General features: G+C 41.5%; 1 protein-coding gene and 1 long non-coding RNA gene across 3 annotated transcripts; one reads left to right on the top strand and one right to left on the bottom strand.

Annotated features, from left to right (window-relative positions):
* Positions 1 to 57,102: 57,102 nt before the first annotated feature.
* LOC309394748 lies at positions 57,103 to 63,549 on the bottom strand. Its single transcript, XR_014175783.1, has 3 exons — positions 63,294 to 63,549; positions 57,819 to 58,296; positions 57,103 to 57,310 (listed from the first exon to the last, which is right to left on the bottom strand). It is a non-coding gene; the product is annotated as an uncharacterized lncRNA (long non-coding RNA).
* A 23-nt stretch (positions 63,550 to 63,572) lies between these two features.
* SYT10 (synaptotagmin 10) lies at positions 63,573 to 117,883 on the top strand (the record flags this gene model as incomplete). Of its 2 annotated transcripts, none has more annotated exons than XM_081958310.1 (7): positions 63,573 to 63,772; positions 79,521 to 79,881; positions 96,474 to 97,038; positions 110,258 to 110,378; positions 111,184 to 111,355; positions 115,181 to 115,310; positions 117,812 to 117,883. In XM_081958310.1, exons 1-7 carry the CDS (start codon positions 63,637 to 63,639, stop codon positions 117,881 to 117,883), a joined length of 1,557 nt encoding a protein of 518 aa, XP_081814436.1. In that variant the 5' UTR covers positions 63,573 to 63,636. The 2 variants fall into 2 exon arrangements, with proteins under 2 accessions (XP_081814436.1, XP_081814435.1); XM_081958309.1 differs by having other exon boundaries at positions 63,573 to 63,787.
* Between the last annotated feature and the right edge of the window lie 26,296 nt (positions 117,884 to 144,179).

Below are 144,179 nucleotides of genomic sequence, written 5' to 3'. Positions count from 1 at the left end.
AAAAAAAAACGCCCACCAAACCTTCTTGTCTAAATCAGACATGATTTAGATGTCTAAATCAGGTGGAGTTTTCATATTTTTTCTGGCCCCCATCCAGGCCATTTGTGGAGAACAGGAATTTGGATCAAAATGATCATTGACATGGGATAGTTTTAGCATTGCAAAAAAAAAAAAAAAATCCTATCATGGTTTTCTTTCTAAGGGCAATTATAGAATTTGCCAAGGCTGAATCTATCATCTGAGTACAAAATAAAGAACAAACAAATGCCTATATTAAGCTATGCACAGAGAAAGGTATAAGGAAAAAGTATATATGCACAGTCTGCACGTTAAGAATGTTATGTGCAACAGAGGAAATTTGATAAAATTAATTAAAGCTTGGGGGGGAAAAATTGATAGAGTAGAACAAGTGTTGGAGTGGGATCATAAAAAACCATACCTCTTTTGCCCATAGATCCTGGGTGTCAAATGGGCAGCCTGCAGGTCAGATGCGTCACACTCGGGCCACGCCCACCCCAGCTCCGCAAAGAGGAAAAACATTGTGATACATCACGTGATGGCAATGTGACACTGCGAGTTTATACAATACAACAGCAGAGTCGGAAGGGACCTTGGAGGTCTTCTAGTCCAACCCCCTTCCTAGGCAGGAAACACTATACCATTTCAGACAAATGGCTATCCAACATCTTCTTAAAGACTTCCAGTGTTGGGGCATTCACAACTTCTGGAGGCAAGCGGTTCCACTGATTAATTGTTCTAACTGTCAAGAAGTTTCTCCTCAGTTCTAAGTTGCTTCTCTCCTTGATTAGTTTCCACCCATTGCTTCTTGTTCTACACTCAGGTGCCTTGGAGAATAGTTTGACTCCCTCTTCTTTGTGGCAATCCCTGAGATATTGGAACAATGCTATCATGTCTCCCCTAGTCCTTCTTTCTATTAAACTAGACATACCCAGTTCCTGCAACCGTTCTTCATATGTTTTAGCCTCCAGTCCCCTAATCATCTTTGTTGCTCTTCTCTGCACTCTTTCTAGAGTCTCAAAATCTTTTTTACATCGTGGCAACCAAAACTGAATGTAGTATTCCAAGTGTGGCCTTACCAAGGCATTATAAAGTGGTATTGACACTTTGATACACATGCCATGGATTGAGCACCTCTGGTCAACCTACCTCACAGGATTGTTGTTTGAGAAAATTGGAGGAGAGATTATTTATTATGCATTCTATTGTTGAATGCAACAAAAGGCAGGAATTAAAACGAATAAATTAATAAACGATATATAGAAATGGATCAGATAAACTGCATTTGCCTAGTCGGTGTCCCTAGCAGTGTCTTAATTTGGCATTATCTGGCTGGTATAGTGGGTGTGCAATTTTCAGATTTTAGAGAAAGTTTTAGAGTTGTAATTTAACACATCAGGAGGACATTCAGTTGGGGGAGATTGCAATTGATTTTTCCAAAGGAGAGGATTTTCACTGAATCTGTTATTAGATGATCCCACTGACTGTATCTTTTTCTAAACTATGACGTTTAAATCCACCCTCAAAGCATTGGGTTTTAGCTGCTTATACTAGTGAGAATATGAGTCTTTTAAAAAAAAAGTTTTCACTATAAGATAAAAAATATATAAAAAAGCAAAAGTTAGAAAAATAAGAAAAAGGAGTCCTTGGTGCTCTCTGAGTTTTGTTGTTTTCTTACAGACATCTCACTACCCAACTAGGTTGCATCATCTGTGCTAGAAGAGAGTGGGGTTTGCTCTCTGTCTATATACAAGTGGCTTACCCTGTCAGTGTTGGTGGAAATGCTCATGGTGATTGTTTAGGCTGTTGTTTATTCTTTGATTGTTGGTCTGAGTTGGTAGTTCCTTGATCAAGCTCGTTGCTTGATTATTAGTCTAGTGCTGATTTTGATGTTAATCTCTGCTTATCTGGGTGTTGACTGCTGGCAAAGAGATGTTTTGATCTATTTGCTTCCTTTTGCGCAGGTGTCACCTCTCCTGAGGGAGCTGCAGGTTTGTTTCTGGGTGCCATTCAAGATGCTAGTTGTACCTTTAAAGACTTGAATGGCTTGGGACCAGGTTATCGGAGGGACTGTTTCCCTCTAAGAAGGTACATCAAGCGGGACCGAGAAGAAGGGCCTTCTCCATGGTGGCTCCCTCACTTCAGAATAACATCCCTTCAGAATATTTGAGGGGCTGCTACAGAGAGGAGGGGATCAAGCTATTTTCCAAGGCACCCCAAGGCCAGACAAGGAATAATGGATGGAAACTGACCAAAGAGAGATTCAACCTGGGAATAAGGAGGAACTTTCTGACAGGGAGAACAGAAGTTGGAAGTTGTGGGAGCTTCATCACTGGAGGCTTTCAAGAAGAGACTGGACTGCCAGCTATCAGAAATGATGTAGTAGGGTCTCCTGTTTGAGCAGGGTTGGACTAGATGACCTACAAGATCCCTTCCAACTCTGTTAATCTAATCTAAGTTTAAATAAGAAATTAGACTGGCCCTCACTTTGACACTCTTTCATAAAGACCTGGAGACTCGGTTTTGCCAGTGGGGCTGGGGAACCCAGAGTGGGATGGAGGCCACCAAATGGCTTATTTGACTCTGTGTTGTCACTGGGAGGAAATGGGGAGTTATGGTTTTTTATGTTGATTTTTTTTATTAAAAAAAAAACTATACTGTGCTGTTGTTGTTTGTGAGCCACCTAGAGCTGCTGTGAGCAAGTGGTTTATTATTTATCAAATAAATAATAAAATCAATATTGGAAGCAGTTCAGCTCAGGGGTGGGTTCCGGGAGGTACGCCCCGGTATATGAGTACCGGTAGTAGCTCGGAGCAGCGCCCCCCGTACCAGAACGGTGGCTCATTGGGCCCAACCGCCTGCCTGCGTTCCTTACCGCTTTTTGAAGGAAACGGGCCAATTGCGCACACGCGCACAGCGTACAACGCCTGTGCAACCTCCGCCGAGGAGCTGGGGGCATCGCAGGGCGGTGGCATGTGCATGCGTGCGCAGCAGGTGTGCCTGAGAAGAATTCCCGGCCCCAGCGGATAAACTGGTTGTGACGGGATCCGGAAAAACCACCTTGGGTTCAGCTGCATCTGAACTGGAGGGGGTGGTGGACCTTGTGCATGCTTACTTAAAAGCAAGTAGGAATTATTTCCATGGGATGCATTTGGGGATGTGAGCTAAAGGGGTTTACTATGGCTGGTTTGCACAATTTGTTCCACGCGGCTAAAGTAATGTAGTTTGCACTTCAGCCTGTAGTAGGAATCCAGCCATTATCTTGGCACACAAGCGATTGCATTAAGCCATAATGTCATTCATTTGGTCAAGCATAGCAGGTGTATTTTATTACCACGGGATTAGTTTAACTACATTGTGTGAATCCAGCCCATAGATCTTGTTGAAATTAATGAAACGAGTTACAAGGTAGTCCAATATAGATCAAAGCTTTTCAAGAGCTGTTCAGCTCCCCGAGGTTTATTTCTGGGGAACAGGATTGGAATTTCAATCGTGGCTGAAGCCACTTTGCTGGAGAGAATTACAAGCAATTCGGTCAGCTTGTGTCCAGTTAGGCCACGACTCTGGAAAATGTGCTAAATTCACCGGTGGGGGAGTTGGGGTGGGAGCCTTGCAAAAGCAGATGAAATTGAGTGAAGTTGACCCATTGAATCAATGTATGGGCATGGCCTGAATGTTTTTGAAATTGTGTAGGAAGTTAGCACCCAGCCCTCTCCTAGAAAAATGAAATATCCTGGGAAATATTGAAAAGGCAGAACATTGTATTTCCCTGGATCAGAAATGGAGAAACATGTTTTTAGATAGGAAACAGACTCACTCTTAATAGCCCCACCTTTCTCAATGGGCCATTAGGGGCCCTGAGCTAGTTTACTCTACATAACAAAGATAGGATTAGCCTTCTACAAAAACTCACCACATGGCATCTGGGAACTCAACCAAACTTGGACTCAAAACACAGCCTAGCGAGTTGCCCCTGCATGGCCCCACGGGACTATGACAACCAATCAGAATACATTTCTTACACAGGAACAGGAAACTGGGAGGTGGGGCCAAACAGAGTATAAAGCCAGGAACTTTCAGCATCTCGCTCTTTTTTTCTTCTTTACCCAATATCTGGAAGCATGTGATCCCCCTTTTCTGTTCAGGAACTCAAGCCATGTAATCCTGTCTACCATTAAACCATCTTTCCAAGCAGCCTCCATGTTTCCAGTGTCTTTTTCCCCACTTGGAACTGAACCCAGATCGACATTTCTCCCAACAATTGGAGATAGGAGACTCTCTTTTGTTTTAAAGAAAACCTATTTTAAGATTTCCGTTAGTTTTGGGGCTTTCCACCACAACAGGAGTGTCAAACCCTAGTGTCAAAGCTGGAGAGAATTATGCGTTATACATGTGAAGGGAGGCCTGACACTTCTCAAGAAAACATTCTTGGGTAAAGCAGACGGGTCCTGTTGGACTTCTTGAACTGGATTTAATATGTTGTTTAAATGTACTGAGTGCACACTTAGAGGGCATCAGTAGGAACTCCTCCTTGGAGAGGCCAAATTTGTGACAGCTTTGGCTAAATATATGAAGTTTTAAATATCTCCAAAGGGTATCTTGTCTTTTTATGTACACTGAAAGTATCTGCACCAAAGACAAATTCCTTCTGTGTCCAATCACACTAGCCAATAAGGAATTCTATTCTATTCTATTCTATTCTATTCTATTCTATTCTATTCTATTCTATTCTATTCCATTCCACTCCATTCCACTCCATTCCATTCCATTCCATTCTATTCTTATGAACTGATTGAATAGCTGCATGAAATTATAAGAGCACTCTTAGAGCAAAGCCTCCAGGTTGCATTTGTGACAGCTTTGGCTAAATGTATGAAGTTTTAAATATCTCCAAAGGAAAGAATATGCATTTCATAATCACAGGTATGATCTTTGGGTGATTTAAGTATGAATCCTGCCACGTTGCCTTATTGAACAACATGATTAAGAAAACCACAGCTGAATGTGATGTGTGGACCAAAGTCTAGGAGGCAGTAAAATACAGCAAAATACAGCACAGGCATCCTAGTCAGATACCTCTGAGCAGGACATGGATGTAATACTCCTCTGCCTTATTGTTTGCTCCTGCTTCTTCTTTTAAATTTCATACTTGCTGTGAACGTAGGCTTTCCAAGTTGCACTGTGAATGATCAGTTGTCTTCTTTGTCTTCCTTGTACTAACAGCTGCACTGAATGCTCCCCAACTTCATCCAGTGGTTTACTTAACAAATCACTTTAAATTATATTTCAAACATGGCTAGGACCCACCCTGTCCTCTGAATTAATGCCATTTAGCCAGTGGTGGGATTCAAAAAAAATTATTACTGGTTCTGTCGGCATGGCTTGGTGGGTGTGGCAGGGGAAGGTTACTGCAAAATCCCCATTTCCTCCGGATCAGCTGGGACTCAGGAGGCAGAGAATAGATGGGGACAGGACCAGTCAGAGGTGGTATTTACCGGTTCTCCAAACTACTCAAAATTTCCACTATTGGTTCTCCAGAACTGGTCAGAACCTGCTGAATACCACCTCTGCTTGGGCCCCATAGGCATGAAGATCTTTTTAGCTGTCAGTCAGCCCCACCAGGTAGACCTCAGATAAGCCAAAATTACTTGTATTGACATGGGCTATAATAACAGTATATCTTAGAAAATTGATTGGTCTGTACCTCCTCGCCCTTCTTATATTTTAGTAACTTGGGGAGGTCTGTCTCAATTGCCTTTGAATGTTCGTCTGATGTAGACTTAATATACATTTACTCCACATTGCTTTGCTAATGGAACTCCTGCATCTCCATCAAGACCATCTTCCTTACTCTCTACATCAGGTTCCCCCTTGCTAGCCTTTTCATCATGCAAGACAGGACTATCGTATCTGAACTGCAATCATTCAGATGTCCACTAGAGGACAGTAAGATACGTATACACAGAGAACGTAGATGTGTCTACGCACAATACTCTTAAGACATCTCCTTCTTACTTGTGAAAGAACAAAGGGAGAGGTTAGGCACTCTGTGTCCAATCTGCAAAATTGGAACTATCATTAGATGGTAGCAAAGATATCCCGAAACTTTTTGCTGCCATCTAGATGGCTACAGTCCACATTCAATATGTCTCGAATAGGAAGATTTCCTGAATAGGAAGCCAGTTGTTGTGAGTACTGCATAAAAGTAGAGCTGCATTCTGAATGGGAGAGGACCAGAAATAGGAGAACGGAAGGACTCCTCCAGAGCAAGAAAGAAATTCCATAAGCCTCTTCTTCCCTTTTTCCTGCCCACCCATGGTTGCTTCAACCTGAGGCTCAGTGCTAAAATTTTCTCACTACGTGAAGAGGTAGAGAAATTTGCATTGCATTTGAGAAAATTCTGCTTAATCCCTGCCAAAAATCACAGAACGGAAGTTTATAAATTTTCTATTCTGCAAACATAATACTTCCTCCTGATTCTCACAACCCCCATATTGGTCTTTTATAATAGGTTAAACCAACATTGAATAAGCATTGTCACAAGTTATCCAGAAGCCAGCAATGAGTAGTCATTGTATGACGTCACCCAGGAGCTCCCAACAAGTAGTCACTGGATTGAAGGAGACATATCTGGTATTGTAAACACTTATTAATCCAAAGGTGTGGCAGAGTATAGTTCAGAGTCACAGGAGGGGGGGGGGGTTTCCCAAGGAGCAAAGAGTCAATATAGCTTGAAATCTTTCCTATGCAGAAAAAAGGCAAAGGAGGACCCCCTAACAATCCGCAGGGTATATCTAATAATTATGCAGATGAATGCTTCAATCTGGCAAGATTCTGTCAACTGGTGAACACACTAAAAAACTACTCATGTCATTCCTCCTTCTTTGATCTGGCAAAAGATTCTTAATATCCAAAAAGCAATTAAGAAACAATTTCCAAAAGTGATTAGAAAAGGAAGTATGTGAAACTGCAGTCCTTAAAGGCTCCAATTGTGAGGTGAGGGAATGGCAGCTTGGACTGAGTCTGAAACTGGGGAGGAGCCACAAGGGCCCGATGACATCATAAGTGTAGACTCAGTCCGATTGGTTAATGGACGGAGCATACCCAGTGGCTGCTGTCTCTACAATAATAGGAAAATGGCATTCCCTTATCTCCCAGAGCTCTAATCCAGCCAGAGACTGCTGTCATGGGATCTCCTCCCAAAGATCACCTGCCTAGAGTACTTGGAATGGTGAGCGATCCCAAATCCTCTCCTGACCAGAAAGTAATTCCAAAAAGCCAGCCTGCTTGCTGACTCTTCATCCTCCTGCAGTCCTTGACTCCACTTCATGATTTCTTCTCTGGAAGTCCCTTGTGCTTTAAGATCTGTCTGTCTTTCCAGTTGACCTAGACTTGGGGTGGGCAATTGATTTTAGCCAAGAAGCCTGTTGGAAGAAATGTCCATTTGGGTTCAGTTCCAAATGGGGGGAAAGACACTGGATTCATGGAAGTTGCTTGGAAAGAAGGTTTATTGATGAACAGGGACACAAGGTTTGAGATTCTGGGCAAAAAGGGCAGAGATGCTGAGGGTGCCTGGGTTTTATGCCCTCTGTTGGGCTTTGAATTTGAGCTTGTGTCCTGATTGGTTGTCAGACTCCCAAGGGGTCATGCAGGGGTAACTTTGAAGGTTGTCTTTTGAGTCCCAGGCTTGGTTGACTCTTGCTGGGTGATGATGTAAGGAAAGAGCTTTGGGCAATTCCTACTATAGCTCTGCCTGAAGGAGGTAGATCTTTGTTATGTAGAATAGACCTTAATGGCCCATTGACCTGGGGGGAGGCTGAGCTTCTGCCTCCCTTTTAGGGGAAATATTTTGCCCTTTTAACATTTCCTAAAATATCTCATTTTCATAGGAGAAGGGTGGGTGCTAACTTCCTACAGGCCATATGAGAAACTGGGACTGTTGTAGAGGGCCACACCAATAGGTTGAAATTACTTCTGTTCAATATTAATTTTATGTATTCGTTTTATTTTTATTAAAAGCAGTAAATTGCATGGTTTTGATTAGCTGCATCAAATTTACATTATATTTCTAATTTTTGATGAATGTCATGTGGGTTGAACAGGGACAGACAAAGGAGCAGACATAATATGGCCAGGTCTGGTCCAGGGTCTATCACTCTTCACTCTTCTATCACTCATTTGTATCTCAGTGTGAATGATCTGTCTGGAACTGACTCTCCCATCTCTGGCTTATTAATTATTTTTGCAGCTTTGCGTTTTTCTCATAAATGGAAAACAAGCCTAATTTGCTGTAATTGCTATTCCACTTTGGAGCACACTTATTCTGGATCAGAGTGCAAAACATAATGAAGCCAGTCCAATGGATCTGATTTTCAGCCCCACTTTCCTTTTCTCACAAAGAAGTGAAAATTGTTTCCTCTTTGCGTAATCGTGAATATGCATCCACTTATTAGATTGACAAATAATTTGACAACCTGATCACAAAAGTTCAAAAACAGTAGATGTATACCGTTGCTTTTATGAGCTTTCTGAAACTTTTCTGGCTTTCTTTCGCCAGTATTCACTGACAATAAAATGCAGACCAGGTCTGGAAGATTTAAAACAAGAGTCAGTATAAAAGAGTTGTTGGAGATTAGTAGTAAAAGATGGTAAGACAAGAAAGGAACATGTGATTTATGATATTTAGTAGTTTAAATTTATAGCAAAGAGGGATGCAGTGGCTCAGTGGCTAAGACGCTGAGCTTGTCGATCAGAAAGGTCGGCAGTTCAGCGGTTCAAATCCCTAGCGTCGCATAACAGAGTGAGCTCTCGTTACTTCTCCCAGCTTCTGCAACCTAGCAGTTCGAAAGCATGTAGAAACGCAAGTAGAAAAATAGGAACCACCTTTGTTGGAAAGGTAACAGCGCTCTGTGCGCCTTTGGCGTTTAGTCATGCCGGCCACATGACCACGGAGACGTCTTTGGACAGCACTGGCTCTTCAACTTTGAAATGGAGATGAGCATCGCCCCCTAGAGTCAGGAATGACTAGCACATATGTGCAAGGTATAGCAAAGGTAAAGTATTTCCTAGGTAGAAATACTTAAAAAAGGAATCCTTGTTCAGTGGGGTTTGAATTTATACAATAGCCCAGGGTTATTGTATCTGGGCTGCAAACTTCCAGAAGACCATTAGGTGTCAGCAAAGTTCTATCTCTGAGCTGCCATCTTGCCCATTTATCCTTTTTGTGGAATCGATCCCTTTGCAAGTCTGGTGTGTGTGTGTGTGTGTGTGTGTGTGTGTGTGCACGCGTGCGCGCACACACACACACACAAACATATATATAATTGCGCAAAAGAAACCAATTATTCTCAAACCATTATCAAAATACTTTAAAAACAAATATAATAATATATATTCTTTATTAATCTAGTCAATAAATTTAAAAGATAGGAAAGTTAAGAAAAAGAGGCAGAGAAGAAAGTCAGACTTAATGATGAGTCAACACACTGAGCATAGGTTTCTACAATTCTAGGTTTAATATACGGGTATCCAGGTATGAAGGGACCCTTAAAATCCAAAATCTATTGGTTATTATTGATTATATGTTTTCAATGAAAAAGATACTTCATACAACAAACTCTAACCTGCTTTCACTTTCCCCAAACATTATTGGAGTTTAAAGGCCATCAATTACTTTATTGTTTACATTCCTGATTGAATGAAAAGCAAAGCCTTAGTTGGAGCAGGATTGCTGGCTTAGGAATTCTGGGAATTGAAGTCCACACATTTTAAAATTGTCAAACACTGTGTTAATGGTTAGTGAAAAATAAGTTTCAATTACTTCTTCCCCATCCAAGTTCCCACAACACTGGCCCCCTCTATGAATCCCAGGATTTGGCCTCTCCAAGGAGGAATGCCTATAAGTATGCACTCAGTACGTTTAAACAACATGTTAAATAAAGTTCAAGATGTCCAACAGGACCCTGCTGTACCCAAGAATGCTTTCTTGAGAAGTCAAACCTCCCTTCACAAACCAGCGACATATTTATAACACATAATTATCTCTAACTTTTGGACACTAACTCTAGCACATTGCAATTCTCTCCCCATAGCAGTTCTGGAGGGCTGATACAAAAAAAGTCTCATATGAGCTAATATTCTGCCCTTGTGGTTTAAATATTGACTTAAATCCTGGTGGTCTGTGGTCATGGTCCATGGCCACAAAAGGTATTTAACCTTTTCTTCAACCTGGTGAAGAAAAGGTTGAGGACTATGCTCTAAGGCAGGGGTGTCAAACTCGCGGCTCACGCAATGGCCGAGCCCACCCCTAGTTTAACAAAGGGGGGGGGGGATTACACTACATCATGTGATGACAATGTGATGACACAAGTTTGACACCCCTGCTCTAAAGCATCTCATCCAGCACTTCATCCAGGATCTAATGGCGATGTTTTAAGGCATGGAAGATAAATTGAAATCCTTGTGGGTCCCATAAAGTATCCAGAAGTGAGCAGAAGCCCTCCAAAAGGTTAGGGAAAACTAATCTGAATGTATATGGAAGATCATATACAGTAGAAACAGCTTTTATGCTGGTCTGTGACCATAATGCAGATTTTATTTGATAGAAGCAGACTCTCTCTGAGCACCAGATAAATGTAATTCTGAATCAACTATTGCCAAAAAACATCCAGCTTTTTAAACTGGAGTGGCAGACTCCTGCGGCCAGGCAAGTTATGACTTATTGGATTCTGTCCAGTAACATGATGGGTGAGTCTACTTATCATCAAAGGATGCAGAAATTGTTTGATTGTTTCTTATTCTCTGATCTCCTGGGGAAACATACTAAATAAATAGGTCCTTCATCTTTGATGGATTTGAAAACAAAGCCATATTTTATTCATCGCTTGTTAAGCAGCCTAGGATCTTATTGTCATTTTTATATTTTAAAATTACCTTTTCATCTCTCCACGGTGGCTCATACGTTGTTAATGTTTCCAGAGAAAGAGAGAATGAAACATGGAAATATTTCTTTAGTACAGTAAAGGAGAACTTTTATTTTGAAAGAAATATCGCTGTTTGGTACAGTCCAGGGATTTTGCATTGGGTTTTTCTTTAAAAGACAACGAGTATGAAAGATTCAGTGACTGACTATAAAATGAAGTTGTCCAAAATTCTTAGTTCAAAGCATTGATATACATGAGTTACATCACTGAAAAAACAAAGGAGAACAGACATTCAATTTCTTCTATTTCTTCCATAATTATAATATTGCATTCAAAAATATTGTCTTTTTTATTTTTTAAAAAAAACTTAACCTATTCATTTTCCCCCCACAATTAGGAAATTAGAAGTGGGCAAATACTGCCAGGCCTGTCTCCAAACTACCACTCCAATAAAAACATTTCAAATGACCACTCTCAAACTCAGCTGAATCCATCATAAAGTATGTGGGATAGATTTAGAATCCTTATCTGAACTTCATGGAGAGATGGGGGTGATTGAGGGCTTCCAAATAAGGTTGCATTGTGGACAAGATGTCTCAGGAGTAGTAAAGATGGCACCGCAGCAATGAATGTTGAAGTTTTTCTGGATAGAAGAGAGACCAAGAGTTCACCCACTTATGGCCCAGACTCAGGGGTGGGCTGCTACGGGTTTGCCCAGCTTCAGGAGAACCCATAGCTAATGTTATGGCCGGTTCGGAGAACCTCCAAATCCCTGACTGGCCCCACCTACCCCACCCTGCCCCTCCCCTCCCAGAAGTCTCCACACCGCCCCTTTTAGATGCAAGATAAGTGCAGGGCCCATGTGGAAGCTTGGGGAGGGGGAAAAATGGGCCTCCCGGATGGGGGAAGCAATTTTCACCCTCCCAGAGGCTCAAGGAAAACCTTTGGTGCCTGGGGAAGGTGAAAACATCCTCTCAGCCATGGTGCAGGAGGCTGACTAGGCCACACCCACCATGGCCACGCCCACCCAGTAACCGGGGAGATAACCCGTTGCTGAAATTTTTGAAGCCCACCCCTGCCCAGACTGAAGGCCCTTGTGTCAAGACCATAGGATAGAAGTAGTTTTCTTGTGAGTAGAATGCAGAGGGTCAGTGGAGAAATATCATGCTCATACACACAAGCACAGCCTGTTCAACCAAACTCACTTTCTTAATCACTTCTGACTTCTTTGTCTGAGATGGTACAAGGTAATAGTAAACAACAGCCTAATCAAGGAACAACCAAGAACACTCCCACCAACAATGGTAGGGACAAGCCACTGGTATATAAACAGAGACGAAACTGAACTCTCTTCAACCATTGATTATGTTACCTAGTTGTGTAATGAAACATCTGCAAGAAAACAACCAAACACAGAGAGCACCAAGGACCCCACAGAGCAGGAGCTGTTGTCCATGAGTTGAAAGCTCCCACAGAGCAGGAGCTGTTGTCCGTGAGTTGAAAGCTCCCACAGAGCAGGAGCTGTTGTCCATGAGTTGAACGCTCCCACAGAGCAGGAGCTGTTGTCCATGAGTTGAAAGCTCCCACAGAGCAGGAGCTGTTGTCCATGAGTTTGAAAGTGAAGTGAAAAAGTGAAGCTAGGACTAATCCACATTGAAGGCATGCGTGAAAGCAACTTACTTAGGAGAACAGCATCCAAAATCAACTCTGAAAGAAAGCCATGGCAAATAACTTCTATATTGTTGCAAAAACAATGGAACGGACATGTCTATAACATTAGCCACATTTGAGTGCCAGATTATTAAACCCCTACACTGAAAAGCCTGCTTCTTACTATTGAAAATACTCAAATTTACACAAATAGATTGGGAGATGAGATGGGATCAATATTAGAAGAGTACACACAGTTACTGCAAACATAATAGGGAAAGATACGGAGGGATGCTAAATGCAGCATCTAGAAAGGGTGTGTAGTACAACTAATTGATGATTAGAATGCAAAAAAAATGGAAGAATCTGCAATTACAAGAAGATATGTACTAGATAAACAAAAAAACACAGGAGGTAAAGTGAATCCTTGTTCACTGCTAGCACTTATTTCAAGCAATATAAACACAGATTACACCTGAATATCAACAAACAAATAAGATGAAGCAGAAGTTGGAGAACTTAAACCATGCAGTAAGCCAATACCCTTCTAAGTGCAGATTATGAAAGAGATCATGAATTATAGATTAAGTTGTACAAACGTAAAGAATTAAACAGAGAAGAAGTTTCATCAGGTTTTGAGAATATAAAATAAATATGAGGTATTGATTCAGTACACTTAATTTATGCAAAAGAACATCTCCCATGCTACAGGGAGAGGTTAGAAATAGTAAAATACCCCAAAAAATCTAAAAAATCTTATTTTTTTAAAAAAAATTGAGAGTCTTTTAGAACAAGTTACCGTGAAGAAAAAAAAGATGAAATTCTTGGCATAAGAAAGATGAACACAGACCTCCAACATCAAGCATGAAAAACAAGGAAAAATATCTCAAAAAAATATCAAGAAGTAGAAGAAAATAATAAGAAAAAGATAATGAAAAAAAATGTTTCTTAGACAGGGAAAAATATGGGAATATTTGTAGCTAAAATATGACTATTCAAGAATAATCATAGAAGAGGTCAAATAGAGGCAAATAAGAGCAAAACCAGATGGAATGTCTACACTGAAACAGGAATTGACAGACTGCAGTAACAAGAGAAACATTTTTAAACCAAGGATATATTCAGGAACCAATTCCACTAGGAAATGATATACAAGAGCAATAGATCTATTGTCAAATAGTCAAACATCAGACAGAGATTAAAATCTCAATAAACTATTTGAAAATGTAGAGGAGGCAATTAATGCTTAGATCCATATATAAACAAGTATATAATACATTGCACATTCTAGAAATTAGAAAACCTTTTTATCTGTTTCTCTTTCCCTCCCTCCCTCTCAAAGTAATGTCAACAGCCTACTCAACACAGAGTTAAGGGCAAAGAAGGGAACATGCTAGATACTTGTTTTATTAAGCTGAAGGATAAATCAATTTGGAAAGTATGCTGAAATTAATCCCAGGGAGGGAGGCAATGACAAAAGTTGGAGATCATGAAAGATTCATAAAGACTCCAAACTTCAAGATTTCTGAGACAAAGGGGAGATAGATAAAATGGGGTAAATCTATAAGTAATTATACACGCCTTACTTGTAGTCAGTAGATCTCAAGGTGCTGAAGAAACAATGCTGGTGGATTCACATCTTCAATTCAAATAATATTTTTCTTCCTGAATTAGGATATCTAGTTTCCCTATTTATCTATCTATATAAAAATGGCTGTGTGTGTGTGTATGTTCCAGCATAGCTCTGGAATGTCTCGAGCAATTTCAACCAAACTTGGTACACAGATTACTTACCCTCTGGAAACAAATACTGTGGGGGTAAGACACACCTCTTTCTGTTAAGAGCCTGTTGTGCCTTAAAACAGCTTCTACCGTACTGCCTTAAAATGGCTGCTACTGTACAGCGCTGTGGAGTCACCATGGTAATGGCTTCACAGTACTCTACAAGGAGGCTCCCTCTGGTAAGTGGGGGGGGGGGGAATCCAACATTAGAAATTGCGGCGACGTTCATGGAAGGATGGTTGGGATAAATAAATACCCAGGCAGTACCGGGTTATCAGCTAGTTTTGTATATTCTCTGATGTGGCATGTAAATATCAGAAGATTTGGATGGCACCACCCAGGGTCTTATGGTTACTGATGCCTTGTGAAACTACATCCTGGCCTCCTAATTCCCACTTTGGGATCTGCTTTCTTGGACCCAGTCCAAATGAGACCCATGAAGCACCTATCAAATACTCCCAGTTCCTTAACCTTCCTGCCCACAGGTTCATAGTCTTCTGTGGTTCTTGTAAGACCTGTTGTAGAAGTGTGATTGTTCCCTCATCAAAATGAAAGAACGGTTATCAGCAGGTTTGAATAGACTTGCTAATCTCTCTACCCCGTGCTCAATATAAACATTGGAAGATTATACACTTCTTGCAATATCCTCCAACAGTATGCCATGCCTCTTCTTTCTCAAGATAACTCAAGATAAGTGTTTTGTTGCAAGATTTATACGGGATGATCCACTGAAAGAAAAGCTTGATATCAGTTTCAGCTGATATGCTTTGGGCACTCGGCACCAAAAAGGTTAACTATCACTGATCTATTCGAAACAACTAGAACAAAATGTTGAGACTTAATATTTTTGTTGGACAAATTGGGCTACAATTTATCAGTTTCTGGAGTTGGGGATGGATACCATGGATTGCAAAAAGAAACGGTTGGTTAATCCTGGACAAAATTCACACTCACTAGATTCTATCTATGATAATAATCAAGTATATATATATATATATATATATATATATATATATATATATATATATATATATATATATATATATATATATATATATATATATATATATATATATATATATATATATATATATATATATATATATATATATATATATGTGTGTGTGTGGGGGGGGGGGGGGGTTAATCCTGGACAAAATGCACACTCACTAGATTCTATCTATGATAATAATCAAGTGTATATATATATATATATATATATATATATATATATATATATATATATATATATATATATATATATATATATATATACATACATACATACATACATACATACATACATACATACATACATACATACATACATATGCTGGTTTTGTTGTATTCGGGTCTTTTCCCGTGTAAGGTTGAGATTGTCTTTGCAACGTTTCGGCAGGATCACCTTCTTGCTCACCAGATCCTACGAGAGGCTTGAAGTCCAGAGAGCCACCATCTTATGTGACCTAACATTCCTACGCAACTGCCGAGACAAAAGCCTGATCCCCACATGCTTCCAACTAAAATTCCATTCACAACCCTCAGCCACCGAAAGGATCCTGAAAAGAACTGAATTAGCCCTAATCAGAAACGAACTCCACAGGAAAAGATTCCTACTAGACCAAACCAACCGGGACCTACTCACTCTTCACCTCAAACTCAGCAACAAAATCCACCCAGCACTCTGGGACAAATTCAAACAACTAGCCATCTGGAGAGCAGAAAAAGAAACCTTCTATAAGACAGAAAAACACTCCAACAAACTCTACAGACTAGAAAAACGACAGAAGCCTAACCCCCCTCCTCAGCAACTCATGAAACAAACAGTACACAACATATCAGACAGAACCCTCACCACAGCTGAAACCAATGTCCTTTCCAGAGGATTCAACTTTGCAGTTGCCCCTAAACGCATCCCCACTGAAGACATCATATGCTGAGTTGAAGCTACACTCATCAAAATCAACCCAGATGAAGCCAATAAAATCAGACTTGCAGTCAGCAACGTCCTTTGCTCCAGCATTCCACCCAGAAGCAACTTACAGCAACAAGAAGAAAAAGCACTCTCCAACCTGAAGAAAGACAACAACATAATCATTCTCCCAGCAGACAAAGGAAACGCCACAGTGGTGATGAACACATCTGACTACCAAGCCAAACTATCCAACCTACTCCAAGACCCTGCTTACAAACCTATAAACACAGACCCCACCACCTACCTGGAAAAAACCACCAAATCCAAAATAAAAGCCTCTGCCATCAGTGAAGAGATCCAGCAAAGAATCATCCCCAGAGAGAAATCTTCCAGATGCCCCAAACTCTATGGACTCCCCAAGATACACAAAGAAGGAACACCACTCAGACCCATAGTCAGCTCCATAGGCTCACCTCTACAGAACCTTGCCAAATTCCTCGCCAAACAACTCCAACCCTACGCAGAATCCATCACCTCAAACGTACAAAACTCACTCCACTTCATAGAAACAATAAAGAAACAAAACTTACAACCCAGTGACCTACTTGTGAGTTTCGACGTCATATCCCTCTTCACCCAAGTGCCCATAAAAGAAGCCTTGACAGCCATCCAGAAAAAACACAACCCCCCTAAACACATCCTAGACCTGACCAACCACTGCCTAACCAACACATACTTCATCCATAATGGACAAAGATACAAACAGATAGAAGGAGCACCCATGGGATCACCCCTCTCTCCTGTCATTGCAAACTTATACATGGAACATTTTGAAACTAATGCCTTAGACAAATCTGAACACAAACCCAAACTCTGGCTTAGATATGTTGATGACACTTTCATGATTTGGCCACATGGAAAAGAAAAACTGGACAACTTCCTCACACATCTCAACAACCTACACCCCAAAATACAATTCACCATGGAAATAGAAGCAAACAACCAACTTCCCTTTCTGGATGTCCTAATCTACAAAAAACCCAATGGCTCCCTAGGACACACCATCTACCAAAAAAAAACACACACCAACCGCTACTTAAATGCACAATCCCATCACCACCCTGCACAGATCAACTCTGTAGCCAAGACCCTCATCTCCAGAACCAAACGCCTAGCCGACAAAGACCACCTGAAAACTGAATTACACAAACTCACAAATGTATTAATCTCCAATGGATTCCAAAGAAAAACAATCACCAACCTAATCCAAAAGGAGACTCCCCCAAAAAACCAAGATACAGAACAGGAAAATGGCATCGCCCTCCTCCCTTACATCAAAGGCACCACAGATAAAATCAGCAAAATTCTCCACAAGCACAATATCAGGACAGCCTTCACCACTGACCAAAAAATAGCCAACATCTTAAGAAACCCCAAAGACAAAATCCAGCTAGAAAACCAAGGAGTCTACGAAATACCATGCAAAATCTGCCCAGCAATATACATAGGACAAACAAACAGGAGAATAAATGCACGCATCACAGAACACAAAAATGCAGTAAGAAAAAAAAGAAAAAACTTCTTCCCTTTTCCAGCACCTTAAAGCTACAGGACACGAAATCAACTTTGAAGGAGCCAGGTTAATCTCCAAAACAGAACACCTCCACAAGAGAATAATCATGGAAGCCATCGAAATAGAGAAACACCCCCACAGCATGAACAAACGTGATGATACCTCCCACCTACCAAACATCTGGAAACCAGCCCTAGCCAACAAACGAACACCACCCACCACCCAAGCCGTTAAAATACAAAACAACAATGCACACACAACCTGCACCAATCAGCACCAATCTACCAATCATGATGCAACCACACAACCAATCATTCCACTTACTGAAACAAAGCCACCACCCCATCCCCTCCCACCAAGACTTACAGAAAGACGGCAGCTCCGTTCCCATTTTAAGCCCACAGCTTGAAGATGGCAGGTGTGATATATATGTTTTCGTAGATTTTCACGGGTGTAGGTATGCTGGTTTTGTTGTATTCGGGTCTTTTCCCGTGTAAGGTTGAGATTGTCTTTGCAACGTTTCGGCAGGATCTCACCTGCCATCTTCAAGCAATGTGGGCTCAAAATGTGGGCTTAAAATGGGAACGGAGCTGCCGTCACATTTTGAGCCCACATTGCTTGAAGATGGCAGGTGAGATCCTGCCGAAACGTTGCAAAGACAATCTCAACCTTACACGGGAAAAGACCCGAATACAACAAAACCAGCATATATATATATATATATATATATATATATATATATATATATATATATATGTGTGTGTGTGTGTGTGTGTGTGTGTGTGTGTGTGTGTGTGTGTGTGTGTGTTGTATTTGTACTGATAAATAAATAAAGGGAGACTAGTATAGATCTATTTTGACAGAAAGAGGGAGTAGTGACCTTCCTCCCATATTTAGGCATACCAGGGGTTGTAACACAAATACACACACATGCACACACACACACACACACACACACACACACACATACTTTGGCCAAATAATGCGATTAGATACAGACTAAAAAGGTCTACTGTGCTTGAGATGGTGGCAGTGGGGGGAAGATTTGAAAAAGGAATATTTTGATATAGTGAACATTTACCAATATAGTCACTAAAAATTGGGCCTGATTCAATGGCAGAGGGAAGAGTGCCACAAGAAAGAAAGAAGACACTTTTCTGACATTAACCTGAGAATAATACTAATGTGTTAATTATATCTAATCTACCTGTAATAATTATGCTCCTGCTCATTCCAAAGATAACCCCTGTTTTTAATCACTCACATGGAGCAATTATATTCTTTCTTCTAGAACAGTCAAATTATAAAATGGATTGTGGAAGATAATCATGTATTACAAAGAAACCTGTAAGGAGGAATAAAATCCAGAAAAACAATGGATACATTCAATATAGCAGGCACAAACATTATTTTCTGTGAAATAATTCAAACTTTATTTGCAAGCTGCCTAAATTCAAAATCCATTTCGTAAACTAAGGGTGCGCAACAAAATGCACACTGTGCTTTCTCATTTATATCTTGAAAGATGAAATGATGAAGAAACTTCAAACAACTTAACCTTTCTAGTAGGTCAGTTTATTCCATTTTTTTCATACTTGAAAAACTGTAATGTTCATTTTGCGTCATATCCCTTAGTCTCCAAATATCTTTAACATCCATTTATGAATTTCTATTTGGTAAATTCCTGACTAGCAAATAAAAATCCGCACTCCTTTTTAATTTCACTCAGTTCAGAAAACCTTAACTTTTCTTAAATTCCAAGGCACTATACGTATCAAGGAAGGGACGCAGTGGCTCTGTGGCTAAGATGTTGAGCTTGTCGATCAGAAAGGTCAGCAGTTCGAATCCCTAGTGCCGCATAATGGGGTGAGCTCCCATCACTTTCCCAGCTTCTGCCAACCTAGCAGTTCAAAAGCATGTAAAAATGCAAGTAGAAAAATAGGGACCACCTTTGGTGAGAAGGTAACAGTGTTCCGTGTGCCTTCGGGGTTTAATCATGCTGGCCACATGACCATGGAGACATCTTCGGACAGCGCTGGCTTTTTGGCTTTGAAATGGAGATGAGCACCACCCCCTAGAGTTGGGAACGACTAGCACATATGTCCTTTACCTTTATAAGTATCAAGCACCCTAGCTCATAATTTGTTTTTTTGTTTTTGTTTTTTTGCAGGTTTAAAGGAGAAATATTGGGTAATGCAATGAGAGGAACAACTAATTTAAAAAGTACACATCACTCGTTTTTATTAAAGTAGCTTGGTTGAAGTAAACTGAATTTGTAAATCTAACAAGCTTCCTTCTGTAATATAATCTATCCAAAACAACTAAAACAAAATGTTGAGACATAATATTTTTATTGGATAAATTGGGCTACAAATTATATATCAGTATAAGTTATAGAGAATTAAAGAAAGGGAATATTGAATAATAATAATAATAATAATAATAATTTTATTTGATTAGCCGCACCCCTCTCCCGAAGGACTCGGGGCGGCGTACAATCAAGCAGATAAAAATACACATAAGACAAACATATATACAAAAACAGAGACATATACATATGTGCATGGAGGAGGATAGACTTAAGTGAAAGACAGTTAAAAAACACAATTTAAAATCCCCTAATAAAATTACCAAATTAAAAACCCATCAGGAGCGTTACTAAGTTATGGTCGAGCCAGGCCTGCTATTTGGAAAAGGTGGGTCTTGAGCTTGACACGGAAGGAGCGGAGGTCAGTAGTAGTCCTAATATCCGGGGGGAGGTCATTCCACAGGGCTGGGCCCGCCACAGAGAAGGCTCTGCTCCTAGGCGCCGCCCCATGGCACTGTCTGGTAGACGGCACCTGGAGAAGTCCCTCTCTGTGCGAGCGGATGGGTCGTAGGGATGTATGGGGCAGAATACATCAAGTAGATAATGAATCCTGGGTTGCTATTAAATATTAGTTTCTTTAGGGGTCTACATGTTTTGCTGATGCAACTTGTTGCAAGTAATCAGATGGATTATTGATTAATTTACTATTAAATTGGTGATGTATATTTACTAGGGCTGGGCATGCTTCAGAAATTTATCAAAAGCAATGCTTGGACCTTGCAAAAATGCAAAAAGAAATTCGCTACAGGTTTATGTACTTATTTCTTTCCAATATTTATACACTCACAATTAATTCATGACTCAAATCCCAACTGGACACCATCAAAGCTGATACCAGTCAGAGCATAGAAGAACTCAAAGAAGTAGTCTAAGAACATGTAAAAAATGTTGAGACTCTAGAAAAGAGTGCAGAGAAGAGCAACAAAGATAATTAGGGGACTGGAGGCTAAAACATGAAGAACAGTTGCAGGAACTGGGTATGTTTAATTTAATGAAAAGAAGGACTAGGGGAGACATGATAGCAGTGTTCCAATATCTCAGGGGTTGCCACAAAGAAGAGGGAGTCAAACTATTCTCCAAAGCACCTGAGAGTAGGAGAAAAAGCAATGGGTGGAAACTAATCAAGGAGAAAAGCAACTTAGAACTAAGGAGAAATTTCCTGACAGCTAGAACAATTAATCAGTGGAACAACTTGCCTCCAGAAGTAGTGAATGCTCCAACACTGGAAGTTTTAAAGAAGATGTTGGATAACCATTTGTCTGAAGTGGTGTAGGTTTCCTGCCTAAGCAGAGGGTTGGACTAGAAGACCTCCAAGGTCCCTTCCAACTCTGTTATTCTATTCTAATAGTAGATGTGGCAAAACCTGGTCCATAGAATCTCCAAAAGTAGAACAAGACTGAATGGATGTCATTGTCATCAGCATCATCAACATCATGTCCCAAAGTCATGAGATTGAACTTTGAAACCAAAATTGAGATGAAAGTTCCAACTAAAAATTAAAAAATAGCCAGAAAAAGCAAGGCTTCATGGCTTTCTTAAAGATGGTCAGTGTGGAGGCCACTCAGATCTCAGGAAGAACTTATTCCAGAAGGCCAAGGTAGCTATGTAAGAAGTTTCCTTCTGGAACCTTGGGCTCTCACTTTCTAGGTTTGAAGAAATTTATAACACCTCATCACAAGCTAAACACATAGGCTGGATAGATGTTTTAGAGGTGGTCCTGAAGTACCTTCTAGGGACGCGGTGGCTCAGACGCTGAGCTTGTCTATCAGAAGGTCGGCAGTTCGGCGGATCGAATCCCTAGCACTGCATAACGAAGTGAGCTCCCGTTACTTGTCCCAGCTTCTGCAACCCTAGCAGTTTGAAAGCACGTAAAAATGCAAGTAGAAAAATAGGAACCACCTTTGGTGGGAAAGTAACAGCGTTCCATGCGTCTTTGGCGTTTAGTCATGCCAGCCACATGACCACGGAGACGTCTTCGGACAGCGCTGGCTCTTCGGCTTTGAAACAGAGGTGAGCACTGCCCCCTAGAGCAAGAAACGAGTAGCACGCATGTGTGAGGGAACCTTTACCTTATGAGGTACCTTTTAGAGCTTTATGGTCTGATACCAGCCTCTTAAAATGATATTGAAAACCTACTGGAGGCAAATGAAGCACCCTGAACATAGTTGTTATATTGTTTCATCAGCTTTTACCCATCAGCATATGGGTCTCTGCTAATTCTAGATACTCTTCAAGGACAACCCCAGGTAGGAGACACTGCAGTAATCCAATCTATAGATAGGGAGTGAGTGTTGCCAAAGCTTTCTGCTCCTCATAGGGCTTTCCACATCCAGGAATTTGGAAGATTTCATGGTCCAATAGGAAAATGTTATGCTGTTCTCCATCTTGCTGTTCCAAATGCAGTCTGTATCCATTTACAACTAACTATATTATTAATTATTAGTATGTTTTTTTGTGGAAAAAGCCAGAACGATTTGAGGAACAGTGTAATGTTTCATTATTGGATCTTGAGGTTTTGCCCACAACAAATCTAACAATAAGATTTCTCTGAAATAAATCCTTTCTGTCAATTCAATTGATGTTACGTCTAGTTTGTTGAATAATTCTTGATGAAAAATCTCTATAACCATTATAATTCAACACTTTCGCATTAAGCTGAAAATCATTTTCCTATGAGTTTGGGAAGTACTTAAGGCTTAGAAATTGATGATCTGAGATACTATATTATTAAGGCTGGAAGCTATTAAAAACAGTAATGATTTCCTAACTTTTGATTAATATAGTCTTCTGCTATTAGTCCAGAGTTATTCTTTCTTACTCTGGCATTCAATAGAATAATATCTTCATGCTCCCATGCTGATTCATCTCATGCTGACTCAAATTGAATAAATGGACTATTCAATTACTAATCTAATCTGTAAATTCTTATAGCAATTGAAAGTCTCCTTCAAATTCATAAAATACTCTAAATATAACATCCACGAAAAATCATAATTAATACTGAACAGGGAACTGACCAGATATAGGACAACTTCCTACATATTTATATCCATAGATTCACAGCTATAAAATTTAATAATTTGGAAAAAAAAATAGAATTCTATTTTTAGGAATGCAAATTTATCCAACCGTCTTCCCTCCATCAAATTATTTCAAGCATAATCTTCCACTATATTAATGAGTTGCAAAATTCACTGTAACATTTAGCCAAATGTTCCAGAAGGGGTTTTGTTTTCTTTTTTTCAATAATGAGAAAGTAACAGAAAATACACTTTGGACTGAATTAATGATGCCTGTATTCCCAGAAACGAAAAATAGATTTTTCCTAAACAATGTACATTTAAAACGGAAAGGTCTTCCTTGATTATAAAAATATGTAATGGAATAAACTTTTTATATGTAAATCATAATTAACTTTTCAAATATTGTAAAGAATAAAAGAAATAATGAGCTGAAAAGGTGAGTAGAGACTATTAGCACTGAGCAATAGCACTTATATACCACTTCCCAGTGTTTTTACAGCCCTCTCTAAATGGTTTACAGAATCAGCCTATTGCCTGCAACAATCTGAGTCCTCATTTTACTGATCTCGGAAGGATGGAACGCTGGGTCAACCTTGAGCCTGGTAAGATTTGAATTGCCAAATTGCAGGTAGTCAGCAGAAGTAGCCTGCAGTACTGCAGTACTGCACTCTAACCATTGTGCCACGATGGCTCTATTGCTCAGCATCCAATATTACAAGGCCTGAGCTTCACTCAACCACCATATCCTGAATTCCCCAATATTTTTAGAGGTGGCCAGATGGAATTCCCACAGTACAGCAGTTGGAGCTACACAGCAATCCAGGAAATTCTTACAGTACAGAGAAACGTTGTTTCATCCCTTGCTTAATTTTAGCCATATACTACCCCACCCTGGATCATTCTGGAGGATAAGCTATGAAAGCATGACTGCTTTTCCTCACCATATGATAATCACGCAGAAATAGGATAATTTATGTAGGAGAAGAGCAGGCGAAGTGGATAGGGATGGTGGCAGGGTTGGGTTCCTGCCAGTTCTAACCTCTTCTATAGAAAAGGTTCCACAAATCTACAGTGCCGTTTAGAACCGGTTCCAGCTCCCTCCCCCCACCCGTCCGCACATCATCAAGATGAAGAGTGAGAGGAGGAATTCTAGGAGTTGAAGTCCACAAGTCTTAAAGCTGTCAAGTTTGAACACCCCTGGGGGTTTTTTCTAAAGGGCTAGGGGTGCAAGGGTCTTGCAACTTGACAGCTTTAAGACTTGCACACTTCAATGCCAGAGTTCCTGAGCCAACATGACTGGAGGAGGAATTCTGGGAGTTGAAGTCCACAAGTCTTAAAGCTGTCAAGTTTGAACACCCCTGGGGTTTTTTTTCCTAAAGAGTCAGGGGTGCAAGGGTCTTGTAACTTGACAGCTTTAAGACTTGAGTGCTTCAAATGCCAGAGTTCCTGAGCCAACATGACTGGAGGAGGAATTCTAGGAGTTGAAGTCCACAAGTCTTAAAGCTGTCAAGTTTGAACACCCCTGGGGTTTTTTTCTAAAGGGCTAGGGGTGCAAGGGTCTTGCAACTTGACAGCTTTAAGACTTGCACACTTCAATGCCAGAGTTCCTGAGCCAACATGACTGGAGGAGGAATTCTGGGAGTTGAAGTCCACAAGTCTTAAAGCTGTCAAGTTTGAACACCCCTGGGGTTTTTTTTCCTAAAGAGTCAGGGGTGCAAGGGTCTTGTAACTTGACAGCTTTAAGACTTGAGTGCTTCAAATGCCAGAGTTTCTGAGCCAACATTTTGGTTGCTAAGCAAGAGCATTGTTAAGTGAGTTTCACCATATTTTACAAGTTGGCCATGCCCACCCAGTCACATGACTGCCAAGCCACTCCCACCCAGTCACATGGCCAGCAAGCCACTCCCACAAAGCAGGCCACACCTACAAAAGAGGTTCTAAATTTTTTTGAAACCCAGTACTGGATGGTGGTGATGATGGTATTAAATGGGTCATCAACCTAGAATCCTTATGCTCCCACAAATGGTCTAAGTCCAATTCTTCTTGAATTGCATTGACTCTTATCTAACACCAATTTAGTATTGAACATTAGTTGCCTAGATTATAAGTATAGGCTGGAGCAGTAAATCTTCTGAACTGAAACCAGGGGTGTGTTCTGGCTTATTTTACTGCCGATTCACTCAGGGATGCACTTTGGGCATGCACGTGCTTCGGACACGCAGGCACAGAAGTAAAAAAAAAATGCTTTTGGGTATGTGCAGAAGCAAAAAACAATCAGGAGGCTGTGAGTTCGATCCTAGGTAGAGGCAGATGTAGGGTCTCCTGCTTGGGCATGGGGTTGGAGTAGATGACCTGCAAGGTCCCTTCTAACTCTGTTAATCTGTTACAATAAACTACTACTTTTGAAGAAGAAGAAAAGAATTGGATCACCAAGAATATTAACAGAGGAGATTCTATAGTGGGCTTTAAATAAATGACTCCAATTATGTAAGAAAAAAACAGCAACTTGTAGGTTGGTGGTTGCTGTGTGGCAACAGCTTGCCTTCTTGATGGTGGAGCAGTAGATGCCAAGTTAGCTAACACACACCCAGTGAAGCAAGACAAAATAGTATGCTCTCAGGACTTGAAGTTAGTGGAGTGGTTTTCCAAAGATGGTGAAAATCTAAACAAATCAACAGACCGGACAGCCTCCTTCTCTATTAGCACTTGTAAGACGCCACCTGCAGCAGACCTTGGCCTGAATGGTATCTTCACAGCCTTGTGAAACAAACTGCTTCTCATTAGTGAGCAGCTGTGGGGGTCCTGCTGCCCTGTTGGGCAAGGCAAAAGGAAGCAGTTGACATACATCCAAATTGATATTACATTTGCCTAAGTGAAATAATAATTAACAGACTGTTCACTTGAAAAGAATCAAGAGACAGTGAAAGTCAACACAAATCTTACAGAAAATGGTTAGGAGTGAAGGATCAGCGTCATAAGTTCCAGTCAGAGGTGGGTTCCTATCAGTACGGTTCGGCCGAATAGGTAGTAACTCTGGTGGACATGGGACTGTACCGGTTCTATCGGCGGCATCATGGGTAGTGGGAATTAAGTGTTCAGCAGAGTGATGGCACAGGAGAAAAACTTCCTTTATGTCTGGTTGTTTTGGCATGCAATGCTCCACAGCAGCATATTTTAGCATATGGTGATGTTCAGGGGTAGCTTCTGGCTGCTGCTACTGCCAGTTTGCTCAGGGATGCGCTGCGCACGCACTTAATGCATGCTAGGAGCGCATGCATAGTACTAAAAATGCTTCTGTGCATGCGCAGAAGCAAAAAACAAGATGGTGACGCCTATGATGCCGCCGAGAGAACGAGTTCGGAGGCGTGGCAGGCAAAGTTACTAGCTACTCATCCGAACCGGTCCAAACCCATAGGAACCCACCTCTGGTGATGTTCCATTTAGCCAGGAGACTACAGATTAGTACAACATATTTATTTGGCTGCCAAAGAGTGCTAGCTAGTCCATTTAGTTCATGCTCACATACTGTCTAGGATGCAGCACAGGAGGCGAACTAGCTTCGCATCAGGACTCATTAGCATTATTTTTAAAGAACAACCAGCACATAGAAAAGCTGGTCAGCTGAAAGCTTTCTTGACAGAACCTCAAGCATGAAAGGACCAATTCCCTTTTTTTCCTGCCCCAATGAATCAGTCAAAATGGTGTTTTCCATGGGAAACGACTCTTGTAAAAATGCTGAAGGCTTTAGAGTGAGTCAAATCCAACCGAAGCTCTTTGAGATGTTGTAATAAGTAACAAAGCAATAGATCACAATCAAGGCAACCATTGTTGCCTTTCCGCTGGACCTATGTGAAACATTCTGTTACCAAGCAACTGTTCACAAGTAAGTTTTACAAAATGCTTCTTTCCTGAGTGACCTAGCGTTGCCTCTAACAATTCTTAGTTTCCAAACATGTTCAGAAGCATCTTTGTCATGGAATCATTGCCATTCATTCAAAAGGCTAAGTCAAGTTGTCCAAACTCCATTTGATTCAGAAAATTCAGGTGCAAAGTAGACGATGCTCTAAATTTTGTCTGCACACCTTTCTTTTCTGGACCAGTCAAGCCCACCGTATGAATTATATGAGGTGAGCTGCAGCCCTTTAGTAAAATGTGTGAAAAGGTGCCACTAGACTCCTCCTGACTCTTCACAGACAAGGCTACCTTACTCTTCAGAGAGTTGGTTCTTTGCTTGGATAACTAGTAAGCTGCTTGGTCTATTTAATTAAACTGTATCTTCTGTTCTATCTTAAACTTTTGAAGAGAGCTAAAGGAAAGGATTTGAAGATTCCAGATTCCTGCAGGTTCGGAAATTGGACAGCAATGTCCTGTGGATTATCAATCTCAGGCCCTATAATGAGGGCATTATTCACATCAAAATGATATTTTTCTTCTTCTAAGCAGAGCTTTTAGAAAGCTGAAGAAAAAGAAGAATTCAAAATTGCATAGGTAAAGGTAAAGGTTCCCCTCGCACATATGTGCTAGTCATTCCCGACTCTAGGGGGTGATGCTCATCTCCATTTCAAAGCTGAAGAGCCAGCGTTGTCCAAAGATGTTCTCCATGGTCATGTGGCCGGCATGACTAAATGCCGAAGGCGCACGGAATGCTGTTACCTTCCCACCAAAAGTGGCCTCTATTTTTCTACTTGCATTTTTATATGCTTTATAACTGCTAGGTTGGCAGAAGCTGGGACAAGTAACGGGAACTCACTCCATTACGCGGCACTAGGGATTTGAACTGCTGACCTTTCTGATCGACAAGCTCAGCGTCTTAGGCACTGAGCCACCACATCCCTATTATTTGGGTAAATACATAGTATTAAATATGGGTATATGCAATGGGCATGATAGAAGACTGAAACATTTTTTTTAACTTTTGAGCAGCGTACCTCAACCTCATACTTTAAGTGAGTGATTACATGCCAGGAAATAATTGTCAGCTCTTAGCAATGACATAAGTATATTTTGTTCGTGACAATTATTTGTCCCTAACCTGGTCTTTTAGGTCTTCCAATGATGACCATAATGCAGTCCATCCATCTTCCTGATGGTCATCCTATTCTTCTCTTTCCTTCTACTTTTCACAACCTTAGACCCTTCTCTGAGAGCCAGGTCTTCATATAATGACACATTATTACTCCATGGAAATGTCAGAGAAATTGCTATTAAGTTGCCCAGAGTCTATAATAAATTTAAAATAATATCTGCACTTCCCTGCATGCATTCCTGTTTTGTTGTGTAAACTAGTATGTCCTTTTGAAATAAATATTGGTGAATTATCATATCTCCAAACCAGGCCTCGCAAATATCAATGAATCATTCAAAATCTGTTAGTAAAGAGGAAACTATTTTTTTTACTAATTTGACAGAAATACACTAAGTGTCCTACAAACACCACTGTAGACCTGAAACACTGAATCTGGTTTGTAGTTTCTGCATGTTCTGACCTAGACTTCCCAAAAGCATGAAGCAGACTCCTCATCACGATAAAACCTTTCATTTAGGTTTCCAGCACTGTTCCGGCAAACAGTCTTTCATGAGATTTCACAACTACAGATCTTTATCAGGCTTGGAGAGTTGCCAGGCCGATATCTTCCAAACGCCAGGCTGTAGCAGCAAGTACTTGGTAAGAAGTCAGGAACAGATCTTCACCCTAATGAATTGAACTAATTGTCTCCTGCAAACTTCCCTCCCCTTTCCCTCCTCTTTATTCCCTATGAGAGGGGCAATTCACCATCCACCTGTGCCTTTATTCCCAAGTTGGCCCTTGTTCCTTAGCTGTTCCTGTCTCCTGGCAGCTTTGTGCATGCGCACATTGGAAACAGCTGTTTTCCAGCTGCTCTTCTGCCCCACTGATCTCCGACTCCAAAGGCAGCTGATAACTGTTGGATGGCCCTGGCCCCATCTCTGACTCCAATGCAGAGCACTCATCAGAGCCTTCCCCAGACTCTAGGATTGGCCCATGTTCCTCCCCAACCTCCTAACTTCAGAGTCTGCCACCAGCTCTGTTGGCCATTGGTGGGCCACAACACTGCAAACGTGCATGTCAATGATGAAAAGGTTTTTATTAGGGTGTTTTTTTTAAAAAGGTTTACATAATAAATAAAATGTCCTGGGTAAGTGAGAAATCAAGCTAAAAAGGCCATTGTGGTGCAAAGGTCAAAAGCTTGGCTTAACCTAAAATTGATATTAAAAGTACCAAACTAGTATTTGATATACATTGACACACAGAGGGGGAAAAAGGTCCTACCTTCACTTGTTCCTCCAGAACAGAGATTTTTAACTGAAAAGGCATTTTGGTTGGGGGAAAAATGCATTTATTCTTCTTTGATTAGAAACCATGTACACCCATCCTGTTTCTCTCAATTGGAACTAGAACATTTAAATCAAAGATAAATCCACTTTATTTTAGCTTTATAGTTAATGGACAGAGATTAGCAGATAATTAGAAGATAAATCTTGAAACATAATTCTTGACATGACACTTCAAAAGATGGTGATGAATTAATCAAATTGCTTAACAATTCTTTATGCGGCTTTTGAGAGCTATAAAAATGGACTTCTGGTTCTTAGAAATTGACTCCTTTTCCCTACCTTTTAATTTTGTTGTAACTTCAGTAAGGCTCAGCTCATTTATCTTCCGCACAAAGATTTTCTTGATGAGTTTAACTGATTAAAACATCCATAATCTGAGTGCTCATTTTGTCTCCTATTACAACATCACATTGGTCCACAATATATTTCAAAACTTTACGCACTGTAATAATGCATTTCTTTTATCATTTAATATATTATGCATCTCAGTCTGACTCCTGAGATAATATATTTTATAGATCAACACACATTGGACATTAGGCGTGGTTTATAAGTACCCATTTCAACAGGTTTTTTTTACATGGGATAAGTTACTGAAGTTGCTTTGATCATCACCTTGAGGCAGTTGTGAATGTTATTCTTTGATCACCGTGAACTATATTGGGAAGTAGACGGGTGGAACAACTAAATGGAAAACTAGAGGGGGAGAGGGGAGGAGTGATGGAAGTGCTGACCAAATATCTGAACAGACGCAAGTCTCTCCAATATGGGTGGATTCTGATTTTGTGAATCATAATTTCAGAGAAAATCCAACTTTGTTTCTGAATAGGATTGTACTTTTCAGTGCAATGACGGTCCAAAGTTGTCCTAGTCCACACCCAGTTGGATTACTATAATGGACTTTATCTGGGTCTGTCCTTGAAGAACATCTATAAGCTACAGTATAGCTAATATAGAATTCAGCAGCCTAAGCAGTGATGGACATACCCTGATATTCTCTGCTTTGGGACTTTCATTGGTTGCCGATGGGCTTCAGTGTGCAATTCAAAGTGCTAGATGTCACATTTAAGGCCGAGAATGGCTCTAGCCTTGACTATTTGACAGACTATCTCTTCTGATACACATCTATCCATCCAAACTAGATCTCAAGGGTCAATGATCGGCAGGTCTCATCCCTGCTGGAGGCAGGCCTCTTACATCATCACCTCCATTCTTTAGAATTGCCTTCTTAGAGAGTTTCAATCTACTTTTTCCTCCTGTGCATTAGAAAGCATGCAAAACTTTTTTCTCTTCTGGCTGGTACAGGAAGAAGAGGCTTTAAAATATGCAAACGGATTCTGCAGTGGGCATCGCCCACTTTTTAGAGATTTTGTTAGTGCGTTAAAGATTTTATACAGAATGGAAACCAAAGTGTTTCTGCATATATTTGGAGACGGTTGATGGTTTAGTGACCTAAAGCCTCCAGGAATGGGCAGCCTGCAAGTTAAACAAATAAACACTATTTCTTCTGAAACTGCCCATGGCTTTCCTTACCTGTGACAATAGTATCCTCCTGGGTAATCTGCCAGGGTTGGACCTGGGCCTTGACGGGACCATACGATAGTTTTTCTGCTCCTTCTGGTTGGGATTCTTGAAAAACATAGTACTGATGAGCTTATTATTGAATAACATAGGTCACTGATGGCAAACCTTTTCGGCACTGAGTGCCAGAGCATCGGAAACCTGAAGACAAACTGGCCAGTGCACATGCGCGGGCTGGCCAGCTAGTCTTTGGGTTTCTGGCACATGCATGTGTGCCAGCCAGCTGGTCTTCTGCACACTGGAGCACTGGAAAACCGAAGATCAGCTTGCTGGCGAGCACATGCCTGTTTTGGGGGCCATTTTTAAGGCTTTTTTTGGCCTGAAAAATAGCTGGAAAACAGCCTGGGTTTTGGTCATTTTTTGGGCTGTTTTCAGGCTGTTTACCCATGCTCCAGTGCCCATAAAGACCAGCTGCCTGGTGCACCAGAAACCAGAAGAGCAGCTGGCGACTGCATCCATGCCCACAGAGAGGGCTCTGCATGCCACCTCTGGCACACGAGCTGTAGGTTTGCCATCACAGATGTAGGTTATTCATAACAGTGCATGACAAGGCTTTATTTGTCCTCTGTGCCAGTGGTCCCCAACTTTTCCAGCTTTGTGGACCCGTGGTAGTGGGGGTAGTGGGGGAGGGGGGAGGGGATGGTTCCAGACAAGCAGCAGGTGAGGTCGCTTACCCCTGCAGTTCTATTTGCCCAAGTGGAGTTGCAGGCAATTGCTGGCTTGCCTTCTGCATGTGCAGACCGGTTCCAAACAGCACCAGGCCGCAGCCAAAGGGTTTAGGGATCCCTGCTCTACACAATTAAACAACTGCATAAAAGAGTTAGAAGAGTTTTCATTCAGAGCTTTGGAACAGAGTAGCATCACGGATAAAGTGAACTCCACCGTAGCGCAGATGGCAGCAAAGCAACTTCACAACTCTTTCGACTGTTGATCAGCTAGAAATTCTACGTAGGAAAATTGATCAAATCTCAGAATATGCTGCTTGACACCATTGCATTTAAATATTTCATTAAAGACTACTGTCCATTTAAATTAACGGTACATGGGAGAAGTAGCGAAAAGCATGTAGTAGGACAGACTGCATTAAATAGAATAGACCAGAGCTTTTCATATCAAGGACTGAAAAAAGGATCGGAAGCAGTTGTGCAAACTGAGCGGGGGGAGGGGGGAACACCTGAATTTGCAAAGAAAAAAAAGTATGTACACCACCCATAATACAACAACTGTATCTTTTCTGCTTGTTTATGTCGTTTAATGATTTTCCTTAAGAAGAAAATTCATAGAATGGAATAACATAAATGTCCACATGCTCCTGACTAGATTTTCACTATTTTGTGTATTCCTTAAGAGGATATTTTTAATGGCACTCAAGGAAAAAGTTTAACTAGATACCAAGTGAGTCATGAGAGTTCTATTGATTCCATCATCACTGTTATTTGAGCAGGAGTTGACAACCATGTAAACGGTGGCAGCAAAAACAAGGCTCTTAATAAGGTTGCCAGAATGCCCATAGGACATTTTGGTTTTGGTTTTTTCTGTCAGCCGTCCCAACTTGGTCAATCAGAAAGAAAGATTCTCAATGGTTATAGAGTAGACCAAGCCACATGTAGTTGTTCATGGCCAAACATGAAACCCCATGGGATTCATTCCTTTGCCCTCTTATCATTGAGTGACCAATCACTTTCAAATAAATTATTTGGTAACAGTCCCCAACTGCATGAAGGTGTTGCATTCCTGTTGAGATTCAAACTGCCAAATTGCAGGCAGCTGGCAGTCAGCAGAAGTAGCCTGCAGTACTGCATTCTAACCACTGCACCACCGCAGCTCTTGATCTGCGAGATGGCTGGTCTGGCAGTTTATTTATATCTCACCTTTATTATTTTTATAACTAATTCAAAGAGCTAAGGTGGCACTGTGGTTAGAGTGCAGTACTGCCAGCTACTTCAGCTGACTGCTAGCTGCAGTTCAGCAGTTCAAATCCCACCATGCTCAGGGTTGACTCAGCCTTCCATCCTTCCAAGGTGGGTAAAATGAGAACCCAGATTGTTGGGGGCAATAGGCTGACTCTGTAAACCACTTAGAGAGGGCTGTAAAGGACTGGGAAGCGGTATATAAGTCTAACTGCTATTGCTATATCCAACGTGTTTTCCTCCTATTTTCCCAAAATAACAACTCTGTAAGGGGAGTTGGACTGAAAGAGAGTGACTGCCCAAAGTCATCCAACTGGCTTAGACAGGGACAGACACCTGGTGTCTTAACCACTAGACCAGATTGGTTCTCTAATATAACATTCGTTGGTTAGAGTTTCTTAGATGTTCTACTTCTGAATGCTGTTAGTTTGCTATAGAGTTTCTCATATACTTCTTAATATTTCTTTAGTTTTACAACAGGTAACACATCTGTGGTATGGCTATATGTGGACACAGCATAAAAGATGTCTTGTGCCAAGTCAGACCATTAATTCGTTTTAGCCCTGTACTGTTGACATTGGCATTGCAAAATTTGAAGCGCTTTCTCATCACAGACATAACAAGACTGAATCTGGGACACACTGAGTGAACAAATATGATTTTCATTTCTTTCTTGTATTCAGACCATTTTTTTTTCTCAAGGAAGGCATGATGTGAACACAGACATCCTAGGCCTTATGATGATCTTATGACCCCACTATTCCCTACTGATAGGATTGAAAGATCCCTGAAATTTATCTGGATTTCTGCTTGGTTTTTTTCAGATATTTCATAAAACATGGGGACATTTTTCAGAAAGCAAACTCAATGCCTTGAATTTCATTATGTAAACTGATTAATTAAATTGAAAAGCAGCAGGGAGCTGCGGAATCATTCCGTGAATAATATGGCATGTGTTGCTTCCAGTAAACAAGCATTCGTTTTGCCAACAGTCGGGGGGAAATAATTTTGATTTCAACAGAGGTGCCTTTTGTGGTTGAACTTGGATTATAGCGTCACTATGCAATACGAGTTTGCTTATTCACTATATACTTTTCTAATACAGCACTTCATACAATTATAAATAATGTAAAGTGAAAGGCATACTTATAGAATCAGCTTTAATTATTTCTACCCAGCCTGAATCCATTGAGTTTAAGATATTTATGAAATCAGTATATAGTTTAATTATAATTGCTCTTAGGGAAACTGAGTAGCAACAGTTAAGCCTTGTATTTTGCAAGCTTGAATGTAGAAATTGTACAGCTGTTCCAAAATAGAAACATACAATTATTATGAACCATTTATGATATATTTCCTGCATGAGCTACATGATCCTTGCTACTATTGGCTTGCAAAAATACAACGGCTGTGGCTTACACTTTTAAAATGTGAATGATAAAATCAAACAATTCTAGAGATATAAAGAATCACAAAGATCAAGCTTAACCCTCCTCAGTGTGCAGGAAAATCAATTAAAGCGTTCATGAGAGGGGACTACCCAGTCTCTTCTTAAGAACTTCCAAAAATGGAAAATCCAGAAACCTCATAAGTACGCTGTTCTACTGCAATACATATCTTACCAGAAAGTTTTGCCTTATATAGGTTTTTTGTTATGTTTTTGCTGAAATGATGATTTTACATCCAGTAGTACTTGCCCAAAACTCAAGCATGGAAGACAATGTCTTCTTTACTTCCCAATTATGCTTCACCTCATGCAGTAGTGTGACAATCTGCCAAACTTACTGAATTCAATAGAGCTTATTTCAATTTCTAAATCCAGATAATCCCTTTAGTTTCACCTAGAAATCCTTTTCAAAATTTGTGTGTTCAAGGAATAAGTACCATGCAGTGGTGGGTTCCTACCGGTTTGGACCGGTTCAGCTGAACTGGAAGTGGTATGGTGGCCTGGGATCGCTGGAACCAGCAGCAACCCAGGCCTGCCACACCCCCAAACCAGTTCCCTGGTCTCTTCTGCCATTGCTATCATGTCTCCCCTAATCCTTCTTTTCATTAAACTAGACATACCCAGTTCCTGCAGCTGTTCTTTTATGTTTTAGCCTCTAGTCCCCTAATCATCTTTGTTGCTCTTCTCTGCACTCTTTCTAGAGTCTCCACATCTTTTTTACATCATGGCAACCAAAATTGGATGCAGTATTCCAAGTGTGGCCTTACCAAGGCATTATAAATGAGAGAGAGAGAGAGAGAGAGAGAGAGAGAGAGAGAGAGAGAGAGAAAGAGAGATCCTCCGCTCATGTTTTATTTTAACTAGAGTCTTTTAAACACTGTGCTAATTTACTATGTGTGTATGGATTCATGCTAACTCAACTGATGTTTACAAGTAACCAACGCTCGGCTCACACATCATACTTAATCAAACCAAGCAAACCTTGTAAGTCACAGCATGATATAGAAATCCACTCATAAATTAACATTGTTCTTTCAGCTTCGGTTTTCTCCAGATAAGACAAAGGAATAAATAGTGGCCTACTTTTATAACTTTTAAAAAATTATTGACATAGACATTGTCAAAAATTCTCAACAGAGTGGCCAATGCCTGGAATGCACTACCTGACTCTGAGGTTTCTTCCCCTAAACCCCAAAATTTTAACCTGAGACTGTCTACTGTCCACCTCACCCCATTCCTAAAAGGTCTGTAAGGGGCGTGCATAAGCACACCAGTGTGCCTACCGTCCCTGTCCTAATGTTTCTTTTTATTCGTATTAATTTCATGTATTCAAATCATGTTTATACATATATGTTATAATACATGCTTGACAAAATAAATAAAATAAATAAAAATAAATAAACATTAGTAGGAATGAAGTAAGAGATGCGTCTATGTCACATTGTTTGTGTGTGTAATTGTTGTCTGAAAACAATTTCCTTCCAGTGAAATATGATCTTTAAAATATATGCTGTTTATTAAAATTACTTCCCTAGTATAAGAAGGCTTGGGGTTTTTTTAGCAATTGGGTCCTTGTTCTAATCCTTCCCTGCCCTGCCAGAACAAGCAGCTGTACATAACATCTATACAAAAGCATCTACTTATTACTATTATTAGTGTTGTGTTTTTAAAAGACCCACTCACTCAATCAATCAATCAATCAATCAATCAGAATAGAGCTAGAAGGGACCTTGGAGGTTTTCTAGTTCAGCCCCTGCAGGAGACCCTATACCAGCGATGGCGAACCTTTTTTGGCTCGCGTGCCACAAGTGGGGGGAGCGCAGGGGGGTCGTGTGTGGGTGTGCCGCACCCATAATGCAATGCGCGACCCTCCCAGTGCGCATGCGCGCACTACGCGTGACCCTTTTTTCGCCCTCCCCAGGCTCCAGAGACTTTATAGGAGCCTGGGGAGGGCGAAAAGAGCCTCCCCCCCCGGAGGGTCGTTTTAAGTGCTCCGAAGGCATCAGGGAAGCCTCCGGACGGTCCCTGAAGCCTTCGGAACGCTTAAAACCATCCTCCGAGCAAACCGGAAGTGACTTCCGGTTTGCTCGGAGGGTCATTTTAAGCACTCCGAAGATGTCAGGGAAGCATCCAGACGGTCCCTGAAGCCTCCGGAGGCCATCTGGGAGGGTGGTGGAGGCTCTTTTCGACCTCCCCAGGCTCCTATAAAGCCTCTGGAGCCTGGGGAGGGCAAAAAATGGCTTTTCAAAAGGTGAACTCAGCTGACAGGGCAGCGCCTCGCGTGCCCTGACAAATGGCTCCACGTGCCACCTATGGCACGCGTGCCATAGGTTCGCCATCACTGCCCTATACTATTTCAGACAAATGACTGCCAGTCTCTTCTTTAAAACCTTCAGTGATGAAGCACCCACAACCTCTGAAGGCAAGCTGTTCCACTGGCTAATTGTCCTCACTGGGAAGTTTCTTGCCTTCCAGTGCTTTGGAAAATAGGTTGACCCCGCGCCTCTTTGTGGCAACCTCACAAATGCTCTTTGCTTGAAAAACAGAACAAGCGCACATCTTGAAGGAAAACTACCTTTCCCGACTTTTTCCTAATTCTAGTTTGAAAAGACAGAAGAAATTTGTTTCAAAGAGACTCCCATGTGCATTTTAGCTTTTTTGTGGTTGGTTGTCATCCTTACTGATGGTTCCAATGGGCTTACACAGCAACAAAAGTAAAGCATTCAAGTCATAACATTGTTTTGCCACGCAAATGAAATCTGTGAAACCAGCCACTGTATAGTTTTCACCTAGTTAGTACTAAAGACCCCCTTTATGTGAAATGACAATTGCATTTTTTTTAAAAAAATCCAATATTCATTCTGTATGAATGTGCTTTAATGTATTAATGTTGCCACACTAGAATCATCTATAATGATTGATAATAGCTGAATAAACATATTCTCTAACAAATCCTCCAAGGAAGCAAAATGTACCTTTGTCATATCCCCGATGCCGTGTTCTGCATCATCATAGCTTCAAATAGTTGCTGCTTGGTATATTTTAAAATGTAGCCCACTCTCATTAAAATTAATGCAATATGCAGTTTCTCTGTTGCCATACCATGTCACGGTCACCCATGCTGAAGGCACAGATGTCAAGAAACCCAATTAGCATAGTGTTAAAACAGGGGTGGAAGGAAGTGATACAGCCCTCCTTCGTCTTCCATAGGTTTGCTGATGTAACAAAGAGTGCAAACCACAACAGGCAGACAAAGGACAAAAGCCGAGTTCTTCTCTTGTGTTTGGAGCCAGCTCAAGAAATCCAGTGACCTTTTACCATTTGCAAAATAATAAACAGCACAACAGGCATTTTAAGACTAAGTCATTCATTAATCATGTGTCCCCCTCCCATTTCATGGTTCAGGTAACTCATTACCCAACTAGGTGTCAGGCCTGCAGCCATCTTTTCTTTTGGATCTTTGGCCTGCCACACTTTCTAATATTCTACTACGCATTTCCTATTGTGGGAAAATGGGAGGGAGGATTGCAAGGAGAGAGAGATACTATGTAGTCATAACAAAATTTCTAGAATGCCAAGGTCATCCTTTGTCTTTGCACCTCTGCACCTGACCGGAACTGGATGGGTGGAACTGCCAGCATGGCAGTGGGAGATTGGACCATGTGATAGACTTGTGAGTGTGGGGGCAAGATCTTGAACTTTCAACTAGGTGGGGAAAACCGGGAAGCTTTCAGATTCGGGTTTTCCCAGATGTGCCAACATGCCTCTCTTAATAAATTGCAACTTTGAAGAACTTATTGCCTGGGGGTTTGATTTGTTGTTTGAACCCTGACACTAGGATAGAGATGATAGATAGATGATAGATAGATAGATAGATAGATAGATAGATAGATAGATAGGAGAGAGGGAGGGAAGGAGAGAGAGAGAGATTAGATAGATAGACAGACAGACAGACTGATTGATTGTTTTATATAAAGATAGAACTAGAGATAGAGATAGACAGATTGATTGATTGATTGATTGAGAGATACTGTAGATAGATAGATAGATAGATAGATAGATAGATAGATAGATAGATAGATAGATAGATGATAGATAGATGATAAATGAGAGATAGATTAGATAGACAGATAGACTGATTGATTGATTGATTGATTGATTGATATAAAGATAGAAATAGAGATAGACAGATTGATAGACAGACAGACAGACGATAAATAAGAGAGTGAGAGAGAGCTATGATAGACAACTAGATAGACAGATATTTTGAGTCAAAGTCTTAAAGACTGTATCTTTGGCATATTCAATGTAAATTCATAAGTGATAAATTTAGGACCTCAGAAACTAAGCCCTAGATAGATCTGATCAACAGTGGAGACAAAGAGCACACAGAATCATCTCTCTAGCTTAGCTTTGACATTCTCAATCTCCATGAGATTGCTTTCTCATTGGGAGAAGAGAGCAGGGCTTTTCCTCACCCATCGGATGCTCTGTTAAGATGCACATTATGTCAGACCTGTCCACATACATCTTGATTTCATCCAGTAAAGTTTAGCAGTTGGAGAGCTTCAACAAAGCACAATAGCCTGGTTGCCCAGTAACAAGGCTTATGGAATATTAAGTCTTGTGTTTTATTTCAGTGCATTTTAGGATTCTGTTTCAAAGAAACGGAAGAAGGAGGTCAGATAGAAAAATGTCATTAAGCCTAGGTTTACAGCCGTATCCATCCCAAGAAAGTCGAAGGGCTACTGCTCTTTTGCACAATCATTCATTTAAAGCCTACCAATTTAAAATAGTATATAAAAGTTACATATTAAAAAATAGTTGCTGAAAATAGCAGTTCCATTTTTGAGCATCTCCTATTTCATTTTTGTAATAGCTTTTGTCTTAATGCCAATCAGGACCAAATTTTCCAATATTCTGTGCATCATTATGAAGATGTCAAAAATATTGGGTCAATTGTGTCAACTCAATAGCTAGCAGCTGTGGAGAAAATGTCATATTCAATGCGAAGAAACTGAAATTTAAAAAATCCCAATCCTGGTGGGTTAGATTAAATAGATTGAAAACAATGAAGTAAAAAAAAATCACATAAAGGCAAATATCTTGAAATAATAGTTGATTGCAAATTGAAGGCAAGTCAGCAATTGCAGTTTTAGACTTTATCAGCAGAAATGTAGTTTCCAAATTACAGGGAATAATAGCTCCACTTATTCTGCAATGGGAAAACTCCACTTTGAATTTTGTATTCAGTTCTGACAACCACCTAATAAGAAGGTTTGAAATGATCTGTCCCCCTTCCGTAAAGACGAAGAAAATAAATTTTGAAAACTGACCCAATCCACAACTGAGGGAAAGCATAGATATCGTTGACTGTCATTCACCAGCTTCTCTCTCCTTCAAATGACATATATATATATGGGTACACTAGGTGCTTTCACCCCCCCCCCAAAAAAAAAACTTAATTACTCCCCTGGCTCAGCTGATAAGGGAGGAGAGCTTGTGGCTTAGAGGTTAATACAACTGCCTAATATGTAAAAACAGCCCAAGTTCGAATCCCAGCTAGCTGATGACAGCTAAATAGCTTGAAATAGATCTATACTAGTTTCCCTTCATTTGTTTATCAGCAAAAATGTAACACAAACACACACACACACACACACACATCTCAATTGTTTCACACAGGAAACAAGTGTGCAGACCATGAAGGCTAAAATTTCTTTCAAATCACCGCAGTATCTGCTCTTTCCAAAACTGTATGTTGTGGGAAGGAGAGAGGAAGGATCTTGAAAGGCACAAAATTTGAAATTGTATCTAACATTATCTTAATTTCTAATAGAATTCATCTGTTAAACATTACATGTCATAGAGATCTTGATGCTCCATCAGTGATTGTAGCATTCAAGTGACAGTTTCAGAATGCATAATGAAGCAAGGATAAGTTCAAAAAAAGAAAAGAAAAGCCAAACTTTCCTTCATTTCCCAGGATTTTTAACCCATTATAGCTCCCCAACTTTTTAAAAACAAATGGCCATCCAACTGTCAAAATAAAACAAACATAGGTCAAATCTGCCTTAATTTCCCATGGTGTTCCTTAATGTATTATGAACAGAGGTGGTATTCTATCAGTTCACATCGGATCGCCCGAACCAATAGTGGAAATAGCGGGTGGCCACGCCCCCCCACCCCGGCTCTATGGCATCCCATTTAGGCCCTTTTTTAGCCAAAGGTGCATGCGCAGAAGGCTTAGCACATATGTAGAGGTGGTGCATGTGAGAGAAGCGAGTGCGCATGCACGCATGCTCACATTTGCGAACTGATAGGGAAGGTAAGCAAATATCACCCCTGATTATGGATTTAACATTTTTAATTGTTTTTTGAAGGCCACATTGCCTCTGAAGTAGTCTTTGGAAGTCATTGGGTGGGGTAGAGGGTAGGTGGAACAGTCTTGTGAAGAGGAACAGTCACTAACAAGGAAATGGTCAAGATAAAAGGAGCTTGAGCCCAGGCAAAAAAAGGAAATGTGAATAAATGCCTCAGAGAAGCCCCTCCCTAGTTCACACAAAGATAAAAGGAGGGAGGAAGTCCATTCACACTTTCAAGCTTCTGTTATTAAGGCTTTAAAATAGAAATAATAATATATAGGATGTTGTAAATGAAACTAAAATCCTGTACTTTCACAAATAGCCTAAAGATATTCCCCATGCTTTTCTTTTCTCAAAGAGGGCCTTTTGTATGAAGAAGATATGCTTGATATTTATGATATCTGCAGAGAGCGACATGAACTTTCCTCATTAAAATGTTAAATATTGAATCCCACTTAAATAGTTAATCTGTGAAAGAATGAAACAAGTTTGCTAAAGATTTTTAATAGGCTTGACAATAGATGCCAAAAGAAAAAGGAATGTGGTCCAGTAATTATGCCCAGAATTCAAACACCTTTGATCACCGGGACCAAAGCTTTAGTCTTCCGAGCTTTCGGACTTATGCTAGAACCCATCCTCAGAGAAACTGTCTCTGTGATTTGAGCTGTTCTGTGTGTGGTATTTACAGTATATGTTGCCTGTTGCTTGGGGCTTTTTGGATGTTGATCGGAGTGTGGATAGCTGGCTATTAAGTCATTGGCTGTTGTTTCCTTGTGTTGCCAAGCCCTTTATGCACACTTTATAGAGCAGGGGTGTCAAACTCGATTTCATTGAGGGCCACATCAGGGCCGTGTGGGCATGGGCAGGATGGGTGTGGCCAGCTCAACGTCACTCGTGTCAGGGACGCCTGTAGCGGCCCAAGTGCTCTACCAGTGAAAATGGGCTCGCAAGCTCCGTTTTAGGCTGCAATGGCCTCCTACAAACTTCTGCCAGCAAAAACGGAGTTTGGGAGTACTGCCCCCACAAGCTCCATTTTCAGCTGCGATGGGCTCCTGCAATCCTCAACCAGTGAAAACAGAACTCAGGAGTTCTGCACACAGCCCTCCTGAGCTCCATTTTCGCTGGCAGAGGCACTGCGGGCCAGTCCTTCGCTGTTTCCAGGGTGGCCCCACGTGTCATATCTAAGCACTCCGAGGGCCGGATTCAGCCCCCGGGCCTTGAGTTTGACATCCCTGTTATAAAGTATTTCACACAAAGTAAGATTATTACAGGAACCCTGCACAAATGACTGAAGCTCATTCTAACAATTTTTATTTCTTTTCTTTGTATCTCCTTGGAACGATCACAAGGAATACTGATCAGTAGAACTCAGCATCCATCCAGTACAGAAAACTTGTTAGACACATATAGGCCCACCGTCTATGCTAATACAAGCTTTGAATGCAGGCAGGAAGTGTTACATTTTTAAAATACTGCACGTTTCCTCCCATTTAATCAGCAAGTACATGTAAGTTAGGGAGCTTAGTGGGTGATTTTCTCTAGCACCAAACTGTCCATTGCTTCTTCATTTCTTTCATCAGATCATTTCAGTCTAGAATTTGTACTGAGTGCCCTCTACTGAAATATAAGATGAAATTGTTAATTATTTACAATGGGGGGGGGGGGGGAAGAATCCTTACAAAATGTATTAAAGTAGACATTTTCTTATAACCACTATATTTTTCATGAATTATTGCAGTGCTTCCCTCTCCTCAAAAATGCAGTTTTTCCTGTAAATCTACATTACAACATTACACTTGTAAGGAGAAAAGCTTTAGTTTATGCTATAATGAAGACATCTGGAAATCAAAAATGGTGTAAGACTTTTTCCTATCTGAATACCATAGAAAGGAATATATTTCAAGGCCAGTGAATTACTGTAGTAAAATTATATTGGGCAAACAACTTTGTGGAGCTTTGGATATCTACATTAGTGGATCATGGCAGTTCTATTAAGATTAGATAGATAGATGAAGTGGGGGGGCAGACAGTGTGTGTGTATGTGTGTGTGTCAGGGATGGGTTGCTCCTGGCATTACTGCTGGTTTTGTGCGCGCACGTGCGCATTTGCACAAAAATAGGTCTGCGCATGTGCAAAACATTTGAAAAAATTAAATTTGTGCAATTACAATTGTTCTGTGCATGCGCAGAACCGAAAACCAAGATGGCAGCCCTGTAAGAGAACCACTTTGGGGACGTGGCACGCCTGGGTCACTGCTGGTTCCAGTGACCCAGTCCGCCAAACCACCACCGGTTCAACCGAACTGGTCCAAACTGGTAGGGAACCACCTCTGGTGTGGGTGTAAAAGAGACGGGGGGAGGGGGAGGGAGAGAGAGAGAGAAAGAGGGGGGAGGGGGAGAGAGGAAAAGAGGGGAAAGGGAAAGAGAGGGGGGAAGTGAGAGAGAGAGGGAGAGAGAGGGGGAGGAGAGAGAGGGAGAGGGAGGGAGGGAGAGAGAGAGGAATAGATTCATGAATTTGAATAACCTTCCACTGCATTCATATGCTTTATTTTTTAGACAGGGCTGAAGTGGATGGATCCAGAATTTCTAAATTCATTCATCAATTTCTCCAGAAGGGTATATTGGCAATGAGAGGCCTAAACTACTACAACATCTGCTGAAAAATTGATTCAGGGTCCAATAGATTTCTGATCTCTTTTTCTGACAATATCATTTTTAAAAAGAAAGAAGGAGAAGGAGAGGAGGAGGAGGAGGAGGAGGAGGAGGAGGAGGAGGAGGAGGAGGAGGAGGAGGAGGAAGAAGAAGAAGAAGAAGAAGAAGAAGAAGAAGAAGAAGAAGAAGAAGAAGAAGAAGAAGAAGAAGAAGAAGAAGAAGAAGAAGAAGCAGCAGCAGCAGCAGCAAGTGGGACAACTACCTGACCACCAAAAAGCAGATGGTTGATGGATTGAGGGTGTCAAACACCTTGGAGTACATCAAGATGGAATTAAATATAAGTGGAGGAGGGAAAGCTGAAGGAAGTATTTCATGTGAAATTTCAGGAAGGCAGATTTTAAGTGGAAGGTGTGCAGCACGCTATGGCTTCAACTCCTAAAGGTAAAACACATCAAAAAGAGAGAGAAGCGCCTGAAATATGAGGAATTGAAAACATAGATACAAATTGAGTTTCCTGAGATGGAAACTGGGGAAAGCTTTAAAAACCACATGGTTTCAAGCTCACTGACAGGCTCAGAAGCATAAAGGAGATGTATAGGAAATAGAAGCATGGATTGATAAAGTATCCAAACAGTTAGCTTCAGCTTGTGGCATAAGGAAGACAAAAGCTCAGAAGGAGATAAGACTCACAAATACTGTGAAATATAATAGGGAGGGGGAGGTTAAGTGGATCTAAAAGAGTTGTGGGGAATTGTTGTTTTGTTGCATGATGTTGGAAGAAATATCCAGGTCCACATCCAAACCAGGAGAGAGGAGCTGGAAACAAAATGGAGGCTGATGGAAAGATAGTTTAATGATGAAGCAGAACCAGGGGTGGGATTCAGGGGTGGGTTGCTGCCGGTTTTACTACTGGTTCGCAACCTGTGCGCAACATGCGCGTGGTGTTCAATGTAAATTGTTCTTCACACACGCGCAGAACAATTTACAGTGAACTGTGCACACACAGTCGCTAAAAAAACAAAATGGCGGCAGCCCAGTGATGGCGAGGGAATCGGTTCAGGGGCGTGGTGGGCCTGGGTTGCTGCAACCCAGGCCTGTATTCCACTAACGGATCGGTTAAACTGGGCCGAACTGGGAGCAACCCACCTTTGGTGGGATTCTACTGGTTCGGACAGGTTCAGGCAAACCTGTAGCTCTGAAGATGAGCTGGTCGGCCTGCCCACCTGTCTCTGTGCTTTACTTACCTTTATCCTCTCAGCTGAGTCGCGTGGCAGAGTGGATTGCCGCACCTCAGCAGTTTTCTTTCCCAAGCAACAATCCAAAATGTACTGTATTTTTTGGAGAATAAGACGCACCTTTTTTCCTCCCAAAAGAGGCTGAAAATCTGTCAACATCTTATACACTGAATACAGCATTTTTTGCCTCCCAAAACACAGCCCCCTTCACCAAAATGGCCATGCATAGCTTGTAGGAGGCTTTCAGAGAGCTCCTGGGGGCTGGGGAGGGCAGACATGAGCAAAAAACTGGTCATTTTTTGCTCAATTTTACACACACACCCAGCCCCCAGGAGCATAGCTGGCTCTATAAGCCAGGGGTGTCCAAACTTGGGAACTTTAAGACTTGTGGACTTCAACTCCCAGAATTCCCCAGCCAGCTGGCTGGGGAATTCTGGGAGTTGAAGTCCACAAGTCTTAAAGTTCCCAAGTTTGGACACCCCTGCTATAAGCAAAAGGGGAAATGAAAATCCCAGGTGTTTGTCTGAGCTAGTTTTGTCAATCTTTTGTTTGTTGCTTATCTGAGTTTTTGTCTTGACCCAGTCTTTCTGAATGGATCACCAAATCTGCATTTCTAAAAACTGGCTGCTTCAGTTTCTGCTTGGGGGAGGGAAACTGGGGCTGGTTTCTGCCTCCCTTAATGTTGTTGTTATTTTTTACAGTATTTCTCCTTTAGGGAAAATATTTTATCCTGCCTTTTTTTAACACTTCCCAAAATATTTCATTCTTTGTGGGGGGAGGCTTCCCAGAATGGATAAGGGGGGGAAATAATAATAGGTAACAGAAAAAACAAATGTTTGTTATGTGTCTTCTCTCAGAAGAGGAGAGAGCGTTTGCTAATGTGTAGTGTCCCCCTCCCTCTCAATTTATTATGCACAGAGAGGAGAGAGACACCTGTAAATGCACAAATGCACAGCCATTAAGCAAATTCAGACTAATGATAGTGTTTCTCCATGTATTGAAAGGCCTAGGACTGTGATGGCAAACCTATGGCACACGTGTCACAGATGGCACGTAGAGCCCTCTCTATGGGCACGCGCACCGTCGCCAGCTGCTCTTCTGGTTTCCGGAATGCACACGTGTGCCAGCCAGCTGGTTTTCCTTGGTGCCAGAGCTCCAGAAAACGGCCTGAAAACCGCACCCAAAAGGCCCAATAAACAGACCATTTTCAGGCCATTTTTTCGGGCCTAGATGACCTAAAAATGCCCCCAAAATAGGCATATGCATGCCGGAAATCTGAAGACCAGCTGGGTGGCACGCAAGCATGCACATGCATTCTGGTTTGGGCCCTTGGTACCGAAAAGTTTCAGCATCACTGGCCTAGGAAAACTGATCTCAAAACAAGAGAACTTGTTGAGGTGCCAGAAGATTGACGAAGACAAACATGAAGAAGTCTTAGATTCAAAAGGGGAAAAGGACCCAGGAAACTAGTACTCAGGAAACTAGTACTAAATTTACTAAAGTACTAAATTTATTACTAAAGTTCTAGTAAATTTACTAAAACAGCTTGTCAAATGGCTTGTCTATAAGCAAGTCAGAAAAAAAATGCTTCCATTAGTAGGAACCAGCAAGAAGTTGTCAAAAAGCAGATCATATCAGATTATTATGTTACATTAAAGTGATTAACTTGGTAAAACAAGAGAATGCTATAAATGTAGACATTGCAGGAAAAGCAAAAAGCACTTTTTCCAAATAATGCATCTTATTAAAAGGCATAACCTTCTGTGAGGTACGGTTCACTTCAACAGTTGCTTGATTCTAATTGGGAATAGGCTGAGGGGAAAGAAGGGGTGATATTTTGCTTATGTAGATATGAGCCGAATTGGCGCACTGGTTAGAGTGCAGTACTGCAGGCTACTTCAGCGGACTGCTAGCTGCAATTTGGCAGTTCAAATCTCACCAGCTGAAGGTTGACTCAGCCTTCCATCCTTCCAAGGTGGGTAAAATGAAGACCCAGATTGTTGGGGGAAATATGCGGACTCTGTAAACCACTTAGAAAGGGCTATAAAAGCACTATGAAGCAGTATATAAGTCTAAGCACTAAGTGCTAGATATAGGTTACATCATATGATTCAGATTACAAGTATTGTACCTTAGCAATTAAATGTGGCTGATAGGATCCTATAAAACTCGTTCCAAGACATTTTTTAAAAAAATCCAATAGTAGGAGTTGGGAAAGTAAAACATTTTTTTTTCTTATTGGGTCTATTGAAATTCCAAACTTGTAGCTAAATTTTATCAACCAACCATATAACTGAGTTTTAATAGCAATAGTGGTCGTTGTGTGGGACAAGAACAATTTATCCATCCTATGTGTAGTAGTTGTCACAGATTTACTTTTTCTATACTAGACTAACCTTTGGGTACTCCCCTTACCTGGTGAGGTTTGAGAGCATTCCAAATACCATTAATTTTTGGAAAGAGACAAGAATAATTGGGAGGCATATGATGCTCTTACCTTGCTCAATCTGGATCTAATCACTTATGAAGAGGGCAGAGAAAGAAAAAAATATGCTAAGAGAAGTCATCAGGGCATGAAATCAGGAGGAAACCAATGACCCATCTCACTACAAACAGGAGTGGGGCCATTTAAGGCTAATAAAGTGTCAACCTGGCTGAGACTTAAATAGTCAGAATCTTTGGAGCAATTATAATTAATTGTTGGGGACTGAAAACAACAAGAAAACACTGCTGAATTCTGCAACTTAAGAAAATCTTGTGCAGTTATTCTGTCCAGTGCAAAAAGAAAAGGCCACCTTGGTGTTTATTGTAATTATTGCACAGAAAATTAGCCTGGTTTGCCAACACAACCCATAAAGCCTGCATGTTAGCAGCTGTTGAAATCATTATTCATGTATTCATGCATAGCACCAAGCTAATCGCATTAAACCATAAAACTTTCTCATTTGCACTGCAATCGCAAATGCTGTGCCTATAAATGCCAGCGCTTGTGTCACATTTCTCTTGCCCCTGTCGTGCTGTGCTGGGGAAAAGGCCGCACACAGTATTGTGTGTTAGAAAAGTGACTACAGTTCCTTCCAACCTGCTGTTGGGAAGGAACAAAATATGATCGGGGGAAGGCTGAAATATACCTTCCCCTAACATCATGTTTAAGTCTGGAATTAAGTGTTCCTGGTGTTTTCCTTCACTCTGGGGTTAGGGTTAGGGTTAGGGTGGGAAAAGCCTCCAGAGCCTGAGGAGGGTGAAAAATGAGCCCAACGGGCCAACCAGAAATTCAGAAACAATTTGTTTCTGGCTTCCGGAGGGCCTCTGGGGGCAAGGGGAAGCCATTTTTGCCCTCTCCAGGCTTCAGGAAAGCCTCCGTAGCCTGGGGAGGGCAAAAACTCCCCCCGTGGGGGAGTTGTGAATGCATGCACAGGGCAGGGGTCACACGCACATGTGCAGGTGGGCGGAGCAAATTGAATTGTCGGTGTGGACACGATAGAGCGTGCACACACTTTTGGCACACATTTACAAAAAGGTTCGCCTTTACAAAAAGCAAGTCACACACTGAAGAAAGGGGGTATCAAAATAATAGAAACCATCATTCCCCACCCGCACTGCAGCTGCCACCCAAAAGTCTTAGCAAAATGTGCTATTAAGTAAAGAAAATACTTTCTTCACCTCTTGAGATTTTAAACCATGGAGAACTCAAGCCTTCATTCTCAGACTTTTATTTTCCATTCACACTTTATAGCCCCCTCCCCTCCTATTTGCCTGAAGGGGAAAAATTGAACTCTCCATGGGAGGAAGGAAGTACTCAGGGAAACCATTTAATCTAGAGAAATTGTGAGAAGAGAAATTAACGCCTGCTCTGCTATAATTTCTCTTCCAAAGGCTTAGCTCTTATCGAAGTCATTCTCTGTCCTTGCAAGAATCCATTTGTAAAATCTGGAGAGAATCTCAGTTACTCTACATCACAAATATCACCTGTCAATGTAATTCTGAATTATAAATGAGTAAGCAGAGGACTCTATGCATGTATTTCAAACTGTCACTAAATGAGAAATTGCAGAGTTACCAAAGTTCAGTTTTAAAATCAAGAGTGAAATAGTCAGTTGTCTGTCTCTACTAAAATTCAGGAAGATTGTTTGTTGGAACAAAGCTGTATCTTCCTGAAACACTATGTAGGGGGCCTGGCTTTGTAATAGTAGAGATAATTAAGAAATAATGTCAGTGGACAGCAGGATCATGCTCTTCCACAGCTCCATAAATTTTGAAGTGGAATTCATTTATCAGGAATAAATGTCAAGTGGATAAATGGATTTGAAAGTTCGGCTTTAGGGAGGGGTTTTTGGTTGTTGTTGTCTTAATACCCAGCATTTTTCATGCATAACTCTACAATGGCAAAACTAAAAGTATTGCTAATCTTTTAATTGTTTTTTTTTAAAAAAAAATTACACAAGAGGCGGTCAGTTTTAAGCATCTTATTCCAAATGTGAACTGCCTAATTTCAGCTAGTAATTGTTAAACAATGATTAGGTTAATTGAGTACATAGGTAACTGATCCCAAGTTAAGAGTTTAACTGTATAAGTTATATATGTATTTAACGTATTTTTTTTAAACTTGATCACTGGCACTAAACTCCATCATAAGGAGTCCTTGTGTTTGGTGGTCACATTTTCTGTAGGAGAATCGTAGGCAGATCGGGAAGGCAGAGTTAAGCACGTGATCAGTTTAGAGTCGTTGCGTTTCCACAAGTGCTACAAGTCAACCAGGCATCAATTTAGTGCTGAGTTTTTTTATGCCCTGTCAAGGCCATCCACTCTAGGACTCCAGATGGGTGACATACCTGAAGGTGAGCTTCAAACAACATCATACTGGATGTTGATTGGACCCTCAGCGCTGGACCTTAAGGGGGGGAGGGAAAACTTTCAATCCGTAACTTTTGCACATTTTAAATCGGATCTTGCCTTGCTTTCACTGCTATCATTTCAAACTCAGTAAAAGTACCTTTCTCTTTTCTCAATGGAGTTGGGAGTTTTCTTTCTTGGGTTTTGAAGGGAGGCAGGCCTGACACAGCAACTGGGACCAGAATGTCTATACTAAGCAATACAGTCACAAATTGTGATATGACTGCACCACTTAGTGAGAGCAGTTCCATCACTTCCAGATGTCATTTATAAGCAGGTTGTTTCGCCACTGTTTCATCATTTGTGACCTCCTGCTGGATTCCTATTGAATTTGGTTATCAGAAGCTGGCAGTGAAGTTCGCAAATGACTATCATGAGATATTGTGATGTCATAATTGTGAGCTAGGCTCCAAGTGCCCAGATGACTACTGAGTATTATTGATTGTTGTTACTGTTTTAAAAATTGCTGCTTTTTGTCAGTGATTTATTTTAATTTTTTTTACTGTAGATGCCTTAACTGTATTGTTATTCCTTGTGTAATTGGTCTATTGTTTACTGCCAAGAATCCACTTTCATTCCATCGATATAAAAATAAACCCTCAAATGCAACAATTGTAAAAAGTTATACTAGAGTGCCATTAATATGTTGATGACAGTTATAAAAGAACCTTTAGTTATGCAGCCGCTAAAGCAATATTTCTCAACCGCAGTAACTTGCGGACTTCAACTCCCAGAAGAGAGAGCCACAATATGTTAAGTAGAAACCCACAAGTGATTCATAAACTAATCTCTTTAATGTCGCTTAAGTTGAATAGTTGCTCTTGAGTTTCAATAGCAAGGGGGATTTTTGGTAGAAGCTTTTATTACTTGAATTTGCTTGGAAGCATAAACTGGCAGAGAGAAAGTATGTAACCCTAATCTAAACCATGGGGTGAGAAGATCCATATCAGAATATAAGCTAACTGGGTGCAGAGTGTATTTAGAATGTCCTGAGGGCTTAATCTATGGTGCATGACCTCAAAACAAATGATTTCCTTCAGTACTACTTTTGCCTGAGGTGTAACTTCCATCTTGGTTGGTTCCATCCTTCTGGCAACTTAGCAGTTCAAAAGCATGCAAATGCAAGTAGATAAATACAGTAGGTACCACGTCAATGGGAAAGTAACAGTGTTCCATCTGCTTCACCATATAGTCATACTGGCCACATGATCAAGGAAAGGGTCTGTGGACAACACTGGCTCCCTCAGCTAAGAAACTGAGATGAGTCAGAAACGTCTGGACAGGAGAAACATTTTCTTATCCATTGCTTATATGTTTGTATATGTATTTGTGTTACAACCCCTGGTATGCCTAAATATGGGAGGAAGCTTCATGGTTCAAATCCCAGTAAGGGTATGGCTAGCTGATGAGAGCTAATTAGCTCAAAATAGATCTACACTAGTCTCCCTTTATTTATTTATCAGTACAAATACAACACACACACACAGACATACATATATATATATATATATATATATATATATATATATATATATATATATATATATATATATATATATATATATATATATATATATATATATATATATATATATATATATATATATATATATATATATATATATATATATATATATATATATATATATATATATATATATAGGTTTATAACTTACTGTCTTGAAGCCTAATCCTTTTCTCTAAAGCTAAAAAAACTACTTTAAACTGGTTTTAGTCTTGGGCCCTATAATTGAATAGGCCCTAAATATCTTCAGACTGACTGGCCAATACAGGTAGTCCTCGACTTACAACCACAATCGAGCCCCAAATTTCTGTTGCAAAGCGAAACATTTGTTAAGTGGGTTTTGCCCCATTTTACCATCCTTCTTGCCAAATCAAATCGAAGCAAACCTTTATTGTCAATGCACAACATGTGTACAATGAAATTGAATGAGCCTTCCTTGGTGCATCCTCCCCGCCCCCCGAAAACACAGAATACATCTCAACAACACAATAAATGAAAGAAAAAGAAATCCCTAAACCCAAATAAGTAATAACTAGCACATATTCCCCCACACATATATGTATATAACATTATACTACACTAGTATAAACATGTTGCATGTTACGCTGGTCCTGTGAGTATCATATTAAACCTGATTTTGGTGTTATGTTGCGTTTCATCCCTGAGGATTTCCCTCACTCTGCTGAGGCAGCGGGGCCTGGCGATTTCATCCAGTGGGGTCAGGAGGCGCCCCGTGATTTTTTTCTGCTGTGCTCATCAGCCTCTGTAATGCCTTTCTGTCCACAGCTGTCAAGCCAGCATACCATAACATAGCACTATATGTGAGGACGCTTGCCACAGTTGTTAAGTGAATCACTACAGTTGTTAAGTTAGCAACATGGTTGTTAAATGAACCTAGTTTCTCCATAGACTTTGCTTGTCCGAAGCTGCTCGTGACCCCCAAGGCCAGTGGTGGGATGCTCCTGGTTCGGCCCAGTTTGGCCAAACTGGTAGTAGCAGTGGTGGGAGGCTCCCCCCACCAGCCTGGAGGCTTCTGTGCATGCACAGAAGTGGTGCGCATGTGTGCATACGGGTGCGCATGTGTGCATGCGAACCAGTAGTGAAAAAATTGGAAACCCACCACTGCCCAAGGCACTGCAACCATCATAAATATGAATCAGTTGCCAAGCATCTGAATTTTGATTCATGTCACCACGCGGATGCTGCAACGGTAGTAAGTGTGAAAACCGGTCATAAGTCACTTTTTTCAGTGCCCTTATAACTTCAGATGGTCACCAAATGTACTGTTGTAAGTCGAGGACTACCTGTACTGGATTTAAACTGCTCTAGTATTCACAGTTAACAAGAACCTTGATAAAGTAGAAGAAAACAAGATGGCGCCAATAAATATTTCTGAAGGCAAACTATTTGCCTTGCGCCTGATTTGTTGGAGCAGATTGCTTGTAAGAGAGCATTACAACGTCTAGTGATATTTCTTCTTGCCCCTTTCTCAGATGATTGCTTGTTCATGTAATACGCTTGAAAAGGGTAATCAAACTGAAAGTCAATCAAGATAATCAACAAGATACAGTGGTTCATATTGGAAAGATAGAAATGCTGTTTATGATTGAGTTGCCTTCCTCTGTGGCAAAAGGGAGGCATAGATTGGGAAGATTGCTGGTTCTCAGTTAGATCCTGACGTCATTTTGAGATGGGGACTCTAACTATGGTTAAATAAATTGTGGTTTCGAAGAGACGAATCCAGATATTCATTCAAGGTATTGCATTGAATATCAGTATATTTTTCTCCTTTTTAGGATTTAATACCAAACATCTTTTGATAGTTTGTAAGTGGTCGATTGCCCCAGAATGGACTTTTCCATACTTGTTCCAAAGTTACGAAATCGATAATTGGATGAGGTGTATTAGAATGTGATCTCTCTGAGCCTGAAATCGAGTATATAAATGTTGCTTTAGGGTAGTGATGGGTAACCTTTTTGTTGTTGGGTGACAAAAATGCGAGCGCGCGCACACGATAGATGCTGGCACCCATAATGCAAAGCGTGCCCCCACATGCAAATCTCCCCACGCTCACCCCCCCTCCACGTGCGCCACACTGCTCACCTCCAAGCTGAGCTTGGTACTTCCTCCGGGGGAGCAGGGGAGGCCATTTTCACCCTCCCGAGCCTTCAAGAAAGCCTCCGGAGCCTGGGGAGGGCAAAAAACGGGCTCAACAGGCCTACCGAACAAACTTCCGGTAGGCCCGTTTGGTCCGTTTTTCGCCCTCCCCAGGTTCTGGAGGCTTTCCTGGAGCCGGGGACATGGAAAATGGCCTCTCTCAGCCCCCCGAAAGGCCGAATATCAGCTGGCCGGCGCATGCATGCGCACTGAAGCTGACAGATCACATGCCAGCAGATATTGCTCCACATACCACCTGTGGCACATTGCCATAGGTTCGCCATCACTAGTTTAGGGAGTCTGCCTTTTGTAACAATCAACAAAGAACTTTTTTGTATCATTCTCTGCTTAGCGTTAATGATTCTTAGCATTTTGTAACCATCTTTTGATTTTAAAACTATTCTCTGAGTGCATTGTGGAGGGGGAGACCTGGTACAGCCCTTGATCTTCAGATGCTCAGTATAAAATAGTAACTCTGTGCTAGTAACTCTGAACACCTGGTTAGATCTCTTGATTGTAGAGTCCCTGAGTGGAAACATCTAAATAAATGAAGTTACACAGATGCAAACAGCTTTTCCCAGTTGTCTATGGATCTAGAGGGCTGAAAGATAATATAGGCTGACATTCACATTTGCTGCTCAGTGCAGTGAAATGCAGATCTCAATTTTGTTATTTATTTACTGTGTAGCTGCCCTGTCCATCAAAAGAGCCCTCGGGCCTGTAAATCCTCAATGGTACAAACACTTTCACACGTGAAAAATAGTTTGAAAGTAACTACCTTTCATCATTATGATTTATTAATGGCATTGCCTGTATTTTAGTTGTATAGTTCTCTTTGCCCTCAGAATTTTTCCTCTGGAAATGAGGACAGGTGAGGCATAAACATATTTTATCAATACATAAAGTGAATTAGTGTTAATGCAGACTTGTTCAACACTATAGGAAAATCACTTTGGAATCAAAAGAAATCCTAGCTAAACTCTTTTTCTCTGTAAAAACTCTGACTCTTTTCTAAAATGTTCCTTTTTGTGCCTTTTATTACCTTTTCTAGCATAAACTCTAAATTTACCCGTGAATAACTAGGTTGTCCCATTGTTAAGAAATAAAGCAGCCTAGGACACAAGAAATATAGGATTGCACTTCCAAGTAAGCCTTAATACATTTTGTGTTTGTTTAATTTGTTGTGCAGGCACTGTGCTATAGTTAATAGTCATTCCATGTGAACCAACCAACTATTTCATTTGTTCAACAATCTCCCTAATAACATACTGTAATACATTTACCATGCAGTGGTGGTTGCTAAACGGTTTACTATCGGTTTGCTTGTGCTCACGTACACAGTCACGCGTGCAATGATTTTGCACATGTGCAGAAGCATCCGGGTGGGTGGGCGGAGCCTCCGGCCGCTGCCACTACCTGGTTCGGCTGAACCAGGCCAAACGGGGAGCAACCCACCCACCTATGATTTACTGCTATATAATTTGTGTGATCATAATTCACAGATACTGCCATGAACTGTCTTTTTAGGACCCAGCATTTTTTTTTAAAAAAAGAGAATAGCCTACATAAGCAGAAGAATCTGAAAAAACATTCATTTTCTTTTTTTAAAAAAAAATCTAAAACGGAAGAGTAGACACAACAGAGAATATACTGCACACAAAATTGGAAGGAAGCCAATGGATTAGAGAAAAGACTTAGTGCCAGACAAGATGGTTTACACACAAAGTGTCTCATGGAGACTTAGGTAAGAATCCAAAAGCATGCTGCAAATCGGCTCGTATAATCCTCTTGCTGAAATTTAGATAATTATTTCAGCTCCTTGTTGAAAAATTAAGGGCAAGGCAACACGGCAAAGAATATGGAGGGAAAAAATCTATTTAGCCTGGCCTGGTTATGTCTAACACGGTAAAATAATTAATGCAGACCAGGGGTGGGTTCAGGCAGGCACTACTGCCAGTTCGCTCGTGTGCGTGCTTCTTGCAAGTATGCCTGATGCGCGCTGCGTGTGCATGCACAGTGCAATTAAAATTGTTCTGCACATGCGCAGACCTGAAAAACAAAATGGCAGCGCTGATGGTGCCCCCCGGGAACCAGTTCAGGGACACGGCAGGCCCGGATCGCTGCCGGTTCCAGTGACCCAGGCTGCCAAATCACTACTGGTTCAGCCGAACCAGTAGGAACCCACCACTGATGCAGACCGCATGAAAGGCTGCAGCTCAATCCTGAGAAGGGGAAGTTAGGGTAGAAGAGCACTTGGGAAAATCATAGAGCAGGGATGTCAAACTGGCGGGATGCATCACGTGAAGGCAATGCCCAACCCAGCTCCACAAAGCGAAAAAAACATTGCAGTACATCATGTGAGGGGGCGAGTTTCACACCCATGCCCTAGAGCAGTGTTTCTCAACCTTGGCAGTTTGAAGATGTGTGGACTTCAACTCCTAGAATTCCCTCAGCCAGCTATGAGTTCTGAAAGTTGGAGTCCACACATCTTCAAACTGCCAAGGTTGAGAAACATTGCTCTAGAGAAAGTAAGCTCACACACTGTTACCTGGCTAGTAGCATAAATCACTCATGCCTTTGGTTAGTTAACTTGAGTCCAGAAGAACCTCAGAAAAGGAACAGGTGTCTTCTTTTTGAGGAAACAGTACATACAGATTTTGGTAGCCTACTGCCCTTTCCTGTCATGTGCAACTGGAGAGTTAACAAGCTCATCATGAAACTTTTGGAAGGCTGTAGAACTCACTTTTTAACAAATTGATAACACGCCTTTGAAGAATTTAGCTGAAATCCTGAAAAGATGGGACTAGCCAGAGATTCCTTCAAAATGAGGAACTGCAGCTCTCTAATATTGAAACCTGACAAGCCATGTTAGCATAACCAATGGTGAAATTTGTTAAGTGTTATAATTAAGCAACATCTGAAGAGCTACTGTAACCTAGGTAAATCAATTTTGAATTTGACCCAGTACAATGTAGCATTATATATTCTTTCCTAATCTAATCCAGTGTTTCCCAACCTTGGCGACTTTAAGTCCTGTGTACTTCAACTCCCAGAATCCCCCAGCCAGCATAGCTGGCTGGGCGATTCTGGGAGTTGAAGTCCACAGGACTTAAAGTCGCCAAGGTTGGGAAACACTGATCTAATCTAATCTATCCTATGACATTTAGTTATTACAAAGCAAGTTCTGCAACCTGCCAAAAGCTCCATGAGCACTTGATTTTCCAGCCACAGAAGACAGGTACCAATGGAGCACCAAAATCTTTATTTGCTGGTTCCAGTAGTTTGCAGGTATACATTCTAAGTCTCAGTCCCATTGCAATTAAAACTGGTTGAACAACCCAACATTAAAGTCTCCAGTCTAATGATCATTTTTAATATCACTGTAGGGGAATACAACTGTACTGTAAATGCAACTCAACTGTTTTTCCTTGAGGAAGACATTTCGCTTCTCATTCAAGAATCTTCATCAGTTCTGACAGAATGTGAGGAGGCAAAACCAATTAAGCTTCTTGGATGAGAAGCAAAATGTCTTCCTTAAGGAAAAAAACAGTCCAGTTGCCTTTTGAAAAAGCACCTTTGAGACAACTACCCTGTTTCCCTGAAAATAAGATCTCCCCAGATAATAAGCCCAATCACACTTTCGAGTGCATGCACTAAAATAAACCCTCTGTCAGCGTTCCAAATATCATGCAGAATTAAATCAGAGTCCAAGGCAGAGCTATCCTTAAAGTTCCAATTTAATAAGACAGACATGTTGGCAGATCTGTGGAAATCCCAAATCTAAAGCTTCCTGGGATTCCACCCAGTTGAAAGTTCATGATCTTATACCCACACAAATAAATCCATCACATGGTCCAATCTTCTTCGCCCACGCTGGCATTTCCACCCATCTAGTTCTGGTCTGATGCAGAGGTGCAGAGACAAAAGATGACCTTGGGCTTCTAGAAAGGAATGACAACAACACATTCCACAATTCTACTCCTTTCTATTCCCCCTCCCAATTTCTACACTAATGAAACAGCATAATGAAATAATAGAGAGTTGTGGCAGGCCAAAGATCCAAAAAAGGAATATAACTGCAGGCCTGACACCCTCCCCTGAAAATAAGCCCTCCCTGAAAATATTGCAACACAGCAGCAGCCATGAGGTGACCATGCTCGCTGCCTCCTACCCCCAAAAAATAATAATACCTCCCCAAAAATAAGGCCAAGCGCTTATTTTGGGGGTCAAAAGAAAATAAGACTTATTTTCGGGGAGACACGGTATGACCCAGATGACCGAAAATCTCCAGAGATACAATTGCGTTTACTTTCATTTAATAGTACTTTTCATACTGTTTTTATCAATTTTTTGGTGGGGGATGAGAACCTCCAATCACATTTTGGACCATAATTCAAAAACATTGCTTGTCTTTACATGAAATATTTTTAATAGGAGGACTCAGACAACCTTGTGAAATGATCTGCAGAGTTGCTTCAACCAGTGGTCAGCTAGGCTCTTTTCCTTTACCAGGCCCTGCCTTCTCCACATGGTGTTTTTAGTGTCACTGAATGCAAAACCTCACCACATCTTATCGTGTTCTCTGGTATTTTTGGAATGTTTCCATTCCAGCAGTTCCAAATCCTCTCTTCAGCAGGGATGCAAATTGCTAGTAAGTAAAAAAAAAATGACAGATTATCTCGGTGGTATACCATTATGCGTAAGAATCCCCCTAGAGGTATTTGTCATGATTCACTTGATAAATTGCTGTTTTATGTCGTGTTAAACACAGGGATAGTCCACGAAATTAAAAAGTGAGGACACAGTTCAAGTGTGTTCAAAACCATTCAAGTTCACACATCATACTAAGCTGTAAGTCTTCTTTTCCCCAAGCTGAAGGTCTCACATTTCTCCTGTTTGTCCCCATGGGGTATGTCTTCCAGGATCTCTTTGGACAAAAAGCCAGATATCAATAAAAATATTAATATTGTTAATATTAATAATCTATAATCCAGACACTTGCAATGCACTGAGTACATGATAGTTCAACAGTTATGCAATATATGTGAATCAGGGCTTAGTATTTCACTCTCTGTTTCAGGGAGTGACAGTAATAAACCCCTTTTCTAATGATCACATTGTAATGAATTAGATACTTAATTCCATATTCCATATTTTACATATAAACAAAACCATCAGCTTCATCACAATAAAATGACAAAGCAATAACTAGCAAGCACATTCTAAACAGAAGTCTGAACCTAATTGCAGCCATGTTTTCTTTACAAATCTTATGAAACCTTAGTGCTAAGGAAAGTTAATTTAGAATATCCTGCAAAATGTATGAGCTAGTTTGGTGCAATGGTTAAGCTACCAGGGTAGGAACTGGGAAAAGGTGAGCCCTGCTCCAGCCTTTGACAGGAAGTCAGCTGGGTGACTTGGGCCAGTCCTTGTCCCTTAGCTCTAGAAAGGAAGCAATGGAAAACCACTTGTAAAATCTTTCCCAAAAAAAAACAAACCTGTGGAGAATTGCCCAAGCAGTTGCTAAGTCTCAAAAATGATTCAAAGGCATATGTGTGTTCATAGTCAATCATTGCCTGGATTCATACATTATATCAGGCAGTGGTGAAATTCAATCTTTTTTACTACCAGTTCTGTGGGCGTGGCTTGGTAGGCATGGTGTGGGAGTGGCTTGGTGGGTGTGGCAGGGGAAGGATACGGCAAAATCTCCATTCTCTCCCCACTCCAGGGGAAGGATATTGCAAAATCTCCATTCCCTCCCCACTCCAGGGGAAGGATACGGCAAAATCTCCATTCTCTCCCCACTCCAGGGGAAGGATACTACACAATCTCTATTCCCTCCCCACTCCAGGGGAAGGATACTGCAAAATCTCCATTCTCTCCCCACTCCAGGGGAAGGATACTGCAAAATCTCCATTCCCTCCCCACTCCAGGGGAAGGATATTGCAAAATCTCCATTCCCTCCCCACTCCAGGGGAAGGATACGGCAAAATCTCCATTCTCTCCCCACTCCAGGGGAAGGATACTACACAATCTCTATTCCCTCCCCACTCCAGGGGAAGGATACTGCAAAATCTCCATTCTCTCCCCACTCCAGGGGAAGGATACTGCAAAATCTCCATTCCCTCCCCACTCCAGGGGAAGGATATTGCAAAATCTCAAATTCCCCCCCCCCCGGGGAAGAATACTGCAAAATCTCCATTCCCTCCCCACTCCAGGGGAAGGATACGGCAAAATCTCCATTCTCTCCCCACTCCAGGGGAAGGATACGGCAAAATCTCCATTCCCTCCCTACTCTGGGGCCAGCCAGAGGTGGCATTTGCCTGTTGTCCGAAGTACTCAAAATTTCTGCTATCAGTTCTCCAGAACCTGTCAGAACCTGCTGGATTTCACCCCTGATATCAGGCCATAACATATAATTTCTTACGTTTAGTCGTGCTTTTCCGTCTCCTAGATTTCCTTCAGATGGGTAAACTTCAATGTCAAGAATTCTCAACAATTTTGTGTCTATGGCACTCTGAACACTGAAGCCCACCCCTCTGAATGACAACCCAGGTTGGGGAAGACAAGTATCCATGGTGCCTTTCAAATCATGATTTAATGGTAAAATTAGCCCAGACAACTGAGACTTGTTCAAAAATATAATGAAACCATGGGTTAAATGCATAAGTGGTATTCAGTAGGTTCTGACCAGTTCTGGAGAACCAGTAGTGGAAATTTTGAGTAGTTCAGAGAACAGGTAAATACCACCTCTGACAGGCCACACCCCCATCTATTCTCTCCCTCCCAAGTCCCAGTTGATCAGGGGGGAATGGAGATTTTGCAGTAACCTTCCCCTGCCATGCCCACCAACCCATGCCATGCCCACCAACCCATGCCACACCCACCAAGCCATGCCGACAGAACCAGTAATAATTTTTTTTGAATCCCACCACTGGTTAAATGGCATTAATTCAGAGGACAGGGTGGGTCCTAGCCATGTTTGAAATATAATTTAAAGTGATTGGTTAAGTAAACCACTGAATGAAGTTGGAGACCATTCAGTGAAGCTGTTAGTCCAAGGAAGACAAAGAAGGCAACTGATAATTCACAGTGCAACTTGGAAAGCCTACGTTCACAGCAAGTATGAAATTTAAAAGAAGAAGCAGGAGCAAACAATAAGGCAGAGGAGTATTACATCCATATCCTGCTCAGAGGTATCTGACTAGGATACCTGTGCTGTATTTTGCTGCATTTTACTGCCTCCTAGACCTTGGTTCATACATCACATTCAGCTGTGGTTTTCTTAATCATGTTGTTCAATAAGGCAACGTGGCAGGATTCATACTTAAGTCACCCAAAGATCATACCTGTGATTATGAAAATGTATATTCTTTCCTTTGGAGATATTTAGAACTTCATTCATTTAGCCAAAGCTGTCACAAATGCAACCTGGAGGCTTTGCTCTAAGAGTGCTCTTATAATTTCACGCAGCTGTTCAATCAGTTCATAAGAATAGAATGGAATGGAATGGAATAGAATTCCTTATTGGCCAAGTGTGATTGGACACACAAGGACTTTGTCTTTGGTGCAGATACTCTCAGTGTACATAAAAAGACAAGATACACTCATCAAGAATCATAAGGTACAACACTTAATGATAGTCATAGGGTACAAATAAGAAATCAAATCATAGTAGGAAACAATCAATATAAACCACAAGTATACAAGAAGAATCAGCTTGTGAATTATCCGTGTTGTGAATTATCCATGTTCATCTAGTATTATCTAACAACGTATCTCAGATACGTGAATTTCAGTTCCTATCATCTCATCCAGGACAGGTTTTTTTTAAAAAGGACTGTCTTTTGAGAGCAACAGCTATATATAACTGTTTTTATCCAGCCTGAATGTCCTTATAAAGTCCTACTAAATCAAGGTTACGTTGCATGATGCCCTTCAGAGATTTTGGACTAAAGTACAGTTAATTACAAGGGGCTCTGGAGATTATATTCCAAGACATTTAATGACATTTCAGATAGTTTAGTTTTGTAGTTTATATCTTTATTCAACAGTTTCAGTATTATGGCAGTGGAAAGAGGAGAAACAGTGAATTCTATCTCTATATCTATGTCTGTCTGTCTGTCGGTCGGTCGAGAGAAAGAGAGAGAGAGATGATAGAGAGATAGAGATAAAAACTGACTAGCGCCAATGATGTTATCCAGTTTGGGTAATGAAACATCTGCAAGAAAACAAGAAAACTCAGAGAGCACCAAGCCCCCCCCCCTCCCCGATGTGGGCCTAAACTACGAATATTCTCCTTTATTTTTTTTAAAAAAGAAGCTTTTAAATCAGCTCCGATTAAATCTCAGTCAAATGCAGAGGTATTTGAGTCCCAACGAGTAGCTGAATCTCCACCCATAGATTTAGCTGCATCATTTAACTGGGCAAACTCTCCCAAACTGTTGACTCTCTTTCAAAATAGAAATGTGTAATAAATACAAGGAAAAGAATGACAATGTTGTCAAACCATGGACTTTAGCCTTCACTGGGCATTAGAGGCAGCAAAGAAGAAAAACATATGTTGAATATGTTCCTGGCCCGCAGCTCCTCCTGAAGAAACCGTTGCTTTCCCAACCTTGAATTCCAGAGGGATCCTGGTCTCCAAATCCCACCTCATCATAGCTCTGAAAAATGCCATTTTGGGGAGAGTTGTGGGCTTCATATGTCTCTCTCCCTCTCTTTCCCCCTCTTTCCCCCCAGTTCTCTTTTTCCCTCTCTCTCTTTCTCTTTCTCTCTTTCCCCCCTCTCCCCCTCTTTCTCCCTCTCTCTCTTCCCCCTTTCCCTCTCTTTTCCCCTCTCTTCCCCCTCTCTTTCCCTCTCTCTCTCCCTCTTCCCCCCTCTCTCTTTCTGCCTCTTCCCCCCTCTCTCTTTCCTGCTCTTTCCCTTTCTCTCTTTCTCCCCACTCTCTCTCTCTCTCTCTCTTTCCCTCTTCCCCCTCTCTTTTTACCCTCTCTCTTCCCCCTCTCTTTCCTTCTCTCTCTCCCTCTCCCTCCCTCTCTTTCCCCCCTCTCTCTCCCTCTCCCTCCCTCTCTCTTCCCCCCTTCTTCCCCCCTCTCTCCCCCCTCTCTCCCCCCTCTCTCTTCCCCCTCTTCCCCCTTTCTCTCTTTTTCCCTCTCTCTTCCCCCCTTTCTCTTTCCCTCTCTCTCTTTCTCCCCTCTCTCCCACTCTCCCTCTTTCCCCTTCTTTTCCCCCTCTCTTTTTCCCTCTCTCTCTCTTCCCCCTCTCTCTTTCCCTCTCTCTCTTTCTCTTTTTTCCTCTCCCTCCCTCTTTCCCCCCCTCTCCCCCTCTCTTTCCCTCTCTCTCTTCCCTCTCTCTCCCCCCTCTCTCTTTCCTTCCCTCTCTCCCTCCCTCCTTCCCCCACTCTCTCTTTTTCTCTCTCTCTCTGTCTGTGTGTGTGTGTGTGTGTCTGTGTCTGTGTCTCTCTCTCTCTTCCACCCACGCAGGCACTGATATAAGGTGCTGCCTTTCTGCCAGCCCCCCGCAATTCCCCATGCCCGTGTCCACCACGGCGCCACGAGTTGCATCTCCAGCTTTTCCAGAGCCGGGTCGTCTCGAGAGGCTAAGCTGGACCTCCCGCTGGCGCCTCCACACCGCCATGGGGTTCCTCTCCCCTCGGCCTTGCCTGGCTCCTCCTCCCTCCCCGGTTCCCCATCTCCCCAAGCGCCAGCGGATCCCGTTCGACGGGCTTCCCAGGAACGGGCGCCGCGCTCATCACCTGTACTCCTCCCAAGCACCCGCGCTCTGCTGCCATTGGACCAACTGCCTACCGATGCCCTCAAGGCACAAAAGGCGTTGCTAAGTGCCGGGAGGTGTTTTTGGTTTTAAAAGCCTTTTCCATCCCAGTTAAGCGTCCTTGTTCTTCGCAGGGAAATCTCGACTCACTTTGCAACGTGCGGATCGGACTGTTCTTTTCTCACTGCTGCTAAGCACATCTCTCTCTCTGCTCCTCGTCCCTCCTCCTCCTCTTCCTCCTCCTCCTCCTCCTCCTCCCGCTCCTTTCGCACTGATGACTTGAAAGCTTGGAACTCTCCGGGTTTCACGGGGTGGGGAGGTGAGATGCCTCTTCCCAGTCCTGCCGCGGGCGACCATCCAAGAGCCAGAAGGTGGAGGAGGGCAAGCTGTCCTTTGCCCGTCGGGAGAACCATGGCTCAGATGGAGAGGAGGAAAGAGAAGGCTTAAAAAAGAAAGAGAGAAAGAGAGAGAGAGTGGAAGAGCGCTCAAAAAGATGAGTTTCTCCAAGGAAGACGGGGTGAGCGGCTTATGCCACAAAGCTCTGCAGATCATCTCCGAGCTGTGCCTGGGAGGCCAAGTGGAACTGGAGAAATGCTCGGGCATTTTTCCTCTGGAGACCTCCAACCAAGGTATAAGCGGCACAGGTAGAGTAGCAGCTCGCTCGCTCGTTCGTTCGTCCCGGCTTCTTCTTCTCCTCCTTCCCGTTGCTCGCGTCTCCTCTCGTCCCCCTTCTGGGCGAGCGCTGCGCCGTTTGCTGACAAAAGGCAGGAGGACTCGCAGAGAGGCGTGGGGGAGAGAGAGAGAGAGAGAGAGAGAGAGAGCCAGGTTTCCTCAACTAATGGCATCGGGGTTGTGTGGGCGTTGGGAAAGTTGTTTCCCTCTTCCCTGCCTATTCTGCTCCCTGGAGAAGAAAAGGCAAAGGGCGAAGCGCCTCCAACGTTTGGGCTCGCGCTTTTCTTTTTTTCCCCGGGCTGGATTTGGATCGCGGACGGGGACCGGGAAACCCTGGATTCAGCCCGAAGCCTGTGGGCCGGCCAGAGGTCTTCACTTCCCAATTCACCCGAGAGTCGGGGGAAAGATGCGATCGACGTAGAATAGAATGGGATGGGATGGAATAGGAATAGGAATAGGAATAGGAATAGGAATAGGAATAGGAATAGGAATAGGAATAGGAATAGGAATAGGAATAGGAATGGATGGGATGGGATGGGATGGGATGGGATGGGATGGGATGGGATGGGATGGGATGGAATGGAATGGGAATAGGAATGGAGGGATGGGATGGGATGGGATGGAATAGAATAGAATAGAATAGAATAGAATAGAATAGAATAGAATAGAATAGAATAGAATAGAATAGAATAGAATAACAGAGTTGGAAAGGACCTTAGAGGTCTTCTAGTCCAACCGCCTTCTTAGGCAAGGAAGCCTACACTACTTAGAATCTCTAAAGCTGGCGGGGAGAAACAAGGAGGAAAGACTTGGTGAAGTTTAGGGGCTGCAGAAGTTTTGCTCCTTTAAATCCTTGACTAGTTAGTCCATTTCTAGTGTTGTCTTTGGCCATCTTGGAAGCACACTTTATGTGCCCAGAAAGACTGTTTAGGGTTGCTTTGGGCCAATTCTAAGAATAAACCTTGGCTTGTCTTTCTCCAAGGTGGTAACAATTGCTCATCCGCCAGACAACAAGCCTTGAGCAAGGTAGCAGCATAGGTGAAACCTGCATCTTCTACCTCACATTTTCTTTATCCACAGCTCTGCCTCTTGCTAACCAGCTCTGAAAGGAATTACTGTTGTGTGGGGTTGTGTGTTTACAGACGGACACATTTTTGTGGTAATCTTTCCTTCTTGGTTTCAAATAATTGAGGATCAAAGCGGGGAACGTTATGATTTATTGCAAAAGAAGAGAGATTTTTAAATTGAAACTTCTGCTGTCACATTTGTTGTTGTTGTTGCCGTTGTCATCATCAAACCATCATCATCATCATCATCATCATCATCATCTGTATAGGAACATTCCAGCTAGGTTAGAGAGACTTAAATATGTAGGAATGGGAATATTGCTATGTATTTAGACTCCCTGGCCCTTTGCTCCTGAGATCCTCTAAACAGGGATGCCCAAAGTTAGGTGCAAGGCAACAGGTGGCAGGAATCAGTAGGAATGCTTCAGACGTGTTATTGGGAGAAAAATGTCCTATGGGATAGGGAGAGAGAGACAGAGACAGAAAGGGAGAGAGAGAGAGAGACCATTGGTCTGTGCAGATAGGATTTGTGTGTCCTTGCCTTCCTCTCAAAAGAGGGAGGGTATTTCCTTTTGTTTTCCATTGTATCTCATAAGGTCAGAATAATAGCATTGATTAATCAGGCAGCAATCTATCTTGTCCAGTATTTTGCTTCCAGCAATGGCCAGCCAGATGCCTCCCCAATCTAGAGCAGAGAGGGCATAGATCAGAGGCAGGACACATGCTTTGCACGTAGAATATTCCAGTCCTGGTAGCTTGCTTTTTTAAAAAAGCTAGGAAAGGGTCTGTCTCTGTTTGTTGCTAATTGGAATGCATAAAAGTGAGCTATAGGTAGTTTGGGAGTGGGAGGGGAGCATACGAGCTGAATCTGGAGCCAGATAAGACAGAGATGTTATAGTTAAAGAGTCAACAGCTCTAGGTGGATTTCCAGTTGTAGATAAATGTCTATGGAGATTCTCAGTCATCCAGGTCATGGTTGTCCCAAAGGTGCTTTTTTTCCAAGAAGCAACTGGACATTCTGGTTTTTCTTTTAAGACATTTTGTTTCTCATCCAAGAAGTTTCTTCAGCTCTTCAGAGTTGAAGACGTTTTGCTTCTCATCCAAGAAGCAAAATGTCTTCAAAGAAAAAAAAAACAGAAAGTCTAGTTGCCTCTTGAAAAAAAAAACACCTTTGGGACAATTGTAGATAAGTTTGTATTTCCTCTTAAAGTTACCATATGCCTTATGGAGTTCTTGGGAACTCTATACATGCATTATCAGAGATCAAAATTGTGTCCAAAAGTACTACTTACATGTATATGAAAGTGAGTGGAACTCTCTTCAGATCTGCTAATTCAGTGTGGCAACAGAAGATGTAACATTCCCCATATTAGAGATTTAACTTTATAACTCTTCCCAGTTTCAAATAGTCACACCTTCCACTGAATACTCATAAAAGGCTCCGGTGGTGTCTTTTCTGAATGAACTGGGGAAGATCAGAGCATTTTGGTCATTTTAAACTCTACCAATGATGCAGACTTGCCTTAAATTTCTTTTGTTATTTCTTTTTTCTAGAGCAGTGCTTCTCAACCTTGGACATTCTAAGATGTATGGACTTCAATTCCCGGAAGTGCTGGCTGGGGAATTTTGGAAATTGAAGCCCACGCATCTTAGAATTACCAAGATTGAAGCACACTGCTTTAGAAAAATCAATACTTTTTTCACGGCATAAGTTTTGGAAGTGGTTTGCTATTGCCTTCTTCCTAAGGTTCTCACAGAGTCACCCAGCTTGCCCAAGGCAAGACTAAAACTCACAATCTCTCAGTTTCTAGCATGGTGCCTTAAAACTCTACAGCAAACAGGCTCTCAATATAAGAAGTCTAAAATATTGATACCCCTTTATGTTGAGCTGTCATGAATGAAGTGCAAAGAGCAACTGACTAAGGTCTGGGATAGTGTTCTCACCCTTGGCAACTCTAAGATGTCTGGACTTCAATTCTCAGAATTCCCTAGCCAGCATCCAAGTTCACACTTCTTAGAGTTGCTAATGTTGAGAAATACTGGCCTAGGATAACATAAGCTATTGTTCCTGCTATATTGGTTGCCACTTTGTTTCCAAGCCCAATTTAAAATTCAGATTTGCTCTTTAAAACTGTTAAAGTTGAGTTCTAATGTTTATTTATTTGCTCTCAATAAATCAGGTCTTTGTTACGTGTCTGTTGATTGAAAAAAGGCCATTTTGTGGGTATGGGGGGGGGGAGGCTGTTTTGATGGTGACTTTATGCCTCTATCATTCAATTGGGTACTATTCAATCCACGGTTTTATGCAGAAGTAATATATTTGAACATGGGTGGTAATTCACTGATCGATTCTTCAAGGAAAATGTGTGTTCAAACTTTCCCATCCTTAATAATATAATAACCACTTCCAAAATTCATATTATAACCCAAGTTCTGTCAGACTTCACTAACCATTAGTTAATTCATAATTCATCATAACTCATTAGACAAGGATCTTAAGGAGGTCTGGAAACCACTATGAAGTGGTATGTAAGTCTAAGTGCTATTGCTATCTGATGAATCCAATTTCTTTTTTTAAAAAAAATAGGCCACAATCCTCCAGATGTTCATTTTATCTTTGGTAATGTTCTCAGGAATGTTCAAACTGAAAAATATCAATAACAGGCCAGTATGAATGAATCGATCTTAACTGGAATTTCAAGATTCCAAGAACTTGTAATTCCAACATCTTCAAGATTTGAAAAGTTTCATTCCTAGGCTATAACACGGAAGCATCAAAACCAGTGGTGGGATTCAAATAATTTAACAACCGGTTCTCTTCCTTAATGGTTTCTTTCAACAACCAGTTGATCAAACTGCTCAGAAAGTCAACAACCAGTTCTTCCGAAGCGGTGCGAACTGGCTGAATCTCACCACTGAAATTCAAGCCATATGTATATGCTCAATTTTGCATGAAGGTGAAAAACAGCAGAAATGATGTCTCCCTTAGAAATTGTTAACCTGAGTTTGGTTTAGGTGAATAGTTTTAACAGCTTCACCACAATGATTTTTAAAACATCCATCCCTGCTCATTCTTTTAATGCAGAGATGCAGAAATGCAAAAAAAAGATTTGGATAGCAATATGCAAATTGTCCAAAGAGAAGTTATCTAAAGTTGTATTAAGCCAATGCAAAGTTGTACTAAGCCAGTACAAAAGAAAAAAAAAGAGTCAGTTTGGTCAAGTGGTTAAAGAACAGGCTAGAAATCAGGAGATTTGAGTTCAAGTCCCACCTTTGCCATGAAAGCCAGCTGGGTGACTTTGGGCCAGTCACTCTCAACCCATTCTACTTCACAGAGTTGTTGTTATGGGAGAAATAGGAGGAGGAAGGAGTGTGGTGTGTGTTTGCCCCCTTGATTTATTTGTAAAAATAATAAAGGTGGGATATAAATAAGTAAATAAATAAACAAAGTGTCCAGGCTCATTTTAAACATAAACACTTTAAAATACTTTTCCGATTGTTTTTCTAAGATATTGTTCTGGGCATGGCACTGAAATATTTGCCATGATGTATATTGCCATGATATCAAAAAGATACTAAGACTCTAGAAAGAGTGCAGACAAGAGCAGCAAAGATGATTAAGGGACTGGAGACTAAAACATATAAAGAATAGTTGCTGGAATTTGGTAGGATTAGTTTAATGAAAACAAGGACTAGGCGAGACATGATAGCAGAGTTCCGATATCTCAGACGCTGCCACAAAGAAGTGGGAGCTATCCTCCAAAGTATCTGAAGGCAGGACAAGAAGCAATGGGTGGAAGCTAAACAAGGAGAGAAGCAAGCTAGAACTAAGGGCACATTTCCTGACAGTGAGAAGAATTAATCAGTGGTACAACTTGCCTCCAGAAGTTGTGAATGCTCCAACATTGGAAGTTTTTAAGAAGAGATTGGACAACCATTTGTCTGAAATGGTGTAGGGTTTCCTTCCTGAGGAGGGGGTTGGAGTAGAAGACCTCAAAGGTCCCTTCCAACTCTGTTATTCTGTTCTGTTATTCTGTTAAATATGATTATCAATTGTTCTTAAAAGGCAGCTTTCTTTGCTGCCTGTCATCACTAGGTTTTCTGGTCCAAAAGATTGGTCAACTAGCTTGCCTTCCTTTCTTCAGAGATCAAGTTAACTTGGCAAAAGTGTGCATTTGTAACATTTGATGCCTTTTGGGCAAAAGTAAGAATGACCACTCACTTTCCCTATGGGATAGTATAACAACTTCGTTGCGTGTGACCAGAATATAATACAATTTATCAGAAAATTTCTTCCTAAAAGGACTCCCCCCCCCCAAGTATGGGATTTGACTATGTTAATTAATTAGCAGACACATCAGTAGGGCTTGTGATTGACCATGCTGAAGCTGACAGCTGAGAAATCGAATGGAGCCTAAAGCAGTACTGGATACTCCCAAAAGCTCTGTCTACAGAGATTCTCAATCATCCAGGACATGGTTGTCCCAAAGGTGCTTTTCAAAAGGCAAATGGACTTTCTTGGTGTTTTTTTCCCCCCTTGAAAACATTTCACTTCTCATCTAAGAAGCTTCTTCCAAATAATTGTTGGTGTCAGAGAACCTATCACACCCTCAGCTTTCCCCCTCAGTGTTCTCCATGCATGAAAGTTGTGCCGTATTGTATCTGTAACCTTCCCAGAAGGGCTCCAGAATCCTCACCCAGCTTCAAAAACTACAGGGCAATTTGAAACCACGTGATTCAATTTGGAGATTCCTGCCTTGATTTACTCTGTTTCAGTCAGGTAGCTAGATCGAACTTCAGTTGCTTGTACCAAAGTCTAATGTGATCCAGGTAGAAACTATTTTTACTTGAGGTATCCAGCTGCCGAACTACTGATTTTGACAACAATTTCCTGTCAAGCTTCTGACAGCATAACTTTGGGGGGCTGTCATTGTACAGAGTCAGAAATAAAGGTTACTTTCCCCCCTATCATTATTCCCCCCTCACTTCTGTAAAAGCTTATATCCCGATCATTATTACCACAGGATAACCTACAGGTAGGCCATCTTTCAGCATTTAGGACAAAGTCCAGGCCATTTTCGGTCACATTTAAGGTAACATTTGAGACACACTCATGATTGTCACTGTGGACTTAAACGTATTCATTGCTCCCCACAATTTAGGGGCTGTTTTGACATGAATGAGAGTGTTTACTTTAAGTATTAGAGTCTTCCACATTAGCCCTGAAATTCCGATAAGTGATTTGGCAAATAGGCATTGACCAAAATCATCTAGCTGTAGTCAACACTGTATTCACAAAGCTTCAAGAGAAATAATGTACAGTCCTTCATGACTGCACCTTGGAAAAGCCTAACAAAACTTATTCAAAACTTATTATTGCAGCAGTTACAATGGCAGATTGGGAATAAGAAAACAAGAGGATTAAGTTGGCTTTCCACTATGGAGTTCACTGGGTGACATCGGGACATCAACCCATCTATCATTCGAAGTTTTATTCCTCTGGATAAAATGAAAAAGAAAAAGGGAAGCTTCCTGTCTAACTCTCTTGAGCTCCCAAAGAAAAGTTGAAATATAAGCAGAGTTATACAAGAAGCATTCAACTGAAAGCAATCCATATTGCAGGCTATCTCTCAATTTTCTAAAGATTAATATTCATTTTCTTTTTCCTGGGAAAAGGATGAAGGCTAATGTATCTAATATTTGCAATCACTAGCTGTCCAGTTACAGATAGAAGCATACCATTTAAGTTGTAAAGACGCAAAAACAATCCAAAGGTAATATGTGAGCAAAATACAAGTATTTTGATAGGTTTGGCACAATATTTCCACTCACCATTCTTTCCCATTAGTATATTGTAGTTGCTAAGAAACCAAAGTCTGTTCCAGGTAGCCCTGTTTCAAAATCATGTCTCTCTTCTTTAAATTCATTTTATTTGGGGAGGAATCGTAGCTCAGCTTTGATGCAAACATACCTTGTTCTGTTCCTGGCATCTCCAACATTTGTTTGCTTGTTTTGAAGGACTGTTGGGCTAAAACTCTGGAGATTAATTGCAAACCGAAATATACTTTATTACTTTTTCTGGCCCCATATGTGATCTGGCACAATGGCTTTTTTTTCCAGACTCTCCATGATCATCCCTGAGATTGCAAAAAAAAAAAAAAATCACAAAACCTCCCACAAAGTCTAACATTTTTAACATTGTTTTATTATCATGCAAGAGGCAGACACCACTTGGAGATATGAAGCATTGCCAATTGTTTACACAGTTAATCCTGGAATAGATAGATAACATTTATGATCTGATGCAAACAAAAGACAGCTTTATTTTGTTATTATGTGGCTCTAATTAAAATGCCACTTTACTTCTGCTTTATTATGCCTTTCAGAGTTAGAGAGAAAATGTTTGTGAAGTCCTTTGATAATTCTAAAGCAGTACATCAACATTTATTTGTTATTATTCTTATCCTCAACATCCCCAAACAAAGGAATAGGATATATACAGCACATAAAAGAAAGCTAAAGCAATTCTCCACCCCCAAGTAATTATCTTATACTTATAGTTGTACTGTAGCCTAAAGTCCATACAGGTGGATTGTTGGGAAAACTGCTTCAAAGCATCCCTTGACACACACACAACCCCAGCATCTTATTTCTCAAAGACTCAGCACAATCAAGAACCTCTCCATGCACCTGAGCACACCTGCCCTTTCAGAAGGCACTTCCAGCAGGATTACTTCCTAAATAGTAACAGCATCGCCCAAAAGGCATTAAGAGTTGTCATCCTAATCTTACAAAGCTTCTCCTCTGATAATATTGTATTGCTAACTAGGACATACAATACCTTTGCTACACCAATTCTCGAATACAGCTCATCTGTCTGGAATCCGCACTGTATATCAAACATTAATACAATTGAGTGAGTCCAGGGGTATTTCATGAGAAGAGTACTACACTCCTCTGCTTGCAAAAGGAAACCCTACACCACCAGGCTTGAAAAACGGTCAGACTTAAGCATAGTACACAAAATTAACCGCTACAACATCCTACTGGTCGATGACTACTTCAGCTTCAACTGCAATAATAGAAGAGCACACAACAGATACACACTCAATGTAAACTGCTCCAAACTTGATTGCAGAAAATATGACTTCAGGAACAGAGTGGTCAATGCCTGGAATGCACTACCTGACTGTTGTTATATCTTCAAATCCCCATGACATTAACCTTAAACTGTCTACTATTGACGTCACCCCATTCCTAAGAGATCTGTAAGGGGCGTGCATAAGTGCACCGTTGTATCTACTGTCCCTGTCCTACTGTTCCCATTTATTCCTACCCATTTCATTCATACTCAGAAGGTTTATTTTTATTCCTATTATCTTTTAAACAGTTGACAAATCAAATGAATGAATGAATGAATGAATGAATGAATGAATGAATGAATGAATGTCTTCTGCCAATATCAGTGTACAGCTATTCACACATTTATGCCCACATATAAAAATGGCACACACGGCCATGTTTGTTAAACATGTCCGGGAATTGTTGAAATGAGAGTCATTAACCCTAACTGACAATGTAGGGAAATTGGGCAATATATGGAATCATTGGTTATGTTTTAGATAATTTTCTGTCTAGCTTCTTTGTTTGGGGGAGGAACTACCTTAAAGCAATCTCTCTTGTTCTCAAATAGCAAGGTTTGGTGTCAGTCAGCAAGCTGTGGAACAGATTTGTAAGGAAAAAAAATGTTTTCATGAATGGGAAGATCTTTTGATCTACAAGAGTTTGATTCTGATTTAGATGCTCAGGCTTCATGACCTTAGAAGCTTTATAACCACCAAGATGAGAAAAGTCTAATTGTAGTTTCAAGACAAGAGAGATATAAAAGTACTCTGACTGTTAAGGATAGCTTCTGACTAAACTCTATAATTATTCCAATTCAGTATGCATTAATCAGGCACACTGGGAACATACATTGCCCTTTAAGTATTTTGGATGTATAAACCCTAACCACTAGAAATCTGTAGAGATTCTCAGTCATCCAGGTCATGGTTGCCCCAACATGACAGAAGGCAAATGGACTTTTTGTTTTTTTTTTCTTTTGAAGACATTTCACTTCTCATCCAAGAAGCTTCTTCAGCTCTGACTGGATAGTGGGGAATGGAAGGATTTATACTCCTTGCAGACAGCTGGTCATTTGCATCCTTTTAGAGGGTCCTTGAAGCACTTGGAAGTTTATATGTGTCCTCTGGGTCACCTGAGTAGTGCTTCTGGTTCCTGTAGTCTGTAATTTTTTCCCCACTGGGAATCCATTCCTACTCCCACACCATTCAAAGGGTGTTCATCCCAAATTGTATAGCTAAAAGTCTGTAGCGATTGCCTCCAGTTGCCTCCTGAAAAAGCACCTTTGGACCTAACCACCACTAGACCAAACTGGCTTTGGTTTTCTGGTTAAAAAGTATAATGTGGATGGTGCTGGTTATTTATTCTCTTTGTAATACTGAATGAGAGCCTCCATTGCTTTTCTAAATCCTATAGAAGTCCTAGATAGAATGACAATGTCCTATACAGAGTTAGCTAAGGCTCGCATCCAAAACCACCAGATAGCATTTCAAACTTTGATGAACATCACCTAAAATAGCTTTATTAACAAGCAACCTAAAATAAATTAGGTAAATGTTTTCACCCTTAATAGTTTGTCGATTGGATAATCAACTCTTATAAAGGAGAACAGGAGAAGGTATTGTTCCACAGTCTGACCTAGACCTCCAAAGATCATGAAGCCGACTCCTCATCCCGATAAAACTTCTTTTATTTAGGTTAAAGGGAATTCCTCTCCAGCAAAGTCCCAGGAAACAGAAATCTTTCATGAGATTTCACAACTACAGACCTTTATCAGGCTTGGAGAGTTGCCAGGCTGATGTCTTCTAAATGCCATGCTGTAGCATCAATTACTTGGCAAGAACTCAGGAACAGATCTTCACCCTAATGAATTGAACTAATTGTCTCCTGCAAACTCCCCTCCCTTATTCCATAAGGGAGGGGCCATTCACGGTCCACCTGTGCCTTTACTCCTGAGTCGCCCCTTGTTCCTCAGCTGTTCCCTTATCCTGGCAGCTCTACGTATGCGCACATCGGGAACAGGCTCCAGCTGTTCTTCTGTCTCACTGATATCCGACTCCGAAGGCAGCTAATAACTGTCAGACGGCCCTGGCCCCATCTCTGCCTCTGACACAGGGCCCTCATCAGAGCCTTCCCCAGACTCCAGCCCCATGTTTCTCCCCAACCTCCTCACTGTCTGAATCTACCACCAGCTCCATTGGCTGCTGGCGGGCCACAACAAATATGTTAGCATAACTATTATCAGAGCTCATCAAGTTTTGACAGCAGATGCCCATGTGGTAGGGCAGTACTCCTTCCTACCAAAGTTGAGTGCATAATATCCCACCCTTAACTTTCCCCTCCCCCCTTTTTTTGTTTCCATTACTTTTTACTAGGCTTTTTGCTTGCTTTTATTGTCCTCTGCTGAGCATGAAACATGATTTACTTGTTGTTAGAAAACAGTTTGTGCCATTATTGCATCATCATTCACTTTGGTATCATGTGGAGGGATGAACTGTTGTTTCCTGTTGTGTGCCAGATGCTCAGTCCTCCTGACCGTTGTGCTCAGCTAGAAGGAAATGACCTGTGAAGCGAAGATACCTTTTCCCTCTATAAAGCAGCACATGATTTATGGCCATCATTTCTTGGGTTAAGCTCTTCGTATAACTGTAAAAGAAAGCAAGAAAGCAACTGAAGCATCTGGGACAGGTTTTATCACCACTCTACTATAGGAAAGCCTTGTCTATTGATTCTATACATTCTCATCACATTACTTAAAAGCAAGACTCCATGGCTGCTTCCGTATTGGAATCTTGGAGTCATATAATATGTGTGGGTATATGCATAATTTTGTATTTATTTACTTATTTTGTCATCTTTGTGTACTGCGCATTGAAGGGGGTGACCTTTTGAGAGCTGCATGCAACAGAATTTCCTTTTAATGTATGCCAATTAGTGTACATTCAAAGTGACAATAAAGTTATGAGCCACAGTGGCACAGTGGTTAGAGTTCAGTACTGCAGGCTACTTCTGCTGACTGCCGGCTGACTGCAATTTGGCAGTTCGAATCTCACCAGGCTCAAGGTTGACTCAGCCTTCCATCCTTCCGAGGTCAGTAAAATGAGGACCAAGATTGTTGGGGGAAATAGGCTGACTCTGTAAAGCACTTAGGGAGGACTGTAAAGCACTGTGAGTATACAAGTCTAAGTGCTATTGCTATTCTATCATCTATCTATCTATCTATCTATCTATCTATCTATCTATCTATCTATCTATCTATCTATCTATCTATCATCTATCTATCTATCATCTCTCTCTCTCTCTCATTCTCTCTTACTCTCTCTCTCTCTCTCTATCTATCTATCATCTATCTATCTACCTATCTATCTATCATCTCTATCTATCTATCTATCATCTATCTATCTATCTATCTATCTATCTATCTATCTATCATCTATCTATCTATCATCTAGCTAGCTAGCTAGCTAGCTATCTACATTCTATCTATCTATCTATCTATCTATCTATCTATCTATCTATCTATCTATCATCTATCTATCTATCATCTAGCTAGCTAGCTAGCTAGCTATCTACATTCTATCTATCTATCTATCTATCTATCTATCTATCTATCTATCTATCTATCTATCATATATCTATCTACCTACCTACCTACCTATCTATCTATCTATCTATCTATCTATCTATCTATCTATCTTCTATCTATCTATCATCTATCTATCTACATTATATCTATCTATCTATCTATCTATCTATCTATCTATCTATCTATCTTCTATCTATCTATCATCTATCTATCTACATTATATCTATCTATCTATCTATCTATCTATCTATCTATCTATCTATCTATCTACCATCTATCTATCTATCTATCTATCTATCTATCTATCTATCTATCATTATCTATCTACATTCTATCTATCTATCTATCTATCATCTATCTATCTATCATCATCTCTTTCTCTCTCTAATTATATCTATCTATCTATCTATCTATCTATCATCTCTTTCTCTCTCTAATTATATATCTATCTATCTATCATCTATCTATCTAACTATCTATCTATCTATCTATCTATCTATCATCTATCTATCTATTTATCTATCATCTCTTTCTCTCTCTAATTATATCTATCTATCTATCTATCTATCTATCTATCTATCATCTCTTTCTGTCTCTAATTATATCTATCTATCTATCTATCTATCTATCTATCTATCTATCTATCTATCATCTATCTATCTAACTATTTATCTATTTATCTATCATCTCTTTCTCTCTCTAATTATATCTATCTATCTATCTATCTATCATCTATCATCTCTTTCTCTCTCTAATTATATCTATCTATCTATCTATCTATCATCTCTCTCTCTAATTATATCTATCTACGGTATCTATCTATCTATCATCTCTTTCTCTCTCTAATTATATCTATCTATCTATCTATCATCTATCTATCATCTATCTATCATCTATCTATCTATCTATCTATCTATCTATCTATCTATCTATCTATCATCTCTTTCTCTAATTATATCTATCTATCTATCTATCTATCTATCTATCTATCATCTATCTATCTATCTATCTATCATCTATCTATCTATCTATCTATCTATCTATCTATCTATCTATCTATCTATCTATCATCTATCTAGACGTGGATTGCTAATTTTTTTACTACTGGTTCGGTAGTACAGCCCCTGCACCCTACCCCCTGTGCATGTCCATGCGCCCCCCCCCCCCCCCGCACTCCCCTTGCCTCACATGCATGTGTGCGTGACCTCCAGCACTCCCCCCCCCATGTATGTACGTGTGACATTCCCCCGTGCCACATTTTGGGCCTAGTAGGCATCCCTGCAGCCTCCTGAAACCAAAAAAGGGCCACGGAGTGGAGGTGCCCAACCCCCCCTGCTCCCTCTTTTCCCCCAAATGCATGTGCGACACCCCCCCCACTCCCCAGTGCATGCGCGCACATCTCACACATGCCTCCCCCCACGCATTCATGGCAGAGACCCGAAAATCAGCTGGCCAGTGGGAGGCGTGCACGCATGCACGGTGGAGCTGATCTGGGGCGATGGCTCGCGTGCCTGCAGAGAGGGCACTGCGTGCCACCTGTGTCACGCGGCCTTGTACCTTTTCAGACAAATGGTTTGTCCAATAAACAAACCTACTTTAGAGCGAATTATGACTTGGATTTAAAGTTCCAATGCTCCCCTCCCCCATAGTCATGTGACAAAACTTCAGGTGCCTGATAACACAGCCACAATCTCTCTTTACAGCGCAGCACAGTCACATGACCACATTTTACAACATTTTATGATAGTTTTGCTGAAAACTGGTGCTTCTAGTTTTGGAGAAAACTCTACCCACAGCAAAGCTCTGGTTTATTTAACAACCACAGTGCTTGCTTTCCATCATTTTTGTTATTGAAGAAAATCTCTGAGTTTTTGGATAGAACGGAAGAATTGCACAAGCTTCACTGGTACGATAGCATCGCTCTTCTTTATTTTAAGAGGCTACATGTAGGCAACGATGCATTGGACAGATAAACATGTTATGCCTCTGCAATCATCCTTTAGAATTCTCACTATTGAAACCTTTTCATCATCTTGTAATTCTACTTTTTCAAAAGCCAAAAATTGCTTTTCTCACTGAAATACTAGCCCGGGCGCCAGCATTTTAGCAGCATTTCCACTGTAATAAAAAGGAAACCTCAACTCTTACGTTCAAGGCAAAAAGGGGCAATCAAAAATATCATGGTGTTTATTTATTAGTTTCAGAATTGTACACTGCCAACTTGAAAATAATGCTCAGCCACTTACAGCAGTAAAAATAGAAAATAAAATTGTAACACCGTAAAACTATCATAAAGCAATAAAAATGAAATAAACATGCCATTAAATAATACCAACCATCAACTCCATCCCCTATAATAATGTTGCAAGCAAGCCTCTTGTACCCACAGAGACCTAAAAATGGGCTTTTGTCAACTTTCTGAGTGACAACAAGAGAGGAACCAAGGGAAGTTACCATGGAACGCTGTCTCCAGACCAGGGATGGGCTTCAAAAATTTCAACAACAGGTTCTCTGCCCGGTTGCGGGTGGGTGTGGCCATGGTGGGCGTGGAATAGTCGGCCTCCTGCACCGGGAAGCCTTTGGAGGGCCTCCAGGGGGGCGGGGGCTCTTTTCGCCCTCCCAGGCTCCTATAAAGCCACTGGAACCTGGGGAGGGTGAAAAATGGCTTTAAAAAAGGCTGAATTCAGCTGACAGGGTGATGCCTCGCATGCCCTGACAAATGGCTCCACGTGCCACCTGTGACACGAGTGCCATACGTTCGCCATCCCGGTTCTATATCTTAAGAAGATTTTATTTTTTATAAAGGGCAGAAAGTTTGGATCAATTCCTTTTTTTTAAGGTCTGGAAGACTGGGGACAACTCACCCCCATATTTTCTTCTTGCACTTCAGAGTTGGTGTAGTATTAGGATATATGCTAGAGCAGCACATCATCAGGAACTTGTTGCTTTTCATCACAAAGGTGAAAACAGTATCATGTTGTGATGAAAGTGCCAATGTGTTTAGGCATACGTGTGATCTGATTCTTCTTCCTAGAGTATTCCTGCAAGTGCAGGGTTCATTGTTCAGATGGCTGAACACCACTTTGCACGGTCAGCTGCATCTCCAGGGCGCAGGTCCTTGGCTTGCATATCTCTGTTGATGGTGTGTTTCCATCTCTGTTTTGGGGTACCTGCGAGGTCGCTGGCCATTGACTTCTAGTTGGTAGGCAGTCTTGGCAACAGTGGCAGGTGCTGCTCTCCGGACATGTCCATACCAGCAGAGCCGGCCTTCTCTCAGCTTCTCTATAATTGGTTCCACACCAGGGGTGAAATCCAGCAGGTTCTGATAGGTTATGGAGAACCGGTAGCAGAAATTTTGAGTAGTTCGGAGAACCGGCAAATGCCACTTCTGGCTGGCCCCGCCCCATCTATTCTCTGCCTCCCCAGTCCCAGCTGATCGGGAGGAAATGTGGATTTTGCAGTAACCTTCCCCTGTCACACCCACCAAGCCACTCCCACCAAGCCACACCTTGCCCACCATGCCCACAGAACCGGTAGTAAAAAAAAATTGCATTTCACCACTGCACCACACCAAAATATTTTTGAATGGTGTCATTTGTAATGTGGTCAGAAGGGAGATGTTGCGATGTGATGCATGTAGGAAAAAAAGGAAGCACTTGTGTTGCAACACCATGGCTTCCATCAGCTAGATCAGGAGTTACAAACCCCTGGGCCGTGACCAACTACTGTGGCCTATTCCCAACCAGGCCATGCGGAAGGCGGGCTGGTATGCACACAGACACATGCAGCTCAACTTGCAGCTGATTAAATCAGCACTCAGATTGCGTTATAACATGACTAATCTACTAATTGACCCAATTACATTTTGAATTAATCTACCAATTCAAAGAAATTAAAGCCACTCGAATGCCTTTCCTCCCTTGTTTGCAGACATCTCTGTCAGCCTGCTCGCGGTTGTCGTCAGCTTCTGTGGGCTCGCCTTGCTGCTAGTCTCGCTCTTCGTCTTCTGGAAGTTGTGTTGGCCATGGTGGCGAAGCAAACCCGCCGCTTCAGACACAACAAGCATCCCTCAGAGCACCACCACCGTTCCTCCTGAGTTTTTGGAAACCAACGAGAAAAAGGAAAGTGTGAAAGAAAATGGGAAGCCCTCGACACATATCCTGGAAGCCGCGATGAAAATCAGCCACACGTCCCCGGACATTCCAGCAGAAGTCCAAAATGCTTTAAAAGAACATCTCATCAAACACGCTCGAATGCAAAGGCAGATTACAGAGCCTACATCTTCGTCCAGGTAAGAGAAAGCTAAACAAACTTTTACAGAACCTCACACAAAACAGACCACCTAGGTGAGGATCAAAAACAAATGAATGGTGCTGTGTGATTCTTAAACAAAAGCTGAGCAAGCAGTGGTTCTTAACTTGTGGTCCACGGACTCCTGGGGAATTGTGATGTTGTCACAGAGGGTCCACAAAGGCTTGAAGAAATATTATGATTTAAGTCTTGAGTTAAGTTGGAGTGGTTCATGGCCATGGTCCATTGCCACAAAAGGTATTTAAAGGAGGTTGGTGGTGAAGAATAGAATAGAATAGAATAGAATAGAATAGAATAGAATAGAATAGAGCAGAGCAGAGCAGAACAGAACAGAACAGAACAGAACAGAACAGAATAACAGAGTTGGAAGGGACCTTGTAAGTGATCTACTCCAACCCCTTGCTCAAGCAGGAGATCCTATGCCACTTTGACAGATGGCTGTCCAGCCTCTTCTTAAAAGCTTCCAGTGATGAAACTACCACAACCTCTGAAGGCAAGCACTGGTAGATTGTTCTCACTGTCAGAACATTTATCCTTATTTCTAGGTTGAATCTCTCCTTCATCTGTTTCCATCTATCATTCCTTGTCTGGCCTTCAGGTGCTTTTGAAAATAGGTTGACCCCCTCCTCTCTGTGGCAGCCTCTCAAATACTGGAAGACTGCTATCATGTCTCCCTTAGTCCTTCTTTTCATCAGACTAGACATACCCAGTTCCTGCAACCGTTCATCATATATTTTAGCCTCCAGTCCCCCAATAATTTTTGTTGCTCTTCTCTGCACTCTTTCTAGAGCTTCAACATCTTTTTTTATGGTATGGTGACTAAGGTTGAGAACCACTGCTATACAGTAATAAATTAAATAGTATAAAGATAAGCATTGATTTCAATTAATGATATTCAACTCACCTTTAATATATATTATGTCCATTTTTCTGAGATTGCTTTAAATTACATTTAAATCCAGGATTAAATGCAGTATTCCATGGGTGTCCATATAGGGTACATTTTGGTTATCTGGGGAACCATCTCTTGCCTGTCGCATCTACCTGACCCACCAGAGCAGGGAGGCAAGGAATGTTGTGGGTCCCATCCCCTAGGGCAGTGATGGCGAACCTTTTTGGCTCACGTGCAATAAGTGGGGGGAGCGCAGGGGGGTCATGCGTGGGTGTGCCACACCCATAATGCAATGAACGACTCCCCCCCCCAGTGTGCATGCATGCATGACAGTCGCGACCTCCCATTTTTTGCATGCTTTTTTCGCCCTCCCCAGGCTCCAGAGGCTTTATAGGAGCCTGGGGAGGGTGAAAACAGCCTCCCCCGCCACCCCAGAGGCTTCAGGGACCTTCAGGAGGCTTTCCTGAAGCCTTTGGAGTGGTTTGCTTGTAGGACCATTTTTAGTCCTCCGGAGGCTTCAGGGACCTTCAGGAGGCTTCCATGAAGGCTCCGGAGGACTAAAAATGATCCTACGAGCAAACTGGAAGTCACTCTTTTTGCACTCTGCAGACCTCCCAAAAACTGCCTGTTTTTTGCAAAAATGGGCCCATTTTTTGTCAAAAAAAGGCATGCATAGACTTTAGGAGGCTTATAGAGTGCTCCTGGGGGCAGGGGGGCAAAAAATGGCCTGTTGTTTGCTAATTTGTGCCCTCCCTAGCCCCCAGGAGTACTTGGGAAGCCTCCTAAAGGCTATGCATGGCTGTTTTTTCAAAGGGGACAGGGCTTCGGGAGGCCAAAAATGCTGTATTCAGTGTATAAGACGCACCCAGATTCTCAGCCTCTTTTTTGAGGGAAAAAGTTGCGTCTTATACTCTGAAAAATACGGTATTATATGATTCTCTCTTTTATTAGTTGTATTAATTTTTATATGGAGTTTTAATATTCGTGTATGCCACCATTAGTCGCCACGTGCGAATAGGTGGCAATATAAATCTCCTAAAATAAAATAAATAAAATAAGGGAAGAAATTTAGCAGCAAGAAAAGCTGCTTAGAAGAAGTGATATAGACCTATACTCCAATCTGTATCTAGATTTTATTCTCCGAATCAAACATGAATGAGTATTTACGTAGCAAGTGATAAATCACAACAGGGTACATAACATCTGATCACAAGGTAAATGAGACTACTATAGTTTCCTGCTAAGTGGTTAGAAAACAGTATGGCACTTTTTCAACATTTGATCTAACAGCTTAAAGAGGCTAAAAAAACAGTGAAACATTTGGTCGCCTTAAGGCAGAACAACGCACAGGGCTAACCTAACAGTTATACTCCATGAAATCAAACCCTTTCTGTACCAGAAGCATTCCAGTGGGGATGCAAAATACCTATTTCTGCCATTTGATTGATAAAATTTGAAAAAAATATCTAAAGACACTGATTTTAAATGACTTCAGGCAACTCAGGGTAACCAAGGACAATTAAAGTAGGAACAGGTCACAGAAGTCCAGAATAGATGAAAACCCAAGAGAATATCTCAAAAGCAATCAACAGGGCCCTTTTTATGATAGAGGAATATGAAGAGCACAGATAGTCCTCAGGTTGCAACCAAAACTGAGTCCCAAATTTCCATTAATAAGCAAGACAGTTGCCAGGTGAGTTTTGCCCCGTTTTACGACCTTTCTTGCCACAGGTGTTACGTGAATCACGAATCACTTGTTCAGTTGGTAACACTTTCATTAAGTGAATCTGCTTCCCTATTGACTTTGCATGTCAAAATGTCTCAAAAGGTAATTGCATGACCCCAGGACACTACAACCATCATCGATACATGCCAGTTGCCAAGTATCTGAATTTCGATCACGTGACCATGAGGATACTGCAATGGTCATAAGTATGAAATATGGTCAGAGGTGGGTTCCTACAGGTTCGCACCAGTTCAGGCGAATCGGTAGTGGAGATTGCGACTGGATCACTAAATCGGTAGGGATGACTGGCTGGCCACGCCCCCGAACTGGTTCCATGGTCGCCCATGCCACTGCTGGCATGTTTTTTACTCCTTTTTAAATGTTCTGCGTATGCGCAGAACAATTTTTCGGCAAATGTGCACGCACGCGTAACCAACTGGCAAAACAGCGCATGCAGCAAACTGGCAGTAACCCCGGCAGAAATCCACCCCTGAATATGGTCATAAGTCACAGTGCTGTTGTAACTTTGAATAGTCACTAAATGAATAGTTGAGAAGTACCTACACATGAACGGAAAACACGAGGGCTGGGATAAGTACAGATGTGTCTCTCTGTGATTATAATACCTGAGGCACACAATAAGTTAAGGTAAGAAGTAACGCAAAAAAATTTCAAAATGTACTAGCTATTTATTTAAAAAAAAACAAATTAGTCTTTACCATTAATAGTTCACGTCCATCCTTATCCAACAATCAGAATTCTACCAGGATATAACTGAGAACAATATGCTAGTACTTAGCACTTAGCTGTCACATTAACCGAGGAATGATTTAAGAAGATGGTGATTAAATGCGTCTAATTTTAATGCACTAAGAGACATTAAGGGCTATATACACAGAGCTTACATTTGAAGTAATTGAAAGAATACTTCCTTGTACAGAAAATTCTGGACAAAAAATTAGAAAAAAATATGCATGTCTTAGTCTTGCAAATTATGGCCAGTGTTGCATGTATGCAATGTTGATTGATTGATTCATTGTGTGCCATCAAGTCATTTTTGACACCTAGCAACCACAGAGGTAAATCTTCTCTACAAAAAACTATCCTTAATCTGTACTTTCAAATCTTCCAACAGTGCATTCGGAACCCCTGTAACTGAGTTCATCCATCTTGCTGTTGGTCGTTCTCTTCTCTTTCTATCTTTCCCAGCATTAGAGCCTTTTCCAGAGAGCTTGGTCTTCACATAACAAGTTTGAAGTAGGATAATTTCAGTTTACTTGTGCCTCGAGTAAGATTTGTTCGATGATCCATCAATTTGTTTTCATGGCTGTCCTTGGTATTCACAGGAGTCTTGTCTGACACCCAAGTTCAAAAGTGTCAATTGTCAGGCCTGCAGCCATCTTTTCTTTTGGATCTTTGGCCTGCCACACTTTCTATTATTCTACTATGCATTTTATATTGTGGGAAAATGGGAGGGGGGATTGTATGGAGTTAGATGGTATGTAGCCATAACACAATTCTTTCTAGAAAGCCAAGGTCATCCTTTGTCTCTGCACCTCTGCACCTGACCAGAATTGGATGGGTGGAACTGCCAGCATGGCAGTGGAAGATTGGACCATGTGATGGGCTTGTGGGTGTGGGGCCAAGGTCTTGAACTTTCAACTGAGTGGGGAAAACTGGGAAGCTTTCAGATTCTCATTTTCCCAGATGTGCCAACATGGCTCTCTTAACAAATTGGAACTTAGAGCAATAATTTGCCTTGTAAATTTACTTTTGGATGCTATTTGGAACCCTGACATCAATATCCTTCCTATCCTACTTCTTTAAAGACCAACTTTTCCGTCCAAAGAGTTTTTTTAATGACCCTGTAATCTCCTGCATCAGGGTGGAATCATGGAAACTGAATGGACCCGAGCATTTATTGGCTGGATGCCCTTCCTGTGGCCAGTGCAGGGTTCACAGCATTTTCATTGTGCCCAGCAAGAGAAATATCTGACTCTACCTAGGATCAAACTCACAGCCTCCTGATTGTGAAAGAAGAGCTCCACCTTTAGGTCACCACACAACTCAACTTTTCCTCCCAAAGTGTGCCACATGCAATTTAATTTTAGTCTAATTTTTCGCATTTGAATTTTAATAGTGGGTTTGAAGATCCTTTGCATTTTCAGCTATCAAAGTAGTGTTATCAACATAGAGTATGGTACTGATGTTTCAGTCTATTTTGCTAAGTTCTGGTCATGCCATGAATTCCTGATCTGTATATAAGTTTCCCATGAAGACAATGGGATCCCCCTTTGTCTTATCCTTTTCCTTAGCTTGAAAGATTAACAAAATCAGAGTTTTTTCTATGATCGATGAAGCCCATTTTGACTTCTTTTTGCTATTCTTTGGCCTTCTCACCCATCCAGTGTGTATCAGCAATAATGTATAATGTTTCTTTTCTAAAGCTAGCTTGAATACCTGCCGTCTCTTTTTCTCTGTAGGGTTCTAATCTGCATTGGATGATCATAACCATTATTTTGCTACCATGTGAAATTAAGTATATGATAAAGGGACATGGTGGCTCAGTGGCTAAGATGCTGAGCTTGTCAATCAGAAAGGTTGGCAGTTCAGTGGTTCGAATCCCTAGTGCCACATAATGGAGTGAGCTCCCGTTACTTGTCCCGGCTTCTGCCAACCTAGCAGTTCGAAAGTATGTAAACATGCAAGTAGAAAAATAGGGACCACCTTTGGTGGGAAGGCAACAGCGTTCTGTGTGCCTTCGATGTTTAGTCATGCCAGCCACATGACCACGGAGACCTCTTCGGGCAGTGCTGGCTCTTCGGCTTTGAAAGGGAGATGAGCACCGCCCCCTAGAGTCAGGAACAACTAGCACATATGTGTGAGGGGAATCTTTACCTTTATGATAATGCTTGCGTGATAATTTGCAGACCCTGTTAAATCTCATTGATTTTGTACTGGAATGTAAATTGACATCTTCCAATTGGTTGGCCATTGTGTCATTCTCCAGATTTGTTGGCATAGCTTGGTTAGAAATTTGTCTGATTTTTTTTTCTTTTGCTTACCATATTTTCAGTGAGTAGTCCATCATGACCTTCCAACTTGGTAATGAACTGAGTGTTGATCTAATTTCATCTTCTAGTAGTTCCAGTCACTCTTGAAACTAAGGAACATCTTCTTGGATGTTGACATCTCTACTATATCTTTCAGTATACAGTACTTCTATGATATTCTTTCATCTCCTTTGAATTGGTTACTCTCTGTTCATTGGTGTCTTTTAGCATATCAATTCAAGGTCCTTCTAGGATCAGAGATCTTTTGAAAGACTGTCCTTTTTTTTCTGTGTCTGTTTCCATCTATACCGTCTCTACAATTGTTGTTATACTGCTCCTTGTCTCGGCTAACAGCTGCCTGAAACTCTTGGTTAAGTTCCTTTCTGACAAGTTTGTCTTTCTTAGCTTTGTTTTCTTTTTCTTCTTCTTGGCAATCTCCATGGTTTCCTCTGACATTCATTTCCTTTCTTCTCTTTCTTCATTTTTGGCAGTCTCTTTTCACACTCATCCTTAACAGCTAATTTCATTTCATAATTCCTCTGGTTGGATGAAATCAATGAAATTCAGGACTTCAAATATATTCCTGATATGCTCCTTGAAAATGGTAAGCATATGTTCAAGATCATGAGATTGCGTCATATATGTAATAAATGCTCCTTTTCAATTTACAGCAAGATGTATCAGTATACGTGTCCCTGGGAAATAGTTACTACAAGCTTTGATGTCCATTTCATGGATGTATACATAATCTGTGGTCTTCAGAAAATTCCTCCAGATTTGTTCCCACCTTCCCCAGTTGGAACTATTGGGGGTATAATCCTTATGCCCGAAATAAGCCAAATACTCTATGCTGTTCCTAGTATCGTTCCAAAAAAATGTATTGGGAAGGACAGAGAAAAGGGAATAGATATGGCTGTGACAGATGTTGTGGCCAGCAGAAGTAGCAGTGACACACCATTCCATTTCAGGAAATGGTAGGATGAGTACATCTGCTGTCAGCTTCACTCCAAAAATCCTCTAATGAGTTATATTGTTTCCCTTCATAGGAAATTTTCATTGAGTCACTGTGTAGTTCATGGTTAGAAACTGAAGTCTTACTCAGATGTGAACCTCAGTATTCTGGATTCCCTAAATCCTAAATGCTTCTGTGTCAGGAATGTGAACATACACCAATGCTGAAATAGTTCTTTGTCCTATATTCTCTTCCTTGTTGCTATCAATAGAGTGCAGTACAGTAGTGGGATTCAAACATTTTTACTACCAGTTCTGTGGGCATGGCTTGGTGGACGTGGCATTTCTTGGTGGGTGTGGCATGGCATGGCAGGCGTGGCAGGGGAAGGATACTGTAAAATCTCCATTCCCTCCCCACTCCAGGGAAAGGATACTGCAAAATCCCCATTCCCTCCCGGTCAGCTGGGACTCGGGAGGCAGAGAATAGATGGGAGCGGGGACAATCAGAGGTGGTATTTACCAGCTCTCCAGATTACTCAAAATTTCCACTACCAGTTCTCCAGAACCTGCTGAATACCACCTCTGGTGCAGTATCTGTTTTCCATTTCTGTGCATTAATAATAAAACTTTCAGAGTTCAAGTGATTCTAATGAAAGGAAAACTATCTAAGGTAACCTTGAATCTGAAGACTCGTTGCATAGGAAGGGGAAGCAATGCAATGAACCCGAATTAAATATTTTACATTCTCCTATTTTGTACTCTTTTATAAGAGACCTGCATATAAAAAAGGTCTTTATGTCTAGATTCCTGGCAACAATAAATGACATGCGAAGAAACAGTTTTGTGTTACTGTCTGTTTACCTCCAGAGTGCAATTTCACTTCACTTGGGAGCTCATGAAAAGCATTCTTGTTGATGGGAAAGAAGGGGGAAAAAACTCAATTCCTACAAATATTTTTACGAGTGAAAAAAAGCTTATGGTGCTGTTTAGTTTGATCATTTCAACACCTCAAATTTACTCCGTTTTCCTAAGATCTGAAATTAGGACTAAGGCTTTAAATGTACATTTTATTTCATGATTCCAAAGTAGATAAATATTCATCATTCTTTCTAGTTGTAATTGAAATTTTAATTTTGCAAAATTAGACTTGTTACACTTTGCTGTGATTTTGCTGATTCCTATGAACTCTGTAACAAAATTCTCACATTTGCTACATTCGTTTTCAATATCTTATAGATTATATTTCTGTGCGTTTTCAGACTTTTGTTATCATTGATCAGAAGAGGAGTTGGCTTCTTTCAAAATGTTACATTTTATCAAGTAATGAGAAAGAATCTGGGACTACAGCTTTTATATCTGGACACAACAAGATAATGGATTTTATTTTATTTTATTTTGCTTTTAATTACGGAAAACATGCCACTAAGATTAGATTAAATTCGTTTTTTTTCTCCCCAGCTAGAAGATGGCAAGACTGCACTTAACAGTATGATTTTTGTTCCCCTTACTCATAATGAGGGTTTCAGAGATTAAAGGAAAGGAGACATGCAGTAAATTCCTTACAACCTGTCCATTACTCCTGCTGGTTTCCTTATTTATTCAAGGTTACAATAATGTTTTCTTATAAATTGAATGTTCTATGCAGGGGCATAAGAAATTTATTTAGGTTGGATATAGGTTTTAAGTCACTCTACCCAACCTTGTAATTGAGGCAATTGAATGGAGCTGAATGTTTATTGATGCCCTTCTTTTTGCCAATGCGGAACTTTGTTCAGCAGATACATTCTCATTCTGCCCAGAAAAGAGAGAAATATCTGTCTCTACCTTGGATTGAATTAGCAGCCTCCTGATTGTGAGGTGCAGTGACGTGCGGTGAGGTTTATGGCTGGTGAGGCTGGTGACATCATCAGAAAGGTGGGGAATGGGACCACGTGTGCAGGAGGCTGAGGCTGCCTCCCATTCCCCACCTTCCTGAGTCAACATGAAGGGGACCGCGGAGCGCGAGCCGCACGTATGCAGGAGGCTGAGGCTGCCTCAGCCTCCTGCACACATGGTCCCATTCCCCGCCTTCCTGAGTCAACATGAAGGGGATCGCAGAGCACAAGCCGGCAGAGCGCGCTCTGCGGTCCCCTTCAGGAAGGCAGGGAATCGGACCATGTGTGCCTTTTCCCCTTTCCCTTTTTTTTTCTTTTCATGATGAGAGCGGTGAGGCTCTGCCTCCCCTGCCTCCCCTGACCGCACGTCGCTGGTGAGGTGACAGCTCCACCTCTAGGCCACCGCACCACTCATAAACTATATTGTTCGTAGCCATAAACTACAGGGTTCAACTCCTGGCATCTCCGAGTAGAACTTAGATTCTTGAACTTGGTCAACACGTCTCACTGGACATGAGGCAGCTTTTTAGTATCCTATCCAGCAGTGACGTGCGGTGAGGTTTATGGCTAGTGAGGCTGGTGACGTCATCAGGAAGGCGGGAAATGGGACCACGTGTGCTGGAGGCTGAGGCTACCTCAGCCTCCAGCACACGTGATCCCATTCCCCGCCTTCCTGAGCGCGCTCCGCCGGCTCGCGCTCTACAGCAGCTGCTTTTCAGTGCTTTTCTGAGCGTCTGGCATTTAGGACATCCAGCTATCTACCTAAAAGCCAGACGCACAGAAAAGCACTGAAAAGCACTTCGCCTCCAAGCCACTTTGTCTTGATGATGTCGCCGCAGCGGCTGGGCGTGGCCAGACCTCCAGAGCGGCGCTGAGGCGGTCCAGGCAGACGAAAGAGCGAGCACGGGAACGAGCGATGGAGGATCAGGCAGCCTGATCCTCATTCGCTCGCCCGCCGGACTGCCTCAGCGCCACTCTGGCTACCTCCGTCCGTCCCGGGAGCTGTGGCGACATCATCAAGACGAAGTCCAGCGGAGACAGAAATGTTGTCGGCGCTCCCGGACTTCGTCTTGATGACGAAGCAACGAAAGCGACTGGAGAATGACGAGAACCTTCCTGCCTCTGCTGGACTTCGCGCGCTCCTTGCGACTGCAATATACATCCAGAAGCAGCTTTTGTGGCTAATGGGGTTTGGGCTTGCCACTTCTGGATGTCTATTGCAGTCGCGAGGAGCACGCAAAGTACAGCGGAGACAGGAAGGTTATTGGCACTTCCGAGAACCCTTCTGCCTCTGCCGGTTGCCCAGCTGGCACCGCCCCACGCCTGCTCCTCCTCCTCTCTCCTCCTCCCTCCTCTTCCTCTTCACTCCCCAAAAGCTCTTCTCCTTACCGGAGCTTAGCGGGAACCGTGTAAAAGGGATGGTAGGAAATATATATTATAATTTATTATTATATATTATATATTATTTCATGATGAGAGGTGAGGCTCTGCCTCCCCTGCCTCCCCTGCCTCCCCTGACCACACGTCCCTGCTATCCAGGGACACTGGCAAGTAGAAATGTATAAATCTGTCTAGTAAGAACTTCATTTTAATTCATTTCCTCATTTTTCCAATTTTGCCATTCAATTTTAAATACTTTTTAAATATGTGCATAATAACGTATTCAAATTTTCCTCTGTGCTTTTCCCAGCACTCATTATTAAAAGCATTTTCCTTAATATAAAGTCTTTTTGTGGTTACATTCATCAAAACACTGGTGACTGTGTTTATTCCCCTTTAATTTATAGCTCTTTGGAAGCATCTGCATTGTTGCTGCTCAGAAAACTCACAACATCACAATGGAATGTCACATTACATTATATTGATTCAGGAAATGTGAAACTGAGTATCTGCAGTAAGACTAATTGCAAGCATGTGAATTCAAGCATAGGAATAAAGTGAAGCAAATACACAGACATATACCATATTTTTTCACCCTCTTTTAGGGGGAGGGGTGTTTCTTATACTCCAAAAATCACGGTAGTTTCTGCTCTTAAGGCTGCATTGAATGGTTATCTTGTAAATAGTTGAATAAATGCAAAATAAGACATTTATTTAAATAAGAATAGTGTTTCCATCAGTCACCACAATCAATGGTTAGCTCAAAACTGTAAGTTAAAGTTGCTTTCAGCATAATCACTTATTGATTTTTTTATGTAAGTTCCAATTTGCCAGTGGATCATCTACTCCAACATTCTATCCTACAGGAACTCAGAAGCATGGAGACGAGAGTGTTAGCTTTCTCTCAATGCTATGTTCTATAAAATGGGCTTATTTCAGAAGTTACCATAAAGTCATCAAAAGTGTCACTGATACATCTTCTTAAGCGATACTACACATTGCAGTTATGGGCTCCATTCCTGGAAACAATCGCCTGAATGGTTGCTCTCTTCATGAGTTACTTCATGATCTTAAGGAATCCTGCCTAATCTGCCATTTAGGTGGTAAAATGTATTATGTTACTTATTCAAAACCTACTAAACAATTTCTGTTGAATTTGAGTATTCTTCTATTCTTGGTCTCTGGCAAATGCAATCCTAATCTTGTGCCCCAAGGCCCCCATAGCATCTTGGTTTCTGCTGCCACTAAATGAAAGAAAGAAACCAGCATTTAAGTTAAGATTAAGACTTGCTTGTTTATCAACTGATGTCTCGTTACTTGGTTAAAAAGTTTGACTTTTAGCTGAATGCATGAAAATGAGCCAGCAGAAAAGCATTGTGTTGGTGCTGTTCAGATTCTGTTTTCCTCTGATAACTGGATCTGGAATATTGTGCATAACCAGGCAGGAGTCTGATGGTAGAAAGAACCTGCAGCTGTGGCCTGGCAAGCAGAAAATAGAGTAGCGGTCTTAAAGATGATATCTAGGGAAAAGGAGATAATGGAAGTAAATAGGACTGGAAAGTTTTGCTTCAGAAGAAAATAGGATGAGAGTAGGATGAAAGTAAGATCCTCTGTAGGATGAGAGCACAGGTGGCAATTCTTTGACAGGAAAAGCTAACAGCCAAGACCCTCAAGCAAAACTTGAGCCATGCCAGATGACAGTAACTCAATGCAAGAGTTGGTCTGAAACATAAATTGTTTCAGTAAGTTGATTTGCCCTATCCTCTGCATTTGGCTGTTCTTGTCTGAAAGAGGCATGGACTTCAGATATTTCGAAATGTCCCATTCCATGCTAATGGCCAAATATGGCTTTTTCAGGCTCGTGCCCCGGTGTGTATATTTTACAATGAGACAAACTGAGACAGGAAGATTGTTTTATTACAATTTATCAGAATATTCGGACAAAAGGGATTCCTCATTCAAAGAGGGAATCCCGATCTTTAGCTTACATCCTCTTTTAAAGTTAACATAACAAAGAAATCTGAAAGAGAAAAGTTGATTGGACAGGATAATAGCATACATGTTTATTAAAATGAGGTCTGAAGGGGAATAAATTGTAAGAAGAAAGGATGTTTGGGGTTCACAAGAGATAAGCCAGACCCCAATTTGTAGTAACAAACTTTTCTTATCAGGAACAAGTCTCCAGCTTGTTTATCAGTTTAGGAATGTTAAAAGCTAATAAATCTCGAACATCACTTTAAAAGAAAGAATATAAATCAGATTAAAATACAAACTAACTATGCTAGTTAACAAATAACAAAATCCATGTTATTTGCCCCTCAATGCAAGGAGAGAAATTAAATGCACCCAGTTAATGCCATTTTAATTTTAGAAACGGGGGTTCCACGAAATCTGCAAGAGTAATTCATCTGGCAACTTTTAGCTGCTATCGTTCCAGGGACACGCATTCTCGCTGGCCAATTTCAGTGGATCGGTGGAACTGATTTGACAGGATCCTACTGAGAATTTGCCTATTTAAATTCTCTAGGACGTGGAGGACCATTTCTGGCTTGTCTTCAAGGCTCCAAAGAACAAAGATGAGTCCAGGCAGAGCAACAAATCAAAGGGCAGGGACATGGCAATGGGAGGAACAGCGTAGCAGATGTGAGCTGTTAAAGTGTGCACTTTCTAATTAGCTGTGTTCCTGACCCTTTTGTAGGGTAATCATACAAATCCCATAGTTGTTTTTTTTTTTTTGGTTCAGAAAAGCATTCCCACGTTGCTATGGGAACAAAACACATTTGAATAATTAACACATCGATCAGCTGTCTCCCTGAAATGTTGGGATTCAGAAACTGACGCAAGCCGCTGTGTCATTAGAGCATTGGCTTCCTCAAGCACAAATCTCATTGAATATGATGATATTATATCATCGAGGGAATAACTCTCTCTGTAGCATCCAACCCAGCCAGGCTATGAAGTTTCTAACAATAGAAGACAAGGGAACAATGTTATGTATTCGGTGCAGGTGTTTTAAATAGAGCTGCGCAGAAGAATTCTGCATGTACATTTTTTTTTTCTAGCACATCTCCATCCATTTAATGAAATGGCATTTGTTTCAAGATTTTCTTTTCCAGATAAGAGAAGAATTTCATTAAAAATTCCCCTGTGCCTTCGTTTAGTAATAAGGTCACCTGTGGATGTCTGTGAAGGTCCATAGTGCATGATAATACAATCACCTGCTAGCTATCAACAGCTTCCTAAGCTTCCAAGCTTCTACCAGGTTCCAAAAGGAGACAAAACTAGGGGCTTCTTCAGATTAGGAAATAGCAGAACCAGGGAATAGAACTGTACAAACCTTTTGAACAATGCTTCAAAATGCATGGAGCACCCCATGAAGCACCTCTTTTTGCATTATTAAGCAACCCCATGTGGTGCTTCAAAAGCAGACTGCCGGGCAGCTGCACAGACAGATATTTTGCTTCAGTTTTCAAAGGCGATGTAGGCAGGAAATGGGACAGATCGAACAGGCCAATGCGTCGTTGCTCCTCTTCACCTCAGACTGGCATTTTTGTTCAAGAGGCAAAAGTTGGAAGTCTGGAGAGAAATAGTCATTCCCCCCAAAAAAATCTGCCCCATGTTTGATCCAACCATCTTCTATTTACAAGGCAAGTATTATGACCATTGTTCTATTACAGCATTTATGATGAAATGAGCTGTAATTGTGTTTAAAAGCAGAATAACCACTGATTCAGGTGCTGGTGCACTCCTGCCTTGGTGAAGTAGCAATGAAATGCAGCATTTAGCCGACAACAACCCAAAACTGCTCTATGGACAAAGATCTTCAAGGCGACATAATATGGGAAAGTATACAGTAGAACAGGGGTGTCCAAACTTGGCAACTTTAAGACTTGTGGACTTCAACTCCCAGAATTCCCCAGCCATTCCCTTGGCTGGCTGGGGAATTCTGGGAGTTGAAGTCCACAAGTCTTAAAGTTGCCAAGTTTGGACACCCCTGCAGTAGAACCTCTGGTCATGAACGCTTCTAACCACAACCAAATCAGGTTCCGACCAAAATATTCCCAATTTTTTTTCCGCAGCCGATTTCCTCTTCTGCACCATTTTTTTTAAGCGCCAAATTTCCAAAATTGGGTTCAGGTCACAACCAAATTGGGTTGTGACCAAAATTATGGAACAAATCATGGCCGTGACCAGAGGTTCTAGTGTATTTGGAAGCGCATAAACACAAACAAACAAACACACACACACCCCAAACGGTCTTTGACATCATGTATGGGCTTAATAGAGGATGATGCCATTTATTTGTGTCCTCCAGAAGGGGTTGTTGTCCCGTTTTGGTGAAGGGCAAACTGGGAATGTAGGGAAGCTTCTCGTGAAATAGAAAAAGGGAAAATAAAAACTTCTTTCCCTCAGCAAGGCTTCTGTTATCCTTATGGCCCATGGAAGCAATACAGAATGGCTATTATCTTCTTCCAGAAAAATAAGGGGGGAGGGGATTGAAGGATTAATTCGTTTGTTTTATTTTATTTTTTTAATTTCTTAGTTTACTTTTCAAGATTATGCTCATCTACAGATCAACATTACTGACTTAAAACAATTCTCTAGTGACCGTTCAAAGTTAAAACAGCACTGAAAAAAAGTGATTTACGGCCATTTTTCACACTTATGACCAGCATCTCCATGGTCGGATGATCAGAATTCAGCTGCTTGGCCATTGATTCATAATTATGATGGTTTTAGTGTCCCCAGGTGTCAGCGTTCCAAGTAATGCACCCATAGAAAGTAGAACTCTGAGGCAGGCAAGTTCCTCAAAGAACAATTTATTGGATGCATCATATTGGCACAACTGGTGAAAGCCAACTCTGAAGTTCCCATGGCACCTAAGTAAAAAGTTAAAGTTTCCCCTTCCCCCTCAAGTCACTGGTCATGCTATCCATCAAGGTGTTGGCCAGTTGCTTGGTTACTTCGCTCCTCCTCTGCCAGCCACCTGTCAAAATGTCCTTGGTTCCCACACAAAAACTTTCTTGTTTTGGCTACAAAACCCCATCTATCTATTTCCCCCTTCCCTCTGTTGTGTGGCATCCCTGAAGCCTCCAAGATGGCCTCAGCCAGGTTCACTTCAGAGTTGACACCAAGGTCATGGGATCACCTCTGACACACAAAGTCAATGAGAAAGCCAGATTCATTTATCAACTCAGTTATTACTAATTTAACAACTACAGTGATTCACTTAATAATTGTGGCAAGAAAGGTTGTAAAATGGCACAACCTTCACTGAATTTTGGACTCAGTTGTGGTCATAAGCCAAATGATGGCTTATGACCACAACTGAATGATGACTACTGGGGTGCAACTGGGAGATGAATTTTCATCTCTCATTTCTTGTACGTTTAGGCCAGGGGTGTCCAAACTTGGGAACTTTAAGACTTGTGGACTTCAACTTCCAGAATTCCCCAGCCAGCCATGCTGGCTGGGAAATTCTGGGAGTTGAAGTCCACAAGTCTTAAAGTTCCCAAGTTTGGACACACCTTTCTTATCATCTCCCTGATTTACTTATTCTCCATATCTGCCTTCCCCCACCCCCCTCTCTCCTGATCTACCTAATGCTTCATTTCCTGTTTGCTGACTGATCATTATTCTTCTTGAACTGAATTATTTAATTATCTTCCTGGATTATCTAGCATTGTTAATAACTGTTCCCTCATGAGAGTTGTAACAATAACATTGAAAACTTGTTAAATGTGAAATGCTGATTGACTTCTTTTGTTTTTAATGGTATCCAAATTATTTTTCTTTCCCATCAAGGTAATCTAAGCTAAATTTCTTTCTGTTTCTGTTTTTAAATGCAGGCATGATTATTTCATCACATGAGAAAGAAAAATGTTAGCAAATAGCAAATATGTTGATGGTTATATAATAGTTATCATAATGGAAGAGAGTATAACTATTGATATTATCACATATATGTGCCTCTGTACATGATGATAATGATTATGATGATGTTTATATTTTAAAACTCTGGACACCTAGAAAATACACTGTTTAATATAGAAATGGATGGTTATATAATTGATATCATAATGGAGGATAGTATACTTTTCAATAGCAATTGATATTAGCACATAGATGTTTATGATGTTTGTATTTTAACACTTTGGACACCTAGAAAAGACACTGTTCAATATAGAAATGAATAGAATAGAATAACAGAGTTGGAAGGGACCTTGGAGGTTTTCTAGTCCAATCCCCTGCCTAGGCAGGAAACCCTATACCGTTTCAGACAGATGGCTATCCAACATCTTCTTAAAGACTTCCAGTGTTGGGGCATTCACAACTTCTGGAGGCAAGCTGTTCCGCTGATTAATTGTTCTAACTGTCAGGAAATTTCTCCTCAGTTCTAAGTTGCTTCTCTCCTTGATTAGTTTCCACCCATTGCTTCTTGTTCTACCCTCAGGTGCCTTGGAGAATAGTTTGACTCCCTCTTCTTTGTGGCAACCCCTGAGATATTGGAACACTGCTATCATGTCTCCCCTAGTCCTTCTTTTCATTAAACTAGGACTAGGGGAGACATGATAGCAGTGCTCCAATATCTCAGGGGTTGCCACAAATGGAAATGGAATTTGTGATATAAAACAATAAAAATATTATTTTAAAACAGATAATCTAAGCTAAATTTCTTTCTGTTTCTAAATGCAGACACAATTCTTTCAGGAGACACCTGCCAAGGCAAATGCAGGTGTCTAGCATCGATTTTAACATGGGTCCAGAACCAGTTTTACAAAGAGGGGAGACCACAACCAGCATTGGACGGATAAAACCTGAGCTTTACAAGCAAAAATCTGTGGATTCCGAAGGCAAGAAAGAAGACGTGAAAACCTGTGGAAAACTCAACTTTACCCTCAAATATGATTATGAAAATGAACTGCTTTTGGTCACCATCGTTAAAGCTTTGGAGTTACCAGCTAAAGACTTTACGGGAACTTCAGACCCGTATGTGAAAATCTACCTTCTTCCAGACAGGAAAAAAAAGTTTCAGACACGGGTACATAGGAAGACATTAAACCCTGTCTTTAACGAAACTTTTCAGTTTCCCGTGGCCTATGATCAACTTTGCAACAGGAAGCTACACTTCAGCGTGTATGATTTTGACAGGTTTTCTAGACATGATATGATTGGGGAAGTTATTCTCGATAACTTTTTTGAAGTTTCTGATCTATCTAGAGAGGCTACAGTATGGAAAGACATCCATTGTGCCACTACAGTAAGTACCTTGTCTTTGAAAAAAATGGTTTTGAGAGATTCCAATATACCGTATTTTTCAGAGAATAAGACACACCAAAATTTTGAAGAGGCAAAATTAAAAAAAAAAAAGTTTTTGCACTCTGCAGAGTTCCCAAAAACGGCTCATTTCTCAAAAAAAAACCAGGCCCGTTTTTCATCAAAAAAAGGGGCATGCATAGCCTTTAGGAGGCTTATAGAGTGATCCTGGGGGCTGGGGAGGCAAAAATGAGCAAACACCACCCCATTTGCTCTCACTTCTGCCCTCCCCAGCCTCCAGTAGCACTCTATAAGCCTCCTAAAAGCAATGCATGGCCATTTTTGCAAAGGGGGAGGGTTTCGGGAGGCCAAAAATGCTGTATTCAGTGTATAACGCACCCAGATTTTCACTCCCTTTTTAGAGAGAAAAAGGTGCATCTTAATAGTCCGAAAAATACGGTAAGTAAGTCTTGTACCTTGATAAGATTGATATATTTTCTTTCTGTAGCTATTACATATAAAACCGTATGGTAACAATAGGTTTTTAACCCATATTAAGACTTTCAAGACTTTTATGAGCATATTAACTGATAGCCTTCCAAATACATATATCACCAGGCCCCACTTTTTCAGATCTGTACATGAACTTTATTTTCTTCTAAAGAGAGAAAAATAAAGTTTCAGGTATAGACTCTTAGGAAGACATTAATCCTGTATCCAATCAACCTTTTCCTTTTCCTATAGCCTACATTTCATTGAAATACACCTCAGTTCCCTTATTATTGCCATTTGTTATTCTCACTTCCTTTATGTCAGACCAGGTGTTGAAGATGGCTAATATTAACAAAAATAAGACCTTAATGATAGAATTATAATTAAGTGTAAGTAGATCCATACCAAATCCACTCATAATTGAACCCATAACTTACTAAAATTAGGTAATGGTGCTTCCATTAAATCTGGGAGGAGCCTGGAGTGTGGAAATATGGAACTATGGACTAGTGCCTAATTGAATTTATTCTTAGATCAATCTATTAGTGATGATAAATCTTATTTCTGTTCATATGGACAGTCAAAGTTATGGAAAAATTACTTCTGAGACTGTGTAAAACAGAAGTTCTCTGCAAATACAGAAACAGATTGTGTTTGTAATCTGTACTATTTTAGAAATAGCCATGATAAGGTTTTATTTAACAAGAAGTTGCTCCTTTAAAAAAAATGAAAGCCTACAGGAACTCAAACAGTGTCAAAGTTTAGACGAGTACTGATGATGTTACCTAGTTTGGGTAATGAAATGTCAACAAAAAACAGCCAAGCTCAAAGGACCCCTCATTTCAACCCTGAGCTACACATATCCTCCTTTATTAGTGTCAAAGACATTACACATGAAAAGGGGCATTACACAATCCATTCTAGTCCCTTGGATTTCGTTTTAAAAAGCACCCACAGATGATCATGCTATAACATTCAGAATTTGCAAACTTCTTACGGTCACATGTGGAAACAACTGAAGTTAGCTTTGAAGAAGAAGCCTTCAAGACAGAGCCAGAAACATGCAGAATAATTGGAGTTAAGTTCCAAAGACACATGATCCTATACAAGAAGATTTTGTCTTCAATGAATGTCAGCCACCATGCTGGCTTGGGAATTCTAGGAGTTGAAGTCTAAACTTCTTAAAGTTGCTGAGGTTGAAAAACACTGTTCTAGAGATATCAAGACTTCTGGGCACTATCCTAAGAACTATTGAGCTAGTTGTGTAACCTAGGTAAAGGTAAAAGTTCCCCTTGTACATATGTGCTGGTCATTCCCGACTCTAGGGAGCGGTGCTCATCTCCGTTTCAAAGCCCAAGAGCCAGCACTGTCCGAAGACGTCTCCGTGGTCATGTGACCGGCATGACTAAACGCCGAAGGCGCACGGAACGTGTCAGAGTTTGTTGCATAAATTCAAATCCAGAAGCACACACAGATAACTGACGCAGCAGGATTCATTAACTTCTTTATATACATAAAAATAGATGAATAAATGTACAATACCAACATAGTAGATTCTTTCAACATGGTAAAAGTTACACGCAGAACACAAGCAGGAGAGAACAATAGAAAGGAGTTTTCAGTTCAGAATTCAGAGCAGACAAGTCCAGGCTAGTTTCAGTTTCAATTCTCAGCTAAGCCAGGCCCAGACTCCAAGCTTCAGTTTCTATTCCCAAAACAGCCCTCATTGGTTGACCCAGTTGCTATGCCTATTCATTGGCTGATCTACTCCAGTCTATGAATATTCATACTCTGACAGAATGCTGTTACCTTCCTACCAAAGGTGGTTCCTATTTTTCTACTTGCATTTTAACATGCTTTCGAACTGCTAGGTTGGCAGAAGCCGGGACAAGTTATGGGAGCTCACACCGTTACGCGGCAATAGGGGGAAAAATGGTTGTAGAAGAAATCAGCCAATGAGGGAGACAAATTCTATTATACACTTGCCTCTGCTCAGACTAAGTGTAACCTTTAGTGATCAAGATATAAATAGCCCCAGCAGCATGCAATTGGTTAGCATTTAAAGGGAGATGGCTTTTTAAAATATATTATCATAGTTCACTGTTATGGAGAAAAAAGCGAGAATTTTCACTTTTTAAAACTCAGCATGGCCAAAGAGATCTGGTGCTGCTGATGGGTTCTTTCAAATGAGTGGCTTTGAATATGAGTAAGATTTCCTAATATATATGCAGGATAACATTCTGACTTTAACAGGGACTCTTTCAGGTCTCTCAGGCACACAAAGCCAATTATATTGTCCGGCTTAGTGTGCCGGTTTCCTGATGTGGTGCTAATGAACAAGGGTTTCTTTTTTCTTCTTTTCTTTTTTATTAGAATTCTAAACCACAAGCTTTTTACTTCACAAGAGTGAAGTGAGGGAGTGCAGGCCTTGCATTGGGAAATCCATAATCCAGTTGTGAAGCTTCTTGAAAGCAACGAGCTAGGCTTTAATTAAAGATTGTTGAAAGAAATGTCCTTCTGGGTTCGGCTCCAAGTGGGGAAAAAGACACTGAAGACATGGAGGCTGCTTGGAAAGATGGTTTTAATGGTGGACAGGACCACATGGCTTGAGTCCTGAACAGAAAAGGTGATCACATGCTTCAATGTTGGTGGAAAAGAAGAGAAGGGAAGACTGAGATGCTGAGTCCTTAGTTTTATGCCCTCTCTGGCCTTTGATCTTGAGCCTGTCTTCTAATTGGTTGTCAGACTCCCATGGGGCCATGCAGGGACTGGAATCTGCAATCTAGGCTGCGTTTTGAATCCAGGTTTGGTTGAGTTCTCAGATGCCATGTGGTGAGTTGGGTAAAAGGCCAATGCTATCATGCCTTAATCCCATCACCCTGGAGTTGGAGGGGAGAACTCTTTATTATGTAAAGTGAACTAGCTCAGGCTTTAATGGCTCATTGATAAAGGGGGATGAGCAGGAAGCTGCACGCAGCTATTCTGTCTTTTAAAACATGGTTCTTCTTTTTCACATCCAGAGAAATATTCTGCCTTTTCCATTTTTCCTAGGATATTTTATTTTTCTGGGAGAGGGCTGGGTGATAACTTAGAAACATAAACTCGGGCCACGAATCAGGCTACACACAATGGAATTTAGATTTAGTGTAATATAATGGGTGAATACTATCCCTGTGGACTGTATGTCTATGGAGACTCTCAATCATCATATCATCTATTAATTATCCAGGCCATGGTTGTCCCAAAGGCAGCTGAATTTTCGTGGGTCTTTTTCCCTTGAAAATGTTTCACTTCTCATCCAAGAAGCTTCTTCAGTTCTGAACTGCAAAACCTTCTTGGATGAGAAGTGAAACGTTTTCAAGGGGGGAAAACCAAGGAAGTCCAGTTGCCTTTTGGAAAAGCACCTTTGGGTCAGGCATGAAATGCTCTAATCTTCGCTACCGATTCAGAAGCGGGAGCTCGCGCGCAGTGCTTCTGCGCATACGCGGAGCATCTGTGATGATGTCTGGGTGGGTGGGTGGAGCCTCCCACCCCCCGCCACTACCAGTTGGCCCGAACCGGGGCGAACCAGCAAAATACCACCTCTACTTTAGGTCTGTACACTAAGATCTGGTAAAGCCTGCATCCAGTGTGGAGTGGGCCAATACTTATAATTCATTCAAGGTAGAACAGCCTTTTTTGGCTGGTTTGATCCCATTCAGAAACTTCGGACAGTTTGTATCTGATACAAGGTTTGGGATATCTGCCACCTTGCACGGAGCAGTACAGAATTAAGTAATGGGAGAGATATAAAACACTGTTAGCATTTGGGAAGATAAGAACCAAGAGTGTTGGTTCAGAGAATTGGATATGTGATTGATAGGTTTATCTTCTGATCAGAGTGACCCTTTAGCAAGGCTGTCAAACTCCTGGTCCATGGGCCGGATGCATCACATGCTGGCTACACCCATGTCCGGTTTAGCAAAGGAGGGAAAAGTCCTGATACATCATGTGATGCTGCTGTGACAAAGCGAGTTTGACACCCCTGGCCTTTAGGATGGCTGGTGATAATGGGAGACACCTGAGGCATTGAGCAAGAGGAAGATGTACCTATTGGGTATATCTAGTTTAATGAAAAGGAGGACTAGGGGTGACATGATAGCATTCTTCCAATATCCAAGGGGCTGACACAAAGAAGGGAGAGTCAACCTATTCTCCAAAAAATCTGAAAGCAGAACAAGAAGCAACGGATGGAAACTAATCAAGGATAGAATCAACATGGAACTAAGTTAACATTTTCTTAATTAGTGATTCCTTAATGGACAGAGGATTGGACTAGAAGACCTCCAAGGTCCCTTCCAACTCTGTGATTCTGTTGTTAAAGATGGAAATTTGGCTTAACAAAAAATCACAATGTTGCTTTAGACCAGGGGTGTCAAGCTCACATTGTCACAGCGGCATCACATGATGTATTGGGACTTTCCCCCCTTCGCTATAACGGATGTGGGCGTGGCCAGCGTGCAATGCAGTTGGCCGTGGGCCGCAAGTTTGACAGCCCTGCTTTAGATTCTCATCTTGAGTTTCTGTATAATAGTGCTCTCTCTTGAAAAACCTCTTCAAATATAGCCAATTGATTTGTTTTTTAAATTGTTCTCATTTCCATTCTCACTTGGCCTATTCTTATAAATACTCCATCAGTTTTTTCTTTCCACTCTAACTTTCCTTCCCATTGTATTTTTGCTATTCTCACCTTTGTCTTCCTTCTTTCTTATTACAACTCATGTATTAGATGTGAGGTTTTATTTAATTTAAGCCCAATGATTGTTCAGTTACACCATTTTTTAATTTTAATTCTTTTGGGCTTGATTACATTATCCAATTTAGTCATTTTCATCTGTCTCATAGGAGGGAAAAACATAATCCTTTTGGTGTTTGTTTTTCTTATAGATAATTTGAGAGTGGAGTGTTTTGTCAATGAGTTTAATAATTTGAAAAAGAATAGAAATAGCATTTAGACTTATAGACTGCTTCACAGAGCTTCTCAGACCTCTACAAGCAGTTTACAGAGTCAGCCTATTGCCCCCCCCCCCCCAGCAATTTGGGTCCTCATTTTACCTACCTCAGAAGGATGAAAGGCTGAGTCAACCTTGAACCGATGAGGATTGAACTACTAGCAGTGGACTAAATTATCCTGCAATATTGCATTCTAACCACTGCGCCAGCACGGCTCATGAGAATGGGCTATCTCTTAGCAAATGTGAATTGAAGTGACTACTTCTAAAGCCCTAGGATTCAATTGTGAGGAATGTTAAGTGATGCCAAATAGTCCTAGTATAGTATTTTGACATATTCAATAGACCATGATTAAGAAAAATACAGCATAACGCAGGGGTGCCTAGTGTCCCTTGACTGATCTCAGTTTTGGTCCAGCATCTTGATAGCTATACTTGAAAAGAGAACGTTGGCAGGACATGCTTTGAAAGGGAAAAACTAGATTTTTAAGGGTTAGAATAGGTGCATTAAGCTGGTTTTTTCCCCTTAAATGTCCTCAATCTCCAACCCAATTGAAAAGAAAGCACCCAAATGTTAGGCCCCACTCATTCTAGGAAAACTTCAAGAGGCAAAAGAGAAAAGCGGGCATGCCACTTGTATTCTTAATCACATTTTGCAAACCTGTCTGAGGGATGAGATCACTTAAACTTTTCAGGTAAAATGATCTATCCCAGTGTTTTTCAAACTTGATGAGTTGAAGATGTCTGGACTTCAACTTTCAGAATCCCCCTGCAAATTTGCTGTCATAAACACTTAGATAAAACTAGCCAACATTCCGCCACTTTGCTACCAGTTTCAGAGATACAATTTCCCCTTAGCTATTCCATTTTGGCTGCTGCCGCTGCTAAACCATCCCAATTGCAAGAAAATTCAGGCCTCCAAACCTCTAATGACTTCTGCCCCTCTAGATTTTGAAACCCGTGCCACATTATGTAGGATTCATCTAAAGCATGGTGTTCTGACTGAGGCTTCCTGAGACCATGAAGCAAACTCCTGGTCCAGACCAGTGGTGGGTTCCGGGCAGTACTGCCCAGTATGGGCATACCGGTGGCAGCTGGGAGCAGCAGCCACCGTACCAGAACGGTGTTTCGTTGGGCCTACCTGCCCGCCCGCGTTCCTTATCTCTTTTAGGGGGAAATGGGGCCAATTGTGTACTCGCGCACAGCGTACGTCACCTGCGCGACCTCGCCAAGCAGCTGGGGTGTCGCAGGGCGGTGGCGTGCGCATGCATGCGCAGCACACATGCCCGAAGTGAACATCCGGCCCCGTCACAGCGTACTGGTTGCGACAGGATCCAGAACTCACCACTGGTAGAGACAAAAACCCCTTTTATTAATTGACTGAATTCTGCTCATTCACATCCAGCAAAGTCTTTCAAGGGAGAATTTATAGTCACGGTCCTTATCTGGCTTGGAGAGCTGCCAGGCCGATATCTGCAAAACTTGGCAAGGAGTCTTGGAGAGTCATGAACCAATTAAGTGAACTAATTGTCTCTTGCAAATTCCCCTCCCCTTCACTCCTCTTTTATTTCCTCTGGGAGGGGCCATTCATCATCCACCTGTGGCCTTCCTCCCAAGTCGACCCCTGTTCTTTAGCTGTTCCCTTCGTCTGGCAACTCTGCACATGTGCACACTGGGAACAGGCTCCCGCTGTTTGTCTGCCTCACTGATATCTGACTCTGAAGGCAGCTGATAACTGGCATACGGCTCTGACCCCCTCTCTACCTCCGACGCAGTGTCCTCATCAGAGCCTTCCCCAGACTCCAGGACTGGCCCATGTTCTTCCCCAACCTTCTCACTGTCCGAATCTGCTGTCAGCTCCTCTGGCCACTGGAGGACCACAACACATGGTTCCTCTGACCTCCATCATTAAACCTCATCGAATACATACTCAGGAAGGAGCTACAGACCCTCTGGATTCTCTGATAGCTGTATTCAATGCAGCCCATGTTCTAGATACATTATGCAAGATATTTAAAAAGAAAAGAAAATCATACACAACAAAGCCAACTTTTGTATTGTTTTTACTCCACATAGGCATAAAAATGCTTTCTGCCATCTTCCATAAAACATAACTTGCAAATATATCAGTGCAATTTTGTATGATTTATGAGCTAAGCGCTAGTTTGAGGGTTCTTTTTTAACCTTTGACTAGAAATCCATAAAATGCAATATAGCATAAACTGAGGATAATTAGTAGGCTCTGGGCATTACTACTATATGTACTGCATAAATCTATTTATGTTCATCATGGTTAATTTCTTCTAAGCCAGCATTTATCAATCTGGGCAACCTAAAAGTCGTGTGGATTTCAACTTCCAGGATTCCCCAGCCAGTATGCCTGACTCTGGAATTCTGGGAGATGAAGTCCACACATCTTCAAGTTGTCAAGTTCTAGAAACATCTGCTTTAAGCCCAATTTTATGACGGCATCGTTCACACTAATATATAGCAGAATCAGAGTCAGGAACTTCTATCTAACATATTAGTGGATGATCAGTGTAGCTACCAGTCAGGGGTGGGTTCTGCCAGTCACTACTGCTCATGGGCATGCCTCACGCGCATGCACAGTTCAATACAAAATTACTCTGCGCATGTGCAGAAGCAAAAAACAAGATGGCGGTGCCTATGGTACCACCTGGAAAAATGGTTTGGGGGCGTGGCAAGCCTGCGTCAATGCCCATTCCAGTGACCTAGGCTGCCAAACCACTATCGGTTCCGCTGAACTGGTTCGAATGGGTAGGAACCCACCACTGCTACCAGTTGAGTCTCTAGCAACTAAATGGACGGTTTTTCTAAAGAAATAGTTCTCTTCCTGACTCATCTTTTTCTGTATCCTGGTGTGTTCGCAAAAATCATTGTGCTTACTGGAATGAAGATGCAATTAAATCTTCCAGTCCCTTGCTGGGTGTGTTCATCAGACCTCAGCAGTCTCCCAGTTTTCAAGTTGTTTTACTGCCAGATTCAATGTAAATAGTTTCCTTTCCCACGTCTGTTTGCCTTTTGTCTGAATCTGACACAACAAATCCTAAACGTTCCTGAAAATGACAATGGCATCATTTGATGCCCCCAGCCACCCAGCCACGAACACATATTTATTCATATTAATAGTTTAATCTCTTAGATAGAACAGTGTAGTGGCCTAGTGGTGAGGACGCTTGCCTCCCACTCAGAGGGTTGAGAGTTCAATCCTAAGTAGCAGGAGATGTTTCTCTTTTAGGCCGCAAATTAAAAATATGTACTGCAAACTCCACATAGGCAGCAGGAAAGGCATCCAGCCAATCAACGCCGAGTTCCATCCAGTTATCCTGATTCTACCCTGAATTAAAGGATTACAGGGTCAGGAAAAGAGGGGGGAGATTTTTTAGGTAAAAACATCATTCATCGATGCATTTTTGTACCAGGTACAAAATGGATGGATGCATTTAATAGTTAAAATGAAGAAGATAATTACTGGCATTGTAGAAATATAGCCAACCTTAACCACAGCCTCTTAGTGCTCTCTCCATAAGTGGAGGTAGGTGAGTTAAAGAAATGTGCATGATCAGAGCCCTTCACCTTGACATATGTTCCATATATGTTCCATGTACCATATTTTTCAGAGTATAAGACGCACCTTTTTTCCTCCCAAAAGAGGCTGAAAATCTGGGTGCGTCTTATACACTCAATACAGCATTTTTTGCCTCCTGAAGCCCCGCCCCTTCACCAAAATGGCCGTGCATAGCCTTATGGAGGCTTTCAGAGAGCTCCTGGGGGCTGGGGAAGGCAGAAATGAGCAAAAGACGGGCCATTTTTTGCCTCCCATCCCCCAGCAGCACTCTATAAGACCCCCCCCTAAAGCTATTCATGCCTCTTTTTTTGAAAAAATGGGCCTGTTTCCACAAAAAGCAGACCGTTTTTGGGAGGTTTGCAGAGTGCAAAAACTTTTTACCCCCTTTTGGAAAGCTCTTTAACTGATTGATGAGAATTACATTGATCAAGTGCTGTGCCAGCAGAAACAAAGTCTTAGGTGCTGCAGATTGTCAGCAATTTCCTTCTCCAGCACATGGATAAATACACCTGGAAACATCTACCTCCCTACCTACTCTCTCTCCCTACCTACCTACTGTATTTCTGTCTCTCTCCCTCCCTCTATCTACCTACCTACTCTCTCTCTCTCTCTCTCCCTAACTACCTACTGTATTTCTCTCTCTCTCTCTCTCTCTCTCCCTCTATCTACCTACCTACTCTCTCTCTCCCTACCTACCTACTGCATTTCTCTCTCTTTCTCTCTCTATCCCTCTATCTATCTACCTACTCTCTCTCTCCCCCTACCTATCTACTGTATTTATCTCTCTCTATTTCTCTCTCTCTCTCCCTCTACCTACCTACCTACACTCTCTCTCCCCCCACCTACCTACTGTATTTCTCTATCTCTTTATGCCTTTATCTACCTACCTACCTACCTACCTACCTACCTACCTACCTACCTACCTACCTAACTATTCTCTCTCTCCCTACCTACCTACTGGATTTCTCTCTCTTTCTCTCTCTTTCTCTCCCTCTCTATCCCTCTATCTACCTACCTACATTTTTAATTTGCCTCTTCAAAACCTTGGTGCATCTTATACTCTGGTGCATCTTATACTCTGAAAAATATGGTATGTTCCATATACAAAAAGAACAGAGTTTCGGTTGTGCAGTTGTGCTGCCTTCTTGACTTTTTTTTAACCTTCTCCACATGGACACCCTGTCTTTTGAACACGTTTTCTTCAAGAATTATATCCCAAGCTATTCAGATGCCCTTTATTAAAAAGCAGAATTAGTTTCTTACACCCAAATGTCAGGGTATAGCTGTAATTATACATGCATTAACCAGGAATAACTCCCATCAAAATTAATGGTGCTTCTGTAAAAATGTTTATAAGAATAGATCAAGTAGTCTCTTATTTTTAAAATGAAACTATATTTTCAAACCAAAGCAGAATCTCTTTTTAAAAATTATGGAGATTTTTATTCTTATCATCTCAGTTTATGAAAGACAGAAGTCTAATACAATGGAAGGGAAGGTTGAAATAAGGTTATCTTTTAAATTATGTTTTTTTTAAATTACTGCCCCAATTAATTCATTCAGACAAAACTATAGCCCACTGAATATTGCTATATAATTCCCATAATATCTGACCTTCAGCAGTGCTGACAGCTATGGGAAGCAAATAGTATTGGAAGAATTACAGATTTCCCAAGCTTCTGATGTGCTTCACAGCATCCATTTAAATTTTAGCCCCCCCCCCCCTCTCTCTAAGGTTACATTATTTCCTTCTTTCCTGAATAATAGGTTCATTTTTTTTCTTTTTTGTCAGCAAAAGGTTCATTAGTCACTAATAAATACAATTATTCTTTATTATAATTTTGTCTTTGCTTTTCCTTTTTTTCTTTCTCCTCTGTATTTCTTTCTTTGTACTTTTTTTCTGCTTGTTACCTTTTTTATTTTCCATACTTTTCTCTTTCAAAATTTGCAGTTTTAATTATTTTAAATATTTTTAATAAACATGTACACAGACACATCTGTCTGTCTCTGCCTATCTGTCTGTCTTAACTATCTAGCATCTAGCTCTCTAGCTCTCTATCTAATCTACAATTAGAACAATTAATCAGTGGAACAACTTGCCTCCAGAAGTTGTGAATGCTCTAACATTGCAAGTTTTTCAAAAAGTTGTTGGATAAACATTTGTCTCAAATGGTGTAGGGTTTCCTGCCTAAGCAGGGGGGTTGAACTAGAAGACCTCCAAGGTCCCTTCCAACTCTGTTATTCAAATTCTATTCTACATATCTATCTATCTATCTATCTATCTATCTATCTATCTATCTATCTATCTATCTATCTATCTATCTATCTATCTATCCCCTTCTCACCCAAATTGTTGTTATATTTCTTCCTCAAACCTAGAGGCCTGTAAGTTTGTGGCTTCTGCACAATATCTTAGCTTTGCTCTCTTTTGGACAGAAAGCTCTGGTGTTGTTCCTAAGATTGGCTGGAGTCATTCTCCCAGATCTCCTCTCATTAGATCTATTGTAATAGCATTCCATATGTCCTTGTCTCCTCCACGCAAGGTTTGTTCTGGTTTCCTACTTATCATCAGATTGTCTTTAGTACCTCAACATCTGACATGGACCTTGTTAATCTGGCAATGTCTTAGCTGGCATGACTCTTCTGGTTAGTGTCCTACTCGTGTTTGAGGTAGACAGGTGAAGCATTAGGAGATCTTTGCTCAAGGACCCCAACTGATTAGGGAGGTACCAGCCTGAATTTGAACCCTGCCCTTCCTTATCAAAAGCAGTTTAACCACTACACTATTCAGCCACTCTATATATGGAAGGGCTACAGATTTCCCATTTCAGTACTACATACCAAAGTTCAAATAATATAAGTTTAGGAAAGATTCCCAGTGAGAACAAGGTGAGATAAAAGTAAGATCCTGTATATGCATTTTAACAAGTGTATTATTCTGGAATAAGTTTTTAAAATCATGTTTCATTTCTAGTACAGTCTTGATAAGCAAGAGCAACCAAGATGATTGGGGGACTGGAGGCTGAAACATACAATGAACAGTTGCAGGAACTAGGCATGGCTAGTCTAGTGAAGCGAAGGACCAGGGGAGACATGATAGCAATGTTCCAATATTGGAGGGGCTGCCACAGAAAGGAAGGGGTCAAGCTATTTTCCAAAGCACCTGAAGGCCAGGCAAGGAATAATGGATGGAAACTGACCAAGGAGAGATTCAACCTGGAAATAAGGAGAAATTTCTGACAGTGAGAGCAATCAACCAATAGAACAGCTTGCCTTCAGAAATTGTGGGAGCTTCATCACTGGAGGCTTTCACAAAGAGACTGGACTGCCATCTCTCAGAAATGGTGTAGGGCAGTGATGGCGAACCTATGGCACGCGTGCCACAGGTGGCACGCGGAGCCATTTGTCAGGGCACGTGAGGCACTGCCCTGTCAGCTGGCCAGTGCGCATACTGAGTTCACACTTTTTAAAGCCATTTTTTGCCCTCCCCAGGCTCCAGAGGCTTTATAGGAGCCTGGGGAGGGCGAAAAGAGCCTCCCCACCTCCACCCCTGGAGGCCCTCCGGGGGCTTCATGAGCTTCCCTGACGCCTTCGGAGCGCTCAAAACGACCGTCCAAGCAAACCAGAAGTCACTTCCTGTTTGCTCCGAGGATCATTTTAAGCGCTCCGAAGGCTCAGGGAAGCCTCCAGACGGTCCCTGAAGCCTTCGGCGCGCTGAAAACGATCCTCTGAGCAAACAGAAAGTGACTTCCGGTTTGCTCGGAGGGTCACTTTGTGTGCTCCGAAGGCTTCAGGGACTGTCTGGAGGATTCCCTGATGCCTCCGGAGGGCATCCTGGGGGGGCGGGAGGGGCTGTTTTCGCCCTTCCCAGGCTCCTATAAAGCCTCTTGAGCCTGGGGAGGGCGAAAAAAGCATGTAAAAATGGGGGAGTGCCTGTAGTACGTGCATGCGCACTGGGGCGGCACGCATTGCATTATGGGTGTGGCACGCCCACACATGACCCCGCTGCACTCCCCCCACTTATGGCACGCGAGCCAAAAAAGGTTCGCCATCGCTGGTGTAGGGTCTCTCTCTTGAGCGGGGGATTGGATTAGATGACCTACAAGGTCCCTTCCAACTCTGTTAATCTGCATCTACTTTTCCTTTTACAGGAAAGCATTGATCTGGGAGAAATCATGTTTTCCCTCTGCTACTTGCCTACTGCAGGGAGGATGACCCTGACAGTCATCAAATGCCGAAATCTCAAAGCAATGGATATCACTGGTTCATCAGGTGAGCCTTTCCATTTAGGGTGAAGTTGGTTGGGATACAGAACCTTACCAGGATTTTAAGACCCTGGTGCTGAATTTCTGAAAGGGCTGTTCAAGCATGATCAAAGAGGTTATAGCAGGGGTGTCAAACTCGATTTCAATGAGGGCCGCAACAGGGTTGTGTTTCACCTTGGGGAGGGGGCAGGTTGGGCATGGCCAGCTTGAGGTCAGTTGTGTCAGGGTGACTGTGGTGGCCTGAGCGCTCTGCCAGTAAAAATGGGCTCTCAAGCTCCATTTTTGGCTGTGACAGTCTCCTGCAACCCTCTGCCAGTGAAAGCGGAGCTTGGGAGGGCTGCATGTGGCCCTCCTGAGCTCTATTTTCAATGGCAGAGGCACTGCAGACCGGTCCTTTGCTGTTTCCAGGGTGGCCCCATGGGCCAAATCTAAGTACCCCATGGTCCAGATCCAGGCCCCTGGCCTTGAGTTTGACAACCCTGGGTTACAGCCACCCATTGTGTTACTTAGACAGAACTGGCTGATTACTTTAATTTTGGTCTGCTGCAGTGGTGAAATGCAATTTTTTTACTACCGGTTCTGTGGGCGTGGCATGGTGGGCGTGGCTTGGTGAGTGTGCCAGGGGAAGGTTGCTGCAAAATCCCCATTCCCTCCGGATCAGCTGGGACTCGGGAGGCAGAGAATAGATGGGGCGGGGCCAGCCAGAGATGGCATTTCCCAGTTCTCTGAACGACTCAAAATTTCCACCCCTGGTCTGCTGGCAAAGTTGTCCATACACTTCTATTTGTTCAGTTCCCTTCCTGTTATCTCAGATCCCTATGTCAAGGTATCTCTGATGTGTGATGGTCGACGCCTGAAAAAGAGGAAAACAACCACAAAGAAGAGCACTCTCAATCCCGTATACAGTGAAGCTATAGTTTTTGACATTCCTCCTGAAAACGTGGATCAAGTCAGCCTGTCCATTGCCGTCATGGACTATGACCGGTAGTAATGTTGCATTTTCCTCTTTCCAAAGAAATGAATAAATGTATCTTGTGAATGTGTATAATGTGTTCAAATATATTAGCATGCGACCTACAGCTTAAGGCAGGGGTGTCCAAACTTGGGAACTTTAAGACTTGTGGACTTCAACTCCCAGAATTCCCCAGCCAGCCATGCTGGCTGGGGAATTCTGGGAGTTGAAGTCCACAAGTCTTAAAGTTCCCAAGTTTGGACACCCCTGCCTTAAGGTCTTTGCCTGGACTTCTCCTACCTTATCATTTCCTCCCTTAGATTATTTTGGACAGTTAGAGATTCAAATTCGGGGGTGGGGATATGATTTGGAGCATCCAGGGGTGTGCATGTTGCTTCTACCTTGGAAGCATCTGTATCTTTTCCTGGGTTTGTCCAGCTGTCCTTCACAGCGGCTGAATGATCTCCAGAACAAGACTCATTGTCACGTATTCTCAACAGCTACGACCTGCATGTCTCCACACAAGCCAAAATATATTTTGCCCTTTCCTTCCTTCCCTCAAAACTCAGATTTCTCACATCTCTAAGCAGCATTTGAGGGTTGTAATTTGCATATGTGATGGCAATGAAATGAGTACACGAGCAAGAATTTAGCTGGTAATTGCCCGTCTGCAGCAATCTTTCTACCACCAAGTTCTCCACCAGGAATGGTCTGTGGGATCACCCAGAGCCATGATGGTGAACCTATGGCATGCGTGCCACAGGTGGCACATGAAGCCTCTCTGTGGGCAAGCGAGCCATCGCCCAGCTAAGCTCCACCGTGTATGCGTTTGCGCCTCCCGTCAGCTAGCTGAATTTTGGGTCACTGCCGTGCATGCAGGTGACGATTTGCTTGTGTGGGTGGGGTGTGGGGGTGAGCGCAGGGGGTGCAGTGCTTCCCCCACACTCCGTTTTTGGTCCAAGGAGGCTTCAGGAAGGCCTGCTAGGCCCAAAATGAGCCAGAGGGAAGGTCACATGTGCATGCGTGGGGGGAGTGGTGTGTGTGTGTGTGCATATGCAGGGGGCGCGGATGGGTGTTGTGGGGGCATTGCATTATGGGTGTAGGTACATCTGTGTGTGCTGGCGCACCCATGTGCAGATTTTTGGCATGCAAGGACAAAAAGTTTAGCCATCACTGACCGAGAGCATGGCATCTGATGATAATTTCAGGAGTCAGACAGACTGTGGGAAAACAAAGGACAACTTTAAAGGGGGAAAAACAAAGAGATGTATTATTTGATCAATATCATCACTGCTGTTTTGGTCATGTATGGTTTCTATGTAGATATGATCCAGTGGTGGGATTCAAATAATTTAACAACCGGCTCTCTGCCCTAATGATCAGCTGGGCAGGCGGGGCTCAGTGATCATGTGACTGGGTGGGCGTGGCCAACTCAACGTCACTCATGTCGATGGGCGCTTTGCCTTAACTGTTACAATGTCATAAGGGTTAACCGGAGAGGCAGTTTCTGTAAGCAGGGCAATATAGATTAGGCTAGAAACAACACCAGAATGTTTCCTTCCTGCCTTCCTTACAGGATTAGCCCTGTAAAGTGGGGAAAAAACAAAAGGAGATTTCTTCCAACAACTGGTTCTCTGAACTGCTTGGAAAGTTAACAACCGGTTCTCCCGAATAGGTGCAAACTGGCTGAATCCCACCACTGGTTAATAAATTATTTGATAAACATTCAAAGGACATATATGAAATGGTTCCTAACAGTGGTGGGTTGCAGGAAGTATGCCCTGGTACGGACGTACTGGTGCCTGCCTGGAGCACAGGGTATCATTCCGGTACGATGCTCTGGAGGGCCCACCTGCCCGCCCATTGCCCTTACCTATATTTGAATTCTTTGGGGCTTCCATGCACGTGCATGGCACATACGGTGCCTGCGCGATGCTCTGCTGAGCAGCTGGAGCATCATGAAGGCATTGCTGGAGGGTAGGACGCATGCATGCACTGCGTGCATGTGCCTATGTGCTGCGCGCATTCATGTGGTGGATGCCAAGCCCCGTTGCACCATACCAGTTGCAAAGGGATCCGGAACCCACCACTGGTCCCTAACAACAGATGCTACAGTAAACCCCAACAATGCATTGCTGTAGAAGATACATAGAGATACACTATATTGCCAAAAGTATTTGCTCACCCATCCAAATAATCAGAATCAGGTGTTCCAATCACTTCCATGGCCACAGGTGTATAAAATCAAGTACCTAGGCATGCAGACTGTTTTTACAAACATTTGTGAAAGAATGGGTCGCTCTCAGGAGCTCAGTGAATTCCAGCGTGGACCTGTGATAGGATGCCACCTGTGCAACAAATCCAGTCATGACATTTCCTAAATATTCCACAGTCAACTGTCAGCTGTATTATAAGAACGTGGAAGTGTTTGGGAACGACAGCAACTCAGCCACGAAGTGGTAGGCCACGTAAACCCGTCCAACATCAGTGTGTGACCTCACAAATGCGCTTCTGGAAGAATGGTCACAAATTCCCATAAACATATTCCTGAACCTTGTGGAGAGCCTTCCCAGAAGAGTTGAAGCTGTTATAGCTGCAAAGGGTGGACCGACGTCATATTGAACCCTATGGATTAGGAATGGGATGTCACTTACAGTAAGTTCATATGTGAGTAAAGGCAGGTGAGCGAATACTTTTGGCAATATAGTGTATGAGGACTGCAATTGAATTGTGGGGGGGGAGAACAAGCTGCAGTAACTTCAACTCTTTTATTGTAGATTTTAAAACACCTTTCTAGACCTTATAAAGGCACTCTTATCCTCTGAAGTATTATTATTCTCACATCTAAAAAGCCTAGAAAGATTTGATGATGAAATATCAGAACCTGAAAGAATTCAATGAATAACATTTCCAGGTGTCAGCAGGTGAGGCAATGTCCTATATCTATTTGACCTTCTCCAGTCACCATAGAAGAGAGAAAATATAAAACAAGGAAATTGCATTTTTCCTTAATTTGTACATCTTATGCAACTCACAAATTCTACTTACTCTTGATACAAATGATAGTTATTCCATTTGCAGCAATTATTGTTTTACATCAGAGCATTGCCAGGCCAAGACCAAGAATGACTAGAATTATCTAGCCAAAGTTCAGTTCTTTTTTTGTTCACACCATTAGCCAGAATCTTGCCAGACTAAACTCTTATCCTAACAGATGTACCCTGGGAGATTCTGGGGAGTAACTAATTATTTTCTTCTGTCCAGGGCTGGGCTGCTATGGGTTCGCCTGAGTTTGGGAGAACCCATAGCTAATGTTATGGCCAGAGAACCTCCAAATCCCAACCCTAGCTGGCCCCACTCACCCCACCCTTCCCCTCCCCTCCCAGGAGTCTCCACGTGGCCTGTTTTGGATGCAAAGTAAGTGCAGGGCCTGCATGAAGGCTCGGGGAGAGGGGGAAACGGGCCACCCAGAAGTTCCAGAAGGCCAGAAATGAGCTCATTTCCGGCCTCTGGAGGGCCTCCAGAGCCTGGGGGAAGCAGTTTTTACCCTTCCAGAGGCACAAGGAAAGCCTCCGGAGCCTGGGAAAGTTAAAAATGGGGCCCCCGCCCTTGTGCAGGCGGCTGACTAGGCCATGCCCTCCCAGCAACCGGGCAGAGAACCCATTGCTAAAATGTTTGAAGCCCACCCCTGCTTCTGTCTTCCCTGGTTATGTTGTCTTTTGTCTCCACTTCTGGCCACTTCATTATAGTTGCTTGGAAGAGAGAGGAGCAGCATAAAATTTAAGAATAAATAAAAATATAGTCCATCACAAGTATATACAGTTCTGTGGACAAATTTTCCTTCTCTTTAATCCTAGAGTAGGGCACAATGAAGTGATCGGAGTATGTAGGACCGGACTTGATGCAGAGGGACTCGGAAGAGACCACTGGAATGAAATGCTGGCATATCCGCGCAAACCAATAACTCACTGGCATCCATTAGTAGAGGTAAGGATAAAAAAATATTTCCATAAAGTAGCTAATTCCCAGGTTCTTACCCCACTCCACTCCCATATGGATTCTCCTGCAATTTTTCCTCTTTTTAATGCTCCTTCAGTCTGACAAAAGAACAATTGCTTTGGCAAAGTCTTTTAAAGAAAAGAAGTTCAGCTGGAATGGGTTCTTGTACTTATTTCGTGGTAAAGTGCCAAGAGATGTGCATGAATATCATGCTTTTCCAGCAAAGTAGGTTTCTACTGGGTCGCCCCAGATCGGGGCGATCGGTTGGAATGGACCCAGTAGCATCCACATGGATGTGTGCAGCACATGCACACATGCACGGTGCACATGCATGCATCTTACCACCTCCGCGAGCCTCCACAATGCTCCAGCTGCTCAGCGGAGCATTGCACAGACGCTGTATGTGCTATGCGTGGGAGCGCCGAAGACTTAAAAGACTGGTAAGGAGCTCGGGAAGGTGGGTGGGCCCTCCGGAGAACCGTACCAGAATGGTATCTGGTGTTCCGGGCAGGCTCCAGTACGCCCATACCAGGGTGTACTGCCTGCAACCCATCACTGCCCCGGACACTGCCCCGGTGCAGAAGCATCGTGCGAGTGAACTGGTAGTAAAATAAATTGAAACCCACCACTGCTTTCCAGTGGTGGGATTCAAATAATTTAACAACCAGTTCTCTGCCCTAATGAACAGCTTGGTAGGCATGGCTCAGTGGTCATTGTGACCATGTGGGCGTGGCCAACTCAATGTCACTCACATCAATGGGCACTTCGCCTTAGCTGTTACAATGTAATAAGGGTTAACCAGAGAGGCAGTTTCTGTAAGCAGGGCAATAAAGATTAGGCTAGAAACAACACCAGAATGTTTCCTTCCTGCCTTCCTTACAGGATTAGTCCCGTAAAGTAGAAAAAAATAAAATGAGATTTCTGCCAACAACCGGTTCTCTGAACTGCTTGGAAAGTTAACAGCCTGTTCTCCTGAATAGGTGCGAACTGGCTGAATCCCAACACTGTGCCTATTCATATACCATACTTCCTTGTGTTCTGCTTCCTCCCTGCCTCCAAGGCGCTCATTATATCTCAAGAGATGTTGGGGTTATGTCGGAAGGTCTATCTTTTTCCATAGACCTTTTCTTAGATTGAGAACTGCCCTGTGAGCCACCAGGGCAGCTTCAGAAAACCTACAGGAAAACCTACAGAATGATAGTCCTTGCCTACTGACCATTTCTTCAGCAACCATTCAACATTACATCAGTGCCCTAACAAGGACACTTGCTCTTATGACTGATCCAGTGGTGGGTTACAACCGGTACACCCCAGTATGGGCGTACCGGTGCCTGCAGGGAACACCGGGTACCGTTCTGGTATGATGCTCCGGAGGGCCCACCCGCCCACCCACGCTCCTTACCTATATGTGAGTTCTTTGGGGCTTCCGCGCATGCACACAGCGCGGAAGTGTCACAGAGGCAACGCGGAGCATCACAGGCGTTACATACGCATGCATGGGGGTGCGCGCATGCTGCACGGGTTCATGTGGTGAACGGCGGGCCCCATTGCACCGTACCAGTTGCACCGGGATCCAGAACCCATCATTGGACTGATCCTTGAAATTGTGGCCATTACAGTTGTGGCTTCGAGATCACAATTTGGATATTTGGCAACTAGCACACATTTATGATAATCTCAGGGTCCCAAAGTCATGCGATTGCAATTTTGTAAACTTTACAGCTGACTTCCAACAAAGTTAATGGGGAAGCCAGCAGGAACTTGCAAGTCACAGTCATGTGACATGTGAAGATTCCCTTAATGACTATAGCCAGAACTGACTAATTTCCATTGTAAGTCAGATGCAATCTCATGATTTTGCATTTTACAACCATGTTACTTGGTGGTGGACTTGCCAGTCTAACTGTGGCCAGTGAGTGAATGAGTGAGGACTTAGTTATAATGAAAATTAACCACACTGATACCAGCACCTTCTACTACTTCTAAGTAGAAGATCAGCTGCAGGAGAGATTTGCAAATAATTTTCAAATATCTAAGACTAAGGAGAACAGATACCTCTTCTGGGAGCAACAGTCAGTAACTGACTGATTACAGAAGTCCAATGAGTATAACTCCGAATGTTTCATGTATTTTTTTTTAAAAAAACTAAGCAATCACAGCACTGGGACAGAACTGTTTTTAATTCTTTCTGCACCAATACAGGTACCCAATCTCTTTCTACACATTAAATGGCTTTCTGAATATACTATCCAGGCAGAGAGTTGAAATGATTGATGCCTAACATTCCTGGTGCTTATATGTAGATCCCGTTTATTCAGGGTACAGTGGGAGTGGAGCAATGAGCGGGTGAGGGTCATTGCCTTGGTATTCTGCTTGTAGGCTTCCTGGAGGCATCAAATTGGCCAAAGTGAGAAGCAGGATGCGGGACTTCGTGGACCTTGATTCAGTAGGTCTTTTCTTATTTTCTTAAAATGTATCATCTGTTCCAGTTGCCAGGCCGAGCAACCAGCTTTGACAGTCAAGGATCCTGTTCATCGCCAAAACCACCACTTACACCCTAGACTGAACAGCGGTGTAGCATTCGCACCATAACCATGTACAGCTGGAGGTTTGGGTCTAACTCATGACCTGCATCATCGTCATTGTTATTATCTGCTGTGCCTCCACAGCAGGGGTCGGCAACCCACGGCTCTGGAGCTGCATGTGGCTCTTTCCTCTCTCTGCTGTGGCTCTCTGTCGCCAGTTGGCCTCACAATTTTGAGAGGAGCATCCAGTTGGGGCGGGGAAGCATGGCGCGCCAGGAGGATACTCTCATTCAAGGGGCGGGTTTTCCGGTCGGCTCCACAATTGATAGGGCTTTCGATTAGGGCAGGTAGAGGAAAAAGGATGCCACACTTGGAGGAGACTCTATGGTGGGGGAACAGGACTTCCGGTTGGCTCCAGAATTGGATAGGGACCTTCCGGTTAGGACCTTGTGGCTCTTTGAGTGTTTAAGGTTGCCGACTCCTGCTCTACAATATCATACCACTATTTCTTATTCTTTACTTCCAGTTGTGTTTCATTGGCGTACAGGATTCTGTCTTCTCCATATGTATGGGTTAAGGCACATTTATAAAGTTCGGAGATCCATTTCATGACACCACAGATTAAATCAATTTGATACTTCCTTTTAAAAAAGTATTTCAATTATGACAATGTTTACGTACCACAAAGGCCAAGGTAGGTTGCCAGTGGATCCTTGATGTGTAGAAAGGAACCAGTTCTCTGATGTCCGTTGCTACTGAAAGTTTTAAAATATTCACTGGTTTACTTGGATTATTTAAATAAATAAGCAAATTCAGTAGACAAAGGAAATGCAATCCCTTGCTAATATTGCAAAAAAGAAAAAGGAAGGAAACCTTAGAATTCTGTATTAAATCAAAGTTCTGGTATTCACAGGAATAATTTTTTTTCTTGCCAGATTCATAGGCATTAATAACATCGTATAAGGAATTTCAGGACAGGGAGCAAACGTAGTTTATTTCTTTTAGGTTTGGGGTTTTTTGTTCGTTTTTCATAGGTACTGTAACAGCTTTCTTCATAAAACTTTTTTTTTAAATTTTTATTCAAAACATTAAAATACAAATACAAACTTCAAAAAAGGGGAAAATACCAAAACAAAATAAAACAAAATTAGACAAGATTACACAAAATAGTATAGAAGAAGAAAAAACAAAAAGGACATATATATGAATTGTCCCCTCTAGCTGAATACAGATAACGATAATAGTTTCTCTCCCTCCACTCCACTTGCAAAGCAGGCACACAATTTATGAATATCTATAACAGTGCTTACCCAACCCACTAAGCCTGATATATTTCTGCTATATATAAACATAGTTAACAGGTAAAACCAACAGCTAAATAAAACTTCAAAACCCTCTGTTAAGAATCTATCTATTGTATTTTACTCACAGAAATTTCTCAATGGCTTCTGGTCTACCATAAGTCACCAAAATCATTGTCCTTGATCCATCCAGGATCAATATCTTTGATTAATTCTTACCGAGAAGCAGGAGTGGGATTCTACCTGTTCGGACCAGTTCGCCCGAACCAGTAGCTCTGATGATCAGTGGGGAATGAACCAGTTCACTCCCACGATCAAGTGGGCCCGTCCACCTGCCTCTGCACTTTACTGACATATATCTTCTCAGCTGAGTCACACAGCAGACTCCACTCTGCCACGCCTCAGTTGTTTTCCTCCCCAGCAGTAATATGGAAGGCAAGTTTTCTCAAAACTGCGCATGCAGATCATACAAAGTGTGTGATCACCGAACCAGTTATTAAACCGGTAGGTTCCCACCACTGAGGTTAAAGCTTTTCCTTAAAATATTAATCAGGATCTTTTGGATGGGATCTAAATATCTGATCATGTTTCTGCGATGCGTGCATTTATTCTCCTGTTCGTTTGTCCTATGTATGTTGCAGGGCAGATTTTGCATGGTATTTCGTATGCAAAATCTGCCCTGCAAAATACATAGGACAAACGAACAGGAGAATAAATGCACGCATCGCAGAACACAAGAACGCAGTAAGAAAAAAAGAAAAAACCTTCCTCCCTTTTCCAGCACCTTAAAGCTACAGGACATGAAATTAATTTTGAAGGAACCAGGTTAATCTCCAAAACAGAACACTTCAACAAGAGAATAATTATGGAAGCTATCGAAATAAAGAAACACCGCCACAACATGAATAAACATGACGATACCTGCTGCCTACCAGACATCTGGAAACCGGCCCTAGTCAACAAATGAGCCCCACCCACCACCCAGGCCGTTACAACACGAAACAACAATAGACACACAGCCAGCACCAATCAGCACCAATCAGCACCAATCTACCAATCATGATACAACCACACAACCAATCATTCCACTTACTGAAACAAAGCCAGCACTCCACACACCCCCGCCAAGATTTATAGAAAGATGGCAGCTCCGATCACACTTTAAGCCCAAAACCCAGCCTGAAGATGGTGAGTGAGACCTCGCTGAAACATTGCCAAGACAATCTCAATCTTACATGGGAAAAAACCCATATACATATACATATACATATGCACGCACGCATGCGCACACACACACACACGCACACACAGAGTATATATGCTATTTTGTAGTACTTTACCCTCTCTAAGCAGTTTACAATGTCAGCATGTTGCCCCCAACAATCTGGGTCCTCGGCCATCCTGGCCACGCCCACCCTGCCCCCAAGGCCAAACACATCCCTGATGTGGTCCTCAATGAAATTGAGTTTGACACCCCTGACCTAGTCTGTTCACATAAGGCCTCTGATTCCCTAAATATCCTTGTCCTTATTCCAATAAAAATATTTATCATGATTTAAATTCTGGTAATACATGCCAGAAATGCACAAAAGCCCACACATGCATTTGAAAAGTTGCTTGTTTACATTTACATATACATACAGGCATATATATGTGTGTGTATATGAAAAGAGGCAATGTGGTTGAGTGGTTAGGGTGCTGGACTAGGAATGAGGAGAGATCGAGGTTCTCTCTTTCAGCACTGAAACCATTTGGGCAATGTTTTGTTGGGCCAGTCACTCTCTTTCTGGGAATTTGAAAAATATCTATCTAACAACCCGAAGTGGTTCTGGCAATGTTACAGTCTCTAATCTTTAATGATACTACCTTAATAATTCTTAGTTCTTTGGTTATAGCAAATCTAACCGTAGATTACCCACACATAATAAAATCAAAAAATACAAAGACGTAGGAGGATTGTGGCAGAGGAAAGAACCAATAATAATAATAGGTACCTTGGATGCAATCCCAAAACATCTGGAGCACCACTTGAATATCATCAGCACTGACCAAATCATCATCAGTCATTTGCAAAAGCAGCTTTACTTGGAACACAAAGTGCTTTTCCAAGAGGCAACTGGACTTTCTGATTTTTCTTTGAAGACGTTTTGCTTCTCATCCAAGAAATTTGAAGAAAGTCTTCAAAGAAAAACCAGAAAGTCCAGTTGTCTCTTGAAAAAACACCTTTGGGACAACCATGATCAGAATGACTGAGAATGTCCATAGACATTTACTTGGAACAATTTATAGAATGTAGCAATACCTCCAAAACCATGAATAACTATCTGCCTATCCTTTTGGAAGGCCTAAATAGGTAGATAAAGATGTCAAATGCAGCCTAAACATCTGGTTGACTGTGCCACCAACCAAGCAAGCAAATTTGTTTATTTGTTTATTTACTTACTTAGCCTGTTTCCCTGAAAATAAGACCTCCCCAGATAATAAACCCAATTGGGCTTTTGAGCGCATGCGCTAAAATAAGCCCTCTCCCGAAAATAAGCCCTCCCTGAAAATATTGCAACACAGCAGCAGCTATGAGGTGACCATGCTCGCCTCCTCCTGCACCTCAAATGTAATAAGACCTCCCCAAAAATAAGGCCAAGCACTTATTTGGGGGGGGGTGTCAAAAGAAAATAAGACCCTGTCTTATTTTCAGGAAAACACGGTACTTTCTTACTTACTTACTTATTACTCACTCTCCATTCATGCATATAAACCCACTCTCTAGGAGTTCTGGCTTTAAATACCCTTCAAAATATTTCCAATCAACTATTTGAAGAGAAAAACTGAGGATTTTTTTCTTCTGCTCCATATAAAAGAGCTGCACAGAAAGTCACAATGAAATAATTCAAGATTGGGGTGGAGAGCTCACTGAAAATGTTTCCATGTTCAATCGTTGCTAACCATTTCTGATTTTTACCGACCGAAAACATAATGAAAATACATTTGGCCCCAATAAATCACAGAAATAAACGTTCTCGTGATTATTTAATCTTGGTACATAACACTTGTTTTACTTTTGAAAACATATTTTTGGATATGTTTGAATAAACATTTCAATATTTTGCATTGGCACAGAACTATTACAATCTGGAACCTATTTCCAATATGTAAAAACTGTAAGATTGCTTTGAAATGCTGGAATTTAAAGTCTCTTTGCTTGTGTGCTTTCTCTTATTTGTACTAATTGTACTTGTGGTAGATTAAAATGAGATCCTTTTAAAAATAGATATAATAGATTACTTAATATACTGTTTCTTGTTTCAGGCAAAAATTGGCACGTTGTGTATGGCCAAACAATGGACATTTATTGGTTTTTAAATTTCGATGAGTTTTTGTGTTGAAAAGTGTAACATAACCCAACATTCCTAAGCTTCGCGAGAATGTTTTTCTCAGAGGGCAAAGTCACAAGAGGCTGCATTCATACCATGATAAGTCAAAAACATGGTTCCTCTGGTTTTAGTTTAATATATGATATGAATCTTGGCACTCTGTTTTGTAAACCATGAATTGTGGCTTAGCATGTTGGGTGAACCCAGCCAATTTTGACTGATTAAATCAAGCATGGTTAAGCAAACCATGGCTTCCTGCACTATGTGAATTCAGACACAGAGTTACAACCGCTTTTATATACCTAAGAAATGCGTCATGAATTAAGGAATGTCTCTGATAATGTGTTGTTAATATGTATATTTAACTTTGTAAAATCTGTTCCTATGCAGCACTTGTTCATTTAGTAGAGTTTGAGGGAGGAGGGAAACATTTGTGTGAGCATTGCTGATATGAAAGAGGCTTGGTTAGCAGTTCATAGCAGATTATTCTTCCAATGCTTGCTTCCATATTGATGCTAACCATTCATATGATTGAAGCAAGACCTTCAAGCAGGGCCCAATCAAGCAGATGCCTTCATGGGGATGAATGAAATGCTTTTACAGGCAAAAGGATGCTATGGTAGCACCACCTTGAAGGTTTAGAGCAGGGGTGTCAAACTCAATTTCATTGAGTGCCGCATCAGGGTTCTGTTTGGCCTAGGGTGTCCGGACTGGGTGTTGCCAGCGTGGGCATGGCCAGCTCAACATCACTTGTGTTGGGGGCACCTGTGGTAGCCCGAGTGCTCTGCCAGTGAAAACGGTCTCCCGGTCTCCATGCCACGGCCTCCACCGCCGATGAAAATGGAGATTACCTCTTTGGTAATCCTGATCCAGAAAGGGGGTATATTTACATTCCTATTGTGTGGGGGGGGGAGGAAACCTTCCATTTGCATAAATAAACTTTCCTCTATTGCAAAAAGCAGGTACAGGGACTCTGGCGCAGTGAGGAGGCAAACAGCACACCTATCAGAGCCACAATTGTGATAGTGGAGGCATCCACTGGGGGAAAAGTCAGAAATGTGAAGATGGCACCCATGGCCATTTGTTCCAGGACCCACCCCTTCTATTGTGTCATACATAAAGGTATCAGGGTTTCGATCACACTAAAGTTGCAACTACCATCTTGAATTTTTGATTCCATGCTCCCCCTCCCCTTTAGATTTCCATTTTTACTGGCAGAAGCACTGCGGGCCAGTCCTTTGCTGTTTCCAGGGTGGCCCCATGGGCCATATCTGAGTACCCGATGGGCCGGATCCGGGCCCCGGGTCTTGAGTTTGACACTCCTGGTCTAGAGAATGCTAGTTATTGCTTCTCTGTTGCACAATGACGCGATGAGACAGGATAATTTGAACTGAAACAGTAGGTCAGAAAATAATAATAATGATGATGATTCTTCCCCATTTTGAAATATTTGAAGAAAAACGAGTCAAGAGGATGAGGTACATGAAATATTAGGGAGCTGCTTACATTATTAAGCGTGATTTTTGATCCAGTCATGTACATAGCTTTTCTATGATCTGCTACGTGATCCATGTACCTTCTGTGAGCAAAACACAACTGTTTCACTAACTACAATCCTTACTTTGCTCACAGAGGGAGAAAAATGCTTAAACACCCAATTCAAAGTGTACATGTATACCATTTTGCAGTGGAGAAGTGTCAACTAGAGTTTCTTGCCTTGTTAGTTGCAATAGTTCTGACTTGTGTTTTCAGGGTTTGGTCACCATTTTCTGCATCAGATCTCTACCTGTAATATGATCTTGTGCGAGTAAGAAGCATTCATCATAACGTGGAAGACACAGGCCCATGTGGGTTGTCTAAAATGGAAATGATGTGATTAGATCACTCAAGTACAGGTAGACTGAGAAATTGGATACATTATGTTATGAATGCTTTTGGCCGTTTCCTACAAGTTGTACAGTTGGTAAGGCAACTTGTTTGCATTAAAAGTTATGCACTTCTTGTTTGCATTAAAAGATGTGTATTTTTGAGCACTTATATTGCCCCATTGCACATGATATATTTATATATTTGTATGAAGGTTGAAGAAATATAGTTTACTTTTGATAATGATTAGAATGAAATTATTTATCAATTTAATATACACATATAAAAACTATCTATATATTTCATACAAAACAAATTATTCTATTTTCTTCTAAATTGCTGGCTATATTTTGTCCACTTCAACACTCCATGCTACCAGAAATAGCCACGGAACACGTCATACAATACAGTGGCCTTGACTGCATAGTCCAGTTTTCCATTATCATCTACAGCCAATGAACTTTCTTGTTTTCTGCTTAGCAACATCTTCTTTTAGTGACTTCCTTGAAGCACTGAGTTTCTCAATCAAGGCCATTCAACTAAAATAAAACCATATTTGCTGTCCCTCATAATTTCTGGTCTGATCTACTGAGTTGGTAGATTAAATTCAGGGAAGAGAAATAAAATGTTCATGCAGGCATTGTCAATTAAAAATTGTCTCATTCTATTTTTTTTCCTTGTTCTAAACCACAGAACACAAAAATGCTTGCTATTCATCAAGTATGAGTGGTACACAGATGCATTCATTGTCATGTTCCAACATTAAATGCACATGCAGTGTTCATTCATTCGCATGAACATGTCTGATCTGACATATACATTTCCAAACTAGATAAATTCTTTTCCTACGGATGCAGTGAAAAAGGGCAATAAGTACAGGCGATAAGGAAAGATTTACAAGTTCTTAAAAATAATACAAATTATTTTCTATTTTTACTGTTATATTCAGGAAATCTGCCCCATGGGAATGAGGTGGACAGAATCTGACTTTTGATACTTTAATCACCAGAGCCTTTTGCATATAAACAGAGAGAGATAGAATAAATATTTTTTTTGTTTGTAAAACAATTTCACAAGTTCATTGTATGAAAACTAAATTGTGTAAATAATAATGATATCAAGCAATGGGATTCTACTAATTGGGAATAATGCACTATTTTTTTTAAAAAAAAAAAATTCACTATTAAATCCAAAATTTTCAAAATAAAGACAAGTGATTGCAGAGTGTAGAGCACTAGATAGGTAGCCTGATACTTTCTTGGACTGCATTTCCCATCAGCCCAAATCAGAAGGGCCAATTATAGTCCTAAACCTCTGGAAAGCACCAGGATTCTTGAACCTGCCATTGAGATAAATTGCAAATGCTGTTGATAATTGCAAGCATCCTTCCAATGCTTCTGTAGGCATTTGGATTTCTATTTTCCTTCCAGTATTACCAACAATGATGGTAAGGAATCTTGTAAGAGCCATGGTGGCGCAGTGGTTGGAGTACAGTACTGCAACTTCTGCTGACTGCTGGCTGACTGCAATTTGGCGGTTCAAATCTCACCAGGCTCAAGGTTGACTCAGCCTTCCATCCTTCCAAGGTGGGTAAAATGAGGACCCAGATTGTCGGGGGCAATAGGCTGACTCTGTAAACCGCTGGGAAGCACTGTGAAACGGTATACAAGTCAAAATGCTATTGCTAATGCTGTTGTAAAAATAAATAAATAATGTACTGGCATTTCCCAGCATTGATATTTATACGCAGAAAAACCATCCATTTAAAAGAGTCCTGATAGCTTTCCCATAGCTTGTAAGAGGTTTGGACAAGGTTCAGTCTTGCCAAATTTCACACCGTTCAAGCACTTCTTCCATGCAAAAGGTCCTTGCTTACCATGGAGCTAAGGAGTAAAACAACCACGCTGCTCATTTTGCGTGTGAATGTGCCTCAGCAGTCCAAATTCAAGTTAGCTGCCTGTCTGTAGAATAATGTAAGTCATAAGGCCAAGTCAGTGTATAGCCTATGGAATACAACAGTGTAGTCTTTGCTATTTGATGTCAGCTGAATGGGGTTTTGTTTTGTACTTTTTCCTGCCGTGTTAAGTATGTGCCTTTTTCAAGCCAGTTTGTGATTTGGCCCTTAGCCATTGTTCACATTGGTATCTTGGGCTTCTGTATTTAACAGACAGTTTTTAAAAGCACATTTTTCTCCCTAAAATATGTTCTGGGCTTTTTGTATGTGCTAACCAGCCGTTTGTGGAACTCTAAAAGTATACGATTGTTATTAATAATATAGTGACTCTTTTTCTTTTATTTAGGTTTTTTTTTTTTGCACTAGCTCTTAAGAAATGTATGTTTCTGTACTTTTACAATCAACTGTCTCAAAAAGTATACAAATCTATTTGTCGGTAGAGAGAAATATCAAGATACGTAAGGGCACCTCAAATGTATGTCATGAAAATGTACAGTTTGTGATAATTTTATATTGAAAAAGACAAAAACAAGAAACATTTGATATAATTTTATTCTATTTGTTTCATATGTATTTTGAACAAGAAATAAAGTGATCAAACATCTTATTTGTATTGCTTCAAATCATTTAAAATTATTTTATTAATGCAACTGCAAAAGATCTAGATCATGGCCATGAAAAATTAGCAAAATATAAATTAGTAAGAATTATTAAGCATCAGAAACATTAAGTTTTATACTAAAATATATTAGACTGAAAAGAAACTGCTATACTTATTCTGATTTCTAGCTATCATTTGTACAAACATGGCTGAGTTCCTACAGCCGTGATGGCGAACCTATGGCTCACGTGCCACACGTGGCATGTGGAGCCATTTGTCAGGGCATGTGAGGCATTGCCCTGTCAGCTGGCCAGCGCACATGCATGTGCTGTAGGGGCCTTCAGAAGGCTTCACTGAAGGCTCTGGAGGGCAAAAACTGGCCCTACGGACAAACCAGAAGTCACAATTCCCAAACTTCTGGTTTGTCCGTAGGGCCATTTTTCACCCTCCGGAGCCTTCAGGAGGCTTCCCTGAAGGCTCCAGAGGGCAAAAACCGCCCCTACAAGCAAACCTCCTGAAGGCTCCCGAAGTGAAAAATCAGCCCTATGGACAAACTGGAAGTCAATATTCCAGAACTTCCGGGTTTCTGTAGGTCGATTTTTCGTCCTCCGGAGACTTCAGGGAAGCTCCTGAGGCCTCTGGAGGGCGTCCAGGGTGTGTTGGGGAGGCTGTTTTCGCCTTCCCCAGGCTCCTAGAAAGCCTCTGTCTTATAGTTTCTAAGAATAATTTAAAACACTACAGATCTCCAAAACAAGCAACGAATTATATCCATCTATGTCCACCTACCAGTAAAATGGGATTGGCTTCTTTTACCCATAAAAGAAAAGGTAAAAGGAGCCTCTGCAGATTTTACTTCACTCGTCATGCTCATCTCTGTTTCAAGGCCATTGAGCCAGTGCTGTCTGAATACTTTTCTGCAGCCATGTCACCAGCATGACATCATAGAACACTGTTGCCTTCCCACCGAAGTGGTACCTATTTATCTACTCACATTTGCATGGTTTCGAACTGCTAGGTTGGCAAGAACTGGGGTCAGGACAGGAGCTCATCCCACTGCATGGCACTCAATTTAAAGAGATTCAAAAATAATTTTTAATTTGATAAGCAAATGGTAGATATTCCAAATTGAGAACCAGGGTTGGACACCTCTTTGGTAATCCTGATCCAGAAAGGGGGTATATTTCCATTCCTGTTGGGGAAAAAACACCTTTCATTTGCATAAATAAACTTTCCTCTATTGCAAAGAGCAAGTACAGGGCCTCTGTTGCAATGAGAGGGCAAACAGCACACCTATCAGAGCCACAATTGTGATAATGGAGGCATCTACTGGGGGAGAAGTCAAAAATGTGAGGATAGCACCCATGGCCATTTGTTCCAGGACCCACCCCTTCTATTGTGTCATACATAAAGGTATCAGGGTTTCGATCACACTAAAGTTGCAACTACTATCTTGAATTTTTGATTCCATGCTCCCCTTCCTCTTTAGATCCCCTCTCCTTCCATCACAGAGCCTCTCTGATTGTCATTTATTTTCAGATAAATATTTCAAATTTCAACTCCTTTGCAGGGTGATCATACAAAATGGCCAAGTGGAATGAAAATAATAAATGGGGGGAAAAAACCCAAGGAAAATGCCCTACCAATCTGTAAGGTCTCAATTTTAGCCAGCTGAAATGACCTCTGATTTACTGCCATTCCCTTTTCTTTTGGCAAAATCAACACCAACATGCACCATTTGTATATATTTGATTTAAGCAGGTAACAAATCATCCCATGGTGTGCTCATTCGATGGTTAAATCAAGAGCACTGAGACACATTGGTTTGGATTTCTATTCTAATCATGCCTCTAATCTCCAATGGCACCAACATTAATCTGCTCCCACCAAACTGCCCACTTAAGAAACAAAACACAAGTTATTTGAAAGATCTATTGCAGACATTCATCCTGCCTTGGAGAAACCAATGATTCTTTTTGCTGAAAGATTTAGGATAACATTCCAGGATAATGAGGAGACACTGATTGGTTGCAATCCAAGGGCTAAACTGTAATACAATTTCAACTTTATACATTGCATTGAACCTAGCCAATTGGGGCTTTTTTCACAAAACACAATTAAACAAACCACGATTAGTGTGTTTTAGGAATTGATTCATTCTGTTTATTGTGATGATGTGTTGCTGCAAGGGTTAAAATGCAGTATGCAGGTTAACTCACTGCTCACTCCAGGAGTTGGATTCTGAGCGGCTCAAAGTTGACTCATCCTTCCATCCTTCCAAGATCGGTAAAATGAGGACCCAGATTGTTGGGGGCAATAAACTGAGTCTGTAAACCACATAGAAAGAGCTGTAAAGCACTGTGAAGCGGTATATAAGTCTCATTGCTATTGCTATGACAGGTAGTCCTTGCTTAATGATGATAATTGGGACCAGCAACTCTGTCACGAAACAGCACCTTCCTAAAGCACAATGTAACTGCACCAGCTTGTAATGGCAGTGGTGCAATGGTGAGATTCAAAAAAGTTTACTACCGATTCTGTAGGTGTGGCTTGGGTGTGGCATAGCTTGGCTTGGCGGGTGTGGCATGGCGGGCATGGCAGGGAAAGGTTACTGCAAAATCCCCATTTCCTCCTGATTAGCTGGGACTCGGGAGGCAGAGAATAGATGGGGGCAGGGCCAGTCGGAAGGTGGTATTTACCAGTTCTCTGAACTACTCAAAATTTCCGCTACCAGTTCTCCAGAACTGGTCAGAACCTGCTGAATACCACCTCTGCAGTGGTGGTAGTTCCCTTTGCTGCTGTTAGATGAAACCCGTGCATTCACAGAATCCCTTAGTCAAGTAATCACCATTTGTAACTTCTTTTGGCTTCCTCGTTGCCTTTGCTTATCAGAAGCCGGCAGTGAAGGTTGCAAACCATCATTACATCACTGCAGGACACTGCAACCATCATGATTGTGAGTCAGTTGCCAAGCACTCAAATCGCAATCACATGACCATAAGGACCCTGCAGTGCAGAGGCACCAACTGTGAGGAATGGTGGTAAGTCCTTCTCATTCAGCCTTCTCATATCTTCTGAGAGTGACTGAACAAGTGGTCCCTGAATGAGAACTACCTGTAATGTATTGAAATATTTCATCATTCACACACACACATACACACACACAGACACACACACACAGAGAGAGAGAGAGAGAGACAGAGACAGAGACAGAGAGAGAGAGAGATTCAAGAGCATTCAGAAAGTATTTGTAATAAATTTACAGACATTTCTAAACTTCTGTTTTCATTTTGTCATTAAGGGGTACCAAGTGTAGATTAATGAGGAAAAAAAATCAATCAGCATCAATCAGAACAGAGCTAAAAGATCTTCTAGTTCAACCCCCAGCTCAAGCAGGAGACTCCATACCATTTCAGACAAGTGACTGTCCAGTCCAGAGGTGATATTCTACCAGTTTGGACCGGATCGCCCAAACCGGTAGAGGAAATCACAGGTGGCTCCGCCCACCCACACCCAGCTCTTTGGCATCCCATTTAGGCCTTATTTTTTTCACCAAAAGTGCATGAGTGGTCGCATTTGCGAACCGGTAGGGAAGGTAAGTGTATACCACCCTTGGTCCAGTCTCTTTTTAAAAAACCTCCGGTGATGAAGCACCCACAACTTCTGAAGTTGTTGAAATGAATTGGTAATGACAATCCCCAAACAAATAGGCATCTTCCTCCAATTGCTTGATGTAAATGTGAAACAAGAGGGGGAGAGAGGGCTGATCCCCGAGCACCCCACAGTGGAGTGGCCAGGTTTGAACTCCTTTGCCCCATAACCTCTGATTGGACCCACTGAACCAGTGGAACTGGAGGGGGTGAAATGAATTTCAACAACTGCAGAATCAGGCTGCAGCATCGACAAAAGCGAAGGAGGTCTGAATACTTTTGGAAATCCCTGTAATGCACACACATTACATGTGGCAATGTTCTTCTACACAAGCCGAAATAAAGATAATCAAGCAAATACTAAATGCAAGAGAATTTCCTAGCCTTTCTGAAATGTTTTACCCAGGAGTGGGATTCTACCGGTTCAGACTAGTTCGGGCAAACCGGTAGCACTGACTATCAGCTGGGAGTGAGCTGGTTTGCTCTGACTTTGAAGGGGGCCCGCCCGCCCGCCAGCCCGCCCCTGCGCTATACTCACCTAAATTTCCTTTTCTGAAGCCCAGCTGATTGGCGTGGCAGAGTGGATTGCTGTACCTCTGCTATCTTCCTCACCAGCAGTAATGCAGAAGGTGAGTTTTCTCTAAACCGCGCCTGGTTGCGAAGTGAAGGGTGCACTCAGCAAACCGGTTGCTAAACCAGTAGGATCCCACCCCTGGTTTTATTTCCCTTTAGGATTACCATCCATGGAATCCTCCCGGCTTTTTCCCCCGTGGCTGTTGAAGCCAGCTCTCTAGAAGCCTAGAATATGACACTAATTTCAGATAGTCTGAAACATACCCTTCTGGGTGTTACTGTTCAGAGACTTCAGGCAGAAAAATAATGTCATGGTCGTGTCCTTCTTGTCTGTTTGTTATAAGCTTGAGGGGTCCTTGGTGCGTTCCGAGCTTCATTGTTTTCTTACCCAACCTAGGGCAATGACTTGCAAATGGCTTGCACTGCTGATGTTAGATATGTTGGGTAATGAAACAACTACAAGAAAACAAGCAAGCTCAGAGAGTACCAAGGACACCTGAGCTACAAATATCCTCCATTACTGTTATAAGCATTCCTATCTGCAAAAGGGAAGCTAGTCTAGATAAATTTTGGTCTGATCCGCTATCAAGCCCTAATTCCATCTTCAAAGAAAGTCATTAAAGGGAAAGTTCCTTATGATTCTAGGGACATTGTGGCTCGGGTAGCTAATCACGTAGCTTGTCGATCAAAAGGTCTGCAGTTCAGTAGTTCAAATCCCTAGTCCCCATAACGGGGTGAGCTTCCGTTACTTGTCCCAGCTTCTGCCAGCCTAGCAGTTTGAAAGCACATAAAAAATGCAAGTAGAAAAATAGGAACCATCTTTGGTGGGAAGGTAACAGCGTTCTGTGTGCCTTCGGTGCAATGGTGGTGCCAGACATGCCTCCTTCAATATCCAAGAAAGAAAAACCTCAACTCCATTTTAACAGAGATAAAGTACTTTTACTAGATATGAAGTGAAAGCAGCTAAAAGGAAAGCAAGATCTGAGCCAGAAAGGCGGGAACATATACATATCAAACGTTTACCCAGCACTCTCCCCCAATTCCCCAACCCAGTGTCCAATCTGCAACTCCCTAAGGTGTCATGTGGAGTGCATCTTCAAACAGCCTCATCAAGTTGGTATGCGAGACGGTTGTCCTTTACCAGTCCAAACACCAGCCATCAGCATGCTCAGAAGATGGTGAGAACAAGACTCCTCCAGTACAATATATTTCCCTTCCCCAATACCATGCCCTCCCCCCATTCCTATGGCAGCCAATAGTAAGCAAGTGTAGCAGAGACTGACAGGTGGGTTCCAGATCCCGTTGCAATCGGTACGGTTGCAACGGGGCCCAGCATCCTCCACATGAATGTGTGCACCGTGCGCATTGTGGAGATGAGCACCAGGTGGAGATGAGCACCGCTCACCAGAGTCAGGAATGACTAGCTAGCACATATGTGGGAGGGGAACCTTTACCTTTACCTTCCTTGTGATTCAGAATCCCATGAATGGGCATGAATAATATGTGAATATTGATTTTATAAGAAAAAGATCCAAACATCTTCAATGAATGAGAACACAATGATGAATTTCTCATCTTATGCTGAACAGTGTAGATCTCTGGAAATGCAATCTCTGTTAGCTCTTACTAATGTCAGTAGCCATTATTAGTGTTCAATATACCTACCTCTGGTTCTGCTAAACCTGCCAGATAGCTTTTTCCCCCTGAAAAACAGTTTGATACATCTAGAGAAAGGAACAGACTCAGAGGAGTAAATACTTTTTGTATTTAGAAGAAAAGAGAAACACAGTTAAAGGAGATTGTACTCCTCTGAAGTAAAGATCCCTTTTTCCTCCTTAATTTCATCTACTGCAATCTCTTAAAGTTCAGAAAGAGCTTTCATGAAGAATATCTTCAGATGGACAGAACTACTAAAAGAAATAAGCCTCCAAGGAAGCTAAAAACTAATCTACTCACAAGACAGGAAATGATTTTCTTATTATTGTCTCATTGCAATCTTTTCCCGTCCCAATAGGGATGCCCTTCAGATGTGTTAGAATGGCACATATTCACAGCTTCCAATCCTCAGGAGGTTATCAATTTGCAGAAAGATGGAAAAATAAGTAAATTCAATGATAACCTCCCAGTAACAAGTAGTATGCTTTTTTTTCCCTCCTAGTTTTTTTTGTATTTGGTGAGATTTTTGTTGCTGTAGTAGTTGTTGTTTTACATATTTTAGCTCATTAGAAACAGGAGCTAAGGAATTTCCATAAAACAAGGACAATCACATCTGGGGCTGTGTTTAGGAAGGAAATTAAGACAATAGAGGTACAGAAAATCAGAGATATCAGGTTAAATGTAATAGATATGAATTTACCTGTGAGCAGGACAAGAAGTAGCATGGAAGATAATTAAAGAAAGATCCTACTTAGAACTAAGGAGAAATTTCCTGACAGAGAGAGCAATTAATCAATGGAATGGCTGCATCCAGAGGTTGTGGCTGCTACATCACTGGAGCTTTTCAGAATGAGACTGGATAGCTATTTATCCAGAATAATTGGAGTCTCCTGCTTGAGCAGGGACTAGAAGACCTCCAAAGTCCCACCCAACTCTACTATTCTATGTTCTCTTTCACAACTTTACTGCTCTCTTTCCCATTTTCCCCCTTGACAAGAACCCCATGAGGTAAATTGGACTATGAGAAAAGAAGAGAAACTTTGACACTGAGAGAACTTGTATTCATTGTGTTTCTCCATTCTATATTTTTGTTTTGCTGTTATTGTTGTCACCTATTGCTCTGCTGTTGTTGTTGTCATCTTTTGCTTTGTTTTGCCTGACACTTCTCTTACTACCTTTTCACATTAGGAAATTTTTCTGGAATCAAGGAGCTACAAAACAACCTTTGGTAACTATTTGATTATTAACATCTCTCTAAACAAAAAGTCTATCTCCTTACATGATTTGAGAAAATTGTATTCATCAACAAGGCATACCTCCCATTAGTTGTGTAGACCTGAGAAATGTATCCAAGCTTTGAGTCAATAAACTTGTGCAATTGTTGAACTGTAAACTGTTGCCTTCTTTAGTGCTTGCAATTATTGGAGACAGGAGTTCATTGGAGGGGAAGATATAGCTTCTATACAGTTTCCTCCTCATCACAATTGCCCTTCCAGAAAATAAAAGAATCGCTGTCAAGCTTCCTTCAGCTGGCAGCACAAAGGTCTTCGAGAATAGATTTCCAAGAACACAAAAGCTAAGATAATTAGGTTTATTGCAGAAAAAGCTATGAAGCCATTACCACAGAGATCCAGTGACAATTACATCTCTGAGGTAAACTATATCAAGAAGTTATGCCTCATTCTTTGGTCTGAAGGTTGCAACAGGGTTGAAGTTTGAGGTAATGTCAGGGTTCCAAATAGCATCCAAAAGTAAATCAGAGTCCAAGGTAAAGTATTGCTCAAAGTTCCAATTTATTAAGAGAGACATGTTGGCACATCTAGGGAAACCCAAATCTGAAGGCTTCCTGGTTTTCCCCACCTAACTGAAAGTTCAAGATTTTGCCCCCACCCACAAGTCCATCCCATGATCCAATCTCCCACTACCATGCTGGCATTTCCACCCATCCAATTCTGGTCAGGTGCAGAGGTGCAGAGACAAAGGATGACCTTGGCTTTCTAGAAAGAATTGTGTTATGGCTACGTAATATGTGACTCCTTACAATCTCCCCTCCCATTTTCCCACAATAGAAAATGCATAGCAGAATGTGTGGCAGGCCAAAGACCCAAAAGAAAAGATGGCTGCAGGCCTGACAGGTGGGATGGTCAGTTTCTATCTATCTTATATTTTCACGAAAGAAAGATCTGGTATCAGGCTATTGATTTTTGGCTGTGTGAATAATCACCTCCATGGATTGAAATGCCCCAGTGAAGTAAATTTGAACTCACATACAGTAGATCTCAAAATGAAATTTTAGTAGGAATCCAGTGCTTTTGATGATGATGATGATTTTGCAATCAGCTTTCCCTGCAAAGCTTCCCATCATAGCACCGTTATTTTTCAACAAATAATTGTACTTAAATGCATTTACTGCAAGGAACAGATGGCAGGTTAATTACAATTATTTCCTTTCTTTATGGAGTAGGGGCTGAAAGGATTTTTGTTATTTCAGGAACGAGAGTAACTTATAAGAGAGAATGCTGATAGAGTAATGCTGTTTACACTTTCCTCTTGGAGAAGGTGGGAATAATAATGAGCCCTGAATCTATATATTACTAAAATTGAAATGGAATATGGCAACCATTTTTTAAATCAATGTATCTGAAATGGGCTAACTTAAAGAATGTGTCCAAAATCCAAGATCCATGACTCCCATGGGGTTGAAATTTGGCAGACTTGGGACTGTTTCAGTCAGTGCTGCTGTGACATGGTTGCCACTTCCAATGCTCCCTGCCAGCTTCCGACAAGGAAAGTCAAAGGGGAAGTTGGCACAAAATCAGATGTTACTCCCACTCACATTGCTTTTTTGCCCACTCACGGTCATTCTGTTCCTCTGCTTATGGCACAATCACCTAAAACATCTACCAGTTCTCTAATGGTTCATAATCTTCTATCTTGTCCTCAAGGTTTGTAGATAAATATGGGTTGGTTTCAAAATGATTTGTGAGTTATTATGGGGTGAAAACTCTAGTGGTGTAGCAGTGTCCTTGGATTACTAGCCTGGATAGCTATTTCTATCATCATTGAAAGCGCGTCTTCAATGCATCTTGTAAGGTTTAACAGGAGAAGAGCCTCATTACCCTCCTGTCCAAATTTGTAACTGGTTGATCACTTTGTCCCAAGGCACTCCATGGCCAGATATCTCCACATCCCTGTGATCAGGACTCATCTATTATCATCTCTATTTTTATCTCCATTTGCATCTCAGCAATTCTGGGTCAGCATAAAGAGCTCTCGTGGTACTTTCAGCTGGAAATGAAAGTGGTGGAAGAGGGCTGTTTCCATATCAGAACAACTCTCCCCTCACCTCTTCACCGCTAGCTATTAGAGCTGGTGAGTCCTATAAGGGAAGGCTGGTATGGCAGCTTCACTACCTTAGTAGTTCAAGCAAATCAAGGGTTGCCTTGAAACTCGGACACCAGGTGGCAAGAGCTGAAAAGAAGATAGTCCCTGGATTTGAGAGAGAATCAATGTCAGAGTTTGTTGCATGAATTCAAGTCCAAAAGCACACTCAGATAACTGATGCAAGAGGATTCATTAACTTCTTTATAGTCATAAGAATAGATGACTAAATGTACAATACCAACAGGTGGTTCTTCCAAGTAAACAAGTAACTCTTCTGCCTTCCAAGTAAGGCAGAAGAGTTACAGGCAAACACAAGCAGTTAGTTTCATTTCAGCAGGCAAGCCCAGACAGACTGCTAGTTTACTTCTCAGAGCAGCAGACTGCTTAAGTTTCCATTTCAAATATCTGCACAGACTCAGATCTGTTTAAGCTCCTATTGGCTGACTTAGTTGCTATACCTATTCATTGGCTGACCTTGTTCCCATGTCTCTCCCAGTTCTGAATATTTTAACAATCAATATCTTTGCAAAATGGCTTCCCCTCTCCCTTCCACCTACATTATATAAACCAAAAGTATTTCAGGCAATGCAAAGCATTTATTAAAGGGTATTAATGTATATATCAAACTACATATATTTGATATTTTTGTTAGATGTATCATGAAGCAATGAATCAAACAACAGAAGATGTTGATTCTAGATAACTTTCTACAAGGGGCAAATTTATAGGTTACATCACTCCCTTTCTCATCCAGATGCCAAGATCTTTTTTTTTAACTTGCAAATGTATTCAAAGACTTCAGAATACATTCCCATTGTCTAGCTTTTGAAAAGGCTAGTTAGTTCTCTGCACTTCAAAAGGAATGGCCTTGGCTCAGTCGAAAAACACAATCTCCTAAAAAAGGAGGCAGACTGCCATGCTTAAATGCTAATATCACCTTTTTAAAATGTTAATAATGAAGCTTAAGATTCCAAGGTATCACAAGGCAAAATGAAATTGACCCTGTCCTGTCCTTGTCCCCCATTTCTTTTACAAAAGATCAGGCAGCACCTAATCTTTGTTTTGTTGAGTGCCAGGCTTCCAAAAATTCAGCAGAAGTTTATGCATGTTAGAAATGCATGCTTATCTTTAGCACATAATTCAGTTTCAAGTTTTGTCTTTTATTATTCAATTTCAATCACCTTTTTTTATCTTCTTCAAATCTTCCTCGCAACCGTATATGTCAGAAACATTGGAAACCAAATCCTCCCGCAGTCAGTTGCTCTTTTGACTTCATCTTACATTCTCCAAATGGGTGGTTTATTCTGTGGGAGTGTGTGACGATAGCAAAAGTAATGTCATTTTAGAACAGAAGGAAGAGAAACACCATTTGAACAATGCAAAAGGAACGCATGGGTGTAAGATAAAGAAACAAGTACCATAATCAGCCAAAAAGTAGGCAAAGACATTCTTAAGCAACCCCGTGCCCAGTGTTATATGCATGCTAAAAAGATACCAAGTAAGCATAAAGGAATATTTGATTGTAGTTATGTATCTCTGTTGCCCAACCTTGCTTACTCACTTGGCTTGGGCTCTTTTAATAAAGAAAAACCTGGTTTCCACAAGTGTCATATGACATCTACTTTCCTGGTTTGGAACTAACAGCGACTGTTAGGCTCTTCAGGAAGTACCACCCAAAAATGTAGAGTGGGCCTTTGGCCTAATCTGACGGAATTTGTCTTACGTTTTTGATCAGGGCACAGTGGCTCAGCAGTTAAGGACACTGAGCTTGTCACCTGGAAATCTGACAGCACAGGTTCAAGACCTGAGCACCACTCAGGTGTTCAGGTGGGCTTCCATGGGGATCAGCTTCCATTCCTGCCCTAGCTCTTGCAAATGCAGAGCACCTAGCAGTTCAATGCAACAACCTAGCTGTTCAAAAGCATGCAAATGCAAGTAAATAAACAGGTACCACTGAAGCAGGAAGGTAACAGAATCCCATGTGTCTCAGTGTATAATCATGCTGGTTACATGATCATGGAAAAGGCTTCAGACAATGTCTCCTGCTCCTGTTACCCTAACCCTAATCCTTGGTTAAGAAATGGAGATGTCCACCACCTGCTAGAATCAGGCATGGCTGTACAAGGGGAAAGTTTTACCTTTTTTTAACATGATGTTCCCCTGTTCACACCCATCCCGGTATTTCAAAATTCAACTCATCAAAAGAAAGAGGCATTTCTCCTAATGGTTTTACAACAAGGGGATGGCTAAGGATGACATAAATCAAAAGAGTAGTGGAATGCAAAAGCACAGACACATTTTCTGCCAGCTGCTCTACTAAGGCAGAAGAAAATTCAATGAGTTTTCTCATCCATCTTCAACAGCAATACTAGGTAACTGCAGCCAACAGGATGATTTTCTTCAACAATCTGGGTCATATATTATTTAAATATAATAAAGCATCACTGCTTTTAAAATATAGCCTTTTCTCTCCTGATGTCTCTAGAATATAAAAGAAAGTATTCTACATATACAAGTATTTATGAATTATGTTAATTTGATGTTTACCATTCCTTCTTGGTTATAGATAGGTAAAACACAATGAAATCCAGCCTCTTTATTGTCTACATTTGTAGGGTAAAAACATGGTTTACAAGATGGAACAACTGAACTTGCATATATAACATTAATTCATGGTTTATCAACTGAACAATGATGGTTGAGTTCAGATATAGCTTTAATTAAAAATAAACATACCACGGCTTAGTCAAATGTACAGACTAAGCCTATAGCTTAACACAACATCACAAATACTTTCAATACTTAAGATTATGTTATAAAATTAATTCAACAAATAAAAAAATTTATTTATTTTATTTTTTTAGTGTTTTAAATAAACAAAAACACAAAAAAGAATCATCCTTTAATTCATTCTGTCGAAAGCATGTCGATTGGTTACAAACAGTTTTCATGCGTTTCTATCATAATTATTACATATATTTCCTTCCCATTGAATAGTACATTTTACATCAAAAATCTTCATATATTTTACTGTCAATACACCACCATTCTCATTCAGCTAAAATTATTTAAACGTGCTTTTATCTGATATTATTTGCATTCAAAAACACAACCACCCACTGGCATTCATTGGCAATCTCAAAAAACCTCCTGTAACATTACATCTTATAACATATTCTAAAAGAAAAAATCAATTAATAAAATATCTGAGCATGCGCAAAAAATATTTTAGAAGATACATCTCTCATTGCTAAGTTTAAAAATATTATTTGCCTCTAGTTTTGAGTTTCCTATTTATTTGGTTTTGTTTAATTTTTAATGTTATGTGCAACCTTCTTAGGAAAGTTTTCTAGGCAATTAGAAAGTTTAAAATATGGAAGGATAACCAAGTAGGATGTCACAGCATTTGAGGATGTTAGAAATTATTATTTCTTTAAATAGGAATGTTTCCTTCCATTTTCCCAACTATGAGAGTCAACAAGAAGTATTTTTTTTCTTACACATAGATGCAAAGAAATCATACTACCTGCATGTTTACTGAAAATAAAGCTTTATATTTAGTTAAATTGATTCCTTAAATAAAAGTATTTAAGATGGGAAGCTTGTTCAACAATTTTCTACAAAGAAGGCTTTGGGAATGACAAAACATCATATTTTTGCAATTTGTGTTTTCATTTGCATATTAACAAGTCATCTGCTTTCCATTTTAATTGACAGTTATAAAGCCAGTTATAATCATTATTTCCTGGGATATGCTGTGCAGAATGCACTCTATTTAAAACCATTTGTGAAACCAACAAAATGAAAGATGTTTAGATGGAGTCTTTTAGTCATTGTGTTTGTTTTCTGGCAGTTTAATTGTATGACTGTCAGATGAATCACAGATAACATGAGTTTGTTCTTTCTCAACATCTCTGCTGGAAATGCTAGAATAGTTGTATAAAGTATTAAAATTTGGGCAACCATGAATGGTTAAACATTGAGGAAACCTGGAAATCCAAAATTTATACTGAGGACAAGGAAAGGGAAAGGAAGCAGTTGAAGAACTAAATGGGTATGAATAAAAAATGGATTGGCATCGATCTGACAAATAACTATTACATGTCCAATAAATGTGATAATCCTCCAAAAATCTTGAATTACAACAGTGGTGGGATTCAATTTTTTTTACTACCGGTTCTGTGGGTGTGGCTTTGTGGGCATGGCATAGCTTTGTGGGTGTGGCTTTGTGGGCATTGCAGGAGAAGGATACTGCAAAATCCCCATTCCCTCCTCACCCCACTAACCTGCTTTCCAGCTCCGTTCTCCTATTCAGGGCAACAAAAGAAGATCAACTGGGAGCTTAGGAGGCAGTGGGGGCAGGGCCAGCCTATTTGCCGGTTCACCGAACTACTCAAACTTTCCACTCCCGGTTCTCCAGAATTAGTCAGAACTGGCTAAATATCACCTCTGAATTATAACCACCACATCCCGCCTGAAGCCTCCTCTCAAATATGTTGTGTATTTCTAGGCATTGCACTTTGTAATTCATAGAAATGAAATTTCAGAGAAGAGCAATGAGACAGATCCTATAAACCCCCCCCCCAAAAAAACACCAATGGATATATGGTGAGGAGGACACATTTAGCCTTGAGAGAGAAAAAAACTGGAAAAAAATTAGACGTACTCTTCAAATACCTGAAAATATTGTACGCAGAAAGAGATCACATTCTCTTTTTTTATTATTCTTCTGTTTGCTTATCATGCTAGACGGCAGGACGCAGAATGATGGAATTATGTTACAATTAAGCAGATTCTAGGCCAATGTTGGGGCGAGGGAAAAACCCTCCCTAACAGTGAGAGCAGCTGGAGCAGCTGGAGCAGATAGGTGTTAAACTCCTTTGCTGGATGTGTTGAAGCAGATGCTAAACAGTATCCCACAGGGATACTTTAATTTGTATTCCTGCACTGAACATGGGATAATGGCCTCCTCCATGGACCTCTTGCCATTTACCATTTAGGGTTGATGGAAACTGAAACCCACAGATTTGGATAGCTATCAGTGATTGTCTATGATTAAAAAAACATTATTGTTGTTAGTTGTAAAGTCGTGTCCGACCCATTGTCCCCATGGACAATGTTCTTCCAGGCCTTCCTATCCTCTACCATCCTCTGGAGTCCATTTAAGTTCCTGCTGACTGCTTTGGTAACTCCATCCAGCCACCTCATTCTCTGTCCTCCCCTTCTTCTTTTGCCCTCAATCTTCCCCAGCATCAGGCTCTTCTCCAGTGAGTCCTTCCTTCTCATTAGGTGGCCAAAGTATTTGAGTTTCATCTTCAGGCCTTCTAAAGAGCAGGCAGTGTTGATTTCCTCTAGGACTGACCGATTTGATCATCTTGCAGTCCAAGGGACCCGCAGGAATCTTCTCCAACACCAGAGTTCAATGGTCTCAATTATTTGGTGCTCAGCCTTTCTTATGGTCCAAAAAAACCATATGCAGATTTTAAAAAGAACAGGAAAACACATTTCACTGCTGAAACTGGTTTCACTTCCAGGCATGTTTGAGAAATGAAATAGATGGTGTTTGATTTAGATATCCAAGGGATACTACTTGAGCACTCAAGGATTACACATAATAGTCAAATAGCTCTGGTGCCAAAGCCTTAAAAAATCCTTTAAAAGTCTTCTTAACCAGTCCCTGACAATTCTTTGCTTTAATGGGTTGTATGCCCTGCCCAACACAGGAGTACTACCAAAAAAAAACACATCTGTACACTAACTAGCTACACATAATGCAACTTTATTTTGTAAGTAACAATATCTCCATTTCGTAGCAGTGGTAGAAAAATTTGCAATCCTCGAGTGTTTCTAGGAAGAATTCCTTGGGGATACCATGTTCTACAATGTGCTTTTGGATTGCTAACATCTTCGCCGAGTTTTTATTGGTACCCAATTAGAAATAAACATTTAAGACTTGTACAGAACAGGAGGGTTATGTGTATTAAGTTCGGAGTTTTAAAATCACTTTCAAAAGAAGGATCAAGTAGATTTTCAAAACCTAGAAGCCAGTAAGGACCATTAGAAGGGGTCGCTGGCCTAAGTCAGTAATAATAAATTGTTGTTGTTGAGTATTACAATGGGGTGCATTACTTCTCCCTATGGATGTTGTTCCCTGCCACTCCCTGCCTTTTGTTGCAATAAACTGAGTTCGCAGATTGTGTTAAACAATGCCTGTCTTGTTTTAACCACTGCTTGCCAAATAAAGGCTAAGTTTTCATGTTCCAAGCCAGAATTAAGTAATCGATGTGATGACTGTATGACAGGTAAAGTGAACACTGTATAAACAAAGCAACCCACTTTAAACCTCTCCCCCCCACACACACACCCCAAATCTAAAGTTACTTTCTACTGTGGATTAATATACCTTTACGATGACCCCCGTAAATGGCAGGAAATGAGGAATGAAAGAAAAGTGCTGAGCTGGGGTGGGTGGCTCCCAGCATTACTGCCGGTTCAGTGCGCGCAAAAATTTTCCACGCCAGAAGCTCACTCCGCACGCATGCACATTTGCACAAAAATAGGTCTGCATATGCACAAAATGTAAAAAAAGGAAAAAAATAAATTTGTGCAATTACTACTATTCTGCACATGTGCAGAACCGAAAATCAAGATGGCGGCCCCGTAGGAGAACCGGTTTGGGGGCTTGGCGGGCATGGGTTGCTACCAGTTCCAGTGACCCAGGACAGCAAACCACTACCAGTTTGACCAAACCGGTCCAAACTGGTAGGAACCTGTAAAGTCCTTGACTTACGACCAGTTGGAAAGTCCTTGACTTATGGCCCACCGCAAGTCCTCGACTTGCGACCAGGCAGCTGGCAACAAATGGACAGCCGTGATTGGCTATGGCGCGCCTGGCTCAAAGCGGAACTTTTGCAGTTTCTCAATTGGTTGCTCTGCTCGACAGCTCCTGTATAAACAGCTGTCAAGCAGAGCGTGGGCCTGATTTACTTGTTCGCCTGTTAGCTTGCTGTTTGAAATAAAAGTTGCTTGTTCACAGTTACCTCACGGAGTCCTCACTTCTGTTAACCAGTTCACGACAGAACCCACCTCGACAGGCAACAAGAAGGAAGGGGAGAAGAGTAACAGAAATAGCACAAGGCTAAAACTTTTTAGACTAAATGTGGCCCCTTCAGTCTAGAGAGAATAAAGAACATGGATGGAACAGAAGAAAGCCGGATGGCTTGGTGTTTTTGTAAGTTTGTTGATTGATTTCAGTAAGCTCAAAAAGTTGTTCACGTCACAAAAATTGCAAGTGACATTTACATCTAATAATTGACAAATCCACACTGATGATTGATGATTGATGATGATGATGCTTTGAGTACCCTCAATTCAGCTTGGACATCTGCAGACTGCAGTAGTCTCTGCAGGGTTGTCGTTTTTGCAAGGTTTTCCGAAGTGACTTGTTGTGGCCTTCTTCTCATAGCTGAAAGAGAGAGGCTGATCCATAGTCACCCATCTGACTTTGGGCCTAAGGTGGAACTTCATAAGGCGCATAGCACAACATAGGAGAACAAACCCATCAGAACTAGATTCAGCAGTCCATTTGCTTTTAAAAGACACAAGCCGCTCTTTTGAAGACAGCAAAATTCATGTTAAGACAGAGAGGACCGCTGGTTTGAAAGAGAGGTCAAAGAGGTCATCTATGTCAAAATTGAACAGCCTTCTCTTATCGGGGGGGGGGGGGGGGAATACGACATTATCTATCTCCAATCTACAACACAGTTATTTCAACGGTTCCAAGAAGGGTGGACATCCATTTGCACAAGTCAGGTGATCCTGATGACACAGATAACAACCTGCTAAAAGAATGCAAATGACCAGTCGGAGCTGAAGAAGCTTCTTGAATGAGAAGTGAAATATCTTCAAAAGAAAAACCAGAAAGTCCAGTTGCCTCTTGAAAAAAAGCACCTTAGGGACAACTAGAATTACTGGCCCTG

Source organism: Natrix helvetica (genome assembly GCF_964273705.1).
Source record: "Natrix helvetica genome assembly, chromosome: 6".
Classification (NCBI taxonomy): Eukaryota; Metazoa; Chordata; class Lepidosauria; order Squamata; family Natricidae; genus Natrix; species Natrix helvetica.
Note: the sequence above shows the minus strand (reverse complement) of the source record. Positions and strands in the feature narration are given on the sequence as shown.